We start from the raw sequence: 139,110 nt of genomic DNA on the forward strand, positions 1-139,110 counted from the left end.
GGCAAAGAGTCATGGACGAAGCAAGTCTTGGAGAACAGGAAATCTTCGTCTGTGCCCATTACTGCTCGCCATGCTCCACGCTGGCACCGACAAAGGTCAACTCTTGTTGACTTCGCCCTTGACCGAATCCAATAATGGACGTCGGGCGCTTGACAGCCAAAGGGAGACACTGTCTCTATCATGCTTTGGGACAAAAATAATCTATTAGAAGAAGCTTTTACCAGGAAAAGTTGGATCATTCTTTTGTTTAGAACAGAACCGAGATCCTTCACAATAAATCATCCTAAAAAACCCATTACAAATCCTCATAAATTCTAAAGCAGGTAATGAACCTCATCTACTTCATAAAAGGAAGCACGCCATTGGGTTGCAGTGAAGTAAATTAGTCCTTTCGCATGTTCTCGGAGGAACACGGGGCAAGATAAAAAGATCATATTGCTGGTGTGTTTTCCGATGCTTGAGAACATATTAATGCTGCCAAGAAAAGAAACAGAGATTACATCTTTTCTCTGGAAAATGGGTGATCAGATCGTCCATCACATGCAGTATCATCTATCAGCAGTTTGAGACTCTGCAAGATGCAGAAATAGTTTTTGGTTCTTCTCTGTGAAGCTCTTGGAACACAGATGCTTGCAATTTTTGTCTTGTTTTCTTGCTTTCTTTTTCATTGGTCGCACGTTTCTCGTCCGCAACCACATCGTCTCGCCACCCTGCAATTGATCGACCAACATGCGCCTTAATTCGCGCCGCTCGCCGCCCACACGGATTAAATTCTGTCGCAGAGCCGACCGAGTGCAGCGTTCCCTGATCAGGCGTCACCCAATGCAGCCTCCCTTCTTGCAGTCATGTTGAAGGAACACCGGAAGCAAGCAAGCAAGGATATCGGGAGATGGATGGTGGACGCAACACGAATCCACGCACGTTCACATCAATTTGGTTTCCGTCTCTTCGCCCAACTACTTTCTCTCTCTCTCTCTCTCTCTATTTTTGTTCTCTTTACTTCTCTTGTCTTCTTCTTTTTCTGGCTTTGACTAGAGTAGGCCAAGGAGATGGGGACCCGCTGTACTCTGCACTCTGCGGCCACCTCTCCCTCTGTCCTCTCTTCTTTAGTCTTTGACTGGAGCAGAGACGAGCAGAAATGGATCGAACACGCGGCAATTTTTATTAGCGTCATAATTTTCTCGCTTATCAGAGAGGGAAGAACGAGTTAAAAAATCCGATTTTGGGATGTATTTTACATAAAAGACCGGATTTTGAGGCTTTGATTCACATGGGGGTCGCGGAGCAGGTGGCATTCCCACCGCTAACCACGACGTCTTGGATTTGATTGTTCATTTCGATTGCTTCCTTCTCTAGTTTTTGGCCTCCCTGCAGTCATTAATGGTGGATTGGGGGGTTACAGTTGTTTCCGGTGCTTTGATGGCCGTTTTTGGTTCTCTGTGAGGGAACTATAGCTGTTCAATGCTTGAGAACTTTTGAGGCAAAAATGCCTACTCAGATTTGGGGAGGAAAACGTTCTTTTCTCTGCTGGTCTCCTTATCTTGCTTTACAGTACTTCATTTCTACTCCTTTGTTTGCTGCTACAGTTATCGGTTTATTCCCCTCCCCTTCTCTTTCCTCTAAGAATCCTGTTGTCTCTTCATTTCCAATCTCCGTCTCCAATCTCTCTCTTTACTGATCATATCAGCAGAAGACCCATTCGATTTTCACCCAAAGAATATATTGTGCATGCCTTCCTCTTCTTGTTGATCCTCCCTGTCTCTGTTCTTGTGGGTCTTGAGATCTTGATTCGCTAAAAGACAAAAACGATCCCTTTCTATAAGCAGCTCCGACGCAAGTTTGGCCAACATCTGCATCCGAGGTGAGATCTTTAATGCCCTGCTCTTATGTTTCTTTAGTTTCATATCTTTATTTAGGGTTTTGTGAAGGGCTTTGGATGTTAGGCATCCGATGAAGATTAAGGAGCTTTACCAAATTGCTCTTTGGAATAATAAAAGTAAAGACTCAACATGTGACGGGGAATTTGTAGGAGAAAAGGGATATGACATTCCAACTGTTGATATATATGTTAGAAATCTAGTGAGAGTGGTAGATATGGCCGTGATATATTTCTCTAATGATAATTTAGGAGAATGTCTCACAGGGATAGCTTATGGGTGGTAACAAAGGCCTTAAACATGGAGTGCTGTTTGACATGAATTGGAAAATAGTATATTAACTTTGGGAATTAAAGATGAAGAATCAACTTTAGGCTCGCTGTAGTAATATAAATTTCCATTGAGGCATTGCACTTTGAACTCATCTTTATAAATGTATTCAAGTAGAAAGCAGCTTGTGCTTTCTGTCGTATGAGATGCTAATATCATTTTCATGCTTAAGTGTAATGTAAGTGTGCAATGTTTACATCTTCATTTTTCTTTTTCAAATAGAGTTTTATTTGTACCCAATTCATGACATTATTTATATGTTAGAAAATAAATTTTTCGCCAATCAGAAAAAGAAAATGATACTCTGGAAACTGTATGGCTTGAATCGGTGGCATTTAGTAACCCAATGAAATTTGAGTTATTCTTCCCAAAATATTTTTATGATAGGTGTACTTGTGATTTCACTAGTGTAATACAAAAGATACATCAAATTTATTTGCACATGGAACTTATTCGTATAAATGTATGCCTTTACTCTGTCATGGACATGTATATTGTTTTTATCATTGCAGCGTGAAGTTTGCCAGGTTTGTTCTTCTGAAGTTTGATGTCACGATACATGCTGTTCTAACATGACATCAGAAAATATGAACTTGGAAGGGCAAGAACTGCTAAGAGATAAATGTGCTGTAACTTCTTGTTTGGTAAATAGTGCAGAAGTTGGAGAAGACAACCACACTAATGTTAATTTTTTGGAAGTTAAACTGGATTTGAAGGAGCTTATTAGCAAGATTCCTTTCGTTTGGGATATCAAACACCTAAAGCTTAGTAGAAGATGCAGACAGATCCAAAGAACATATCCATGCAGCAATCAGATCAACTTTCATGATTATATCATGGATGGCGATATAAACATCCCTGCTGATATGACTGCTTCTGGTGTAGACTTCAAAAGCTCAAAGCATAGGAAAGCAACTCGAAGCATGGACAATCTGGGCACCTTCTCTGTTGAATATTCACCTGATGAGCAGTCGGAAAATGTAATCATTACTTCTCCAGCTAAATTAATATATGATTCAGTAGAAGGGATCATGAAGAGAATAGGCCTCACGGAAATGCCATTGCCTTTTGATCCACTTAAACAAGATGTTGGTATGAATCATATTAGATTGAGATCGGCCAGCACCAGAGAAATGAAATTCTCGGATTTAGCAAGATCTCCTTGGAATTGTAGATCACTGACAAAATCTCTTAGGAAACATGGATCTGAAGCAAAATTCTCTCAAGAGTCGTTTTGTTCTTGCTCAAGTACAAGGTCAATTTCCTCCTACCAGTCCGCCTCACCTTCAGATGGCTTTGTCACATCTGCTGCACTTCTTCACTGTGTATCGGAGGGCAACGTTCCTTATTTCTTATTTGTCGTGGATGATGATGGATGTGAAGTATACATGGCCAGACCTCAGAAGATCAGAGCCTCTGTTGACAAGCCCCTGGATTATATTTATCAGTTCCATTCATGGAAAGCTAGCAGAAAGAAGTGGAAGAAAATCGTTATTGATGCTTCTTCACATGTTGGAAAGATGAAGGTATCAAGTTCTTTAATTGTGAACTCTAACAGATCTAAATTCATGGAGACTGAGTTTGTTTTATTTGGTGCCAAAGAAGAAGAACGGTCCACTGAGAAGAAAAAGTCATTATCTAATTTCAAGAGGATTAATATGAGATCCAAAAAAGTGGCTAAGATATTTACACCTACCCGTACGTCCAGGCACGATCCTAAACTTAAGGTTGATGAATCAGGTACTCAGTTTGAGGAGCCATGCCATCTTTTTCCTGATGAGCTGCAAATTATTGATGAATCAGATCGTGCAGATCACTTTGCAAATGAGTTCCCACCCAATCGTGAGTTGACTGCAATAGTTGTCAGAGATTATGGATATAATAGCTCAAAAGGAGCAGCTTTTGGCGGTTGGGGCCTCAAGTTCTTGGAGAAAGTTGAAACCGATGATGCTAATTTTTTTCAAGAGTACCCATCATCTTCTTCTGAAAGTTGTGAAAACACATCCAGAAGTGCCACAAAGAAGATTTCCAGGAATGTGACCGTTCTAGTCCCAGCTGGGTTTCATGGTGATCCGATTGCCAGAGGTGGTGGCCCTTCTAGTCTTACTGAGAGATGGAAGTCAAATGGACATTGTGACTGTGGTGGATGGGATGTCGGGTGTGCAATAAAAGTACTAAACAATGACTCTATCTGTTCAAAAGTTTTGCCTGAGGCCGAGTTGGAAGAGGATTGCAAGTCATTTGAACTGTTTATAGAGGTGCGGTATACATTTTAACTCATTAGATTGTTTGGTCTCATTTTGACTACTTTTGTTGTCTCCAGCTTTTGTATTGATTATTTGACCTTGTGTGCTCGCACGGCATTTTTATGAACCTGATGTTGCCTAGCAATTTTAAGTGAAGTTCCATGGTTGAATCTAGTTTTTCATCTTCTTGAGCTTAAACGATGAATCATTGGATATCACATTATTATTTAGATTTATTGTCAATTCTGAAAATTTATTAATTCTTCTTTATCTTCCAGAGATTTCCAAATATGTTAGCATGTGCAGACAAGATCTGTGAATTTATATGGTCAGAAAACTATATCATCTGTCCTATGTGATAGATTGAATCTGTCTTGCCAATTTGTTTTTCTTTTCAATTCCAAGCATCTCTGATTATGTATTTCACACAATTTTCCTGGTCATTCCGTGAGACTTCATGCAGGTAAATTTTGGTACCATAGCGACGATCGTTAAATGGATTGCCATCCACCCTTTTCTTTTTACTCCTGCACTTTTGAATCTCTCCAGTTACGCTGCTGATGATTGCTGAACCAATTGCTAATGAATCATCGATTGCACACAGATCATGATCTGTTTTTGATACCTTATTTTCATTTGTGCTTTTCATTTCTATTCTGTCTTTTCCTTTTACTAGATGAACACAAGCTTGTAATCTATTATGTGCAGTAGTAGTCATACTTCATGTTGCAAAACACAGACCATTCTTTTCTGTCTACTTTGGTTACACGTCTCACCATGAACAATAGCTTGATTACTTCCCAACATAGATTGCATCGGTATGAGTTGACCATTTGGATGTTTCTCATTGCGTGCTTAGTGCCTAATAGATGAAAAAGACACTACATGACTGTTTCTATGTGATTAATGTTCATTGATGTGTAAATTTTCTTGTGTTCATTCTCAGGGTGGAAAACACACACAACCGACTCTCCAAATGTTGACTGTGAGCAAAGACTTGTATATCGTGAACTTCCAGTCAAAGTTATCAGCCCTGCAGTCTTTCTCCATAGGAGTTGCGTTCATCCACTCAGAGACTCTAGAATTGTGTCCAAAGCTGTAACATACACATGTTTTTAATGTGGAACAAATAGAAGAAACTGTTTCTCCAATTTGCAGAAACAGTTTCCTGAAATGATGAACTGACACACAGTAAATAGAAGGAAGATATTGTTTAGTTTGATTGAATCAGAATAGGAAGATTCAACCTCTCTGATGTAAATCCAGTGGGCATATTATACAGTTTTCCCACTCTAGTGATGATCTCAAAACCTGTGACCCAAAGAAACATCATCAAAAGTGGATCCTCATGCTAAGAATCCAAGTCTTTCTCCATTCTTCTTTGCCAAGCGGATCAACGCTCGTCTCTGCTTTCCATCAGCCCCTATTGCCTTGCAGAACTCCGTGATCACCTAACAAGAAGAAGAAGAAGAAAGAAAGGAAAACCGTCTTGATTGAGTTGTTCTGATCCTCTTAGAACAACTTCATTATTAGACTGCATGATACCTGTGAGTGCAGTGCTATGGCCTTCCCTCTGAGCTGATTGAACCGCTTTCTCCCAATAATTCCCTGGAGGAGGAATTATATATAGATATATGTAGATTGATCTTTGAGGAATATCAAATCTTGGAATGCTATAGGGGTTTCATCCTCTTAAAAGTCGTCAGATGATTATAATTATAGATAGTTCTTATTCTCAAAGAGATGAAGACTATATGTTTATAGAGGACTTCAAACCTTAGCCCTAGAGACTGCTTCCTAAGTTATCTCTTTTGCCCTCAACCCTAGTCGACCAACACAGTAAAAAGAGGTATATGATTATGTGTTTGACAATTTATTTGGTTTACATTTTTACGTTGATACTTCTTATGCAACTCAAACTCTTAACTATAATAGAAGAAAAAAGAAAGTCAGTAAATCCATGATGAAAAAACTAAATTATTAGTCTGATGAGCATAAATAATAGATTAAAATTTATGATTAGATATGTAAGTAGTTTAAAATTTGAAGTTCATGTACTAATTAATCACCATGTAAATAGGGGTTAATGTAATGTATTGAAATTATTTTCAAAAAAAAAAAGAGAGAAAGAATGAAATTAGTGTTTAATTTATTTTTGTATGTAACTAAAGGTTTTTTGAGCCATCCAAACCATCAATCCAAATATATAAGTTCAAATAAATAAATAGTATGCCAATCTTTTAATATTCCAGACCAAAATTAAAATACTCCAGGAAGAATATCCACTAAAATTCTTGACTGGGTATGTCCTATTTATTGCCTGTACAGCTCCAAGAATTGCAGCTGCCACCATACAGACTATTCCTAGAAGTTAAGTATCTATTGCCAAGAAAAATTACAACAGCATCACTATTCCTTATAATAAATTAAAAAATATTATTAAAATTATGATTCTAAGTTCCATCATTATTAATTTTTTATTCATCAAATTCAGGTGTCTGTCACTTTACAGGCAAAGGAAGAATTCCTGGAACACTGCAACTTCCTAGAACACTGGTTTTCAGCATGTGCAGCAAATAGGACACTGTCCTATGGAAGAGACTACGAGCATGGGCAAATAATTCCCTTGAAGATTGCCATCATTTCTGGCCCAAATATGAGCTCCCTTCTGCTGCTGCTGCTCCTCTTCCTCTGCCTCCTCCGGGGTGGCAATTCATCGCCGGAGGAAGAGCTGCAGATTCTTTTAGAATTCAAAGCATCTCTGAGTACCACCAAGAATAACACCTTCGAGTCATGGACCTCGGAGGGTCGCTCCACTTGCAGCTTTGCCGGGATCAAGTGCGACTCCACCGGCTCCGTCTCCGAGCTCGACCTCACCGACTCGGGCCTCTCCGGCACGATACCCTTCCGTTCCCTTTGCCGCCTCCCCTCGCTCTCCAGACTCTCCCTCGGCTCCAACCTCCTCTGCGGCTCCATCACTGTCGGCCTCCTCAATTGCACCAGTCTCCGCCATCTCGATCTCGGCTTCAATTATCTCGCCGGAGCCGTCCCCGGCTTGGCGCCTCTGAACGAGCTCCGAGTCCTGAACCTATCCGACAACGCCCTCACCGGCCTCTTCCCGTGGGGCTCGCTGGGTAATCTCACAGATCTGGAGGTGCTAAGCCTCGGAGACAACTTGTTCGATTCCAGTCCCTTCCCTGAGGTGGTGGTGAACTTTGCCAGGCTCACTTGGCTGTTCCTATCGGACTGCAACATCCGCGGCGAGATCCCGTTTTCCATCGGTAACCTGACGCACCTCGTCGACCTTGAACTCGCCGACAACTTCCTCACCGGTGGAATCATTGCGGAGATCGCAAGGCTCCGCAACCTCCGGCAGCTGGAACTCTACAAAAACTCGCTAACCGGAAGCCTTCCGCCGGGGTTCGGAAACCTCTCCAACCTGGCCTACCTCGATGCGTCCATGAATTTGTTGAAAGGGGATCTCTCCGAGCTCCGCAGTCTGAATAACCTCGTCTCCCTCCAACTATTTCTTAATGACTTCTCCGGCGAGGTCCCGCTGGAGTTGGGGAACTTCCGGTACCTAACCACCCTTAGTCTCTACTCAAATAGGCTCACTGGAATGCTTCCGCCGAAGCTCGGGAGCGTGTCGGAGTTCGAGCACATAGACGTGTGGGACAACTTTTTCACCGGCGAGATCCCACCTGATATGTGCCGGAAGGGGAAGATGAGGAAGCTTCTAACGGGAGACAACAAATTCACCGGAAAGATACCAGAGAGCTACGCCAACTGCTCATCGTTGGTCAGGTTGAGGGTGAGAAACAACTCCCTCAACGGCGTGGTTCCTGCCAGGCTCTGGGGCCTGCCCAATCTGGAGATCATAGACCTCGCATTCAACCGATTCGAAGGCCCAGTAAGCGCAGCGATCGGCGAGGCCAAGCCACTGAGATTTCTGTTTCTCAACAACAACTACTTCTCTGGCAAGCTGCCGGACATCACAGGAGCAAGGTGGCTCTACCTACAATACATGGACGTCTCCTACAATCAACTGACAGGAACACTGTCGCCACACCTGGGAGAATCCAGGACGCTCGTTTACTTGCTCATGGCGGGCAACCAGCTCTCCGGACATATTCCCGACTGTTGGCAGCGCATGGAAAACTTGACCTTCTTGGATTTGTCCAGCAATAATCTCACCGGAAGGATTCCGAGCACGATGGGCTCCATGGTTAGTCTTCACACGTTGCACTTGAACAACAACTCTTTCACCGGCCGATTTCCTTTGTCGCTGCGCAAGTGTCAGGGTCTTGTCACGCTTGACATCGGAGAAAACAGGTTCCACGGAGAGGTTCCGCCATGGATAGGAGACAGCTTCCCGGCGCTGAAGATTCTCCGCTTGCGCGCGAATAGGTTCAGCGGCGGCATTCCTCCACAGCTATTTCGCCTTGCGGCGCTTCAGCTCTTGGACCTCGCTGACAACGAGCTCACGGGAAGCATACCACGGAGCGTCGGTAATCTAGCAGCGATGGCCATCAGACGACAACAGCGAGACGATTTGGACAGAAACGCATTTGGTTACTCGGACAGCGTTTCTTTGATGTGGAAGGGGGAAATGTCTTTCTTCAAGCGGACACTTTCACTGGTTCGAGGCATCGATCTCTCGTGCAACTTTCTTTCGCAGGAGATCCCATCGGAGCTGACAAATCTTTCAGGAATGGTCTACCTAAACTTATCCAGGAACGATCTGACAGGATCTATACCAAGTGCGATCGGCAATCTGGACCTGATAGAATCTCTGGACTTGTCAAGGAATCAACTTTCAGGTGCAATCCCCCCAAGCATCGCGTCATTGACATTTCTGGATTCGTTGGACCTATCAAGCAACAACTTGTCGGGGAGAATACCCTCGGGCAATCAACTGCAAACGCTTGACCCCTCAGTTTACGCCGGCAACGACGGGCTCTGTGGACCTACGTTACCCAAGAAGTGTTCGGATCATTGGGAATGGTCGACTGATGTTGAGGAGAACGGCGACGGGAATGAAATCATATGGTTATATCTCGGCACCGGACACGGATTTGTGGTGGGTTTTTGGGGATTCATAGGCCTTTTATCCTTCAAAACATCTTGGAGGCTTGCTTTCTTTCGTTCCATGGATAAGGTGCTGTCGAGATTATCCATAGGGTAGAAGAGGTGAACCTCCACGTCTCAAATATTCTTACCACATACCGAAGCAAGCAGTCACTATGGAAACAAATAGATATACTTACCAAAGAAAGGAAAAGAGAAGAGAAGATGGACACATAAGAACAGAACTCTAGCAAGCATAGAAGATGGATCTGCTTCCACAAAAGGCATCAAGTATGGAATGTGCATAATTCTTCTGACAAAACAAGTTTAAAATGTCAAGAAAGATTCTCTCTTTGATTGGCAGCAACACTTTCAAGTCAAGCAATAATAAAGGTCATCCTCAAGATTTTCCGCTACATCAACTAAATAAATAGTGAGCAAGCATGCAGACTATGTATTCTGTGATCAGAGCCTCCCACAATCTGTCGGTATTGAATACTTCAACTGCAGAAACTATGCAATCTGTGCAGAAGATTTACATAATGGTGCACAAACAAGAATCCAAATACTCATCCTCAGAGTCGCTTGAATCACTGTCAATAATCCAGGAAAAAATTATAAGTATATATACACCAAAGATATGAAAATTAATTCTTACTTTGACAAGCCTTTGGAATTAATTTCCACAACAAGTTGTAAAAGAAGATAACAAAAAACAAATGTCTCTATTGGCATGTAATATCAAAATATTTATAATGATTATTTTATAATCCAAAAGTATCTACTTCAATCCAATTTGTTACACAGCCACATAGACCCTTTACGATACACTTAAAGAGCTACTTTTTTTATTAAACAAAATCCAGTCTCTCTTTAAACACATACTACCCAAATGATTATAATTAATAGCAGTTTATAATCAATCCTAGGCACTTCCACCGCAATTCCTTTAGAGATGTCTACATTCCGAAACCAAAACCTTGTCCTCTAACAGACCGTCGATCACATGTAGCTCGACGCTAATAGGGAACTAGACCAGTTTTCCATCTAAATAAATCTTAGTCATGTAATCCGCTTGGATTTTCATAATCAACCACAACAAATATACTGTTTGCAGCAACAGGGCGTCAGCTACATGGTTACTTTCCAAGTATTCAGCTCTGTTTAGTGTAAACTCTGTTTGAATTTGTAAAAATAATTTCTTGTAACATATACTTGTTCTTAACAGGTTCACTAATGAATAGGCATTCAGGCTACATTTGGAATATGTTTATATTTTTAATATGCATCTTGAGAAAGAAACTTGAATGAATGTACAATTATGGAATGCTTTGAGTGCTTGATAACAAGAGATGAAAATTATATTTTAAATTTACATTGACGTAAGTGTTATTTATTAAAATTGTTTCAAAAGCACGTTGAATATTATATAATGAATTGATCCTTTTAATATTTTTAATATTTATTCAAAGGTAAATATATATTTTTATTTAAATAAATATATATGTGTGTGCGTAATCTTTTAAAAAAGATATATTGCCTAGATATATAATAAATAAAAATATAATCATATAAATAAATAAATAATATTTAGAAATAAATTAAAAATTACCTTATAAAAGACATAAATCATATTAGTTTCTCACTAAATCATATTGGTAATCTAATAATTTTAGATAATATCATAAGATATTTTAAATTTTCTAAAAATTACATTAGCATCCTACAAATGCTAAAACGCTAATGTTAACTTGAGATAGCACCCTTTGAGTATTTGGAATGTAGCATCCAAACCAAATAAAATTTGAAAATAATTTATCAAATATTAATTCACATTTGAAATATGTATTGGGCCCTCAATACACATCTCAAATGTGTTCCCAAATACACCATAAATAATACAGAGTCATCAAGTCCAAGGAAAATACTTATAAAATACTAATCTTGCTCATAGACGCACATATACTATATTTTGGAAAAAAAAAAGTAAAGCAACTGCATAACACAAAGAATTATATACACAATAACCTATGGCACTAAATTATGAAAAAGAAAAGTAAATAAACTGCATAACAAAAAGTTTAGTCACCTGCATAAATCAGTGATATAAAAAAGAGAACAGAAAAGAACAATGATGCCACCAAAAAATTATAAAGATCAGTGCTCCATGTATGAAGTAAACCATAGATGGATAGCATGGCAACAATTTGGTAGATTTCCTCTAACAGAGATGGCTAGTTCATCTATTTCAACCATATAAGAAAAGAAATCAGAAAGAAAGATTAAATAAGCCTTTGAAAAAGTAGGAATGCCTGGTACAGGGAGTTGGGATTGACCTGGGCTGGAATTCCAAAACCTCCACCAGATTGTCACCTTTGCAATCATTCCACTGGACGTTCCTCGCCGAGCCCTTCTTCCTCCTACCGGTCGCCACTCCTCCACTCTCTTCTGCAGGCAAAAGAGATTCCTTCTCGGCTTCTGCCTCTTCCCTCCTGTTAGCACCCTTCACAGATTCCACCACAGCAGAGGGCCTATTCCTATTACAAACTTTACGGATCTTGCCACTCAAACTCATGTCTTTTTCACCGCAGATAAGAAACCGCAAGAAAGGGCACTCGAGAAACGTCTCATAGGAATTTTCGCCCTTCCAGAGACCACAAGAAAACCTAAATCTATCGAACCCAGTCCAACCAAAAGAAATCTTGAAATCTTGCCACTCAAACTCATGTCTTTTTCACCGCAGATAAGAAACCGCAAGAAAGGGCACTCGAGAAACGTCTCATAGGAATTTTCGCCCTTCCAGAGACCACAAGAAAACCTAAATCTATCGAACCCAGTCCAACCAAAAGAAATCTTGAAATCTTTCCCAACCCAAATCGTGACTGCGATCAAAAATGTAACGAGGAAGAAAATCCCGCACCAAAAGCCGAAAATACAGCGCCTTATTTCCGAGCAAAACTCCACAGCGATATCCGAAATTAAGCCGAAAAGCCGATGGAAGTCGAGAGGAACATGCAATAACGGAAAGAAATCACAAGAAATCGTGCGACATAGAAGATGATCTGTTTTCTATCAGGAGAGATGCGAGGGGAATTGGGAGAGGAAGAAGGCGGGCTACGGAAAGCCGCACATCTTTATCGCCAAGAAAACTGAATCTTGGCCACCCTTGGATCTTACCCTTAATTTTATCCCGATTAATTCCCAGTCGGTAGATCCTGTAGGGCCTATGTACGTTACCAATAACTACACCGGTATCTGGAAGGGGTAACGTGTTAACCGATAGAGAAGCGAAAAGGATCGAGGAGAGAGGCCAACTGCCGAACGGCCATAATCTTTGTAGCCATCTGCTAAATAATGGATCGGACGGCCCGAATGAAATTGGGCTTGGCCGACTCCAATTTAACCTGAACTTTCTCTCTCTCTCCGCCACCGACATGCTTCTGCCCAATACTCTCCAGTTTCTGCTGGCGTCGCGTCCATCATCTTCTTCCTCCGCCTCCACCTCTGCATATCTTTGTATCGCCACGGAGGATCTCATTCCTTTTCGTAATGAGCATGAGTTTGTGGGAAGTTGTCGAAACCCCCTATTTCAGGTACGCATGTGTCGTCGCACCGAAGCAGGTTCTTTAAATCGTTTTCCATACTGTTCTCCAATCCCATTTCATGATCTTTTTCGTTATTTAGCTATCTTCTTGATGATGCATTCGATGTATGCATATGCTTTTACTTTCCACCCTGATTAAAAGAAGCTCTTTTTAGTCAAAAGGTGTTCGCTTTTGTAAATTGGGGGACGATTTGCATATGGATTGATATCTCCATCGTTATGTTGATGACGTGTGTGTAAAGAAATCGAGGGGTATTGTAGGCTGAAGCAAGTTTTACAATTGTTGAAACTTCACACCGCGTGGAAACGTTTATTTAGAAATCCATAATTACATAGTCTTTCTTTTTTTTAATTGTGCTTTTCTCAATCATTTACATTTTATTGTAACATAGATCAAATCAACTATTTACAAGGAAAGTAAACAATTCTTGAGTTATTACAGAAATCTTTGAGAAATCTTAAAATCATAAAGATAAACCTTCAATATTTATGAAATATTTCCATTCATCTGATAAAAAATTTTGCATATGTCATGAATACTCATACAACATAGCCCAATATCTACACAACTGTTAAGGGACATCCACGTATAATATATGCAGAAAGATCGAATACAATAATAGATGGAGAGGCTGAGATTTTTAATCCAAATCAACCCATTTAAATACTTTGACTGAATTATTTAACTATCTTTTAACTCGAATCCGATCGGTAAGTTACACTTAATTACCAGTTTCTATAGTCTGGAATTAGTGGAACTGCTCATGATGTTTTCTTTTGTGGCAACCAAAGATAAGAATAGATTATTCTTATTGTGAGAAATGAAGTTAGTCCCTTTAAATTAAAATCAATTTATTTCATCAGAAGGTATACTTATCCCAGGCTTTCTATGATGATGACATGACACTTGCAGGCTATTTTAGCTGCATCTAATTAATTGTCTTTTCTGTAGATTGGCAAGTAACTCTGTTAATGTCAAGCCGCTTGTGATAGATAGTTCCTCTTCGTTTGGTACTCTCTTCTCCTTTCCACCGCCGCCCATTGGCACTTTGGTTTTCCTGATCGTCAACCTTCTTCCCTGCTACTGTCAATGGCATGGCATCATAGTTGGTTGCCGACTATATTTATGTACCATTTCAGGTTCATGCATCCTCAGGTCATTAATTAGCTGAACTTGTAAATAAAATTTAGATATAAATATTTATTCATACATATTATTTTAGATAAAAAATATCTACATTATTTATGGATAAAATATATAATGAGTCCGGTCCATGCATATATCAATTTTTATCCAAAATAATATGCATATTATTTTTAATATAAATTAAAAATGTTGGCTCACAGCGGGTTTGGTTTTTCTTCGACGAATCGGTTCTGCAACGGACCGAACCAGAGACGACCGAACCAACATCAGCCGACAAACCGGGTCGGGTTGCTTTCGGCTTCCTCTTCTTCCCAGTAAAACCCGTAGTCATCTAAGAAACAGCTCTGCCTTTCACTTCCTCCCCATCGATCGTCGATTCGGGTGAAGAGGAGGAACATCGATCGATTCGATGCCCCCAGACCCCTTGATTTGCTCTTGAGGCGTCGATTCGGAGACATGTATGCAAGCTCCAATCACTTCCCCCTCCAATCGTCCTTGTGTTGGGGCAGCTGTTTGCTTGCTGGATTTTGATTTGTGTTTTCTTGGATCTCCAGGAGCCCGGAAGAGATCGGGACGGCGGCGATCAAGCGCGCCATCGTGGCGCTCCGAAAGCGGCATTTGCTCGAGGAAGGCGCCCACGCTCCGGCCATCAACGCCCTCTCCAGACCCCTCGTCGCCCAGGTACGTCGAGACTGCACCATGGAATCGGGGGCAATGGCAACCCTCTATTGATGTAATAGTGGGAGTTCCGGTGCTTGTCGGTTATCCTAGAGCAGGATCGACACCACGGGAGAACGACCATTGTTAGGTTTATGCCTATGAACACGGAGGAACTGGATTATACTCTCTGGAAATAGATTAAATTTACACAACATGCGATTTGATGTCGTCTTCGATGACTGCTGCTGTCTGGAGGCTATATCGGAAATTGATTCTTCCTTAATCCATCTCCCCTGTGCTCTTAATTCAACACCCCTAAAACTTATACTTTTGAAACTTTTTATCCATCCTAATTAACCATAGAGTATGACTTAATTATTCTTGTCGTATTGCTAAATTTTCACTTCATATGTTTGATACATTTTGTCTTAGTCTTTTTATTCAAAACCCAAGTTCCTAAGTTGTTTTGATGGTCAAAGGTCAATGCTAGCTAGACTCTGATTAGTCAAAATCATTATCGTCAACGAAGCACACATACCATAAAATTTTATCTTGAGTATGCTTTGAAATAAAAGCATAGTCATTTAGTTAGACTGTTGTGAAAATCTGGGACTGGCCTTATCTTGTTATTATATCCGAATTAATTGTCATAAAGAATCGCCATTGTGGCCAAGGATCTAAGTCACCAGAGAATGAGCAGTGTCATTGATCCTTGGAATGGTTTGTGTAGTTTGATCTAGATTGACATGGCTCAAGGATCTAAGTCACCAGAGAATGAGACTGTAATTCTTTTACATGCCACTCCAACCACAAGTTATTTCATAAATTACCTCGTAAAGTTACAATCTTGCATGAATACCTTTGAAACTACATAGAAACCATTCTGAATAAAGTTTATATAAACCTATCCAAATTTTCAACCATCATGTGCAAGCATGAAAAAATTAGGCTTATATGACAGCTATAACATTTGCATTTAGCCAGACATGCCCGCTAGGCGACACCAGGAATTGTAGAGCCCTAAAAAGGATGAGTCGGCTTAATAAGGATTTAATTTTTATTTTTTGTAGCATATATAAGGATCATGTCATACTGGTTTGCCACTAAACTGTGTCCAATCCTTAATTAGTGTCTGTGCTATTGGAGGTGTGACGGGGTCTTCTATGTTTCGGATTATGACAAGATGGTGGTGAATTTCAACTGAGTTTCAGATGAAAATTTTTTCATTGGTTGTATCCTCATATTGGATTTTCTTCTATCATATCAAGATACAATTGAGTTCTCATCTCTCCAAAAGAAATTGTGGGAGGTTAAGGCAAATTTGTCCATCTCTTATATGTCTTTGGTATGATGGTTTTAATAAAAAAGATAGCAGTGACAGTTGGGTGGAACAGGGTGAGATTTGCCATTTACAAATTCTCCCCAACTTTTAATTTAATCCTCTTTCTCATCCCTGCACCGAATTCTGACAATGTAGGAATTGTCTTTCCCACCCTTGCTCTGTTGGTAAAACTTCCTTCGCTTGGATCAGGCTTTTTATGTCTGACATACTTAGGATCCTCAGTACTCGAACCGAATAACTAAGCTGAAGGCCAGATACTTCAAAAATAATAGAAGTTAGAGAATTAACTCCAGGGAATTATAAAATCATGAAATTGGGAATTTGGTGACAATGAGGGAGAGGAGAGAGACAAAGGGAGGAGAAATGAAGAGAGTGAAAGGATGCAGAAAGGTGATGGATGGCTAGTAGGATGTTAATGTTATAATTTGGGGTAAAATGGACATATATGTGCATAATACATTATGCATACAAAAGGCCAACCGACATTTAGAATAAACTCAGACTTAACCAATAGTCATTATAACACATGTATTTCACCCATAACAGACATTATTGATTTGCTTTTAGACACATTCTATTCTTAATGAAGTCATATCTAATGGATTGAATTCAAATTCAAATTCTGGTTGTTGTTATGTTAGACTAAAGTGGTCATTCGGTGATGAATGACTGAAAATAACATAAATCATCTTCACTCAGGTCATTAATGTATATAAATTTATGTGTGTATATATATGGTCTGTTGTGTTACAAAGCATTGAAATCTAGCAGGGCTTGGAGTGGAAGGAAAAAGCTGAAAACCTTGAGCTGGAACTGCAACAATGTTACAAAGCTCACACACGGTTATCTGAACAGCTTGTGGTAGAAATTGCAGAATGCAGAGAATCAAAAGCCCTTGTTCAAGAGAAAGAAGAATCAATTAATAATTTGCAAAATGACATCTCACTAGCAAGGTTGCCTTTATACAACCAGTATTACACATGTTTAACTAAGTGCTATTTGTATGAGTATGGTCATATTAATTTCATAAAAACAAATGTTTCAGGGAAGAAAACCTACAAATTAAGCAGGACCTAGATGAAAAGACAAAAGCTTTGGATTTGTTAATGAGTGAAAACCAGTCACTCAAAGCACAACTTGAGGAGATTAGATTGAAACTGAAAAAAACAGAGACTGAGAACAAGGATTTAATTGATCGTTGGATGCTTGAGAAGATGAATTCTGCAGAAAAGCTAAATGAGGTACTTTCAATTCTTATAATAGTGATTTCTAGCTTTATGGTGACTCTTTTTCCTTCTAATTTATCAATGAATTATGAAATGTTTCCATATGGTTGTCTACTTCATATCGATAGGATTTTTCTTTTTACAAATGTGCCTCAAAAAATTGTATAATTGAATTTATACCAATATGAAGTATAATATCTTGGTCTGTGTTCATCTAAGGATTTAAATACTTGTTGGAGCTGTATGTACAGCGATAAATTTTTTGGTCCAATTAAATGCTGATATCGAAAGTCATAGCTCATATAGTACAAAACTGTCATGTTGAAATTTTAAGGGCTAATTAGGCCCATGCAAGGACTGTGTTAGGCTGAATGAGAGGCCCAAACAATGCCCCAAGAAGTCTCACTATCGTGGCACAATCTTTGAGACTGTGTCAGGCGGTGGTACCGCTAGTCTGGGCGGTTGTACCACCCCTGGCAGGGTACCAAGCGGTGGTATCGCCAGTCTGGGCGATGGTACCACCCAGCACTGCCCCCTATGCGGTGGTACCGCCCAGGGCAGTGTTAGTGTCAGACTAACGCTGGGCGGCGGCGGTGGTACCGCCCATGCCTGGGAAACCCGGGATGAGATGTTTTTAGGCTCCAAGTTTGAATCGACTTGAAGCCTATAAATACCCCTCGTATCCCTGGTTAAAGGACACAAGCATAGAGAATACAAAAGTGAGAAAACGCTACGGCAATCTCTTTATAAATTCCCTCCATTTTAAGTTTAGAATTATGTAAAAGAGGAGTGTGAGTGCTTGTAAGGGTTATCTCCTAAACCTGTGAAAAGGAGAAGAGGGGTGTAAAAGATGATTGGCCTTCGCCTATTGAAGGAAGACCTATAGTGGACACCGGTGACCTCATCGGAGGAGGAAGGTGAAAGTGGATGTAGGTCACGTTGACCGAACCACTCTAAAAATATGATTTGCATTTTACCTTAAGCAATTTATCCTTACTGCAAACCTCTTTAACAGCTTACTGCCTTGTACGCTTTCGGGCTATCATTACGAAACTGGTTTTATCGAAACTAAACATTTTTGAAGAAACTGGTTTGTACTTTTTCTACCAACCTAAAGCAGCAAGATATCCATTTGCTTATCATTTTTGAAGAAAATTCATGTCCTAGATAAAATATAAAGGTTGGTAAAGAAAAATTAGCTCTACTGATATTGATTCATATGTCCCTAATTCAGTCTAATAATTAAACTTTATTGCTTCAACATATCATAATTAAGTGACAAAGTACATTTTTATTTTTATTTCTTTGGAAAAAGATAATAGTATAACTATCAAGACTACAAAGAAACCTAGTCAAATCCATTAGGTTGTAAGACATTTTCACTAATATTCCAACAATAATAATGAGACCCTAAAACTTCAATATCAAATCGATATTAGATAACATTTGTCATGAGATAATTAACATATTTTATATTATGATTTATGTTCTAATTCCATTAAGATTAAATCTCCCCATCTACATTCCTTGTGTTAACAAACATATAAAGAGAAAATTAAGGTTAATTACTTTTAATTGTAATTAATATTAGTAGTTTGAGCTATATATATATATATTAAAAGTAGTCTTAATGTTTTTATTATTATAATAAATTGAATTACTGAGATTAAGTACAAATATTTGTATAAGTAAAACTGAGTCATTTCGCCTTTAATAAATCAACCATATATAATTCAGTGATACATTCGGATTTTGTGATTCCCGTCCTTTATGAATTTGGGACCCATTAGTAACTCAACCATCTAACGGGTCGAGTTCTAAGGATCCGTAAGCGGGTAAATAATTAGGCCATTTAGCGGATTGAGGATTCCGATCCATATAATCGGGTCGGATTTGTGTCATGGAAACGGGTTATTAGGCCTAATAAACCCTTTATAACAATAGCCATTATTTTTCCCTTCTTACCGTCGACGGCCCGTCCGCTTTCTTCTCTCGCTCGCCCTTCTGCAGCCCTAGAATCGCCACCTGCGCCACCACCGAAATCCCATCTATCTGATCCTTCCGCCACCGTTCTTTCCTCCGATCTCGATCCCTTTGCGTGTCGCGAAGGGGAGGTTCCATGAACTGCGAAACCTGCCAACTCAAGGAACTGGTGAGACCCTATTTTCCGAAATCCTTTTGGCCCTTGTTCGTTTCATTCCTAACCTCATCCTCGAGTAGCTTCGAGTAGGTTCGCATATACCGATCCTCGTTTCTTGCCTCTTCTTCGTGTAATTTCAGGCGTGCTTAGTAGCTATCGCTTTAATTTCTTGTTGACTATTCTTCGATCATTAATACCAGGTGGTGGTGCCGACAGAGATACAAGATGTGCTGCGTTGTAAGTTCAATTATTGCTTATGTTAAACAGTGGAATTGGCATGACTATGATTAGGATGTGTAGCATTTGTCTTTTACGATTGTTAGTCTTGTACAATCAGCTGATTACCATGTAGTGGCTTTCTCACCGTAGCTATTTTTTTGCTGATGCATCGTAGATGCCCCTGTATGTAGATGTCAGGCATGTGATAGCCGTGTGTCATGCTGCACAACACATGCTACAAATGCCAACAACTTATGCAATGCTGACTTATAGTTCATGTGCGCACCTCGATACGAATGATAAGTTGGTCTGACTTTGCCAGATTCCTAGTTTCGTGAGAGAAAAAGGGTAAAATGTAAATTGTTATAGCTTCGGAAGGTCTAGCACTTGCATATACATGCAATTAAAGGAAAATTCGGTGTCATTTCAATGATTTAGGTAAGAATTCATTTGTATTTGAGAATATCAAAGTTACTTTCTAGATTTCTTGGGAAACTAAAGATTTTAAAGTGAGCGAAAAAACAATGCAATGGTAAAAAAATGGTTAATTGCAAAGATATGAAAGTGCTCGACCCTTACGCTATATGAAAATTTACTTTTTTTATCCACGAGATTTTCAATTTGACATGGTCACACCAATTTATCATTCATATAGAAGTTTATGTGGCGCCATGTCATAAATATACAATTTAGTTTTCCGATTTTGCAAGGAAAATATAAGGCTAAATTCTTCAGTCCATGGTTTCGCTGTTTTCAAGCTCACTTTTCCAAAATTAACACAACTTTAGATTTTCCTGCACTCTAAATATAAAAAAAAAGGAAAATTGTAAACATACTATTTTTTGTTTATTTATTTATACTTGAAGCATTTCATCATGGAATAAACTTTCTACAAATTTTCTTTGAATCAAAGTGGCGTAAACTATTTTTAATCTCTAGTTTTGCTTATGCCTTCTTTATCATGTATATTTTTTTCTGAACTTCTGAAACAAATGCTGGAACTGCTTTAGCATTCCAGACCATGTGGTTATAGTGCGTATACTGCCTGTGACCTTTGATCTTCAGCAGTTGTCTTTATCTGTTGCTGATTTTTGGACACCTCTGCATATATTTATCAGTTCCTTTTTTGCAGGCATATTGCATACAATTATCTTCCATAGAGCATTAGGACTTGTTCGGCCCAAGGATGTTGAGTGTGGACACTTCGAGCTCACCTATGTAAGTTGTTTGCCTTATAACAGAAGCTACTTAAGCTGTTGAGTTGTAACCATATCTGGCATATGTTGTTGCATACAGTGTCCCATTTGGATTTATTTCTTTATGTTTGCTTTCTTTCAATTTTTGTTGTGTATGGTGTCATAATGTGGCATCATCATTGGACACCCTTTCTTAACTAGGTAGCATATATCCAATTATCCATAGTTTATCAGTCCAAGTTGTCATGACCTTCTCTTTATGCACATGACCGGATTCTGTAGCTAACAGTCAATCCACAAGTTTTGGCATGCATTATTATCGACTTGACAACCAAGAAAATTGGGCATGCCTTGGTGCTGTTTGGTGTGTTGCTTCTTTATAAAGTGTGCTGTTAGTTTATGGTTTGCGTTTGACCTGTAAAAGACTGCCAGTCTGTTGCTTAATTGTGATTTGCATTGCTTTTGTCTCCGTTGAAGTTCTTTGTTTTGCGTTTATGTTTCTGTTATAGCCATCTTATCCTGAAGCTTTCTTGCAGGTTCGTTGTGGAGATCATGAGATTGAATAGAAGATAGATGAAAAGATTGACCAGTTCATTGGTTGGGTAGAGAAACATCCAAACAGAAAATGCCAGGTTTATGCTTTTATATTATCAGATACCTATCAGTACTTACGGTTCACAGATGATGCTAGGACTTTATTTTCATTTTTTTTAGGCTGATACGTTCATGAAATTTTTGCTGGTGCAGGTATGCTTATCTTTTTACGAGGTCAAAAACAAGCATGCAACATGGTTTGGGAACAAAATTGAGCGCCTTTATTGGGAGCAGTGGTATATCAATTTACATGTGTTAAACCCTAAATCTCATGGTAAATCTCATTATACCAAAGCACCCGTAAGCACTGGAGGTAGTAAGGCTCTTTCTCTGAATTTGCCAATTTTATCATTATTTTATTATTTGATAATCTAACCTTCTATATATCTTATGATCTTAGAAAATGCATCTGAAGAGAGCAGTTCGAGACATGCTGCCTTAGAGTCATCATTATGTGAAGTCTTGTTTCAAATTATAAGATTTGCTGATGAGAAAAAAGACCACATTCCAACTGTACAAAACTCTGAGATTATATCATTTCCATTTGGGATCTCAACTCCAAGGTTGCTTTGTCCGGACACCATTCTCTATGTCCTAGTAGCCACAATGCTTGATTTAGTGCATTAAGTGAATTAGATTCTACACAACTCGATCTCCAGGTAACACCTTTTCTCGACATGTTCGACAGTTCATCAGACTCCTCTTTTGGTTGGCATGCTGATGTGCTTAAGAGGATGCTGCAGACTGGACATCCTTCCATGCTCAGTTGACTTTAAAATTATGCAGGCGTAAGTTGCATACAGTCATCCTTTCATTTCTAAAAATGTTTATTCATGCTACAGAAACCATTGCTGCTTAAAATGTCATGGTAAATTAATATCAACTACTTCTCTGAACCAGGTTTATACTCGGTGGTGAATGAAGCTGAAGAGAAGGGGCATTTTGTCCATTGATCTTGTACATAACCCTTGGACAGGCCTATTAAATCCTCATCATTTGTTGCAGTTTCCTGAACTACATCTAAGGCATCATGGCAGACTACAATTGCCCCTGCACTTCAGTGTGAGTATCAATGCCAACTTATAATGTGGCTAACAAGTTATATCATGATATGCACTACATACTTTTGCTCAAATGTTCATTCGTCTGTCTCGGTTGCTCGCCGTGTTTCATATTGCTCTTTAACTTGTTTCATCTGCAAGTTTAAGTATGACTTTTCGTGCACCAAATAGGGTTCTTTAACTGGCCATGTTATGTGCTTCTATTCTCTCGCTGAACTTGCATCAGGTCTGCAACCTGTAATTTTCATATTCTACAATTGAGTATTGGCTAGTGATCAACACTCCTGCAGTGGTAGATGACAGTAATCTACAATAAACATAGCTCATTCTTGGCCTGTACGAATTTGAATATTTTATTGGATCTAGTAAAAATCATCTCATTGGAGATATATACAAGATAGCTGTTGCTGTTCACTTGGTTGGGCAGCTAAAGGCATCCTAGGTGAATCCCTTGGGTCCCTCCGCCATGTGGGATCTGCTGCACTATCTGAGCACACATAAAACTAATGTATGTTACTTTAAAATGTACTATTTATCCCTATTGAAGTGAAACAAAAGAGAGTGAGTAATTTGTCACTTAGATGTATCCATATGTAACGAATGAAAACATTTGTTCTAATGTCCATCGGATGAATCTTCTTCTAGTTTAGTGATTGCATTAGAATGTTTTGCATTACCCAAAACTTGGTCACGGGTACTGCCAATACTTTCTGGTTCGATCAGTGCAATCCTTTCTCTTGCATCTTCATCATCAAAGTAGGGAAAAGAATACCCAAGATGCCATTGAATGACATGACTGGATTCAGTTCCCCATTCATGCTAAATGGGATATGACTCTCTGGAGTTCAACTTGTCTCCCATCAAAGATAGAATCTTCTTCTCTTTGCTCTATCTTTCTCCCCAGTATCCCTGTCAAGCTTGACCAGTCCCAGAATAGAGAAGGCCAAACACAAACACAGAGAACATATCCCTCCTTCCCTGCCATGACCTCCAGTACGTGTTCCCTTCACCGCAAGCCACACGGATCAACTGTGAGCAATATGCCTGAGCTATAGCATCTACACCTCTTGTAACATGAACTATTTCTTCAACAATTTTCCTGTCTCAAATGTCATTCCAGAAAGGGTAGAACTTGCAATGGTCCACCATCATGGGGTGCAAACTAGTCAGCAGAGGTGGTATTTAACATGTGCCCTAAAATGGAAGCCATCACCTCCCAGCTCACTCCTTGTTTGTGAAGATAAGATCAGAACATATTCTGCAGGCAGGATGGGGCCGAGAACACAAGCATTTAGCTTGAACAGTGTGCCAGCTCTGATACAAGAGTTGGAGATATCAGGTTGTCCACTTCCAACCCATTTCCTGGGCCTGGATACCCTACACGGTTGTGATAGATAAATAGTCATGTATAGCACAAATCGTATGAACGGCGACGGGGAAGAAATCATATGGTTATATCTCGGCACCGGACACGGATTTGTGGTGGGTTTTTGGGGATTCATAGGCCTTTTATCCTTCAAAACATCTTGGAGGCTTGCTTTCTTTCGTTCCATGGATAAGGTGCTGTCGAGATTATCCATAGGGTAGAAGAGGTGAACCTCCACGTCTCAAATGTTCTTACCACATACTGAAGCAAGCAGTCACTATGGAAACAAATCGATATACTTACCAAAGAAAGGAAAAGAGAAGAGAAGATGGACACATAATAACAGAAAGATTCTCTCTTTGATTGGCAGCAACACTTTCAAGTATGGAATGTGCATAATTCTTCTGACAAAACAAGTTTAAAATGTCAAGAAAGATTCTCTCTTTGATTGGCAGCAACACTTTCAAGTCGAGCAATAATAAAGGTCATCCTCAAGATTTTCCACTACATCAACTAAATAAATAGTGAGCAAGCATGCAGACTATGTATTCTGTGATCAGAGCCTCCCACAATCTGTTGGTATTGAATACTTCTACTGCAGAAACGATGTAATCTGTGCAGAAGATTTACATAATGGTGCACAAACAAGAATCCAAATACTCATCCTCAGAGTCGCTTGAATCACTGTAAATAATCCAGGAAAAAATTATAAGTATATATATACCAAAGATATGAAAATTAATTCTTACTTTGACAAGCCTTTGAAATTAATTTCCACAACAAGTCGTAAAAGAAGATAACAAAAAACAAATGTCTCTATTGGAATGTAATATCAAAATATTTAGAACGATTATTTTATAATCCAAAAGTATCTACTTCAATCCGATTTGTTACACAGCCACATAGACCCTTTACGATACACTTAAAGAGCTACTTTTTTTCTTAAACAAGATCCAGTCTCTCTTTAAACACATACTACCCATATGATTATAATTAATAGCAGTTTATAATCAATCCTAGGCACTTCCACCGCAATTCCTTTATAGATGTCTACTTTCCAAAACCAAAACCGTGTCCTCTAACAGACCGTCGATCACATGTAGCTCTACGCTAAAAGGGAACTAAACCAGTTTTCCATCTAAATAAATCTTAGTCATGTAATCCGCTTGGATTTTCATAATCAACCACAACAAAGATACTGTTAGCAGCGATAGGGCATCAGCTACATGGTTACTTTCCAAGTATTCAGCTCTGTTTAGCGTAAACTCTGTTTGAATTTGTTAACATAATTTCTTGTAACATATACTTGTTCTTAACAGGTTAACTAATGAAGAGACATTCAGGCTACATTTGGAATATGTTTATATTTTTAATATGCATCTTCATAAAGAAACTTGAATGAATGTGCAATTATGGAATGCTTTGAGTGCTTGATAACTAACAATAGATGAAAATTATATTTTAAATTTACATTGACGTAAGTGTTATTTATTAAAATTATGTTTCAAAAGCATGTTGAATATTATATAATAAATTGATCCATTTAATATTCTTTAATATTTATTCAAAAGTAAATATATATATTTTTATTTAAATAAACATATATATGTGTGAGTAATCTTTTAAAAAATATATATTGCCTAGATATATAACAAATAAAAATATAATCATATAAATAAACAAATAATATTTAGAAATAAATTAAAAATTACCTTATAAAAGACATAAATCATATTAGTTTCTCACTAAATCATATTGGTAATGTTATAATTTTAGATAATATCATAAGATATTTTAAAATATTAAAAAAATACATTAGCATCCTACAAATGCTAAAATGTTAATGTTAACTTGAGATAGCACCCTTTGAGTATTTGTAATGTAGCATCCAAACCAAATAAAATTTGAAAATAATTTATCAAATATTAATTCACATTTGAAATATGTATTGGACCCTCAATACACATCTCAAATGTGTTCCCAAATACACCATAAATAATACAGTCATCAAGTCCAAGGAAAATACTTATAAAATACTAATCTCGCTCATAGAAGCACATATACTAAATTTTGGCCAAAAAAAAAAAGTAAAGCAACTGCATAACACAAAGATTTATATACACAATAACCTATGACACTAAATTATGAAAAAGAAAAGTAAATCAACTGCATAACAAAAAGATTAGTCACCTGCATAAATCAGTGATATAAAAAAGAGAACAGAAGAACAATGATGCCACCAAACAATTATAAAGATCAGTGCTCCATGTATGAAGTAAACCATAGATGGCTAGCATGGCAACAATTTGGTAGATTTCCTCTAACAGAGATGGCTAGTTCATCTATTTCAACCATATAAGAAAAGAAATCAGAAAGAAAGATTAAATAAGCCTTTGAAAAAGTAGGAATGCCTGGTACAGGGATTTGGGATTGACCTGGGCTGGAATTCCAAAACCTCCACCAGATTGTCGCCTTTGCAATCATTCCACTGGACGTTCCTCGCCGAGCCCTTCTTCCTCCTACCGGTCGCCACTCCTCCACTCTCTTCTGCAGGCAAAAGAGATTCCTTCTCGGCTTCTGCCTCTTCCCTCCTGTTAGCACCCTTCACAGATTCCACCACAGCAGAGGGCCTATTCCTATTGCAAACTTTACGGATCTTGCCACTCAAACTCATGTCTTTTTCACCGCAGATAAGAAACCGCAAGAAAGGGCACTCGAGAAACGTCTCATAGGAATTTTCGCCCTTCCAGAGACCACAAGAAAACCTAAATCTATCGAACCCAGTCCAACCAAAAGAAATCTTGAAATCTTGCCACTCAAACTCATGTCTTTTTCACCGCAGATAAGAAACCGCAAGAAAGGGCACTCGAGAAACGTCTCATAGGAATTTTCGCCCTTCCAGAGACCACAAGAAAACCTAAATCTATCGAACCCAGTCCAACCAAAAGAAATCTTGAAATCTTTCCCAACCCAAATTGTGACTGCGATCAAAGATGTAACCAGGAAGAAAATCCCGCACCAAAAGCCGAAAATACAGCGCCTTATTTCCGAGCAAAACTCCACAGCGATATCCAAAATTAAGCCGAAAAGCCGATGGTAGTCGAGAGGAACATGCAATAACGGAAAGAAATCACAAGAAATCGTGCGACATAGAAGATGATCTGTTTTCTATGAGGAGAGATGCGAGGGGAATTGAGAGAGGAAGAAGGCGGGCTACGGAAAGCCGCACGTCTTTATCGCCAAGAAAACAGAATCTTGGCCACCCCTGGATCTTACCCTTAATTTTATCCCGATTAATTCCCAGTCGGTAGATCCTGTAGGGCCGATGTATGTTACCAACAACTACACCGGTATCTGAAGGGGTAACGTGTTAACGGATAGAGAAGCGAAAAGGATCGAGGAGAGAGGCCAACTGCCGAACGGCCATAATCTTTGTGCCCATCTGCTAAATAATGGATCGGACGGCCCGAATCAAATTGGGCTTGGCCGACTCCAATTTAACCTGATCTTTCTCTCTCTCTCTCCGCCACCGACATGCTTCCGCCCAATACTCTCCGGTTTCTGCTGGCGTCGCGTCCATCATCTTCTTCCTCCGCCTCCACCTCTGCATATCTTTGTATCGCCACGGAGGATCTCATTCCTTTTCGTAATGAGCATGAGTTTGTGGGAAGTTGTCGAAACCCCCCATTTCAGGTACGCATGTGTCGTCGCACCGAAGCAGGTTCTTTAAATCGTTTTCCATACTGTTCTCCAATCCCATTTCATGATCTTTTTCGTTATTTAGCTATCTTCTTGATGATGCATTCGATGTATGCATATGCTTTTCATTTCCACCCTGTGATTAAAAGGAGCTCTTTTTAGTCAAAAGGTGTTCGCTTTTGTAAATTGGGGGACGATTTGCATATGGATTGATATCTCCATCGTGTTATGTTGATGGCGTGTGTGTAAAGAAATCGAGGGGTATTGTAGGCTGAAACAAGTTTTCCAATTGTTGAAACTTCATACCGCGTGGAAACGTTTATTTAGAAATCCATAATTACATAGTCTTTCTTTTTTTTTAATTGTGCTTTTCTCAATCATTTACATTTTATTGTAACATAGATCAAATCAACTATTTACAAGGAAAGTAAACAATTCTTGAGATATTACAGAAATCTTTGAGAAATCTTAAAATCATAAAGATAAACCTTCAATATTTATGAAATATTTCCATTCATCTGATAAAAAAATTTGCATATGTCATGAATACTCATATTACATAGCCTAATATCTACACAACTGTTAAGGGACATCCACGTATAATATATGCAGAAAGATCGAATACTTGATGGTGCACTTTTCCAATAATAGATGGAGAGGCTGAGGCTCCACATACAACATATAAGAGTGGTATCCCTCATCTGTCAATACATGATCTCTTATATTCTCCCAATAGCATATAAACAAAACTCATATCTTCCTCTCAACAGAGTGTTTGTTATCCCTCATCCGCCAATACATGTTCCTTGTAACAACAAATGGAGTAGATGGAGGAACTATGAAGTCGTCATATCTGACAGTCCAGTAATCACCCTACAAGTACTGGTTTGCTTGCCCTTTATAGAAAAACAATGTCCTCATCTGTATCATTGTATTATCACATTCATTCATTTGTAGTTTCATTCATCTATACACACATTCTAAGAGACGTTTAAATATATATTGAAAGTGTCAACACAGACCATACTTGGTATATGGCATGATAGATCCAGTCCAGTGGAATTTCTGTACTATGATGGGTTGGTAGCCCCTTTGTCGAGGATGCATAAAATGTCCAATTTCGATCACTCACCACAGCCACATGTACTTCATACATATAGTAAAATTCATGTCAAACATACACATCATAATATCAACATCGATTTCATTTAATGGTTAAAGTTAATGATTGATTAATCTTAAAATTCATAAAACAACATCATATAGAATCTCTTAAAATTCACTAGACCAAGAGATAAAGGGGTAACTAGCCCGCTAGTCCTGAGATTGGCCTAAACTCAAGCTGAACTGGCTTGGACTCAAGTTGACCTGGCTTGATACAACTAGAATGTATCTAGAATCACATAAAATCAACTTGAAGTGCTCTAGTTTCGAGTTAAGCTGACCTCAAATCAAGCTGAACAAGCCTGAATCAACTCGAGCCCATCTGGAATCATCCAAAACTGACCTGTATCAGATTTAAATCAGCTTAAATCACATTGAATCTACTGAACCAACTTAAATTGGCCTGGTTTGGGTTCAGCCTTATCGAGCGTCAAGCCACTCCAGGCTATTCAAGTCACTCGAGGCCATTGGACCATGTTGGGCCATTGATGTCACGACCCAAGTCTGATGAGCCAACTGGCCAATAACTCCATTTTGGTCCTTCAACCACGGACCAAAATGCTTAAGCGAGAGTTAACGTAGTACACTCATCAGGCCCATATAAGCCAATCATACACATTGCCCACTTCCGATATGGGACTAATGAGATGTTACAATTGAGCCACACCGACTTGTTGTCAAAGTCATGTCGGACCTGACCTAAGTCAGATCTAGTCTACCTCAATCAAGGGATCCAACCTATGTCAAATTTGGTCCAAGCCAATCTAGAGCTTGCCTTGGATCCAACTGACTGGTTTGGGTCCAAAACCAACCTTGAACCGAATCCAACAATCATCCTAAATATTTTTTTTTTGTCAAAAAATATAATTTATTACAGAAAGATATGAATATCAGTTAATATGGTTTGAAGACAAAAATCTTTAAATATGATATTTACTAACTTTTGTGTCATCATACAAAATTTCAAAAATCTTTCATTAAGATTAACAATGTAATCTAATACAATACAAGAAGATATGAATATTGTTAATATGGTTTTAAAACATTAACATCACAAGATATGGTTTATTAATTTTTATATCATGATACAAAATTTTACATCAATTAAATTAACATTAACAATTCTATATTGAAAATATAAAATTAATGAATATTAAAATTTTATGGAATATTAATCAACTAAAACATCAATCAAGTATTTCAAAACTTAAAAACTAAAAGAAAAATGTGGAGGACTTGCTTCTTCTGATAATGACTTCCACCTTCTCCTGCTTCATAATTCTCCCCTGCAGTCAGTCCCAAACTAAAGACGAAAAGGGAGGGTGAGATGAGGGAGAATGCTAAATAGTATGAGAAGATCTATTTCATATTAGTTTTAATTTTAAATATAGATTGAACAAATTTATTTGTATTAGAACTACGAAACAAAAAATGATTGATGGAATGACTTCCATATCAAGGTATAAATCCAAATAAGAAGTAAATAATAATTTGTGAGGTGTGTGTCAAATATAGTTTTTCGAGTTAGTGACAGAAAAACAAAAGGGTATTACAACAATGATATAATACCATTTGGATTTCATTATATGCATTGCACTTCCAACAAGATTTGTTTCTTTCTCGTTGGCATCCCAAGGACTTCGAGTCTAATGGCAGTTGATATAGTGCTTAATACAACGAGGAAAAACTAGAAGCTGATCTAAGGATCATTGCCAACCCTCACTGCACTTGGCTGAACCATCTGCAAATAGTTACGCCATCCACATTTCTTGGACCAAATAATGAGACTGGATCTTCAAGGATAGATTAGAACCATCATTGACACAATACTAACAATGACAGTGGAGCATGTGCCACTTTTCTGAAAGCTTTATTTTGACCGTTAGACAGTTCAAAATAGTTAGAAGTCTACTAAATTTTATAATCTATGATTACCTGTAAAAAATCTTCCATATCATACTCATTCTGTTTGTCAAGAACAATTCCTCACTGCAAGGAATAGTATCTTTAAGATATTGGAGATTGTACAACAGAAAAGAATAATGGTAGACAAGATCTTTAAGACACTGATTGTAAGTGAACTTCAGATTGAGACTGAACGGTCTCTATTGTTTCCAGTGATCCAGATAGGGTTCAGCTGAAGCTCAAAATGTATTGGTTCATAAAGGGTATCACCTTGAGGCTAACATCATGAGAGAGCAGTGTTCACAGCAATGGGCTCATTCATATTAGCCTCTGAAAGTAGATTATGCATGCTGGTCTGCATAAAATTAATCAGCCTTTACAGGCCATAGCTTTTTTGTTTTACCTGTAATCTGTCATTCTGTCTTATCCTTGTCATAGTGTGTTTGGAGAAGCATTTTGGGCTCCATAATTATATACTGATACCTCACGAGCAATCATAGCATACAAGGGCCACACAATCAAAGTTACAGCCCCACTCCAGTAAGCAGAAAATATTGGCTGTTCATAAGTGCTGTTTGAGAGTTTGACCATTTCTAAAGCATGGAACTATATTTTTTTTCTTCAACACAATTTATGCCAGCATATACCTGAATGCTGACATGAATCCTTTGTTTTCAAGATGAGATGCGTCAAAAGCCATTCCTTTTGCTCCTCCTACCCAAGGAAATCAAAGAATTGAACTCCAAGCATATTTTTTCATGCTTAAAAATTAAAATGTAAAATTTCACTTGTTGATGGAGATCTGCCAGGGACTTACACAACTTAATTTGTTATACTGGTTTATTTGGGAAGCTGATGATGCTTAATCTAATTTTCTGTACTTCCTCAACAAAGGGATCTTTTGAACTCTAAGCCATTGCCGTCGAAACCGATGTAGTAGCCACTTTATTCTGATCCGATAGTGGAATTTCTTGATTTTGTTAGTTATGATTGTATACCTCTTTTTGAACATCTTTGATCTTGAGAAATTCATCAATTTCTTAACATTTTTGTGACCACCTGCATTGATGCACATAAGCAACGTTAAGAATGAGCTAAAAGGAATAACTATGATTACTTGGTCTTGTTTCATATGACTAGCAGAGAATTAACTTATGCTATTGTTGCCAATAACCAGTGGTGGTCTTCCATGTGTAGCGTAATACATGTTCTGCAAGAAGGTTTGTTGTAATAGTAATTATCTACACTAGATCCATTATCTCAAATAATGCATATGTGTTGTAGAATGTGCATAAAAATGTAGTCCCTAATCTTATATCAAACTAGCTAGCTGATAATTGTGTACTAGTCCACATTATATAAGATTCTTTGATGAACCAAATTACTGACTTTAAAAAATCATAAATGGAAGTATCCAAGTTTATGATTACCGATTTGATGTTTTTTGACATCTTCATCTCCTCTGATTCTTGCACTTCTTATTACCTGCAATTAGTAAGTATACAATTTAGCGTTGCACTGTCAGTAACTAGCCACTGCAAGTACTGGACGTGAGTTTCTGCATCTTGTAGGTTATTAGATGGTCATATTTATAAAATATTGAAATGTAGCATGAACCTAACACAAATATTCATGATAAGTGATCCTAACATGAATACTCATACTGCTAGTCATCAAATTTTTTACTGCATGACATACAACTTAAAACATTTAGTTTTTTTCCTAGTAGATGTTGTAGAGCATAGGATCAGGGGATATTATTCGACTAACATTCAGTAATTTTGGATGCCAATTACCATCAAGATGGATCAGTCCCAAGTAGTGCTCACCCAGGATCTGAACTCAATCAAAGTGATGGTCAGGGTATTGAATATATACCACATCATTGAATAACTATCACAAATTTAGAAGTTTGTTCAAATCAAAGTTATTTTATGCCATTTAAATTTAAATTTTTTAGCTAATTTGGTGGGTTTTTTTTTTTAATGAATGGGAGGAAATGGTGATCAAATGTGGGAAAATATTGCAAAAATCAACGATATGAACACAAATGGGCATGAATAGTAGTCTAGTAAGGATATGACAATAAACACATGAACTATCAAGTTACTTCTTGCTAATAGTATTTCTTTCTTTAAGAAGTGTTTTCATGATAGCAGGATATCAACCTCAGTTAAGCTTTCCTGACGCTGCCTCATCTTTCTTTGGATAAAGCCTCTGGTGCACTGCTGAAATGTTGTATCAGATTCTTGATCTAGGATCTGCCAATGGAACTAGATTTTCTTGCAATCACTCACCTTTACATGATACTTTACATAGGAAACGAAAGTCAGTAAATTCCAGACAGTATTGTCTGCCTTTGTACCTCTGATGTGTTGTGAGAAAATTTCTGCAAAATCCCCAGATAGACAATGTGTTATACCAACAGGTTATTAAACATTAAGTCTCATAAAAAAAACCATGGTTGTTTCTTCAAGCAACAAATACTTATATAACTTGTTATTACTGAATTCCCCTGATGGTACGTGAACATATAATGTTTAGCATACTGTAACTAGAACAGAATGCTGCAGATTTGGAAACCCTTGTCCGCCAGATGCAAGTATCATTCATCAGCATGAGTTACACCATTTTTCTTACAGAAGGGCAGAAATGAACAAAAACGCTTTATACCTAGAGATACAAATCCTCCATTTGTTGTCAGATATTGGAATGGCTCTCCTCTCAACTCCAGAGGAGGGATTGGTGACCAGGTGCAACGTGGTGCTTTGTAGTGTGCTTCTAAATTGCTAACATCTACTAGTTCCTGCAATCCAGTTCCTCTACTTTCAGAATGACAAACATAGGTAAAGATAGGTTGTTGTCGGCATCATCTTGCTATGTCAGCAGCCTACCTGAAAGAATGATGTTGCCAGAATTACATCCGTATCATCTTTGAAGCGCATGGGATATATCACGGTTGTCTTCTCCAGCTGCATTATAAAGATGATGTTTTCGTTGTGACAACAGAGTGGCCTCGTGAAAAACACAGAAAATGGAAGCCAAAGAAATTGTTAACGGAAATTTTGTATGCGAAATGGTCATTCACTGAGTGGTTTCTCATTTTCTGAATCATGACATTGATCTATTGATACCTTTTCAATTGGCATGCTTAAGTTTATGTGTTACTGTGTAAAAAGTCGAATCGTCTTGAAGTTTACGGAAATTTCATGCAAACATGGTAATGTTCTTGAAGTACCATTTTGATGACAAAGAAGGGCTCTTTCAGCTGATGGACAATCTTGATTGGGTTGCACATGCCATTGCCCATGTACCTGGGTTCAAGGTTCCACAACATATCCTTCATTTGTGAACTCAGTATGACTGCGTGTAATGAGGAGATCTCGCTGATAGCCTTCATCCGATCTTCTGAAATAGTCTGGATGTCAGTTTCTATCGGGATGTCAGAATTTGTATATTAAGAAAAGCTTTGAAAGGTGAAGCAGATTGTTTCATCTACATTGATCTAAATCCTCACTGTCAAGGATAGGACCGAGCATTAAGAATTCTCCAGCTGCTGTTGTTTTGTGTTTATTGTTTATACAGAGGACAGGAGAATTCCATACCTTTTCTCTGTGGAAGTGCCGCAAAGTCGATTCTGAGAGTAAGCATATAACCTTGCTTCGAAGGTTCCACTACTTCTGCAGAATCAAGATATACCCTTTTGACATCTAGTAGGGCACAGTCAGGTAGACAATCTGAAGAGAACTCTGGAGAAAGTGGTGGCATCCATGTGGACAAGTTAACAATTTGTGGACTTGATGCCGATGCCTAGTCACAGCTATTGACAGTGTCAAAACCAGGATAAAAGAACGGCGTATGCTTACTATGCTAAGGCTACAAGAATCAGAATTCCATTGCAGTGTTTGATGTTGTGTGGGATCAAGAAAACATGATCCCGCAAACCAATTATATGCAGAGTGGCAAAAGCACCTGGATATTGTATCGAACTGAGCCATATTCATATAGGTTATGATCGAAGTCTGTTAAGCTTTCACCACTAGCAAGAAAGAAGATAAAAGAGGATGTAAGTGACCAAAGCAGTTCGAAGCTGAACATGCATGTTTACTCGATTAGAGTCTGCTTGAATGAAGAGAAGCTCCATGAAGGTGGGACTAGGTTTCAGAAAAGCCATACCTCTGCAACTTGTTCAGGATTTCCACCAGTGCAGGTGACACCCTGTTGAAGAATGCCATATCTGTGGGTTGAAAGTCATGAAGAGAGTATATGATGGTATATATGTGGATGAATGGTCCTTGTTGCTTTGCATGCAAGCCTTAATTTCAAGAACAAGCTGATGAAAAGGCAGGTGAGAGCAACTCCTTTCCAATGATGTGTTGTCTCTTTGAAGCAAACGAATTCTCATGCTAACAACCATTTATTGCCTTGATTACAGAGCACTCTACAATGATATGCTCCATCTACTAGTTTTTGGTACTGGGAAAAACGACCCTTCAACTACGAAATCAGGTGGTGTGACTGCTGATAGACTTCGATTTATGTTGCAGATGTGGAGATTTGGTCAACAAGATTCTTAGGTCCACCCAACTCAACTTCATTAGAAGACAGAGAGGGCAAGTTGAAGCTTAAAGCTCAAGTTATCGTCTGCTGTGGTTGCTGCAATAATGGTGGGACCGAATCGAATGCTCATTGTTGAGCTCATCATGTAAAATTATGAGAAGAGCAGGGTTTTCTCTTTCTTATGCTTATTTTTTCTTTCTTATGCTAACCTCAAATATCTCTGGAAAGAGAGTAGAGTCGTGACAGAGAAGCTGGCGGCTACCTGTAGATTTCAAGAGAAGCCTCGAGCAACATGCTTACTCGAGTCCCTTAGATCGAATCAAATGCACAGGTCCTCCTCTATTTGTTCCGTCACAAGTTTGTCTATTCGAAAACTTGTTCTTTTCATCTACATAAGAACCTTTCAGCTTTAATGTAGTCAAAGAATTATCCTACTGTAAGCCTTGTATGTTCTCTCTCTCTCTCTCTCTCTCAGAATATTCATTGTAAATTTAGAATCTATTACTGGCTCCAACTTGTCGTCTCTGGATCATATACACAACCCTCCAGCTTCGTAAATCACAACTAGAGACAACTTTTCCAATGATGACATGCATCATCAAATGACGTTGCTGGTAAACGAGTGTTTGTTTGCCATCGAAGGTTATATATTTCTCAAGACTACCAACTGCAGCTCATGTAATGTCTGCTAAAACATAGATTCTTACCAGTCGGTCGCCGCCATGATGTGTTTCGATTGCACTCAGAAGCCCATCGAACAATAAAAAGGAAAGATGATCTCCGCAGCAGATGGATGCAATACCTGTAAATTTCACTTGAAACCAACTAAATCCAAAACCCTGAACTCAACGAGGCATCAAGTCCCGGTGCCCAAACCATTAGCATCCATCACAAAGCCCTTGTGCACTACTAGAACAATCCGAATCCGATGCAGCCATGCTGAACTCCATACTAGAACAATCTGAATCCGATCAGCTACTGAAGCCACAACGATGAGTGACACACCCCCCCTCCCAACCTACAATCCCTGGATCGGTCTGGTCAACAGTTACAATAAGCTTCAACTTCTTTTTCGGACCTCTGGATTTTTACAACATGAAAGAATGTGTCGGCAGAAACCGTCGGCGTTGCACCCCCCCCCACCAGACGCTGAAAATTCTGGGCAGAGATCACCGGAGGAGCAAAAGAAGCAGCTGCGTCCGCATGATCTTCTCCTCTCTAGCGGTCGAGTTCGACCCATTCGTAGCGGCCCGGGAGTGGGAGGTCATTCACGGGATCAAAGTTGTACCTGGAAACAAGGCGTAGCCAGCATGGTAAGAAACAGGTACGAGATATGCTCCCGAGTTTTGGGACTATCGTCTGCGACAGACATGCTCATGGAACTCATTAGCACATTCTTTTCCTAATTGAAAACCAAAGCATAGATGTTTTACTAAGCCAACAAAAGAAAAGCACTCCAAGAATCGTGTACTTTTCTATGAACGCTTGCTGCTGGAGTTTCTCTAGCCCCACAAAAAACTCTTCCATTTCGTGACCGGTAGGGATGTTCTGAAGCACCAGATTCTGCATTCTCTGGTTACCAACAATTGAGTTGCTAGATCTTGTCGTAGAACCTGGAGTTGCCATTGTTTCCGAGTCCCATGTCAAACTGCAAGGTGTTGTCTCCCTGATATGGCAGCAACCGACTGATAGCATTAGAACCATAGCATTCATTCTCAAGGAACTAAATATTAATTTTATTTAAAGATCTAAGTGCCAAGATACTTGAGAATGAATGAACAGGAAAAGCATTAACAAAAAGAGTCCTAACTTCAATATACTTGTGTCATGGCCAAAAGCCCCACAAATCAGGACCAATCTTTCAAAACATAAGCATGCACCAGAGGACACACTTTCTACTCCCAAGAACAACACAAATTGAACAATGTCTTCCTGCATCCATCCAGCCACAAGGCAGGAAAGGTAGCAAAAGAACCACAGTGGCCTTCCAAGTCATACACAGGTCAGATCATAAGATAAATGTGCAAAATCTACAGGGATTCTAGAGATTCCACATGAACCCACATAAAAATATAGGCCCAGCATATACTGGCCAGCCCCCTGACATATGATACAGTCAAGTGTTCAGGACACCTATGTTTGACAGGAAGACACATGTCCCTTAATATTCAAGTTTACTTCCACGCATGCCTGGAGGGGCCATTTACTGACAAACCACTTCAAAACAAAAGCAGCAACTTGCAACACAGGCAAGTAATTTAAGATGCTGACCTGATCGCAAGATTGTCATCCTCTAGGATCAATTTTGTCAAGTGATCTGAAGGCAACCTCAGCATTAATTGAGATATCTCAACCATCACCTTTACTTTTTCTCACGAAATTGTTCTCCACTTTCTTTTACCATCAACAACCACAGAATCAGCAGGGATCAAATCAACTTTAATACCAACACTAATCCTCTCTCTCTCTCTCTCTCTCTCTCTCTCTCTCTCTCTCAACTCAAAAAGGAAACAAAGGAAAAAAAAAAAAGCATGGTATGCTACTTTGTAATTCACAACTCAGTATAACCATTTAAAAACATAAATGTCCAACAGGTCCCATCATACTTCAGACACTAAATATATATTTTTTTTGGGTGGAAAAAACAGCACCCAAGATTTTGGATAGCTTGTGGGGAGACATGATAAATAGTGTATTGGGCCAGGGTAGGTGAATGCTCAGGAACTGTTGGTACTTAGCAGCCTAAAACACCTTATAAGTACCAAGGAAGCAAAAACGACATTATGAAGGCCATGATTTCAGGCTATGTCATATATGGATATCCTCTATCAGTCATATATTGTCATCGAGGAGATATAACATTACTAAATGCTTAAAGAGGAGTAAGAAATTGACTGAAAAGAAGATAAATGATGGCTAGTCTTGCAGTTCATATCTCAGAAACGAACCATAAAAATCAAATTACAAGTTCACTAGGAGAAGCAGAAGCAAGTAAAATCAAGAAATCCGGTAGAATTAGATACTCTCATGACAAGAAAATTTCAGGACTATCTTCTGCTGATGAGACTAAAAATCTATTAAGAAAAAACCTATAAAATTGCAAAGACAAAGACATGGAAACCAAGTAAATACGTTTCCAAAGTTTCAATTGAGCTTAAAATATGTGGGAGACTCTGAAGTAATAATGGTCTATAAAACTTTAAGAAAATACTCTCTAAAGCTTAAATTAATATGAAATAAAAATTTGGAGGTAGCACCCACTGAGAAAGAAGAACAAAAGCAAAGAATGATACAGTTTTATGTTGCAAACCTGAAGACACAAGAAACTACACAAGGCACTCGAAAATTACGGTTCATGTTAACCTGTGTTTCGGCAAAAAGACTCTCTTTTCGTCGGTGCTAAAAGAGAAAAGCCCGATCTTTCAAGAAAAAAGAACACAAAGAAGGACGTTCTTGAGGAGAAGAAAAGAAACGACTTTGGCAAAGAACTGAAAACAGCTGTTTCATCATCTCCAAGTCATCGAGATTCAACAAGAAGCACAGTTTGGGGTAAAGATTCCAGCAAGAACCCACCTTTCTCTCGATTCGGCCTCGAGAACGTTCTCACAGAGCGACACCTCCCCGCCCTTCTCATAACACCTCCTCGTCCCCGAATTCGACGTCGGAGAACGGCTCACCTTCTGGGAGCTAAGCCTAGGGTTACGGCTGGAATCGGGGGTATCCTTGGGTGGGGCCTTCGTCTTGGATGCCGGAGCCGGCGGCAGAGGCTTCTCGAGGCGGCGGCTGCGGAGCTCGAGGTAGGCGAGGGAGGAGTCCTGCCCGGCTGCGAGGGCCCGGGCGCGGGTGCGGACGCCGAGCGAGGGCTGGTGGGCGGCGACCTCCATGACCGCCACCTCGCCGGAGAGTTTGGCTTTCCTCATATATTTCCCCATCATATCCTCCTCCTTTACTCTATATCCCCTCACTCCACAAAAGAGAGAGAGAAAGAGAGGGAAGGAATGGAAGCGGGAGAAAGAAAATGAAATGGAAGGTTTGGGCAAGGTATAGCAGCGGTGGGAGAAAGGGAGTGAGAAGGAAGAGGAAAGCTCGGTGTTTGGTTGTATATAGAAACGATGGGAGTGGTCTCTGCGTGTATTTTTGGTGAAATCATGACGGAGAAATGGCCTAATTTATTGGGTTGCTTTTTTTTTTTTTTTTTGATACTGTGTAATTGTAGAGAGTATTTTAATCTGATAGGGTAATTTATTTAGAATAATTAAAAATTATCACATAGAGCTTTTTCTGTAAATTTCATATTTACTTACTTATTCTAATCATTTTTTTTCTTTTTCAAAATTCTCTAAAATAATTATAACTTAATTCGATTTCAAAATTTTTGATAGCATTCATATTCAAATATAAATATTTGGATTCATATTTAAATCCACTAAAATAATATAATATAACAAAAAGAATATATACATATTTATCTATTCATAAAAAAAGATAAATCAGCAAATATAGTACTAATTATAAAATTAATCACTGAAGTCGAATTAGAATTTGTTAATTTGAGGTAAATTCGAATGCATGATTGATATTTTACTTTGATCATCTTCTCCATCGTTCAAAGGAAGAGCTTTGCATATTGATGTGGCGCCAACTCGACTGCACAGAGAGCCCAAAAAAGAAATTATTTTATTGTGCAAAAGACCTGAAAACAATTCCCGATTCCAGTCAAAGAAGCGTTGACTTTTTTATTTCGAATTCAGAAAATTATGGAGAGTCCAATGTGACGAAGTCAGTAGAAAAGATAAATAATATTTGTATTCACAAGTAAATATGCGTAGGTTTAGATAGAAGATAAACCGAGTGGAAATTGTATAAAATTATATGAGTATCAGTTTTAATTATATTATTTTTAAATAAATTTGAGTATGATAATTCATAAAATTAGTACTAAATTAGTCTTGTCGTTGTTGAAGTTGTCATTAGTACTAAATTAGTACTAAATGATTCAGAAAAGCTTCATTTCTTTTGACTTCCGTATGGTTCAAAATTCAAATATTATACACTATAAAAGAAAAAAATATATTTTATCGTTCTCTTTTTGAATAAATCGAATTCAAAAAGTAAGTTTCAATGGCTTCATTCTTTTTTTATTAATTTTATAAGTTAAACAAATTAATTATAAATTAGCTTTTATAATTAACTATCTTTAGCATTGAGATTCTTATATTTTTAAATGTTACGTTGAGATCTCTGTACTTATGAAAGTGAAATAATTCACTTCGTTCTTCTAATAAAATTTATTTTTAATCTTATAAAATTATCTTTTTAATCCTTATATAGAAACCTTAATGTTTTACTTTTATAAATATAAAAATTAATATACTAAAGATAATTAATTATATGAGATAATATATTATTAGTCTCAATTAAAATGAAAAACTCAGACTTAATGAATATGATCTTTCTCTTACTCACTGCCACCAATAGAATTTAAACTCAAAATAGAAATCTTGATTCTCTATGGATCAAACACAAGCTTCTTTGCTTCATCAAACAAAGGAAACAGAGGAACTATCCTAAAATTTATTCTGCCAACAAAGAACATGGCTCCAAGATATCGAAAGAGATTATCTAAAACAAAATCTTAATAGATAGAAGAGAATAATTTTTTTATTGTGTAAGCAGCACATCCCTCCTTTTATTATAAGAAATGATCCATAGCCATTTGGAAATCAAACGACAATAATGTATTGTAACTTTGATTAAGATTAAACAAAAAAATGAATTAAAGTAAAAGTCACAATGATAACACCGCAGATAAACAAATAAGGAAAAAAAAAATAAATTTAATATAAATTTTGAGATTTCTTTCTTTGAAATAAATAAACAAATCAACCAGTTTAATTCATAAAGATGGTGACTTCATGAGATTAAATTATATTTTCGTCATTTAATTTTACACCAATAGATAAATAAATGAGCCAAATAAGAGCTATATATATGTATATATATAAAGCGGGATGCTTCCCGCCAAATCCGGAAGGCGCGTCTTCGGAGCTTCCCGCCAAAAAAAAAAAAGATTCCCTCGCCGAGACGACCCACGTGGCAAAACCTCGCCCGACAAACCCGCCCGCAATTGGAGTCGTCCCCACGCGTGACGACGGAATCCGCCCACTCGGTGACTGTTCGCCTTCGACGGGAAGTGGGATTAGCAACGACTCGCGGCACGAAACCCCTTCGCGGAACCTCCTCCAAAATTCCATTTCCTCGGCCGCTGCGCCACCGTCCGTACCGCGCTTCCGGCGCCACTCCCCCTCGCCGAGGATTTCCCAACAGATCGGCGGTCTTACATACGTATGCCTCTGGAATCTCTCTTCGTATCGCGTCCTGCACGATTTTATGCACTTGTTTCTCGCTGGCAAAATCGTCGTATCACCGCCCTACATTGACATCTAAATTGTCCTCACTCCCCCTACTTATATCATGTCGTCTGTGTCAGTGAGTGGTCATTACAGTCTTCTTCCGCTTCAGAGTTATTTTTCTTATTTGTTTCTTGACCAAAGTCGTCGCTCTAAATATAGTCAAAAGGTTTCATGATTGATAGAGGCCATGGTAACTGAAGAAATCTCGATTTGCGTTACGAGGTGTTCTTGAAAAGTTACCATGTATGTTTCTTTTGTTCTTTACATTTTCTTGGCCAGTCAATGAAGATATCTAACATAAATCTGTCACCTACAATCTTAACTCATAGATCTTTGGGCATCGACGCCGAGAAAGCCAAAAAGGTTTCCTTCACTTTCGGACGAGCTGCTCAAGTCAAAAGGCATGATATATGAGAATCCAAATCTTACAGCATCCCTTGGCATTAGGGTTCTCTCTGGAGGAAAAAGAAGACTTTCTTTAGCTCCACACGTTGTCCCTTCTATTCATGCTTCACTTCTGACAAAAAATATGCTGGCCAGCCCTACTTGTGATCATTGCAGCATAGCTTCATGTGAACATTGAGATCTAAGGCATCCATCATTAGGAAAGCTCTGCGAAAAAGCACTCCTTTTTCTGCAGTGCATGCAAGCTCATCTTTTCCTTCCCACCATTGCTACGGACAAGAATTTTGCAGGAAGGAATCGTCTTTATCCAGTCGAGAGAAGGACATCATTGGATTAAGATCGAGCCTCCCTTTACTTGATGTGGCCACTGTGACCTTTGGTTCTCAAGTTTTGCTCTCTCTGTTTCGAATCGATGGTCTCATGCATTCGGTACGAGACTGCCATTATTTCAACCAAAAGCATTAGGGTTTGGGTTCCCATGCCAACTCTCTTTTCCTTTATATCCAATCCGATGCGGTACCTGCAGATCTTCTTCCCCAGATTCAAACGTTTCATCACTTCATGCAAGCATTCGCTGAACTGTTTACCTGCCAACTGTTTCTCCAGCTATCACAAATTCCATGTCCAACAAAGGAATCTCCAAGAGAACACCGTCCAAAGGTCATCATCATCTGAGGGGTTAGCAATCTGGTCCCTGAGACGAACAACGGTTCACGCGAGCTGTGCTGTGGGAGACATAGAAGACATGTTTGTGTGGGGGTTCTTCGTTAGCATGCATCTTCTGTGTGAGAGCAAAAGCGTAGCCCACTGTTTACGGGTTATGCTGATTCCCACCATCATCTTCTAAGAGAGAAAGGCAGTGATTTTGATGGTTCGATGCCATGTTCGTCGAACAGCTTTGGATCTGCATGCATGGAAAGAATCTTTCATGGAACTCAAATCTAGAAGGACGTCCCAAAACCAACTCTCTTCTTTCGGACAATAATACACACACACGCATACATGTGCATATATATCCACATTCATCAATGTGCTCTTAAGTTTATCCATATGTTTCTTCACCTAAAGAATCACTTGGACAAATACTTGATCAACCATCTTCGATCTTAAGAACTCTTCATTCTAAACGCTTACTAACAATGAAGATGGAACCCTGGATCAGAAGGAAACATCTTCTTTTAGAAGGACTACCATGCTGAAACACGTTATAAGAAATAGAAATCGACCTGAGTCCTGTGTACGATACAGGATTTAGTAAGGGGTGGTGAGAAAAGATTAATGTCATCGATCCCAAATAAGCAGTTTCTTTTTGCATGAGAATCCTTTTCTGATTTGGTTTTTGGGGTGAAGTTTCCCATTGAATTCAATTCCACGAAACTACTTTTATGGGTTTCACTTTAAATTTTCATGTTTTATATTATCCTAAATTTGTTATATTTGTTTTCTTTGATAATTTTTCTGATTCATTTTTTATATACAATGTGTTGTCTTAAAACTTCTTCGTATTGTTAATTGAATATATGATGTTAGAAATGCTACAACTTTTGGCTTCTCATTTTAAATTAATTAAATAGATATATGCATTATATTTAATTTTTGTGTAGAAAAACCTTTTCGTGCTAAATTTCTTGCCAACAATTGTGAAGCGATCTATTAAAATAATTTGCTCTGATCTGCTTTTACTTGTTTTTATCAAATGCATAATCTTTGATATTGAAATTGAAGGTATCGAATGAAAGAAAGAAAACTTTATTGTTCTCTGAAATGAATATAGCGACTAATAAGATATTTTTTTCCCTCACCTTAGCTTAATGAAACTTTTCATTAGATTTAGTAAAAAATTAATATATCATTAATCGTACTTTTCACCTATCGCATCCGTCTCCTTTGAAATGCGTGCAACCATTCGATGGACGGTCCCTGTTTATCCGGTCCATTCGTGTCTCAAGTTCGTGGGCTTACCGACCCAGTCAACGGCCCTTTACTCGGAAGCTTTTCCCGGTGCCACCAATCACTGGCTGCCACGTTACCCACAGCAAGTCCTCAACGCACACTGTTCTTGCAAGCGAGTCAAGTACTTCAATCCTGACTGTTGGTCCTTTTCGTTTTGCTTAGGTGTCAATCATCTAAACGTCTTGTCTGACTCGAGAGGACTTGGCCTTCATCCTCGTTCCTCGTTCTCTCGGTCTCCTTCCTCGCAGGTAATCTTTTAGTCTCTCTGCTGTCCGCATGCTAAAGAACTTACTCGGCAGCTTTCCAGAGGCTTGGGAGAGGCTACAGAAGCTGTATGGTAAGCTTCTTACTCTGGCATTCATCTGATGAATCGTGTTTGTGATTGAAGTAATGGAGCAGTTGTCTGGTTTGGTTGTAGCGATCAGCTTTGAACTTATTATTCTGACACTCCATGTTGCCATCTGACACTTAATTCACTGCTTAGAACTCATAGCCGTAGTGTTTGGCAGCCCTTTCTGATTGTCTTGATGAATTCATCCGTGCTATATGCATAGTTGATCTCCTTTTTGATCTTTGATTGTCTTGTGAAGGCTTCATGGTCTTACACAGATAATTCAATGGATCTTGCAACCTCGACTATGGGTTAGGATGATCACAACCTTATTAACATTGTTCAAATTACTCTCTATGATCACAAGGTTTGATGTCGCTCATTGTGCAGGAAGCTATAGATGTGCAAAAAGCTTCGATGTGGTTCCGAACCTAAGATGCTTCCCTGCATAAAGATTCTTGATGCGGTCTCTCCCATGCTCAAATTTGGATTCTCGAATAGAATCTGTGAGATAGAAAGACACTATATTCCACCTCGATAACCATATCCGCCTTTACCTTTTATAAAAGGTCATTCCTTAACCGCTTGCGCTGCGGTCAAGCAAATATTCGTCGTATTCGCCTTTACCTTTTATAACTGATCTTTCCTTGATCGCTTGCGGTGCGGTCAAAGAAATATTATTGGACTGTCCATGGTTGGCTTTTGTGGTTTTACGATGATGTGTCGAACTGGAAAGGAAGACCAATATTCCCCGTCTCACTCTCTAATGCACTCATGTGTTGATATGCGGTTCCCATGCTTCACTTCACTCCTGAAGCTTCGTGATGGTGGAAATGTAGCTCCACCTGCGGTGAAACCTGCTACAGAAAGGACCTCTGGTGATAGATCGCTTCGGTGAACCTCACAGCAAAGTGCATGCAGGTAGAGATCCGCTATCTTGGCAACCAGGACGACACGCGCATGCAAGCAAGGCTGCAGCCATGGCGACAAGAAGAGTGTTGAAGGCAGACGTGAACTGCTTTACACATTTAGCTACGATGCATGTCGACATTTTACCATGAGATTTCTTTAACTCCCAATATTTACTAACAGCCTTGATGCTGTTCTCTCTTTTCTTGATGATCGTAGCTAGAGACTCTGATGCCTTGTCTTGGATTACCGCTTAGAGACATTGATTCCAGAAACTCGTGCTGTTCGAAACTGATCATTCAATGTATGGAGAGCTCGTATACGTTTAACATGTTATGCTTGAACGCACACCTCCCTTCTGAATCATGAGAACGGAGTACACAACTGCTCTGAACGAAAATACACACTATTCATGAGAACACTGCACAGCACAACTCGTACATCTTCCATTCTAATGTCACGTCTCTGCAAGAGCTATACAAAAAGAGAGAAAATTTTCCCTAAAAAGACACAAAGTTCTCTCCCGAGCTATATTTAATTAGTTTCACATGCTACTTAATGTCAGAATAAGAGCATCCAGCATCTTCTAAGGCAATCAAATGGAAACAAAATGCCTACTCGACGTCTGTAAGTTCTGATAATGTAACCTATAAACAGCCAGGAAATTAAGGGGGACTTCTAGAGATCTAACTAGCGAAACTACATAGTGCATAACAGCTCAAGAGCCAAAAACATGTTCACTTGAAAGAGGGAAAACAAGTCCAATTTATCGACACAATAGCTGATATATGAGAAAGTCTAACAAAGTCTCACTTCTTTTCTTAGCTGATATATCAATATAATCCCTGCGAGAAAATATAAACATGCACCCGAAAATTCTCATAGAATTGTTCTTATCATACTCATAAAAGCTTGAGAGCAAACACGAGCCGCATGCACGAAAGCAAACGCACAGCAACATATGGTTCATTGTCTTAAGCACGGATGCTACTACCGAAGTAGGAGCAGAAGCACGAAGAGAATAACATTTCGATCCTCGTAAAAAGCACGCCATTTAAAATAAGCAACAGCAGAGGAGAGAGAGGGTTAGAAAGAAAAACCAGTCCTTGCATTTAAACGGGAAATGCAGCAGCATTCAGCTACGTCCAAAGCTGTTACAAGAAAGCAGAGATTAAAGAAACATAACAAATGGCGATAAAGATGATACGAAAGCTTCGACAAGTTTTTTCTCGTAAGTCACTCATCGTTGGTGTCACCCACCAGCTCGCGCCACTGCAGCGAAACGAGATGTAGTAGTAGCAGTGCATGGGTTTCATCGAACCTTCGATCGATGATCTCCACGTGTCCTCCCGTCATCGCCGCGACACTGCTGCCGTCGTCACATCTGGAGCCACCGAGCCAGTTGAGTGGGGTTGACCACGCCTGGTATATGGGCCCCGCCCCGCATCAGCAAATACGAGACCTCTGCGTAGGTCCCCGCCGGCTCAGCCGAGCCTGGCTCAAGAGGCCTTTTCCCCGGGTCGGCCCGGCCCGGTCCCAACTTCTTCCCTAAGAGGGTTCCCTTGGTGAGGAACTCGTGCGCCAAGTAGCCGGCCAGGAGCAGGTTGCCCTCCTTAGCCGTCGGCGAGCGTGCCGAGGCCGGTTCCTTAGCCGGCTCGGCCTTGCTCGCGTGATGGGCACGGGGTAGGTCGGGCGGGCTTTCCCGGTCCTTCCGCTTCCTTGACGCGCCAAGTGTCTCCGCGAGACGGGCGTGGCTCGACATCGAAACCCCTCCGATTCTCGCCACGTCAGCACACCGAAAGAGGAGATGCAACCCCCCAAGTGGCGTTATAAATCAGAGAGAGAGAGAGAGAGAGAAAAAGATTGGACGGAATAAAAAAAAGGACCACAGTTTCAATTAAATTGACCCGACGAGGAAGAGGAGCGACACGGCAAAGGTCACGGAACGTGAAAGAAATTGGAAACGAATAAAGGAGAAGGAGAACGGAGAAGATGACCGGACTCCGTCTAATCTCGCCGTTATAACGGCGATCGCCGCCGAGTAACGGAGAGAAAGAGGAGCGATTTGAACAGCAACGAGAAACGCAAAGGGGAGGAGAGTCGGGGATTTTTAGGGGAGGAGCGGCTCGCAAGCGGAGCCATCTTATATAGGAGAGTTCATCCCGCATATGCCCCGAACCTGGACGCAAACTACCAAATTGCCAGACGGTACCCTTGAAATGACCGATGTGCCACCTCTTCATCATATTAATTATTTTCCCCTCTATCCCACTACGATCGGATCATCGACTGTTTGACCCACCGATAAGTTTAGCGTTTACTTGCCACGGTGGAGGCCCCCTGCCCCGCTGTATTGTGTTGAACAGGTGCCAGATGAGGATATTCCGAAATGTAAGGGGCGGCTTAGCGCCTCAAAATAATTCAACTGACCACGACAAAGACGTGTTATCGACTCAGATCCGTTTCCGACCCCACCCGGTATCCAATAAAACATTTATACTCTCATTCATATATTGTTTATTACATATGTAATAGTTATTTATAATTGCCGGAGATCTTTTGTTGGAATAGAAGATGCAAGGACGAGGCACTGCCTGTCCTGATCCCGTCTCTAATCTCCGTATAATCCGACCCGATTCGAATCGCGTCAAGCAGGTTATCGGAACCATCAATACTTGCCTTTTGTATACATATACCAAGACGGATGGATGAATCGATTTCCGGGGCAAAAGAGTCATTCTAAATGGAAGGAGGGTTTGTACGTGTGGTGCCGGACAGAGGGGGGATCTTGGAGGCCTGATGCGGGTGCAACGTACCGCTATTGTTATCCGCCGCGAGATCGACGCCCGATATTTTCCCACGTGGCGGACAAGGACCACGATTCAAGGGGCACGATTGCCGATGCGGGGATAGTACACTGTTCAAGCTGGTACATGATTAGCATCGGCGCGACGCCCCCACACTTGGACGGAATTGACGGAAGTGCCATCAGGGCAGTTAGACCGGCGTCGTACCGATCAATAATTCATTAACTAGATACTTTCTCCTACCGATTTTTCGACTTACCCACCCAGTCACCATCGTCGTCACTGGACTCGACGGCCGCCCCACACGCCGGCTGGCCCCCAGAGGTCAAGTAAGTCGAAGGGTGAATTCTGCGAGATGTACGGAAAGCGTGGCTCTTGATAGTAAATCCCAAGCGGGTGCGAGCGTCCATCAAGGTTGTCGAGGACCCCACCAGATGCTCTGTTCGATCTACCCGTTAACAAGTGGAGGATTAGATTTGACCGTTAAGTGAATCATACGGTGCCAAAGTCTGCACTAGTCTCTTTCCTATTCGCATGGAGAATTCGACAATCCGATAACCCGTTAATGGATGACTAAGCTGTCATGATTTGTGGTGATGGTTGATGTGATGAAACCCACAGCAGATCGAGAGTGAATTAGATCCGTTCAAAATGAGAGGATATCTTAGGTGAACCCCTCAGATAAATGGGTTCGGGTCGGGCCGAAACGAACACTTTAACGGAGCCCCAACCGGTCCAAGCTGCTGCGAGCGAATGTCGACTCGAAACGTCACATCGACCAAACCATTCGGTCAGGTCAAAGATATCAGGATCAAATTTAGGTCTATATATATATATATATATATATATAGACAATACGAGTCATATCGATCTAATTTGAAATTTAATCTGTCAACTGAAGACGACTCGACCCAATTCAACTGCTAGTACTATGCTTAGGTGGCTTAGACGCATGGGATGGAGAGTCGTACGCAAATGCCAATTTCGCAGTGGCTCAAAATTCGAGCGGGGAGAATTGAAAGCAGAAACCCTCAATTTCCCGCCAAGGTATCCCAAATTCCCACCATTACAAGCAGGCAGAGATCACGAGGGAAGAAGAAGAAGAAGAAGAAGAAAGGGCAACAAAAATGAAACCGAGACCGTCGGGAGTGAGGGAATTCGGCCAGACCTCTCTTCCACCATCTTTCTTCTCCAAATCTAGGTGCTGTTCTTTTCCCTTCTCAGATCTCTCCTATTTTGATTGTTTCTTCGCTGTGGTGTTCCTCTCTGATCTGGAAGATTTCTTGTGATTTGTCCCCTGCAAACGCACTTTTCCAGAGTTCCTGACGAGCATCATCCGAAAAGGTCATCCAACAAGCAGCCGGTGCCACTTTCCGAGTTCTTGAATCGAAAGCTCATCAAAACCACTGACAGATCAGTTAAGGTGTCTCATCTTCGTTACAACATATGATATTTACATGCTATTCGCATGATCGAAGAGCAGCTGTTTGAAATATTCTTCTGCTGGCAGGTGAAGCAAACCTCTTTTTCATCGATTGGTTCTGCTACCAAGGATTCATCAAGTAAAAACGATGAAGCGAGCGGTAGATTCATTCTCCATGATGTGATTTTCCGGCAGTTTATGGTCTCAGCCAAAGGAAAAGAACAATCGGGAATCACCGGAGGAGGCGAAAGTGGGGGACCTCAACTACAATCATATACCGGGGGAGGCGACAATTCAAGGAAAAGAAAGAATCCCTTTGATTCTTCAGGTTCGTAAGAATGAAACATCCATCAGCTCTCTCCAATCATATATATACCTCAAACCTTTCTTGATCCAATGAGAGATTTTTCTTGATGGCGCGTGACTTATATGATCTTTATCAATGCTTGCTAGGAAAATGTAGGCTATGCTCCGCTGTTAGCATGCAAATTTCTCTCTTACTAAGTAGACTACACTAGAATAACAAAAATCAAAGCCCTTTGTCTCAATTTAGTTGCACATCCATGCTCAAAATTCAATCAGTCAAGGTGTGTAAAAGTTACCTTCAGTTGATCTTACTCTGAAGGGTGGCAGCCCGCCAAAGTATTATGGCAAGATTAAAGATTGTTTCTTTGATTCGAACCATGATCACTCATGTCATAAACGTTATTTACAGTTGATGTTACTCTCTGCATTAAATTGTTCTTATTCGGTGCCCTAAGAGTATTTTTGCTCTTTTTTTGTCTCACTCTTCATTAGAAAACTGGCTTTAGGATCTTATATTGAGCAGCTAATTCACCTTTCACTTTGTATGGTAAACAAGAAAAAGAATTGTGCTCAAGCAATCGAGGGTCTGAATGGAGTCCATGTGAAATTGTTTGATGAGCATAGCATAGCACAGAGGATTGCAGAATTTATCACCAGCATCTATCATCATTTTGATCTTCTAGTGTCACAATAGACATGAGTTGCTCCAGTCATCGTGCCATCTTCAAGATGGTAACCATTCCACTCGTTGATAATGATAATCTGCTCTACACCATGTTGTGGTTCGTTTTGGCGTGGCTTTTCCTTACAATTGTTCATTGATTCAGAATCTGTTCTGTAAAGCTGCATCGGTAACATATATTAGCTTTCCAGGTGATGGTGAGAGGGTGACAGCTCGAAAATCTATGATTGTTCTTGGTGATGATCCAAAGCCCTGGCGAAGTAGAAGAGGGAAGACAACAGTGGAAACCACAGATAAGCCCTTCTACGATCACTGTAAGCCGTCTTAGTTTTGCTTTGCTCAAATCCTTCGCCTTGAAATCGTTCCACAATATGCTTCCGTCATAAAACTTTGAACATAAAAGCTTTGGTATGTTTCAGATGCAAATGGAAGTGGGCAGTGGGATTGCAGCAAGGAAGGAGTGGACAGTGAAGAAGTTGGCTGCAATGATTTCTGGGAAGGAATGGGTTCCACCACGTTGGGAGGTTTGGAATGGCACTGACTCAACTCTAATCTTCATATAGAGACGCTATTACGCGACGCTGGATATGATATCTGTTCGCTTCAGCTCATCTACACCACCTATGCCTTGACGACATTGATCGAGTGTAGCCGCTACTTTATTCGAAAGTGTATCTTTCACAGCATCAACAAACCAGCAGTTGCCCTGTGCTATTTGCATGTTTTCACATAGAGCCAGCCAGTAAGAGCACGAATCTATTATCTCGATACTTGTTGCCCAGGCTTGTTGGATTTGTTGTGGTTAAACCTGATTAACCATGTGTTCATTATCGACATTGTATAGCCTGATGTTACATGGGTACCTGCAGCTTGCTGCACCCACGTGATGCGTAGATGGAACCATGGCCCTTTTGACCGGTGGACATGGGGATGGAGCACCTTAGCGTAAAGCAATATATTTGTGCTCCATGCCCATGATGTGTTATGGTTATCCACAGAAATCTCTCGCAACCCTCAAGGATCATTAAAGAAAGAGCAACCACGGCAATAAAGAATAGACAGTGTCACGTGTGGCACTGTAATTAGTCGGCATCGTGGTCTATATAGAGAGATCTCGAAGACCTCTGTTTTTTGTGTGAATTAGTGTTGAAGAGAGAAAAAGGAAAGAGTAGCGCCGCAATGGATCGCTCCACTCTCGCCTTTGTTCTCCTCGCCGCCGCCATCTGCGTCCCCGCCAGCTGCCTCACCTCCGCCACCAGCTCCCCTGCCGAGTTCGTGCGCGATTCCTGCAGGGGCACGCGGTACCCCGCCCTGTGCGAGCAGAGCCTGGTGGCCTACGCGCCGGCTGTCCACCGGAGCAAGCGGGAGCTGGCCCGAGCCGCCCTGGCCGTCAGCGCCGACCGGGCCCGGTCCGCCTCCGCCTTCGTGAGCCGGATGTCTTCCGGGGGCCAGAAGAAGGTCCGGTCCCGGGAGGCCGGCGCGGTGCGGGACTGCATCGAGACTATGCACGACAGCGTCGACCAGCTCCGGCAGTCAGTGGAGGAGATGGGCCGGATGGGGCGGGCGCGTAGCCCTCGGTTCGCTTGGCACCTCAGCAACGTCCAGACCTGGGTCAGCGCTGCGCTCACAGACGAGACGACCTGCCTCGACGGCATCTCCCAGTACGCCGGCCCCGCCGTGCGGGCGGCCATCAGGAAGAAGGTGGTCGAGGTGGCTCGGGTCACCAGCAACGCCCTGGCTCTCGTGAATCAACTCGGCCCCAGGAACTGAAGCGGGGTTCGTCTTCTGGTTCGAGGTCCTCCGTCGTCGTCGCCCTTACGTTTTGAACTGTGTTGTGCTGTCCATGGACTCTTATGAATGGATGTCTCTTTTAAGTACGTATACGAGGAGAAGAGTGTAATGTAAATTAAGCTGTCAAGCGTTCTATGGATGTATAATGCCAGTCGAAGTTTTGATGTGAATGCTGTGAGCAAACATAGCTACTGCTCTGTTCATCAACGTCCAATTCATATGCTCTTCTTCTCCAAATGAACTGTTCCTCCGACCAAAACAGGAACGAAAGATTAATCTCAAGCCGGACGTCATACCCGACCTAAAAGAAGACGAACCTGCAAAGCAAAGGTTATGGAGTTGGACCAAATTACATCATGATAAAGGACGGCAGTTCGTCAACTTTCTTTGACTACACTTCACGTCTCTGATCTCTTCACGGGCTGATGGCTTCAGTTAGGCGTCCACACTGCACAAAGTCTCGTGATGGGTGAGGGATCCACTAGCAGACAGAGACACCGGATATTACGCCACTGGTTGCGATGTTTAAGACTCGCACACGCAAATCAAGGCAAATTACCTTATCATTCCAAGCTCGTCATTTCCCACCACCACCTCACTGGCAATTTTTCCCCACTGCATGACCGAGCTCCGTCACCGTTCCCAGTTGCGGTCCTGGAAAGTGTGAAGTCACGTACTATCTTCATGTGCTGATATAAAGAAAGAGCTATGATGGCTGTGTTGCGGTTGGGTCGATTCATTTAAGTCGTTTCCACTCCGATCGATGATAAATTAGGAGAGATGAAGAGAGAGAGTGTATGTGTGTGAATGGCAATGGGATGTCTTTGGAGTGCGGGAGGAAGAGATGGGTCACAGAGACAGCTGCACGTGGACGTGCAGCAGCAGCAGCAGCAAAAAGGCCGTGCTGGAGTAAGCTTTAGCAGGCGAAATTACCTTTCCCTTTTTACCTTTGATGTCTCTAAGTTTGCAACTTCAAGAAAAACATGAGATACCATTTAAGGAACCGATCGATACAATAATGTCTTTAGAGACAATCCAAACGACTTAACTCCTCCTTTTGATTTATCAAATATTAATGTTTATTAATCAATGTGATTTTAATCATGAATCATTTGAATATTTATTATTTATTTTATATTTAAAATAATTATATTTTTAAAAACGTAACAGATAAGTCTATCCCATCAAATCTAAATTAATATTTTTACGTGACATACTAACTCATAATAAATTATTAATATAATAATATATTTAATTTAATTTTTTTAAAAAAATTATTTTAGCCCTTGTGGTTTTGGTCATAGACCACTTAAACCTTTATAATTTTATTTATATATAAAATAATTTTTATATTTTAAAAAATATAATATATAAGTACTTCCTAATAAATTTGAGTTAATAGATGTTATAATTACGTGACTTGTCGACTCATAATAAATCATTAATATGATGACATATGTAATTTAAATTTAAAAATATCTATTTTGTCAAGGAAGAGAAAGTAATGAACGATGACGGATAGATAAAGATAGGAGAGATGGACCATCATGTCCTAGGCGTGACGGATGGGGGCGCAAAAGATGACAAAGTGGGAGGTGGTGGGATGAAGATGCCCATGAAGAGGAAGAGTGATCAAGAGACTATTACATGTCTAACGTCGGACTACTCAATGCACATCTACCTAAGATAGAACCGGAAGCTCCTAAGCTCATCATTAACAAAGAAGAAGCTGCGTGTATACGATGCCCTGATAGACAACAACGGCTTGGTATTATTGTTGTTGGTCACTTCCACGATGATGCTTTATCCCGCTATTGATGGTAGTATTAATTTTTAAAATTTAAATTATATATATTATTATATTGATAGTTTATTGTGAGTTATACTCTAAAGTCTATTAACTCAAACTTGATAAGAGGGGCTTATATGTTATATTTTTAAAAATATAAATGTTATTTTAAATACGAACAAAACCATAAGAGTTCAAGTGGTCCATGAGTAAAATCACATTAGCTAAAATAGATCTTCTTTTTAAACTTAAATTATACATGTTATTATATTAATAATTTATTATAAGTTAACATGTCACGTAAGTAGACTCTAACGTCTATTACCTTAGACTTAACGATAGGGGCCTTATATGCTACGTTTTAAAAAATATAATAATTATTTTAAATATGAGTAAATTATAATGACTTAAATAATATATAACCGAAACTACATGACTAAAATAGATATTAATCGAATATTAAACTATAAGAAGAATATCTACCAAATACCATTTTATATTTTAGCTGTTTCGTTAATAAATGTCATTACACAAAATACATTCCCCAGTAACATTTACAAGCTCGTAACCGTCGAGAAAATATAATAATAATAATAATAATATTTTTCTAAAAAAATGTCCCCCATCTTAGAGATAGACTCTCTATATAATGGTGCAAAGTTTCTCTAAAAAAAATTGAATGTTTGGGTACTTACTATCACTGTACAATATTGTAAATCATACATATATATATGTAGTAATTTGCTATCTTGTGCGTTGATGATAAGTACCCAAACGTTGAGATTTCTATATCTACAGTTGAGACTTTCCATGTTGATTATATGGAGGGTCTTATCTCCAAGATTGATGAGGACCTTTTCCAGAATAAATATATGTTTGTTTTTTCATAGGAACAGAGCATTTCTTCTCCCTTGCAAAGAGATCATATCAAGAGCTGTGATTTTTTTTTTCTTTTATTACACAAGTTATATTTTGGAGTATTCATCAAGAAGAGCTCGAGTCAAATCAGGTCTTCATCTCAAGTAAGCGTTGTGCCTGTGGGATCAAATCAATGTATCATCTCAAGTGTTGTACTTACCTGAGTTTTGTATTTAAAATGTTAGAACAATAAAAATAAAAAATCTTGCTTATTTCCCTAAAGATTGAAACTTGGGCTGTTTCTGTCTGCATGTCTTTTGTCTTTTGAAACTTGACGACCATACAAGACATCTTCACGTGGCAGAGATCTTCACTTGTATCTATGAATCTAAGCTTTTGCTTCTGTTGAAGTTGCACTAAAATCCAAATCCATAGCGTTATTCTTTTGCATTCAGTTCTTTATTTTACGCTGTTATAAGCTGTAATAAGGAAAAACTTTAATGTCTTAATATAAATAAAAAATCAGATTTCATATATTTTTTATGTTTTAATCAATAAGATACTTCACTACACTGTTAAGGACTAAAAAACTAGACTTTAAACTAACTAGAGAGATGAGAAGATCGCTAGAAGATCTTATCATTACATAGGCTTACATAAATTAGGATAATTAGGAGAGTTCCTTTCATTAATATTATCTCCCAAGATTTTACTTATAATCAATAAGATATTATGGATGTCGTGGATCACTACACTAGGAATCTGGACAGTGAAAAGATATATAATTATCTTCTCTTTTTTTTTTATAGGATCATCATTGTCATCGTCATAGATGAAGTAAAGATTACTAAGAAAAATGACCCTATTCAATGAACCCCATTTTTGCATCATACTTTTGCTGCAACATTGCTATCTTCAGTTAAATCTAAGGGATTTCTCACTGTAAAGAAACTAAGCAGAATGAGCTGGTAGAACATTCACTTTAATGATGACTCTGAGGGCTTTTTGTGCTGTTTGATGATGAGAAAGATGGAAGTGGGCAAGCGGCGATCCTCTTAATTACCTCCCAAAGTAGAGGACCACAGTATCACGTCGCTTAAACAGATGAGGGCAGGATTGCAGTCATCATTAGGCACACACAGAAGAGATGCAGTGGGTGAGCAGAAAGTCCCATCCTCTGTTTCTCTGCTTCGATCGATTCGAGTGGACATGAGATGCTGCTCACAGAAATATGGTTTCGACAAGCCTTTTGTTCGAATCATCATGGCATAACAGCTGAAAGCAGCGAAGGTCTATTCATTAAACCTGAAGCTGGTGCATGATGGCTGAGCTGCTGTCTGTCTCGATCTCACCTTAAAGCTCTCTGCTGCTAATCCGACAGGATAACAAGTGAGCTCTGAGATGTGATGAACTCATTACAGGTGGGGATGATTCATCTCTTTTCTCTGCACACTTGAGGTACAGTGAAATCTCTGTTTGAAGCGAATGAGTGGTCGACTGCATCCTCTTCCTTGCAAAGGGATTCTCACGGGTGAGGCTAAGAGGATAAACAGTGATTAGGTCCCTTTGATTAGGTTATCATGGATCAAAAGAACTTGGTTTCCATATTTTAGTACTCAACATAACTAAAGATTGAGCAATATTTCATCCAAAATCTCCGCATACATCAACCAAAGCAACAATGATCAATTTGGGTCATGTGAACATCAATCCAAAATAGATCGGAGAAATATTTTACCTATACCATAGAATATTTTTTTCTAATTAAATCTATTATAAAACTCATTATACTATAGTAATTATTGTTTATTTAAAATTCTTATTTTTTGTTCGAGGACTAATCAAAATATCAAACGGACCATCTCAAAAATTCATCCGATCTCGATCTTACGCAGGTCGATCATCGAGTCAGTACTTAGCTACTTTTGTTTTTACGAAAGCACTTTTTTTTTTTTTTGTGTATGTGAGCTCGAACAAAATTAAGTTGATCCATTATATTTTTTAAATTATTTTTAAATCATTTTAACATTAGAAGGACATATGAGTTCTCGATTTTCACTCTAGAATTATTCTTTTACCCTTAGAATTATTTTTTTTGGGCTCCTCTCGGAAGAGTGAAATCTTTGGTGGGCTGATACATAAGAAAAGTAGACGCAAGAGAGAACAGATTTGGGTTGGATGCCATAGTCGGAATGTTTAGTGGCATCGAATGCCAAGTGTTCACGCGCGGCCTCCAATAATAAGTGCATCGCGTTCCTCCTCTTCTTCCTATAAAATGCCGCTCTGCAACCCCCGGCTCGATCCACCCAAACCCGAAAGAAGTCGCCATGGGAAGCTTCAAGAACGCCGCCATTGCCTTTCTCGCCCCTCTCCCTTCCGTCCTCTTCTACCTCTCCTTCCTCCACCACTACCGCCACCGCTCCTCTCCCTCCCCTCCCCCTTCCGACCACCTCTGGGGCTGGTGCTTCCGCCACCCTCTCCTCCTCGCCAATGTCCTCTTTTTCGCCAACGTCGACGCCCTCTTCTGGCTTATCGGCCTCCTCCTCTCCAACCACTGGGTTACGTTCTTCACAATCGCCGTGTTCTTCGGAGGATTCCTCGCTGTTGCGGCTGCTAATGTTTCTTTGTTTGGGCTTGCAGTTGATTGATCTGTATTGGACGGTGATCCCGGTGATGCTGGTCCACTACTTCGCTAGCCACCCGCTGGCGAAAGCGGACGCTGCTAGGTCGGCGGTGGTGACCGTGTTGACTTGGGTGTGGAGCGCGAGGCTCACCCACAACTATTTCAGGAGGGAGCGGTGGCAGTGGGGGGCGAGAGAGGATTGGCGGTTCAACGAGATGAGGAAGGAGTACGGCAGACCCTGGTGGTGGATATCCTTCTTTGCTGTCTACCTCTCCCAGCAGGTGAGTCAGAAAGCCCGTTATTCCGTTTTTCTCTGTATCCTCTCAACCTGTTTGAGGAAATGCCAATGTGAATCTGTCTAATATAATTTGCTTGAACAATCACTTCTTGAAATGGTTTGATTTGAACGCAAACCACTTATTTAACTCTTTATCTTGCAAGATAATTTCACAAGTGCTCTCGCATGAGTGTTTAGCTTTTGGTGATGAAACCTTCAGTTATACTTGTTAAACAGTATATTGCAAAATGCAATCACAAAATCATCTAGAGGTTTTAGCTATCCTAGAATTTACTTGAAATGTCCATTAGAGACTGACACTAATCTCCTTCCCTGTTAGCTATACATATATATATATATATATATATGTATATATATATGTATATATATGTATATATATGTATATGTGTATGTATGTGTATGTGTATGTATATATATATGTATGTATATATATATATGTATGTATATGTATGTATATGCATATATATGTGTGTATACATATATATACATATGTATATGTATACATATGTGTACGTATATATATATGTATATATGTATTTTGATAATGAAAGCATCCTTTAGTATATTATAACTTTACTAATGGTTAGCACCAAAATAGCTAACATATCTGTGAAAAAAATAAGTTAATTGGAGAAACTACATTAACTCCAGTTTTCTTATAATAATTTTAGCTTTGGGTATATCTTGAGATCATGTCCATATTTTTTACATCATCTATTGAGTCAATTCATGATCTTCTAATGTTTCTAAATTAGCAAAGTAGTAGAGATCTAAACAATGAGGACCAATTGAACTTGGTTCCTCATTTATTGTGAAGTTTCTTTTATGCTAAATATCACATCAAACACTTAAATCCTTCTCTATCAGATGTGATGCAGGTCCTAACAAGCTCTTTATTCACAGGTCTTTTTGATTGGCATATGCCTGCCAATGTATGCTATTCACTCGAGCGATAAACCATGGAATATCTGGGACTCTCTCGCTACAGTTGCATGCTTGAGTGGAATAGTCATTGCATACTTTGCAGATACACAACTCTATGAATTTGTGAGCAAAAATGAAACTTTAAGTAAACATGGTGCACCCTCAGTGCCAAATCTTGACACCGGGATCTGGCGCTACTCGCGCCACCCAAACTACTTTGGGGAACAGCTCTGGTGGTGGTCCTTGTTTGTGTATGCTTGGAATGTTGGACAAGGTTGGATGTTCATTGGCCCACTGGTGAATAGCTTGTGCTTGGCATATGTTACAGTGCTGGTAGAACAGCGGATGCTAAAGAAAGATCATCGGGCTGAGGCCTACAGGGAGTACCAGAGGAGAACATCCGTCTGGATTCCTTGGTTCAAGAGAACAAGTGGAGTTCCGAAGGCAAAGAGTAGCTGATATTTAATCTGCAGAGACTTGTTGATGCTATCATTCCTCGAGTCTTTGCCATTCTGGATATGAGTGTTTTCCTTTGTATCTTTTTCATTTGAATCCTGTTTCTCAAGAAATGTATGCCATAATCCTGTTTCTCAAGAAATGTATGCCATAATCCTGTTTCTCAATAGACTAGTTGTAGGTTTTCTTTTCATTCAAATAAGTTTGTTGTGGAAACAACTCTTTTACATGTTTATTCAGTATCTTTAAAATGTAAAAACAATTGTGTGCTCATATGTACAAGTTTTCCGAGGCCTGTTTGAAGTTCTAATTTTTTAGAGATTTTTCAGTGTTGCTTAAATTAAAGTTGAATGTTCCGTATGTATTGGTTCCTCTCCTTTGTTTGTCTCGTATCTTTTACATACTCAGCAGATGAATTTCTAATGTAACCAAGTTTGGTAGTTAGATGAATATCTAATGTAACCTAGAGCTGATTGCAAGTTTGGTAATTACTTGGGATATCCTATGAACTTGGTATTGAACCCATGATCCAATTCTTTAGATCAAAATGCATGAACTATTATCTTGAAGTTAATTCATTCTACATGTGTTTAAAGTTAGATTAGTGTAACATAGTGTTAGAGAAACTCTCATAATTATTTATTCTAGATCATTTATTCTTATTTATAAATAAATAAGATCTCATATGGATTAAAAATATAATATGTGGAGATGTAGATACGTGATATTATTAAGAGATTATAAATTTTTTTTATCTTCCCTTATTTCTGATCCATCGATCATAGTAATCATATGAAAGATATGAAGAGATGAGAAGACAAGTCTAGTTCTTATTATAGATCGACATTACTGTGGTTTTCGGATGTGCCCTTATAGATTAGATAAAAGTTTTTTTGAATGACATCGAAAGATACATATCATAAAATTGATCTATTGTTATTTGATTTCAATTATAGTATTAAAGTTTTTTCACGTAACAGTAACATATTATGATTTTTTATGCTCATAATTAGTATCATAGTCGAGTTTTTTAAAATCAAATATCTTAGATTTGTTGGTTTTTTATTTACAATACTTAAATGATCAATGTATATTATGGATCTACTTTTCTATTTAGTCCGTTATGTTATTTGTTTGCGGGAGATGCGAGATTCTTACATTAGATCAATAGACTACCATCGATAATTTGTTGTTGATGATAGTATTATTGAGGGCTATGATCTTCAACGATCGCCAGCCCTACGACGGTTATACTGGCTACACAATGCTGCTGCATATGATGATTATAGTAGCACCGCTACTTATGACAATTGCATAGCACTGTTGCTGATGGTAGTTGTAGCAACGCTATTGCGATGACATCTATTAGCTACGGACGATGTCACTAGATGCCAAAGCCCAACGATTGTGTTAATTCGTGTATGTGCATAGTGGCATAGTATCGCACAGCCGACAATCGCGCATCGCAGTGGCCAAGCAACCAACAATCACGCACTGCGTTGATTGTGGCACAATAAAGGAATTATGGTTTTGATTTTCAAAATTATAGTTTTACCCTTATAAATCTTATTAATTCTAGTTTACATCCTTTTAATAGTTCTATTATTCAAAAACTTTATAATTCAACTTATATCCTATTAAAATTATAGTTTTACCCCTAAAAAATTAAGAATTTTTTATTTATGTCCTTCATTATAAAATTGACTAATATGATTTATTTTTAACTAAATATTTTAATTGGATAAGATCATAATTATATTTTTTTTGCTTGATTGGATTTAGTTTCGGTCAATCAAAGTTTTGATCGAATATAGGAAAAATCAAATTATTGATCAATTTTTCTTTTTGACATATTTAATTGAGCTAATGTTTAGCCTTAACCAATTAAATAAGGTTAACTAGTCTAATTTAGATTTTTATGTGGAATAAAAAAATACATTATGGTATTCTTTTATAGTTTTCTAATATATTTTTGCATATGATAATTAAACTCCAATTATTAACTCTAATATATTTTTGAATAATTATTATTCACATGTATATTCTTAAAGATTGTAAAGTTATATTTATTTTTATATAAAGGCGTGATTTATATTTTATCATGATTATAATTATCACATAAGTTTTCATTTATGTAGATTAATGTTCAATAATTATCATAGTTATTTTATTATTATTATTAAATTATTTTTATTATAAATTATATTAAAAGATATTTAGTAAATATTATTTTAACTTATAGCCATAATTTTTATCTGATTGGTAGTTACCTAGGATGATAGCCTTATCGGATATAAATAATAATAAATATTTTCTCATATATAGACATTGGTATTTTATATTACTGTATTAGTCTTATAATTGCCAAAGTGGCCTAGACCAATAATTTATAAAATTATATTAAAAAATTATCCCTAGATAATATTAAGAAAATAATATTCATAATAGTATATATAATTTAGATATTTAGATAATCTCAAAGGAGAATCTTCTTTGAATAATAATATAATTAGGTAGGATGATATTATTTTGGATATTCAAAGATATTAATACTATTCCATAAGGATGATATGATAATTTTAAATGAACATTAGATATATTAATATTTTACTTAAAGGTAAAATATTGATGATATTAATAGTTCATCATATTTTGAAAACTCAAAGTATTAATTTTATTATATATTTTATAGTGGTTCTTCCTTCCATACGCATGCTTCTAGTGTCCCAATTTTCTCTAGTTCAAATTATTTAAAATAGTTAGAATACGTGTAATTCATAATATATGCTATGGAACAAATTAATGAAATGAATGCTTGGGAAATATCTAATCGACTATGCTTAATGTTTATAAGAATGATAATTATAAATAATATAAAGATACTATTATCGACTATAAATAATGCATTGAAATATTTAAGGGTTGTTGATAAATTATTAACTAGAATATTAATGAATGAACTGACTCCAACTTAGTATGATACACTCAAGAGATTCAAAATCACATCTTCAATATGATTGATAATGCTATAAAACTTAAAGCATTATGCATAAATATGGATGAATATTTCCTCATGTAATTTATTCTTAATTATCTTCCTCCTTAGTTTGACTCATTCAAAATTTCCTATAATACAAATATGAATAAGTGAGACTTGAATAAGTTGATTAGTATATGTTTAGGAAAAATTAAAATTAACATAGGAAAGATTTCATAATATTTTGACTAGTACTCAAAAAGCTAGTAACAAGAAAAGAAGGTTGAAGCATTATCTATTAAAAAAATTTGCTGGGTCGAGAGATGCTAAGCAGACTAATGAAAAGAATATTATTATAGTAAAATAATTCTTTTGTGGTAAGAGAGGACATATGAAAAGGGACTACTTTAAACACAAGACCTGATTTAAAGAGATAGATAAAAATGTGCAAAGATTTTAAACTCGACTTTTGTATGTTTAAAATCAAATATTATAGAAGTTCCTTCTAATACTTAGTGTATTGATTTTGGTATTTCAACTCATATTACCAATAATGTATAGAGATTTCTTTCAACCCAAAAACTAAAAAAATATAAACGATTCGTCATTATAGGAAATCATCTCAAAGCAAAAGTGATATTAATGAGGACTTCTTGCCTATGCCTAGAGATGAGTCATATGATGGATCTTACTGACATATGTTATGCTCCTACTATTTCTAGAAATTTAGTTTCTCTATCTAGAATTAATTAGTTAAGTTATTTTACTTTTGATAATGGTAAACTCGGTATATTTTATGACTCAATAAAAATTAATTTTAGAATTTTATGTGATAGTTTATATAGAATTAATTTTAATCTTGAGTTTACAAAGACATTAATAACCTGTAATCAAATGTTAGGTTAAAACGTAGTTTCAATAATAAAAGATTTTTTATATTATGGCATAAATATTTGGAGCGTATCTAAAAATAAAAAATTAAAATATTAATGAAGGATAATATTTTAGAAGATTTAGACTTTACTGTTTTGATGTTTGAATATATTGCATTAAGGAAAAGTAGACTAAGCATGTTAAAAAAAATCACAACCACTTTATATTCTTTATTTTAGTAAAAAAAGATATTTCATCACATTTATATATAACCTATTCAGATATAATTATATGTATCTAATACATGAAAATTCTCAAGCTGTTAACACTCTTGAAATATACATAAGTGAGGTCAAGAGATAATTAGATAAAAAAATTAAAATTATCTGATCTGATAAGGGTGAAAAATTTTATAGCAGATATAATGAATCAAGTCAAAATAGTAATCTTTTTGTTAAATTTATATAAAAACATGATATTTGTGCTTAGTATGTCTTACTAGGTATGCCATAATAAAATAATATTTTTGAAAGGTAAAATCATACTCTTATGGACATAATTAAGATGAGCTATTCCTTTATACTTGAGTCAATGTGAGGCGAAGCTCTTAGGGCAACTATATGTATCTTAAATAGGATTTCTAGTAAATCGGTTCTATTTACTCAATTTGAGTTATGGATTGTTAGAAAACCTAGTTTGAGACATCTACATAATTTAGAGTGTCCTATAGAGATAAGAGTCTTTAATTCACATAAAAAGAAATTAGATCCAAGAACTTTCTAAATTTTTTATTGATTATTTAGAAAAATTCAAGAGGTATAGATTTTATTAGCCTAATCATAGTACGAGGATACTAGAATTTAGTAATATAATATTTATAAAAAAATATGAAATCATTAAGAGTAAAAAATCTTGAATGATTAATTTTGATATCAAGAAGATATATATGTTAATTCTCTTTTATCATCTCCAGTTTGACATATTATTATTTCTTAAAACACTGAGATAATTAATGAGGGTGAACAAGAAAATAATAGTGATGTCATCAATAATAATCTTGTTGAACAGCCATAATCAATAATTTTAATGATTATGTAGTATATCTATAAAAATAAATTATGACACAAGGATAAAAATAAATCCCTTATCATTTTCATAAGTCATAAAAAATAATAATTTAGAAAAGTGATATGATGTGATGAAAGAAGAGTTAAAATTAATCGACCAAAATGATGTCTAGAAAACAATGAATTATGAAATAACTATAAAAAGATTAGTTGCAAATAGGTAAGTTAAAATGTAACTTAACGGGTAATATCGAATGATATAAAGTCAAATTTATGGTTAAAGATTTTTCTCAAAAAGAAGGCATTGATTAGAATGAGACTTTTCTTTAACTTTTAAAAAGGGCTTGTTGAGGATCATTATAATATTAATAGTTTATTATAATCTTATGTTATATTAGATGGATATATAAATAATATTTTTGAATGAGGATGTAGATAAGAAAATCTATACATAATAACCTGAAAGATTTATAGAAAAGAGAAAGAAAAATTAAGCTTGCAAAATTAGAAAATCTATTCATAGCCTTAGATAAGATTCTAGATAATGGTATATAAAGTTTCATGATATTATTACTTCTTTCGAATTTTAAAAAAATATTATTGATCAATGTATATATCTAAAGATTAATAGGAGTAAGTTTATTGTATTAGTTATATATGTGAATGATATTTTATTTACTAGTAGTGATCTTAATTTATTGTACGAAACCAAGATATTGATGGGGATATAAATAGGAATAACCTTTTGTATATGAACAAATACTAGAAGACCAAAATACGCAGCGGAATAAAATGGAAACACAATCAAACAGAACACCAAGATATACGTGGAAAACCCCTTCAATGTGAAGGGTAAAAACCACGGGGCAAACTAGAGATAATCCACTGTGAGAATAATGAATGTACAAATCTCAATCTCTTGCCCAAAACCCTAGCAACAACCACAAGAGAATAACTAGGATACAAGGATCACGTCACTACCCACAATATCTAAAACCTCCCCAAGTAATCACAGCAAGAGTCTACTGTAGATTTGATCTAACCTAAGATGAGAACACTGCTAGATGATTGTGAACAGTCTCTCTGCGTTGTCCTTGTCTTCTTCCCTTTCTTTCTCTTCATTTTCTGCCTTGTTCTCCTTTTTTCTTTGGAATCTCGTGGCTACAAAGATCTGCCTCGTTGCTGCCTTTTTATGGCTTTAATCTGTCTCTAAAACGCAGCCACCACACCCCCCTAATCTTAATTAGGGTTAGGTTAAGAGGGGGTGTGGGCTGTGGGCTGATAAAGCCCACATGGGCTGAATATGGGCCATCAGCCCAACAGATATTTCTTACAAAGAATTTTAATACGAATGAAGCAACCTATATTATTGGTATCAAGAAATTCAAGATAAATCTCAAGGATTGTTAGTGTTGGAAAACTTGGGAAATCATCATATGTATATCAAATCACGTGTGATAATTAAAAGCGAAAAACTAATCAAATAAAAAACTATGTAAAACGTGAGATGACCTAAGGGAACTCGTATATTCTTGATATGCAAATCTCAATCCATGAAGGAAGGAGATCTTACATTCTTCCCTCTCACACCAGAGGGGAGTTAGTTGGCCAAGGAAGAAGCAGGGGGATAAGTCAAGGAAGTGGCGGCTAGGGGGCAAATCTTATAATCTTTTTAGTCCCACATCCCTTTTTAGAGAGCTTTTGCTGCTAACCTTAATAAATCATATTCTATTATATATTAAATCTGTATCAAATTATCTTAGTATATTGGATACTTGATTCTCATCCAATTATTCTTGGCTTTATAAAAATTTAATCTTTATCCAATTATCTACTCTAAGCTCTTATTAGGTGTTTTTATTGGATCTCACCCAATGGATCTAATAAAATATGGGCTTATTGGATATCATAATATATCAATCAAGCAATATAAAGTGCAAAAATACCATAATAATAATAACAAAAAAAGATCATGCAGTCACGAAAAATTACATACTCATATACAAGAGATTAGATAACCTTGAAGTGACAAGATATTTAGATCTTCAATTTATTGTAGAGGCTACAAATCAAGCTTTATGACTATGAAATTTTATCTTAGGAATTAATATGGTCAACTTAATTGTCAAATCGCTAAAGATATTTTATAATAACACCACAGTAGTTTTTTTTTTTAAGAATGACAATTATTTTAGTGGTTCCAAACATATAAGATATAGTGTTTGATGATTAGAAAAAAGTTCAAAAATAATAAGTGTCAATTGAGATCTGGGGCACTACTTTGATAATTGTTGATCAATTTACTAAAGTTTTACGGTCTAAAATATTTAAAAAGCATATTTTTAGAATGAGACTTCTTTAAGTGGATGTTATTATTAAAAAAAAATTATTTAATTAAATTTATTTATTTCTACTATCATATTTTGAATACCTTTCTTATGATTTGTAAACGTATTATCACACAATTGGAATGAAATAACAATATCAATAAGAACTAGATTAAGAATTAAATTCGCCTTTTTTTTATCCTTTATAGAGAATCTATAAGTGATAAGAGAAATTTAGAATAGATCTACAATTTTATTAAAATTATCCCTTACAAAATCTTATCATAAACATAATTTTAATCATAATTATAATTAAAAATTGAAAAGATAGGAAATATAGTCTAAGAAGATGGTGGGTTGTCTTTATTCCCGACTCCTAATCTTACGGTTGGAGTTAAGTACAGCTGGAGAAAATAGCGAGACTCTTTTTTTTCCTTTTTTGTATGGTAATTTTCTTTATTAGTGTTAAGGTTCTCACATGTTGGCTCAGATTAAAGTCGGATCCATCAGAATCCCTATCTAAACCCGATAAATTTATATAAATATCCAGAAAGAGGATCCATGCCTAATATTTCGAAGCGTATCTATGTATGCCAGGACGCATTTACGATCCGATAATGCTCATGGATCCGAAGGATCCGTATCCGAAACGTTACGGTTCGGATTTGAATTATCGGATCGGTAGGGCGCTTTCTGTGGGCGTGACGTCATCGATGCGGTAATGTTACGAAATCCGCGATCTGTTCAAGTGAAGCGGGAATAGATCCAACGGATGTCATACTTCGTCGTAGAAATCCAACGGTTGGTGTCGGATCAAATGGAACAAACAATATCTCGTACTAATGATTTAGATGATGCTTTGAAGCCTCCACTTAACGTACCAGAGAGCAGTGAATCGGATAGGGTTCCTCAAGAACATCAGCGAATCCCCCGAAGCCAGGTGATCGCATTCATCGCCCTCACTTTTACTCTTGATTTTTCCTCGTATTCCTTCAGAAGCTATTCATCTGGTTCTTGTTTGCGTCCGATCTGCTGCGCAAGAAAGCATGTTGCTCCCTCCTCCTCGTCCTCCTCTTCTTCCCTTTGTGCTTCTTTGATCAGCTAAGTGATCGACAACATGGATTCTATATGGAGTAATTGAGGCAGAGAAACTTTAATCTCCATTAATTACGGTCGTGTAAGGAAGAACACAGCATAATCATGTTACAAGATACATCCTGGCTATTTTTTGAAGGGAAAATGGGGGCATCCCGGAGTTGATATTGAATCTGATAAGAAATCAGATCGATAATGTCACTGAAAGTAAAACTGTGTTTGATTTTTTTTTTTTGTTTCAAGCCAGCTTCTTGTTGTTGTATGCAGAGACATCGTACTGCATTTTCCTCTTTATGATTTCCACGTCAGTAAGTCTCTTGTTTGTCAAGATTGCAGTCTGATTCTGTGTTTTCCGAGAGTATTGAATTGCTAAACAAGTTAAAGAATTGACCTTTCGCTGTCAGTTGGCTTTTCTTTTCCATAATTTTGTGTTCTTATAGTACATTTAAATGGCTATAAAAGCTAATCGTAGCAGATTGCATCATTGCTTATGCAAAATCATGCAGCTATACTGGGCGTTTTAAAAATTTTCTTATATTTATTTATATTATGATTTCTAGCAACACTAATTTTATGAGAAAAACCGTACTATGCGACTGTATGTGGTAGTTTCTTCTGAAGATAGGCTGTTGATTATTTACAAGCTTAAGGGGCTTGTTCATGCGCACTTATGTTGTTCACATAACAGTGAATGACAATATACATAGGTCTGCCAAAGGCACAAGTTCTTCCAGTGTTCATAAATTCTACTCAGTGGATTTCCTATGCCCGACAACCCTCAAAGGAACAAAAGAAAAAAGGGGATTGCAAAGAGTATCTATGGAGTAACCTCTCTTATATGGCTCTCGGATGCAAAAATCTTCAAATTTTGTCTACATTCTTGCCATCTGTCCAACATGCTTCTAACAACTAGTGTCATAGATCTAATTGCTCTTTGTCTTGTTTTATTAATCATGTATATGAGTGCATCATTTAACAGTCTGATTTTTTGGAATGTGAGCAGCTAATTCAACAATGGCAGCCGAACTTGGTCATGGGAATTGTCTTTCGTGGGCAGCAAGAAATGTGACTGGAACCCTTTCACCCTATAGATTTGACCGCAGGTCTGTTACATGTTGAAGATTGAAAAAAAGTTAATCTTTTTCTCAGTGATACTGTCCTCTTTGAACTTGCAAGCACAAAAGATATTGTTAAGTTCAGATGAACATTTGGCACAGGGAACATGAGAACTGAGATCAACACATTACTGAATTCATGTTGTCAATGAAAATATTGCAAATCTTGTAACTAGCAAGGACATGCAGACACTGAAGTTATACAAGGACTTACCTCACATCAAGTTTACTTTTGTGGTTATGTCTAATGCATTCATTATATTGTGCAATATTTTCTAAGTTTCATTGAACAACAATTTCCAATGAATCACAATTATTTTTTTAAAAAAACTTTTGCAGATCTGTTGGAGCAGATGACATTTCTTTGAAGATAAAATATTGTGGAGTTTGTTTTGCTGATGTTGTTTGGACAAGAAATAAACATGGTGATTCGATGTACCCATTGGTGCCTGGGTATGTTTGTTTTAGTTCATTATGATGTTGCTCGTTTATAGTCTAATTGTGAAAATGTGTTGTATAAATCACATACTCAAGTGCTAAGAAAACCAATATATGCTTGCGTAGAGGTAAAATTTTTTTAATATACGTTAACAGATCACTATAAAAAATTCTTAGTATCTTTTATTGTTCTATTATTAGTACTTTTGACATTTTGTAAGTTAAAGCTAATCACAAGCATCAGCTGATCTAAATGAGCTGAAATTTTTAGACAAATGGAATCTACAAGAAAGTTTTGATTTAAAGGCTATATGCATATATTTATTCTGTTCTGTCAGCATTGGCAGACCAGTAAAGTTGTTTCTATTTAAAAGACTACCATCTACTTAAGTAAATCTGTAAGTGGAAACATGTTTCTTATGAGAATAGGATTAAAATTTCAAATATGAAGAAACAATGGACCATAGATAATTCAAGAATTACTAACTGTAATGAGTTGCACCACATAGCAATACATGCTACTTGTTCATTTCTACGAGAAAAAAATCAACTATATATTTTTATGCTAAAGTTTGGCATCAACATTTAAATGTTACAGGCATGAGATTGTTGGAGTTGTCACAGCAACTGGTTCCAATGTTAAAGGCTTCAAGGTTGGTGACCATATTGGGGTGGGGACGTATGTAAATTCATGCAGAAACTGCGAGTATTGTGATGATTTTCTAGAGGTCTTTTGTTCCAAGGGACCAACCCTTACTTTCAATGGACTTGATTCAGATGGAACAGTCACAAAGGGGGGATATTCCAGCTTCATTGTTGTTCATGAAAGGCAAGTGTTCCGTGAGCTCAGTATCTCCATTATTATGTATCAGATTTTAGACATTCAGTTAAGCTGCACCAAATTCCTAAGTCAAACCTTACATTTTTCTTTTAATGATAGACTGATTGTTATTCCCGGCCAGATTGAATTGGCATATGAGGGTAATTTAGTAATTAAGCATTTATATATCAGATTTGATCAATGAGATTGGTAGGTGTTGTTTGGAGAGTTACGGTAGATTGGATGTTATCTTTTTTCGACCAAACATTACGTCGTTTCCTTCTGCCTTACCCTTTCTTGTGAGAGTTTGTTTTGGATAGAAGATTGAGGCTTCCTTGTCGGTGATCAAAGAGAAGGATGAGGATATGTTTAGTTGAAATCCTTTCTAATAATTTCCTTCTATCTTGTTCATTAGGTTTTTGTTGTCTTTTCCAAACCATGTAGGGATCTTTTTTATTTTGCTGTTTGTCATTGTACCTCCTGTCGATGTCGTGCTAATCTTTACCATATTAGATCCTTTATCTGGATGGGCTTTACCCATTACTTTTTTATTATTTAATCTGGTTGGTGGTGTCCTGCATTGTAACTTGATGAGTGAGAAAGGATTTGGTTGGGAAAATTGATTAGAGAGATTTTTTTGTCTCTCCTTGTTGCTTTGCCCATCCACAGAAGCCCAGCTATTATTAGTCATGGATTTGTGTGGCTAACAGACATTCGCAAGGAAGGGAAAGGTAGAAGGAAACAACATAATGTTTGGTTGGAAAAATATAACATCCAATCTACCGTAACTGCCCAAACAAAACCTGGCAATCTCATCAATCAAATCTGTGGTCTAAATGCTTAATTATCAAATTACCCTCATATCCCGATTCAATCTGTTTGGGTATAACACTGATGGGGGTGAGACTGGGAATAATGTCCATGATCTTGTACAGAATTTGCAATTTGTGTGCCTATTGTTACAGATGATATTAGTCTCTTCACCTTGTTATTAAGCTTGTCTCTGTGAAGACAAGCTCATGGACCTGTGCAGTGCAAAATGAGACTTATTATGCTGTTTTCTTCTTTTATCTGGTTTCTAAATGATGTTGGAGTTTGAGAGCAATTCCTGTTATTTAGACTGACTGATGCAACTAATTTGAAATTCTTCTAATAATTATCCATGCTATTTTGGTAGCGAAAAGAATATAAGCAATGCCGGAAATTTCATGTAATTTAGTCAGCATTCGTTTGATCTTGCTATTAAACCAAAATGCTTATGTACTTCTTTGCGACAAGAACAGTTACACTGTGGATGATATAAATCCGTTTGTTGTCCTTCAACAGGTACTGCTATAAGATACCTGATGGCTATCCTTTGGATAAGGCTGCACCTTTGCTATGTGCAGGTATCACAGTATACAGTCCCATGATGCATCATAAGATGAACCAGCCTGGTAAATCACTCGGCGTGATAGGGCTCGGTGGCCTCGGACATATGGCTGTAAAGTTTGGCAAAGCTTTTGGTTTGAAAGTTACTGTTTTCAGTACTAGTGAATCCAAGAAAGAGGAAGCCCTGAATATCCTCAGAGCCGACAACTTTGTGATCTCATCAGACAAGCAGCAGATGATGGTACGGTCTATATCGATTTTATCAGACGTCTGCTTTGTCATATACTTGAATTTTGTCCCTTGTATCAGAAATCTAGAGCACACTTTTCCTATTCTTTGTACGAATTATGGATGTAGCATTACAAACATGAAACTGGTTTTTCTACTGTTCTCTGATATATTTCTCTTTTTCTTTCTTTTTGCCAGTCTTTGACGAAGTCATTGGATTACATCATCGACACTGCTTCCGGAGATCACCCTTTTGATCCATACATGTCTCTCTTGAAAGTTGGTGGGGTTCTGGTCCTGGTAGGCTTCCCAAGTGAAGTCCGACTACTTCCTATAAGCCTCAACATGGGTATGATTCTTGTTCTTGCCTATTACCAAGTTCAATCATGTTGTTTGAATCTCTATATTGCTACAGGTAGTTATCACCGTGTTAATTCACATGTCTCACCAGCTCAGCAACATGTTCAATCCTTTCAGGTGCAAAAAGCATATCCGGGAGCATGACAGGCGGCACCAAAGAGACACAGGAGATGTTGAACTTTTGTGCAACAAATCAAATATACCCTGAGGTCGAAGTTATTAATATTCAGTACATAAATGAGGCTCTCGAGAGGCTCATTAAAAGGGATGTGAAGTATCGCTTCGTGATCGATATCGCAAACTCTCTCGATTAGATGTAGAATTAACTATTGTGTTGGGATGAGAGGGATTATTTAAGTGATTGCAAATGTCAAAAAGAATTTTTTCAAAAGTAAAAAATATTTATATCTTGTGTTCCTTATCTTACTTAAGTTTGAGGGAAACGATGATCTGATCGTATCCCGCTTTTTGCAAAAGATCACATTCATCTTATTGATATTTCGAATATTATTGGGTCCAACAGGGAGGAGTTAAGTTTTTTGCTTGCAGGAAAAACTTTTTTTTAAGTGAACTTTTTTGTGAAAAATATTTGTATCTTACTTTCTGTAAAAGATTAGGTCAAAATTTGTCTAGCAAAACGTATACATGAGCATCTAAAGTTCATTTAGTATGTTTCGACTAATCATATATTTAATAAGACCAATTTATATAGCATCATTTTTGTAACAATTGATTTAATAATAAAATATTCATTTTAGATGTTTTGTTGATATGGGATGCTCAATAAGCTCTCGTAATCTTTGATAGCTAGCTAACATTGCAAGTGCAATATGTACTTATTAGATTCCACATATCAAGTCCCAATTAGTTGAAAATAATGATCATATTATTTGCCCAATTGTGCTCATGTATGGAGGGTTTATCTATCTCAAAGTGTAATATCTATTTCGGATCGACGATTATTATCGCCTGTGCTAAAAAGTGACTATGTTGTGTTTTAAGTGGATGTGTAATGCACGAAGAGAAAGCCATAGGTACATAAAATGCTTTAGAGATTTTTCGTCTAAGGCAGATGCATCATATGCAAATCAAATGCTTTGGGTATTTTTCAATCATATCATGTACAATTAATGCTTTTCAATCCTGGGTGAGTGAGTGCATCTCGTATAAATTAGATGATGCTTTGGGGGTGCATCATATGCTTCAAATATTTTTCTATCCTAAATTGAATACTTTGAAGTGTATATGATGAATATTGCGCATCATATGCTTCAAATGTTTTTCTATCCTAAATTGAATGAAGCAAGGTCCGTCATACCGTACCGTATCGAAGTTTCGACCCGGGCTCGAGACGGTACTGGTGTACTGGGCGGTACACCAGGGCGTACCGGACGGTACACCCTGGTGTACCGATACTGTAGCAGTGCTACGGTGTAGTACTGTACTGTAGCACTGTAGCGGTACAGTACGGTCCGCGTACCGAGTACCTGACGGACCGGTACGTACCGCCCGGTACGACTGGTACGCTTCGATACGACAGACACTGCTTTGAAGTGTATCTGATGAATATTATCAAATGACATGCTTAGGTAGAAGCCCAAGCAACCCCGCCCCCAATGATGAATATTATCAAATGACATTCTTAGGAGCAGAGGAGCTAAGAAGTGCTAAAGTCACTAACGAACTAACTTTGGACAGTAAAATCAAATGATAACTTATCATTATTATATTATTAATTGAATGTAATTTATTATTTTATCACATAGATTAATGAAAAAGTATATATTTAAACATATGATTATTTAGTTACTATGTTACTACAAATTTAAAAATATTTTTTTTATTTTTATTTTTTGTACAGGTGAATCAAACTAGTATTCAGTTTTTTGTTTCTTTGCTTCATCAATCTGTATAGTGAGAAATCAATTAATGTTGCATGGGTTAAAAGAATAAATTTACTAGTGCTTGAAAATAAATGATGAATGAGAACACTATGGATCATGATTTTATATTATTACTAAAAAATATTATATTTTTTTAAACAAAATTTGCAACCAGTGCTTATATATGTATGTGTGTGTGTGTGTGTATATATATATATATATATATATATATATATATATTGCAATTAGTGCTTATTAGCATTGACAGAAACCTTTAAAAACCTATACCTGTTTCTGCACCAAAGAGTTAAAGAACATTGATTAAGGAGGAACCAGGAAGCTAATTGCTAAGAAAGAAGCCAAAATCAAGGTAACCATTCCATCTAAAAAAATCAAAGCTAGTAGTACAATTACATACAACAAGAGCAGAGTGTAAGCATAAATAGCACATAAATCTCAAGAAACTTCAAATGACAAGTAAACACTATGCAGCATATTTAAGAAGCAGATAATTGACACTGACCCAATCACCTGTGAAGTCAGCAGTTTATATGACACCAGAAAAATATAAAAGGCAAAAGCTCTACTCTGTGTGTTATTCATGACAAGAGCTATATCGCAGGATGATACCCAAGATTAAAAGTCACTTGTGCCTGAGTATTTCTTGTTTGACCCAACTCTCGACAGCATTCCAGCGAAAGCCGCAGAGCAGCAGCCATTCCCAGCAGGATGAGAACACCTATAGCATTGTACCGGTTAAACCATAATTTAGCTGGATATATGTGCATATTTACTAGCAAGGGACAATAATTTTGCTCTGGAGGAAAATGTATTTGCTTGCATAAGCGTACAAAACTTTCTTCCATCGCCCTCCTTTTCTTTTATTAGAAGTCCTGAAGATTAAGTCCAACTTCTCCAAACCTTACTGAAGAACAAGAGAAAAAAAGATCCCGATACAGAAGGATTCAAATGATGTGTAGTTCTATAGACACTAGATAGAGGACATTTTGGATGCGAACTCCTCTTCAAAAGGAAACCCATCTCAATTTGGAAGCTTCTCAAAACAATCCCCATGTCATGGATAATATGGTGTGAATCATGCTACGAAGTTTATGTTCTCTCAAATGCTATATGAAACCAAGCAGGTACTTTTATGATGATTAATGACATTAGATAAATATTGTTCTGAAAGGATAAAGAGTATACCAGTTATGATGTTCACCGGACGTGAAGAAATTCCAAGAGAAACTGATATTAGTACATCCAACATAAGTCCTCCAATTATAATGGCAAATGCAACCCAAAGTGGGTTCAACCATCCCTGTTGACAAAAAAAAGAAAATAAACATATGTCCAAGCAATAGAATGACATAGGCAGAAACTACCAGAATGATACCTATAGGCATGGTGGTGGTGAATAAAATGAAAACAACGGTTCATGCAATTAGCATTCTGGATCGTAGCGGGATGGTACAGTTGCAAAATTAAGAACATGCAGTTCAACTTGAAATATAATGTCATACATACTCTTTCATTTTCTTGTTGCCCCCTGTTGTCACCTGAATTTACCCTCCAAATCCAGTAACTTGTCTGCTCCATGAAAAGCAAGCAGTGAATCTTAATTGCTACAACAAATCAGGTATATATTATATTGAGACATGCCAAACAACACTAACCGGTCCATCAGATGCTAAAATTTATATAAGGTGCACTTACACTTGACTGGGGCTCTGGAAATGGCACATTTGCAGCCACCTGCCTGCAGAAAAAGGTTTTAATTTGAGATACTAATCCTACCAAGAATTAAAAGACAAGGATGCATTTGTATGTGGATGACATACTGGCATATCTCGCATTGATTTGAACCTTTAGTACGGAACCAAATTTGTATGCAAGAGCTGTGTGCTTTTGCAAGCTCACCTCGACATCTGCACCCAAGATCAATCAGTGGTTCTTCTGTTTGCTGTTGACAAACTCTGTTCAAGTAAAGAACATCATAAATCCTGCATCATCATTATAATGGCACTATGGAGAAACTGAAGCATCCAAATAAGCAGCATGAGCAGAAAAGCAAACCATACTGACACGAGGAACTGGTCAGTCATCAGAAACATATAAGGTAACCTGAACATTTTCGAGTAAATCTGGTGCATTAAGTTAAGCTAGACTTTGAAAATACAAAGTAATTAAGGGCTTTGAATGACAATCCGAAATATCAGCAATATAGTTCATACTTAATATTAGATGTGTTTGCACTAAGGTCATACAAGCATCAGCATGCACATAAATAAATTATAATTTGTCAGTCAAATTAGATATTTCTGTTGCTTAAAAGATGATATTCTAAAACAGCAAATCACTGTTTCATTTATACTATAAGATCTGCTGATTGTTGGTGTTATAATCATTCCTGTTTCAACGTACAGCCAGCGATCAAAATTTTCTAAATTTGTCTAACACACCTGAAAAAGCAAAAAAAAAAAACTCTCAAAAGATTGAATGCATATACGATTTGGACAAGAGGGGAAAAAAAAAAAAGCTTACTGACGCTAGAGCATTAAATGCGAGGTATTATGCATTATTAAGTCGTTCTTTTTCTCCTCCAGATGGACATATCTTCACCTTGTGATGTGCAAATATAAAAATGTGCCAAGGATTCCTTATTTAAGAAAATATTTTGTTTATGGTATAATGTTTATTTACATTCAGTGACCTTCTAACAACAGAAGAATTCATGAGTATGAAGAGAAAAGAATAAAGGCATAAGTTGCTTATTATACTGAAATTTGTATAAAAATAATAATAAACTGCATTCATCAGCCTAATTCGAAACAAGACATACAATGTGATCCGATAAAACATAGTTAGATAGTAAAGTTGCATGATACCTGCACTGATCCTTGTAACTCTCACTCCTCGGCAAGAACACCTTCAGAGAAGTAACCGCAGATGTAGCAGCCATCATACCGGTTTTCTCGTCGTCTTCTGAAGCTTTACTCTGGGAGATGCTCATGCCGGGGAGTGGAACCTCCTCTGGCTGAGTGATCACAACGATAAGATCAGGAGAATCCACTACCCCACCCATGTGAATTGCCTGTGAAGTCTGACCTGGCCCTCCTCCCTTTTCCTCACCACTTTGAGTGGAAGAATCACACTGTGAACTATGATTAGGGCACAGATTTGAACAGGGTTGAGAACAATCTTCGTGCCGATTCTGCCCCATTCCACCACCTTCAACATTCAGCATTGATTCTTAGCGACACAATCACTCCTTGATGCCTCAAATCCACCTTTTAGAGCTTTCCTTTAATCTCCTTCCTCCACCAAATCCAAGAATTCAAAAATCTAGGATAAAGAGAATGAAATACCTTTAAATTCTTTCCTCACTCGAAATCCAAAAAAAAAAAAACAACCGAGGGAAAGGAAATAAGGCTCTTACCAACGGGACAAGAAACTAACAAAAAAGGACTTAAGTGCATGAACATCAACCGAGTGCGCTGTGTTGGTTCATTGCACCTGAGACGCAAAAGCAGCATAGCCTGGATTCCGGATGCTCCACCAAATCACAAACCAGATCATCAGGAAGAAAATTTCGACTTCGCAAGCCAGCTGTGAAATATCTGCTGGATTAGGTAAGGTAGGAAGAAAACAAATTTCAAAAATGGAAAGGAAGTTTCAAGACATCAAACATTACAGCCATGAGCAACAACACTGCTCATGGTTGTTCAAATATCGAACTAGAAATCTTATATCTAGATTCTTGTCCTTGCTCCTAAACACCCGAATAAAGCAACGCGTCGCGAAAACTGGTGCCAAAAACCAAACTTTTAAAAGGGGGAACTGTCAATATCAAATAAAGGTACAAGATTTGGTTTATTGCTTTCCCGAATCAATACCAGAAATGACGAAGACAGCTCGCGCGACTGCTTTAGAACTACAAAACAGAATCTTTAAGAGGAGTTCACAGAGCAGACAAATCAGGGGAACAAGAGATTCTACTCTACCTGAATCACGAATCACGGATCGCACAATGAAAGCAAACCGAAGGTCAAAAAGAAAACACGAGATTTGAGCTAAGGAGGCCGACCATTCCGCTTCGATCCACGCCGAAACGACGGAGGCGTTGAGAGAGTGAGAGCGAGATAAGAATACACTTGGATCTCGACAAAATGGGCGATAGACTACGGTTAAACTTGGAAGGAGTTGGAGAACACGTCCCCACATTTCTCCCACGAACCTTACCTTCCCTTCTGTGGGACCCACGAGGAGTTTGTTACTGAGGGCACAAAATCTTGGGCTGGGAAGCGTTCGGAACACCGAACATTCCTCGTCCCTATCGCTCCACGTTGGCTCATACCGGGTCGGATTTTTGTACCTATCGAACCCGATTAGGTCCCGTTAATCGGGTTGAGAAATGGATAAGATTAGGAGAATAACTATCCAGATTCACTCACACACATGTTACTTGGTCTCGAATCCAAGAAGAGTTCTCTCTCTCTCTCTCTCTCTCTCTCTCTCTCTATCTCTATATATATATATATATATAGGGTCAAATCGGATTATGGTATCCATCAATCGAATATGGGGATATTAAATGGACTTTAGATGCAAAGGGATATGCCAAGAAGCAAAAGAAGCGTGCATATTTTTGCATCACCTTACGTTGTTGCTCTGCAAAGATAAAAACTTGGTCTCTATCAGTCATACAACAATCGAATAAACTCTGTATGGTCTTCAGTCATTGAACTGATTTGCCTGGTAATAATATACATGATTCAATCCTTTATTTAACATATGGGAAGAATCAAATAGAACAATTAATCAAACAAGTGAACGCTTAAAGCCAGCAAGGGAAAGAAACCAGCATCTCAATGCCACAAAATGCCTCAGGATAGGTGCAGGAAATCTCTCACAAGGATGTCTTGAAGAGACACCACAGCCATAGTTCAACATGAAAAATGCTCCAAGTAACAAGTTCTACCACAGAATCATTATTGAAAACAGTCAGAAAAGAAAAAACAGGGTAAAAGAAGCTGCAAGTTCAACATGTGAAACCATACCACATATGCAAGCTGAACACAAGTCAATTTTAAGTTCAGCTAATCGAATTCCCTGTGCATTTAATGAATTAGATAGAAGGATTTGAGCATGCATACCCTGGACCAAGAAAACCACTGACCACCATTATAGAGGTGCAAACATGTATCAATGCAAGTCAATTTAATCGATAAGAGAGAAGGATTTGAGCATTCACACCCTGGACCAGTAAATCCACAACTCAGGGGAGCAAACAAAACATTATAGAGGTGCAAACGTATATCAGTGCAAGAAACTACAGTAGCAAGACTAAGTTAAACCATTAGGTCAATAATTTTTTGTTAGTGATTTACCCCTCGTATAAGGGCATTAAAACTTGAATGAATCAAAACAATCAATGATAAAAAAGACACTTTACAAACTGAAACCAGTGAGACAGTGTAAACCAGGCAATCAAAGACGTGTTTAATAAGAGCGGAGATGCACTAGCTCTCATAGTCCTTGTCCCTTGTTTCGTCTTACCGTCGACACTGAATCAACTAGCAGCAATCTACAACCTGCAATCAGCAACATTAAGGGGTATTCTCTCTCCCATCAGCTAGATCTCTGCCCACCCCCTCCATCTTACCATTCCATTTCTCAATTGCTTGTCCAGTTAACAATGTGCAAAGGAGTCTCATTAGCAAAAACAAATCAGCTAACTATTATCTAGAAGAAATTAGAAATTCCAAAATATGAATGTATTAGATCACACTCATTCTGGATTTTTGGTGAATAACTATTGGCTTGATTAAAAATTTTGTATATCAAACATACCTGAGAGTGAAATTTACATTTATTATTTGAATTGATTACTTAGCTACTATTATTAACCATTTAAAAATCCACAGAAAGCTAAGAAGTGCCAAACAGAAAACAAAATTTTTGATAGATACAAAGTTAGAACATGGTCTTGTGCCTCAATAGTAATCAGCAAACTAATAGATTCATAGATCCTGCTGCAAATCATCACTACTTTAAAGAAAAGAACTTGTTTATCCCAAATGCACAATGAAAAAAGAAGAATCTAAAGCACATGAGAAAACCAAGCATAAAAGGTTAGAACTCAAGCACAATGCAAGATAAGCTACTTGATTGTAGACAAACCATTTTAAGCAATCAAATACAGATATCAAAAGAGGATGTCCGCATGGCTATAGTAACCACAATCCACACAAAAATCTAAACTTTAAGCGATATAATCCTTAAAAGGGAACTTGTTTTCGGAAAAGATCGAGCCCGCTGTGCCAAGATCCCGTCTCAGTTCCTGCGGCCAGCGCCATAACCGCCGCCGGGGCGCGACTGGTACGGGTAAGTAGGGGCGGCGGGCGCATCGGCTTGCTGCTCGACGCCGGGGATATCGGTCATACCAAGGGACGCGAGCATGTCGACCGTATCCTTGTCGACCTCGATGTGGTCGACCTTGATGGCGGACTCGTCGGGGACGAAGTCCATGCGGCGCTCGCGCTCCTCCTCCTGGAGCTTAAGGGAGATGCCGCGGACAGGGCCGCGCTGGATGCGGCGCATGAGGTGGGTAGAGAATCCGGCGATCTTATTGCGGAGGCGCTTCGAGGGGATGATGGCCACCTCCTCCAGCATCTTCTTGTTGGTGTGGAAATCCAGGGTCATCCGCGAGTAGTACCGCTCGATGACCTGGCGCGACGACTTCTTCACCGTCTTCGTCCGGACGCGGCCCATGTCGGCGGCGTTGGCTGTGGCGCTCTTGGTGGAGGGACGGCTGCTTCGCTTAGGTTTAGCCGCTCCTCTCGCTGCGGACTAGGGTTTCGGGTAGGGTAGATATTTATATATAGGTCGCGCGCACTGAAGGATTTCCTGCTGGGCATAAGACAGCAAACTCTAGAATCATAGCATCCGTGGACGTATTTTTACGTGGGCCAAACCTTGCTTAGCCCAACAGGAAACCGTAATTGATTCCGGTCCAAACCGATTCGGTGTAGCTGCGGCCTGATTGAACTCGAGTCAGATACAAGCTCAATACATGTCATTTGTGACCATGGAGCAATTTTGACACGCTGTTATAGAGAGCAAGAACAAAGGAGAAGGTAGTATTCTTGGACAGCATAGGGAGAAGAACGTCTCTCTCGCATTACTTTCGATTGTTTGGGGTTCAACGTCGAGTCCAATCAACATCTATTGCATATAATGACAATAAAAACATATACTAATCAGAATGACATCTAAGAAAACATACACTTATTGACTACGTGATTATAAGGCCAATCTTTTCTTTATCGATTTTTTATGCCTAAAGTAAACGAATACATATTAGTGTTGTTGAAAAAACCATCATGGTATAATTTTTACAAAAAAAAAGAATAATATGAGACATAATTTTTACAAAAAAAAATTTCTTCCTTCTACAAGCCCTAAATCCTCAATGATCATTCATTTTTTAAACATGAAAGTAGGTCGGGTCAAATCAATTTTATCATATCAAATTGATGATCAAATTTGATTATATATATAATTATTTGTGGCAAAAAATACATGATACAAATGACCTTATTTGGGAGAAAAAATAATAAATTATACAGCAATAATGTACTCATATATTGTATTATATGAAACAATATCCTCTTCTAAACATCAGCTGATGAAAACTTTCCTCCAGGCTAGCAAAAAAAAAAAAAATCCAAAATTTAAATTGTCTATAACTCACTAAATCCTTTAAAAACATGTATAAATTTGAGAGAGCTCTGAATAATGAGTTACTTCGTAAACCAGAATATCATTTACAGCAAAGATATATATAGAGAAAGAAAACATATTCGCCGCCATATCGGCTTTAGGAGTCAGAAACCATTTATTCATATACCTTTCCACATTACTAATGTGGATAAGAGAAGGAAGACTAGGAAAACTCTTAGTAAAGAAAGAGTCTCAGAATTTCTTCAAAAGAAAAACTAGGAATTCTAATTCATTACTTTGAAACTAACTTCACTCGCCAGAATTCCCGGTTAAACCAGTAGTCCTCACTGCCTCTGCAACAGGTAGTGCTTCTAAAAGCATATCATGTTTCCTCTTATTCTTGTGCAGTTTGTTCACCCTCCATAGAGTCAGAAGATGCTACTCCTGCGATTCGGACAAGCCATGAACAAATTATAAATATGCAGTATGGCATGGGCTAACTAAAATTTAAGTTTGCTGAAAATTATTTATTCATATGTAAGCAATCAAATGGGACACCATAATTACAAATGGCAATGCTCAAAACCTGAACACCCATATTCAGTATTGTTAGATTCACGTAGGTACTGTAGAGCCAATTACAGAACCGAGAACCCCACAAACATTAGCTAAAAAGCCTAGCAACGATAAATCATAATCTTGCAACTGAAAGTGTAAGCAGTGAAAAAGCAACACGGTTATGAAAACCATAATTCTAGTATAGTTATTTCCATTGAACTAAAATTAATGATACTCAATAAGGTTCTATTATAGAGAGCTTTCCACATAATTCTGGTCAGCAACATCAGACCACATGAAAGCTTTTCAGAGATTGCTCCATGATTGTGGTTTGATGGTGCCAGATGTAAAACATTAAACGGCACATCGCCTTTATCAGGGAAATGAAACAAAATTTCAGCTCCGCAGTCATTGCACAAATGAAAGTCTCAAAGCTATATGTGGAATCATGTAACATATGCTTCAGCTCATAACAAGGGAATAAAGAAAACAAACTAGGATATAAATTACATGTCTGGTTCAGTTGTTAATTTTAGCACCTCTGTTTACTTGTTTGAGCAATATAACCATGTATGGTGTACTTTCATATACAGAATATAAAACAAAAGAAAAATTTACCTGAAAGGGTTCGACAAAGAACTTCCCTATACAGAATTAAAAAAAAAAAAGGATACCTGAAAGTGTTCGACAAAGTGAAAACATCAACATGAGATGTCCGAAATTCAGTAGTATCTAGTTATTTCAATGTACTCCATAGCCATGAAGCAAAAGTGTTTGAGCTATTGAATCTCTAGCTTCATTGCAGAGTTTGTCTGCATCTTTTCCATCTAAAGGCTTGTGTATTACAACTTTCACTGAACCTGAGTTTATCATACACTCCTCTCCTGCAGGCATAACCTTTCCAGTTCCCATAAGGGTTATGGGCACAACAGGCACACCGGTCTTTGAAGCAACGCTAAATGCCCCTTTCTACAAGGTCAATAATTAAGCCAACTCATTTCAGAAACTCCACTGACATAATCACATTTAATGACTTTAAATGGAGCCTACAAATTTCACCTTGAAAGCACCTAACTTTCCATCCTTGCTCCTAGTTCCTTCTGGAAAGAAAAAAACAGATGCTCCCTTCTTCACCAATTCCATGCAACGCTTGAGACAATCCTGCAAACAATGACAAGATTAAATAAAATACATGTAATAAAATAATGCAACATAAGAGAATCAGCAAAATGGAAGTCTGCGTACAAAATACCCTTCTACTGATTCTCATAAAATTTCCAGTTTAAATAGGAACCAGGACATCTGTAATTCCCTTTGTGCAAGGAAAAAAAAATAACAAGGGTATCATGAAGGTGAAAAGATATCTTGGATTTAGATCCATCTAGAAAGAATGAGGGCAAACTATTATTGATTATATCATTAAACCTTAAATTCAAAGTGACCGATTAAAATTTTCATGGCAAATACTTAAATAGTTTACATATTGGAAAACACTAATTTGATGTATCTAACAGAAACTGAGATATCTCGAGAACAATGACCCCAGAAAAATTGAAACATTAGTAAAACAATTACCAACTGGCTCCTGCTATCCATTCTGCGAAGAGGTATTACACCCATGAGGAACATTGCCCATCCGATGATCGGGAACAGAAATATGCTTCTCTTGCTTATAAACTTGAAGCTCCTTCCAAGTGTCAGAAGAGTGTATATGTCCAGGAAGCTCTGGTGGTTAGAGACATACACAGCTGGGGTGTCCTGAGGAGGCAAATTGTCCATCCCCTCAAACTCAAATTTATAGAACGGAACAATAGTCATTGTTGCCCAAATCTTTGCAATCAAGTGATGAGCCCTGCGCCGATGCCTATCAAAAAGGACCACACATGGGTGCACCACCACCATTACGGCAAACAGAAAGATCGCAGACACAGCCGTGACAAAGTAAAAGCAAATCCCTCTGATTCTTGAAACCAATTGAAATTCTGATCAACAGCAAACCCCATCCAAATGTGAGAAATTAAATTTAGCAATTACAATGAAATTTCTCATATAATATATAATCAAGATGATTAAATCCATTTGGCCCAGTCTTCATTCTAAAATTCTTATTTTTCCTCCTTTCAGAGATCAAGAAATGGGTTTTTAATTGTTTCTTCTAAATATCTTCATGTGTATCATGTCATCTAGAATGGAGAGGACATGGTGTCACTTACATAATTGATTCTTCCAAAGTTCAAGAAATGAGTTTCCTGTTTCTTTAGGGCATTTTCTCAAACCACTTGTAATCAATATGATTCACGAAAGCCAAATGACAAAAAAATCAACAACTTGTCAGCATGCTTGGTAACATAATCATACTCGATTCGCTGCGATTAAGATTCTAAAATAAAATATCAACGTTCCTAGAAAAAAGAAAATAAATTTCCAAAAAAACCCAAAAACACATTTTTCTCTCAGCAAACCTGAAAGGGAGCTTGCCGCGTCATCAGGGAACCCGGCAGCAGCTATCTCCGATCTAACGACGGTGTCTCTTCGCACCGTGGTCTGCTTCCTGATCGGAATCGCAGGCTTGGGGCAGTGAAACCTTAGGTTCCAATTGAACTGGTTGTTCCGACAACCCGAGACCGCCGTAACTGAAAAATCAGAGCAACGAGAAGAGAAAGAAAGCTAAATTATCCACCAAACACCAACACCGGTAAAAGATCAAAGAATCGATTTCATACCAGGAGAAGAAAGGGCGTTTCTCGGAGCGGGCGGACGATTTAGGGGAGTAATTGAGGGCAGCGATGTGCAGGGTTTGAGCCCCAGGAGCGATCCCGTCACCATTCTCTCTCTCTCTCTCTCTTGGTACCGCCTGGGCCTCCGTGGCTGATGGGCTGAAGTGGTCATTGACTTTAAGAGGAAGATGTTGGATTGGAGTGAACTCATTGTAGGGTTAAGCATAATCTCATATTTATTATTAGTGTTAATGAAAAAGACAAATTTACATTCATATATCCCTCTTGAGTTTTAATTTTCATACTCATTCTCTAAATTTGAGTCAAACATATGTATAGAATCAAAATGTATAATCCATTTTAGATAGTGAATACGTTATGATAACCCTAACTAAATTAAATTACTGATGATAAAAGTAGTCATATCAAAATTTGCATTATTTCCAAACATCAAAAGGATAGATATGTATATATCCATTAAAGAATATACAACCATTATAAATAGATAGGTCTGATCAAACCGTCCGATACGATGTGAAAAGTGCGATACATACCGGTCGATCCAACGATCATAATCGAATCGATCTGTTTCAAGTGATATGTATCAAACAAGGTATATCATTTAGTATGCCTCAAAACTCGACTAATTCTATTAAAGAATATAAAATTATATAAATAGAATTAATACTTATCATATTAATAAAATGACTGATCGATACTAATCTACCCAAAGACATAAGGGTGAAACATCTGGTATGCTTGTCTATCAAATAATATGATCAAAATTCAATCATTATCATAATCACTCGTATCACTAAAATTCGATCATTATCAATCTATATTTATTAATAATAATCGAGTTTCGATCGTATTGATTCAACCACTCGGATCATTGGTGTCCATGGTCAAATCGTTTATATATATATATATATATATATATATATAATGTCATCGGTTAAGAAAAGCATTCGAATATTATAATGTAAATAAATTGGAAATCCATATTACACACCCCTTGCATGCTTGCCACACATCTTTTTCCACGTGAACTGCCACGTCCCCAGAAAGCCATACACACATCACTCCATTATTCCACATGCACCGGTATGCATGATCACGGCCGGTGCAGTCGCCATCATTTCTCGTGGTCCTCGATGCTGATGCATCCATCCCTCCTCACATGACGCTGCACGCGTTGACGTCGTCGTCGTTGAACATGTTGCTGACGCGGTCCTCCCCCCGGTGCGGCGCCGGGACGTGGCCGTGCTTGTCGCCGTTGTAGCCGTGGCGCCAGTAGTTGTAGCTGCTGCGGAAGGAGTCTTCGTCGTGGAAGTAGTTCTTGGCGGTGGTGAAGTAGAGCGGGAGGCCGGGGTTGGGCCAGAACTCCGCCTTCTTCCCGCTCCGCCGCGCCTCCTTGAGCACCTTGTTCCGGTCGACGTATCCCGTCACCGTCACCTTCTCCAGCTCCAGCTCCACCTCCACCGAGTCGACGCCTGATCAAACAGCACTTACGTGTTCTCCCATTAGCTATCTCGTGAATTAGTTGATCGGAATGTGCATGAAGAACAAAGTGCTGTGAGGCTTATAGATCATTGTTTGATTGTGATTAAGTTGGTAAAAAAGAGATCGACTACCATCAGACATCAGTCACCTCTAAGCTTTTGGAGAGCATGCTTGACCACCCTCTCGCAACCTGTGCAGCACATCCTCACTTTAAGCTCCACGGTCTGCGCACAAGGAAGGGTTGATGATCAACAGAAAGCTCGTCTTGCCCCCTTGGAAGCACGAATCGGATAAAGTACATATCGAGATCTAAGGTGGAAGACACGATTCATCTACTTATCATGGTTATTATCCAAAGGGAAGAAGGAGGGCAAAGCGGACGCAGAACAAACAACACAAATGAACATTGTGGGAAGGAAACATTAACAGATCAGTGAAAAGATTCATGCTTCAGAACAAGTAGGTTTTGCAGCATCCTTCTGATCTTCCCTTTTTCTCTGTTCTTAGGTTGTGTTCATGAAATAAGAGATGAAACAATACAGTAGGCAAGGGACGAAAGCTAACCTGCAAGGAAAGAGGTCTTCCCTTGGCCATCTTCCTGCGGATCATATTGCTGTCTTCGATGTAGTAGTAGGAGTCGTTGCTGCTGCTGCTATTGCTGGGGTTGTCGTAGTAGATGCTCGGATTACGACTCTTGCGGTGATCGCCTCGATATCCGAAAGACAAGTTGGAGAGCCAAGAGCTCAAGTCTCTTCCCATGGCTCAGAGGGTTGCGGATTTAAAACAGGGAAGGAGGATGGGAACAGAGTTACTGGAAGGCAGGCAGCACAAGATATTCCAGGAATCACTTTTCCTTCGTCATGTTATTATATTCCTTCCCAAGTATTCCATGTTTCCCCTACACCCTTCTTTTCATCGTAGTTTTCTTGTGCCCCAAGTGCTTGTTCTCCTTGAAATAGTTTATCCTCAAGGCAGGGAATTCTACATTGGTATCTGTCCTTTCCCTTATCGATGCTTGAAATGTGGGTCAAGACTCAAGAAGACATGGCAGACACAAGGCAAAGAAAAACATATATAATGTCTTTGAAGAGATCAAAGAATGTGGGTTAGGTGAAATTAAGAGCTGCAAGATGCAAAGAGGGAGAAACCTCTCTGGAGTCTACTGTTCTATTTCCATCTTGTTCAAAGTTGTGCCCTTCCGCCTGCTACCAAACTCATTAGTAGGTCCAGGATTTTGGGCACTTCACTGGCATTTTCCCTGCCTTGTTGCCTTGGTAGTGATGCAGTGCAGTGATCAAGGAATTAGCTCCACTTCATGTTATTGTAATCATAAGAACCACATGCCATACCTATGAAGACATCAATAGCTTCACTGGCAAACTAGATTCTATGCAAACCTACTTTAGAAGATGATGTTTCATATAATCTTAAGCAGAGACAAAGTTAGAATTCACACAGTAACACTAGGGAGAATAAATAATCTGGTGACTGGGTTTTATGATCTGACCATCGAGCTCACAGAGATTAGTTCTTTAACTAGAAATATCAGCTTTAGCTGTAGCAGTTAAAACTTTTTTCCTGTGTATAACTATGATCACTAGTCATGATCATCATTTTGGTCCTGGGGAGAGACAATCTACTTTTTTTTTAAAGAACAGTGGCAGGAGTGTCATCTATCTGTTTATCACTGAATGTTGCAAGGCCCTGTGGGGTGGAATGAAGAAGAGTGAGCTCCTTCTTTCAATCGAAATCCACAAACCTGGAATGCACCATTCAAAACTGAGCTAAATGTTATGGCCCTTGCTGGCTTCAGCATTTACATGCTAGCTTCCATCAGAGACCTAAATCATATAAAATGCAGCTCCAGTTGTTCAGCAAAATATTGTAAGAAACAGATTCCAACATCTTCCACTTGAATCCAGGATGTTTCCCCCTTAAACAATCCTGATCAGTACAACACTTTCCTGCTGGAAAGTAAGAACAGGAACATGACATTTGACTCCATCTCAAACACTGCTGAAACAAATGATGCATATCATTACTTCCCTCTCAGTGCAAATCTCTCAATGCATAACATTACACACCAAATGCGCAAAAAAGAGGGTCAAGCCCGTGCTTTTTCAGAACCTCCTTTGATTACCAGAGAAGTGTGGGCATGAATCATTGTGAATCTCTCAGGAAACTCTTAATTATTACAGGCCAACTGCAATGATGATCGAGTATGCAACTGGAACGTAGGCAAGCTTATAAACAGAAATGGTGTATGCTTATAACAGGTCTTCTACCACAAGGGTTGAACAGAAATAAAGCACTAATAAGATATTTGTTGAAATGAACAATAAATTTGATTTGATACTGCCATTTTGGAAGAGTTCCCATTAAGGGATCACAGCTGGTAGAACAAGAATCAAAGATAAGAGATACTGATGTTTGATAAGAACATTCAGATGCCCTCACCAACAAGTGGAAACTCAGCTCATTTTTTTTAATTAGTTCTGATTTCTCACTCTTATATCGAAAGTTCAAAAGGTTCAACTGTACATATAATGTGATAACGGGAAGAAATGATTAATCTGAATTTTATTGATAGTGGATATACACACAAAAAAATATATATTATAAAATATGATAATGATATAATTTTTAATCAATAATAAATATAAAATATTCATCTAAATCATTTTCATATTGAAATTGTGATATTCATTATTTGATAGAATAATGATAATATGTTATCAAAATTTTTATAATTTAGAATCATGATAATATATTACCAAAATATTAGGATGATCATGATAATCTTATCATGATTTATTTTTTTCAATAATATCCTTCCTAATATACCTGCTTCAAGATGGTGCTCTCATCGGAGACATCAATCTTAGACCGAAGTAAAAATAATTACTATCGAAACAAAGATTTGATAAGAGCATCTACAAGCTAATAAAAAGATGAGACATAAGAGATACATAGTTCAACATTTCAAATTTTGTCATAAACAAAGTGAAAATCGATAGCTATGTGCTTCATTGAGAATAAAATACAAGATTAACAAATAGATATGTTGCACTTGGTATTATCACATTATATAAATAGAGGATTAGAAAATATGACAAATAATTCAATAGTTATTTCTTATAATAGAAGATCATATAATATATTATTATTTCTTGAAACCCCAAGAGTTTGGATCATGATAAAAAAATATGATATAAGCACAAGTAAATATCCTGTCATCCTTATTACCTGCCCAACATCCAAAAATGCATAAGACAATAAATGAGAGTTTTTTTTTTGAGAAGTAAGCAATGATCAATAATAATTTAATGATTGTCCAATGGTTGAAAGTAGGCTTGTGCATCAATTGAAATAATCTAATTACTACATATACATTCGTAATGTTTGGACAAGTGAATGTAGATCGTCAACAACTTGGCAATACTTAATGACATCAATAAAATTAGTACTATCAGATAAGGAAAGAAGAATACTTGTAGAGATTAGTGTAGCAACAACATTAGCTTCAAGTATATATGTGCGATTAAGAAGGTCATAAATATACTTTTGTTGATAAAGAAAATAAATCATTACTGTATGGTTGACTTAAACACCAATAAAATAACCGAGGGACCTAAGATCTTTAATAGAAAATTTATTTTTAAGTCGTTGAATGAATTATTATTGGTTTATTACCAATAATAATTAAGTCATCCACATAAACTAGTAAAACTATGATTATACTCTTATAATAATAAATGAATAATGAATTATCAAATTGAGAATTATGAAATTTAATTAAAACTAGATGTGCTCGAAGTTCATGATACAAAGCATGAGAGGCTTGCTTGAGACCATAAAGAGTAGCTTATAGACATGTTGAGAAATACTATAATTAATAAAGCTTGAAAGTTGCCTAAAAGTACATCATCACCATAAAAAAAAAACATATTATTCACGTCCAATCGTCAAATTCCCTAAATATTAGACAAGGTAAGAGAAAATAATACAAATTATTGTTGGCTTCATAATTAGGCTAAAAGTGTCACGATAGTCAAGGCCTAAATATTGATGAAATTTTTTTCCAATAAATCTTAAGTTTTACTTATTAAAGAGCTATTACGATTTTGTTTGATATGAAAACTCATTTGTGCCCTACAATGTTTTGACTTAGATATAATAAGACAAAGTCTTATATACCATTATCTAATAAAGCATTATATTCTTCAGATATTGTTGTTTACTATTTAAGATTTTTTAAGACTTGGTCGAGAGCAAAAAGCTTAGAAATAAAATTTTAGGATTGTTTTAAAAATAAAAAATATATTTATTTGATTTAAAGACTTTTTTTTTAGATTTAGTAAACATCGGATGAATTGTTGGCACCATGCACGAAGGACTTAATAGGTTCTGAGTAGATAAAGTGTTTGAATTGATGGATGGGATTAATGTTTCAACTTGAATGAGAATATTAATATAAGGTTGCTTATAAATTTGGGGGACCTAATCAATAAAGTTATTCAAAGCCGATCTAGGTAAAAGAGAGTTAAGTGATTTATAAGAAAAAATCAAATTTCACAAAATCAATAAAATAAGAAATACAAATTATTTAGTTGATGGATCAAAACATTTAAATATATTTTGATTAGTATAATATAAAAAAATCACATGATTTTGATCATTCGAGTTTATTATGCGTGTAAGGTTTTAACAATAGATAACATAGACATATAAAAACATAACTTATTACGATACGAGTAGATCAAAATAGTTATTCAAATTATGAAATCATGTTAAGATTTAAAGTAAGCATATGATTAATAAGATAAATTGATATGATAAATATATAAAACCAAAATTAAAAAGATAAAAAAGCTTAAGTAAAGAGTATGAGACCGGTTTAAATAATTTGCTGATGATGATATTTCACGATCTTATGTTTAGAAGCATGTGGACGGATAAGAAAATAAGAGATTCTATTGATTTCAAAAAGTTATGAAACTTTTAAAATTCCATATATGTGGTGAGAAAATCATAGTAAAATAAAATAATGAATTGTTAAAAAAAAATTTAATAATAAGTTTAAACTTAGGAAAAATAATCAATACTTCATATTTTTATTTTAATGGGAAATAATCACATATATGAAATGATCAATAAAAATAACATAGTAGTTAAATCCATTATGAGATTATATTGGTGAAGAACCTCAAACATTAGTATATGTTTTATAAGAGAGGATTTAGAAAATAGAAGTTTGTACATTTTATTACATTTGCATGAATTACATGAAAAGGGATGACAAGATGATGATGATAAAGGTAGATTGCAAGAACAAACAATATAATTTAAAATATTAAAAGAAGAATATTATAAAATGGTTATATCATTCTTTAAATGAAGTCTTGACGGTGGCCAAAGAACATAAGTAACATTAGAAAGTAAAAAATAATTTTGAGAAAGAGAGAAGGTCTATAAAACCAATATGAGTTATTTTAAGACCTTTATCATTATATATCATAATATAATATCATTTGAACCATTATAATATAAATAAAAAGATAAATTACTCAAGTCAAACATAATATGATGAGAAATCATAGAGCCAACAAGCTAGTTTGATTAATGTTGAAAGGATTGAGCAACAAAATGAGGCATACAGTGGTGTTAACAAAAACCAAATAGGTGATCTAGTAGAATATGTAGAATATGGTGGGTATAAAGGTTGAAATATTCATGGAATAAAATAGTATCTTATAAGCAATGATATTTCTTAGCAATATAGCATTGCATATCATATATTTGATATGTGACTTTGTTGTTGAATTGTTGCCTAGATTGATTGATGCTTTTGTAATAGCATTGTTGCATGTTGTCTCCAGAATAATTATTTAAACGATTATCTTACTAGTTATAGATCTTGTATTTATTGTTAGAATTAATTTTGTTAGCAAAATTTATGATGATAAAAATAACATGAAAATGTGGTGAATCTTGCTTAAGATAAGCTTCACATTAAATAAGCTTATCATGAAGTTCTTAAAAGATATAAAACTATCACAAGCATAAATTACAGTCGAGATCTCATTATAATCTGAACCAAGACCATTTAATACATGAAAAATGATCTCATCATCATCCAGCGGTGCATCAATCATAACAAGTGTGTTTACTTAAGTTTTGACAGCCTATATATAGTGACCTTAAAAAACTTAAGTAGAGTTTCTTGAAGTTGCATAAGGTGACCTAAAATTGGTTGACATACATTGTTGGAAGCTTGAACCACAATTCATAAGAGAAATTTGTAGAGGCTAAGTAGAGAATAATTTGAGGAGAAAGAGAGAGATAATGATAGCACTTCTTAAAAGATAATTTTAACGAATGTATATATTAAAAAAAATATTTATGATCCACAACTGTAAGATTTTTTTTTAATTATTAATGAAAGAAAGTGTTGGTATCATCTACTTAACCTTTCGTAACTAATTAAAAGAGAATAAAATTGAGTCTATCAAAATGTATAATTTATGGGCATGAGTTTAAGGAGCTTGAACAGTAACGTTAAATGAAAACAAAAGTATTTTCATGCTGATAAAGTGGAATGAAGTAGTTTACAAGAAAGTGAAGCTTCTTAAAGTATAAAGCTCAATAGGAATTACAATATTACGTTCAACCAAGAGGAAACACAAAGCAACAATAGTAAACCAGAGGATCAAAGAAAGAAAAACTCGTTGAAACAACTATTGATCTAATACTACGATAAAAATGATTAGCTTGCATTCTATTGATTGTGGGTATAAATTTGTATACACAAGGAGAGATTACAAAATACGATAATTATATATATATATATATATAATTAATTAATAATATATATAATATTTATTTAAATCATTTCATAACGTAAGAGATAGATTATTGATATATTTATGATAATATATTATCATAATTTTTACAATCTAAAATCATAATAATATATTATCAAAATATTAAGATATCATAATTTATTTTTTAAATAATATCTTTCCTAATACTAACCACTTTAGTAAAAATAATTAAGCTTAAACATAGATCCCAACAGGAAAAGTTGTTAGACTTTACAAGGATCTTTGTTATGCCCGAAATAAATATTATGACATTATAGCATCATTTTAAGTTAATATTATTTTTAAATAAATAACAATAAATACATGCCTTCTTCCGTCCCAAATTAATTTTTATTTTAATTGTATTTTTGACTTTACAAGAGTTGATACAAGACTTGAGAGAAATAGTCTCAAGTAAATTTCTTTTTCTTATAGCTTTGTATGGGTCAATGTAGGCAGCAGCATATAAGTGAGATTAATTAGTTGGGCTGTGGATTTGTATTATCGAACTGTCTTCATTCGAAGAGTTGTCTTATTAAAAGAAATAATTCCCTACCTCTATGCCATCTTATTAAAAGAAAAAATCCCTACTTATTTTATTATCAATTTATTATCAAGTGCAATATTTTTTATTTTATTTATTTTTTCTAAAAAAATAGTATATATATTATCTTAAATCTTCAAATTTTAAATAAAATATTAGTAAAAGACGAAGTCTTTCTAAAGAAAAGAGAAACTATTTATGACCTTTTAGGATGATACCTTTTCAAACATCTTAAAATAGAATACGTTCCATATATATATATATATATCATTTTAAATATTTAGAGAGATATAATATCAAGATTTTAGAGGAATAGCAATGTTATTTCGGAACTTTCAAAGGATAGAGATGTAAAATCAGTTATATAGTTTCAATCCCAAAACTAGGGTTTTTAGTCAAGTCTCTTCTCTGTTTCCGTTCCCTCTCGCGCTCTCCCTCGCTCGCTCACTCGCGAAACCAAGAAAGGGGGAAGAAGATTGCGGCAGAATCCAGCGCCACGTCTCGTTGGTTCTCCGCTGCCGATGGATCCCTTCTCGTCTCCTTCGCCGTTGGGCTCCTCGTCGGAGCAGGCAGCGCCGTCGGCCGAGGCCCTCATGGACCAGCTCAAGAACCAGCTCGCCCAGGCCTACGCCGAAGAGTTCTTCGAGGTACGCCGTCAGTTATGGAGTCCTTGATTCCAAGTTGGATTTCGTTGGTTTTGATGCTTGTAACCCTGTTTCTTCTTGAATCTGCTTCTCGATTTGATGCTAAGTTTGTTCCTGCGATTTGCTTCTCTGAAACACGGTTGCCTAATGTTATCTCTAGCTATACCATTCGATCTTGATCAAGTCACCGGGAAGTCGGTCTCTTCGGGACAAAAACCGGCAGTAGAACACTTCCATCTTGTTTGCGTTGATGTCAGACGAGTTTCTTTCTTCTTTCTTTTCTATTACGATCTAGGGTCTCTCTTCAATATAGTAGATTGCCACTATTTAGGTTTTCTAGGTAATTTTATTCGTGTGCCACACATTAAGATTTTTGGCCATTCTTTTGCTGATGATTATTGGGAAGAGACAGGTTATTGGTGCATTCATTGTCAAGGACACTTAATTTGTCGATGATTTGAACGTAAGGACTTTTTTGTTCATTGGGAAGAGACAGGTTACTTAAGGAATGGTTGTACTCTTTGTTCATTCATGATTTCAGTTTTTAAAAGGCTTATGTTCGAAAGCTTCATCTTCAAACTGGGTAATACTGAAGTCACATGTATATGGCGCACTTAAGGAAGCTAAAAAATCACCTTTTTTATGTTTTAGATGAAGATATACTATTAAAATTTCCATTACCATCGATTTGTTTGTCCTAGTTGTTTTACTGTTGGATTATATCTCTAGAAATGCTGTGTAAGTTTGAATGCTTGACCTCTTTCATTCAGCTTTTCCTTGCTGGATCATGCAAATTCTTCTTTTTTTAAGTTTCTGTTGGTGTAGGGGCTGATCCATAGCAATTTCTTGAGCCTGTTAAAAAAGTCAAGAGCAAAAAGAACTGATGAAAACAAAATAAAAAGTAAGATGGCTTTTCCAATTGGACTGTCCAGGATGGGTGTACACAATTCGCAACTTAAACCATGAAAGGGTCAAATGCACGTCCACGCCCTATCTTCAGTGGCCTACCTAAACTTTTAACATCTAATCCAGGAAACTATGAAATCGTAGACTTTGAATACAATTAAACTGAGAATATATAAGTGGTAAGATATTTTTTTTTTAAAGTGTGTTTATTTTTTGTGAAGCATGAGGTTTTAGATTAGCTATGATTCACTGTTATGTGGCTATTCTGTGAAATAGCAGTTTAAAAATTAGATATTTCTCTGAGGTTTTCATTGAATAATGTGTGCTATAAATTATTGCACTAGAAACAAGTGATATGGTTTTATAGTAATGGTTTCAGCTATTAAAATTTGTCTAGGCACTATTATGCACTTAAAATTTGCCTTTTACTAGTGCTAAGTTGGTACTGCTACACTAATTTGTGCAAAATCATATTAGATGTATAAAATAAAGATTATTCTTAGGTGAAATGGTCAGTGCACTAGATTTTCATATAGCCCTTTTGCCCTTAAAATTCCTTGTGGATCTGTTGCTACTTGGAAGATAAACTGGAAGAAGAGTTGTAGTTAACTTGTGCCTTTTTATATATTCAATACTTCATACATGTAATTTTGCATGAGATCTTGTTTCCGAGTAAAAAAAAGTAAAAACAGCAAATAACCTTCTGAACCATTGGTGAAGCATATCATCCGCATGCAGATCCTTAGTTACTCGGAAACCATTGGTTTCCTCGGAAAAGACCTGCCTATATTTCCTAGCAGAATTTGCAAAAAAATATGCTGGTCGCTTTGAATTTCTGTAGATATGCACAAAATCTATATCTCAAAACGATTTAAACAGTTTGAGACCATTAGTGATAGCGTTCTTAATTTTCCATCTTTTCTGTAGTGTGCCTTATGGCAGCCTCCTGCACACCCAGGACAACTGCAGCCTCAGAATTAACTGCAGAGAGTTTTGTGATATTGTAGCCAGTTATGCCGACTCCGAATGAGATTGAACAGGGACAGTTTGTTCATTTGTGGCAAATCTACATTCAAACTTGTTGCCTTGATAATCAGTTTGCACCGTCAGAAAAGAAAGAAAACTATACACTTTTCCTGCTTTACAGAGAGGGATTTTAGATTGATGGGTACTGATTTTCACAATGTTACTGTTCTTATGCACATATCACCTAAACTTGTTAAAAGTTCTGTACAATGGGTTGATCTTGTACATCTTTACCGGTTGTCATTTTGAGGCCCACTTTCGCTATAATTTTATTCGACAAGTTATTGCTTGTTCGTGTTACTAAGTCTATGTGCTGAATTTACGCTACAGACTATAAGGAGCAAGTGCTTTGCCAAGTGCATCACAAAGCCTGGAACAAGCTTGAGTGGAAGTGAGAGCAGTTGCATCTCGCGTTGTGTGGATCGCTACATCGAGGCAACTGGTATCATCAGTCGAGCTCTTTTCAGTTCACCTCGTTAGTTCCAAGCATAGCTTAATTTGGTCAGTGAGCTTGGTGATCATGAGCCACCCCTACAAGGCTATGCATCCATTACTTGTTTTGCAACTTGACTTTACCTTCCATCCTATATCTCATTTCTTGTTGCTAATCCCAGAGGTAAATTGTGAGCATTGTTGATTGGCTGAAAGTTTATATCTTGTCACGAAGTCGGAGACAATTTTAAAGACATTATTCCAACAATTTATCATGATGTCATGTTTTCTTATATTCTTGGATTCTTTTTCCAGTCCATGCAGTTCACTGCCTGATGTGCCATCTTAAGATCTTTCTAGTTAAAACTTCTATCATTCAACTATGTCTCTCACACTCGCATCTCAAATGGAATGTTTAACTCATATGGCTTTTATTGTGGTGTGGATGGCCACCAAAGCCAACATTCTCGTGGGAGAACAAAAAATCGAATTTAAATATAGGTTGAACTCTGCCACAAGGGAACCATCCTTACGTAGCTTTACTTTTGATGTGACCCAATTTAATTTATAGGCCGTTCATCGAGAGCCCAATCACTTCATCCTTTGCCAAATAGACGAGCTTTATTCAACTTGGACCGACATCCAAGTTTGACCTCATCATCTGTCTGTCTTTATTATCCTTGTTAGGATAAGAGTTGTTCTTTGTAAGGAAGGTTTCATCCTTGATATCAATTCGACTACGTTCTAGAATGATGCAGATCGGTGTGTTACGCAACTATTATCATGCTGTAGAAATGTTTCGAGAGTCCCTTTTTAGTACGTATATATAATGTTCTTTTATTACAACGATGGGGAATGTCGTAACGCTCCTTATTGTAGATGATGCAATCTCACTTGGTCTCCTCGATGCCTGTTCGATTCCCCTCAGCGTTTGAAGAAGTCCAAGCAATGCTCGTCCAGGGCTCTGCTCCAGAACTTGTCGTAGTACTGTTCGTAAGTGTAGCTCCTGTACATGGCCCGACACCCGTCGCCGCCCACGAGCTTCTCCGGGGGGCTGATCACCACGCTGTTGCCGGGGCAAAGGAATGACGCCACCGATATCCTCTCCTTGTCGGAGTTGACCACCGCTCGATGCCGCACGCTCCTATACCTTCCATTGCTCAATGCCTGCATTCACGTATGCACAGCTTTTACCTTGTCTAATTCCTAACCTTTTTTACACAGAGAAGAAGGAAAGGGAAGGGGTGAGCTGATGGAAGTCAAATTCTCGGACCGTAACATATTCAAAGATGATCACGCAGTCAGAGAAGAGAAAGAGGAGCACAAAGACTCGATATCTCTCGGGGTGTTCCAGTCCGGATAAGAACAAGATACTCAGTCTGATAATGGAACAGTGGGGACCGATAACGTGGCATCGTTGACATCTTCTGCTACGTCCAAATGAAGAAGACGTTTAAGAAGAAAATTAAGTTCAATCCCTGGAAAATCTCAAGGAGAATTAAGTGATAGTGGGAAGAAAAAGAACAATTTGCTTTTACTTTTCTTTCCCAGGTGCGCAGAAGGATCGAATGATCATTAATTAGGTGGAGACACGGAAGAACACTACGGCTATGTCTCTCTGTCTTCTGATCATATATGACATTTTATGTGATGAGGGATACCTGCAGTTGGTCAGCGACGTTGACGACCAAGGCGTTGGGTAGGGGACGAACGGCCATCCATCTGCCGTCCTTGAGGACCTGCAACCCCGCCACATTTGGATCCTGGAGAAGAATGGTTAGGACGTTGGGGTCGGTGTGAGCCGGCAAGCCATACGTGAGCTCGGGATCGGGGCACTTCGGGTAGTAGTTCACTGCCATATGTTGTTCCTGCTCGCCGAGCATCTTTTCCAGGTAGTCCTCTTCCAGTTCCAAGCTCAGAGAGATTGCTCCCAGCAGCCGAAACCCTAGTCGACGGACTTCCCTGCAGTAAGCGCTCACCACTTCCCTGACACACGTACAAAGCAGGAGAGATTGTTTTCTTCCCCTCAAAAGATGGTACTGCATGCAGAGTGCGTAAATAAAATGGTGCATATGACACACGTTGCCTTTCTCTACTCACAAGTAGCAATCATATATATATGTAGAATGAAAGGTTTAGTAGACAGTACGTAGATGAGCATATCCAAAGGGCTCAGACATACCATGTGAAGTCACAAGAAGACAGCAGTTGGCCATCCATTGCCTATGGGATACATGCATATGGCATTACATGAAGAAAAAAGGGATGGGGAAATCTTACTTGAACGAAGTGGGGTTTGAAGGCCAATCGGGCACGAGCTCCTCAAGCGGATAGCAGTGGAGGCGGAGATAGTCCCTCCAGTTGCGGACCGACTCCTTCCTGATGTTGAAGCTCGTCGACAGCCTCATCTTCTTCGTGGTGTCGTCGGAGTAGTACTTCTCCTTCTCTTCCGGTGGGAGGTGAAAGAATTCCGAAGCCACTCCCATCATCTTCTGCATCGAATCCACCGTCACTCCGTGGTTCACTACCTGCACACAGACATACATATATATATGTATAGAGAGAGAGAGCAGTGAACACTTTGTTAAAGTAGCAGGGAAGAACGAGGCTGCAGACGGCAGGAACGCACCTGGAAGAAGCCGAAAGACCTGCAGGCGACGGCGACTTGCGCGACGATCTGCTGCTTATCGGGTGAGCCGAGATCGATGATGGGGATGTTGGTGTCGTTGATCACGTCGTGGAGACGAGGCCTTTGTGACTCTGGCCGGACGTAGCTCTCGGGGAGGGCGATGTGGTTGCCGGCCGCCGAGAGCAGTTGGCTTGCCATGGGAGAGAGAGAGAGAGAGAGAGAGTGGAGACTCAACACAAATGTTATGGGGTAGTTCCTGAATTGAGGTCCCTTAAAAACCGTCGTACTTTGATCAATCCATTATTCGTATATAATTTAGATCAGAAAATGCGACAGAATTTTTGGCACGATAAAAACCATCGTAGATGATGACGTCAGCAGTATGACTGCAGACAACACTCCAAACCTATGGGAGGAGTTGAGGCCATACTTGCAATTTAGAGAACGATAAATGTTGCTATGATTTGAGGGGTGGCGGGGAAGACCGAGTACCGAGAATCCAACAATGAACCGAATCAATCGACAGGCGAAATCAAATGCTTGCAAAGGTCAAACCCTTGTCTCATTCGATCATAATACTTATTTTATGCATCAGAGTACGACTATTACGCAATTGCGAATGAAACACTTGCCAGAAGCAAAATGACTCTCACGCAATTGAGAGTCCTTTCACTATTTTTGACTTGATACCATATTATATATATATATCATGAAGAATTGCATTGCAAGTCAAAGTCTATCTAATAAAGATTTTGATTTAGTCCACCATTAGGTTTGGAAATGTATATTGCTTGTCAACGAAAAGGAAATTTCATTTATTCGATTGAAAAATTATTGACATAAAAAAAGGTAATTGGTCAAGCAGATTCACGAATCCGGGTTGTGGCAATCGGATCCTGTCGACCCGACCGGGTTGACCAACTTTCCGGGTCGGATGGATTTCGGATGACCCGAGTACGAGATAAGAAGGAAGTGTGCGATTCGGATCCACACCCGACAACCCGACAACCCGACCTCTAGGGCTTTCAGAAGGCGACGAAGGAAGGGACGATCGGTCGGGTGGGGCAGCTGATGGAGAGGCTTGACGGCGGTGCAGTGGGGCCTGGTGGTGGTGTATGTCCACCCTTCCATCGCCAACAAGGTCCGCCGCGCCCTTCCCAGCTACTCCTTTAGAAAGCTTTACGCTCAATCTCTTTCTTTATCTGTGTTCTTCATATTTCCATTTTTTCCGTTTCTTGATAGTTTAATCTCTTTGGAAGAAATGTGTATTTTGTTCCTTTTTTCTATTTTATTTATTTCGTCGTATTAATTTCATTTAAATTGTAGCAAGAATAACATGTATGTAGTTTGGTTGTATTAGGATCATAATCATACAAGTTAAGAGTTTTGAGAAATGTCCATAATCTCACAGCCATCTTGCAAATTCATAAGTGCGTGCCCTAGAAGTTTCCTTGTCAAAATTGTTCGTCAATCACTTGAAACAACAAGACCCATGTTTTGTTTTATCGCAACCAATTTATTGACCATCATGAGGGACCAATCCAAATAAAGTATTGAAAGTATTGGTATAAGAAAAATTTCCTAGACAACACCATGATTATTTCATATTTGAATAATGGAAAGTGCAGGCAGCTATTACGGACTCCTGTCTGTCTTGAAGCAACTGGGATATCTGTTCTTTCTGGTTGCCTTTTTATCTAAAAGGGAGTATAACAACCTTCTTAGAGTTTCTATGCTATAAACGTAAAAAAATACAGGTCTTGAGTCTCACAACTTTGACGTAACCATTAATTTTTGTTTTAACGCATCGATTAACTTCAAATGAGAGTTTAAAATGGACATTTTATATTTTGCGTATTTGTATTTTGTTTGATGCACTTGAAATGATATTTAGACAAAGTCATTAGTTGTTCTTTATGATTGATGACTTTTTGATCGGAGCTAAACATTTGATTTTCCTATAGCGGTGGAAGGAAGCATAATGAGCAACTTTGATTATTTAAATATGATGAAGATGATTAGATGGGATAACAATGAAGATACTAGGTCATTGTATATATGTGTATATTTCATGCAATTATATCTCTACTTATAAACTTTGGAGCTGAATTGAACTTTATGGTTTGCTATCCTAGATTTATTATTATCTTAAGAAAAAATATTTTGACTTCTTGTACACAGTAATTTCTTGCTCTTCATTTGGTTGTACAATTTCTTCTTGAATTTCCTTCTGTTTTCCTTATAAACCAACTAAAAAAGTTTAGGAATGAAACCCCAAAAGAAGCTTTAGCATATGTGAATATCTGTGGATCTATGATCCCTCCCATGCACGACACGCAAACACGCCTAAGCAAAAACAGGAAGAAACTATAACTAACTATCAAAATCCTGCTTTCATGTGCCTTTCAAGTGTTTATTTCTTACTGTTCTATGAAAATATTACTCTAACTGTGCAGCTATCATCCTGGATATGCACAATTCTGATGTGTGGAACTAGATTTTGGATATTTTAGGTTACTTATTGTGAATACTATATTTAATCATGACATATTACCTCTTGATCTTTTCATAATCCTTTTGGATATCCTGCTGTGATCACAAATATTGGTATATCCTTTATTCAAACCTGTTGCAAGTACTTCAATACACATGAGAGGGAAGGATGAGTTCCAAAAATGTTTCAACAGCATACTATTCTTATTCTTTTTCTTTGACAGATGATGATGAAATATTTGATGGCGTGATATTGGCTTATGAAACTGATATTCCTAGAAAACGTGCAAAGATCCTTTCGGGTCTAAGACTATACTTTGGAGTTAAGTGAAAGCAAATTTACTGCTTTTTCCTCCTCGGCCAAACATGTTATTAGGTAAAGTACATCATCATGCTATGGATCATGCTACTTTTATGCCCATACTTATTTTGTGTCCAAGCATGTTGCTTTATGCTGAGTCTCTCTTGTAATCAGTTTGTATGGCAGCCTGAGCCATTCTTGCAAGAAAAGGGAAGTAAGTTGATATATGTTTATGCCTGATTCCTGAAGAAGCTGTTGAGACAAGGGGGAGCAGATCAAGTAAATGTAATCTGTAGAAGAAAAATTCTTAAAAGAGCTTTTAATATCATGAGGACCATTTTGAGCTTGTACCAAACTGCATTATTTGGTCGGTTTACATCATGATACAGCCACCCCTTATGCACAAGGCTAGCACCATCATTCTAAAGAATTTTCATGTAAGTATTCTGATATTATGAGGGTGTATTGTGTCAGTTAGGAGATGATAAGTTCGTCATGTTATGAAATACTCATTTACCCTGTTATTGTGTTTTGCAAAGTGCTTTAGACATTTAGGGCATATTTGGGCACACATTTGTATTTTTTTAATGTGCATTTGGAGAAACAGGTTTATGTGAATATGTAATTGTGGAATGCATTGTCTGATAAAAAATAGATGAAAACTGAATCTTAAATGTGTATTGATGTAAGTGTATTTCAAAAGTCCATTGAATATTATGTGACAAATTTATCCATCTGACATTTTTAATATTTATTCAAAAGTGAATACATATTTTTGTATTAAAATTAATAAGTAAATAAATAAACGATGTATGTAATCTTAGAAAAAATTTCATATGGCCTAGATACATAATAAATAAAAAATATAATCATATAAATGAATGTAAAATAACATTTGCAAATAAATAAATAAGATTTCACCTTATAAAAGAAATAAATCATGTTGGTTTCTTGTAAGAGGAGTCGATGGACTTGTGAGAGCCTAAGAGGAGAGTCGGCGATGGCAAAAATCAAGAGAAGGGGAGAGGAAATAAGAATTAGGGATTCTATTATATAGTGATAATCTTGTAATTTGAGAGAATGTCATAGGATACTTTGGGAAATCTAAAAAAAATCATTAGTATCCCACAAATGCTGAAATACTAATGCTATCTTGAGGTAATATCAGTATTTGAGTATTTGCAATGCAGCATCTAGGCCAAATGCCATTTGAAAAAGTTTACCAAGCATCAATTCACATTTGAAATGTGCATTGGGCCCTCAATGCACATTTTGAATGTGTTCCCAAGTACACCCTTAGACTCTCTCCTAATCTTACTAGTGCAGTAATGCTATGGCCTGTATGTTGCACATGCAATTGGAATGTGAACATTTTTAACTTATTGATCATACGAGGAATCAAAACTTTGAAACTAAGTTATGTTGCTTAAAGAACAAAATGACATGATACTTTATTCCACCTTGGAAAATTTCTGATGTCACACTTCTCTCCAAAATCCTTCTCTTTAGTGCTTGGGAACATTGCTGAGTGGCAACTAACATTGGAACAAACTAAAATGAACATGGTTTCCTCAGCATGAGTGTTCATAGTTTTTATTGTGTCCTCTTTGGCATATGTCAGTCCATATCAACTCTTCAAGTCATGGTAGCAAAATTAACGCATTGATATATGCACTTGAAGGTTGTGGGACAATATGTCGACATCAGTAAATGTAGAAGAATTCTAATTTGTAGTTGCACCTGATAATGGGACACCATAATTATAATTTAGATGTAGCTCCAATTTATGGCTGGTTAAATGGTGAGATTTATTTGTGATATGACTTTCATGCTTCCTAGTCATATGGATAGGAATTGTTGCTACCTCTCTAGGTCTGTGCTTATTTTTGCTGTGCATATCAAACCAGCATAAAGTGTTAATGGACTTCCTTTTCCGACACTTCAGCGTGGTAGATAGGTATATGCTTCTATACAGAGCTCATTTTTCACCATGCCTTCATTAAAGAAGATGGCTTTAGTTTTGATATTATATGACAACAATTGTCTCTGTCATCTTTTGCTACTGGTTGCTTAATCTATTCTGATGTTTGTTGACTTTGTTTTCTTTTTATCAAGAAAATTTAGTAATATAAGATTAATATCTGATTACACAGAACTAGGCAGTTCTTCTATTGTAATAAACAATATGGTAATACGATGGATCATAGACCCACAGAAACTGTAGTAATATGACAAAGAAGAACTGATTGCTCTCTTGCAACTCATGACATGTTTATTAGCGCTAGGCTCAAGTCTTTCTTCTTTATTTTCACTCCTATTCTGTCATAACACTTTTTCTAGATTTTCGTATGAAAGAAGTTGCAGAAGTATCCGAAAAATAAAAGTAACAAAACTTTGCCTGGAGTTGGTAGAACTTGAAACTTCGCCTTTAGTAAAATTTACTTCTCTGGAGATGCCTTAACATCACGGTATGTCATTTATTTTTCTCATGCCTCATGTTTCACTCGTCCACTTTGTATCAGCCGAAGAAGGTATCCTTTTATATTCAGCCAATATGTTTTTCCATTTTCTGTAGCATCTATGCTAGTCAAAATTAATAGGAAGAGCATAAAGATTATTCAGTGGAATAAAAGTGTCAAACATGATTAAGGCTGGGTAATTATAGGTATTTACTCACGTTTTTCTTTGATTCCTCTGGGAGCATGTGACTTTGTGAATAAGTAGGGTGTATCTGACATGCTAACACTGTACCGATGTTGGAGATGCTGAAAGTGTTCACATACCACGACAAATGAGTATTTCCATGCTTCAATGTTTATTAAGAAAAGGCTCAATACTAACATATGGGACAGTTGACTATAACGATATTGAGCCATGCAGTTTGGACTGACTATACTGTAATGGTATTGTGTGATATAGTTTGGATGAAGAAATACTTAACAGATCTGGATCGTTGGTTCCGCCTGACACTGGATGCATCCGAGGGTTCTCTTAACATGGTGTAGAAGATGGACCACATATGGGCAGGTGTGATTGTGTTCATCTAACAATGGTTCCATTTGTTTACCTGCAATGATTGAATCCTCATTGCCATATAACCAATCTTTGTAGTTTGTAACACCTTGGCCACGCTGAAACCTCATGATTGCATCACTTCATTATTATATTGCTAATATAAACATGAGATGTTGATAATAGAGGAAAATCAGCTTTATTTTTTTATCAAACAATTCAAAACCATCGTTTATTAAGTTATTTGACAGAATTTTGTTTCTCAGTTGCCATCTTATTACTAATTCTATGTGAAGTTACACTCTAGAATATATGAAGAAGTTTGAAGAGGCTAAAGGATGTTGGGAGGGAGCTGCAGGTAGAAGCTACCATCCAGTCGGTTGAAGACAAGCTACTGAATTCGCCGCACCCACACAAGTCTAGAAAATAGACTCGTGAAAGATCAGAATTCTTCAGAGGGGCCTCTTTCTGGTGCAGTATCGATCGTGCAAGATGAAATACATTTGACAAAGTCTCATGTATTTTGTGAAATGCTGGCTGGCTGCCTGGGCAAGAGCACACAGTGGTGGCACAGTTTTGAGTTAACTTTTTTCCGAGGGGTAGATTGGTTTGAGGCTTTTGGTTTTCCGGTATATGGTGCACATCATCAGTCTTCTTGTTTTCACAAGAAAGCCCGGTAAATCGCTGGGGAAAATGTGTTTTAAAGTTTCTTCACCAAACTCTCGAACAAATTATAGTTTCTGGTTATTGTACTATACGAATGTTGCTCCCCTCCCTGTGGTGCTTAAACCTCATTATACTGGCAATTGTTGGGCATGTGAATCATCTTGAAATGGCAAAAATGATGCATTTATCATCTTTGATCCCTCCCCACCAGCAATAATCACTTCCCATATTGTTGTGTTACTGCTTGCAGATGGGTAGATTAGTGCTGCACATTTGAATTCTTTAGTCACCCAACTTTACTGGGTATTACTCGTGAAACGTTTGCTTTAAGTCACAGATGCAACATTACTTTGTCGATGGAAATGGCAACGACAGGAACAAGTTCTAAGGTCTTGTGAAAGAAATAGTTCAGGGATCCTTGAGACTCTGTAGAACCGATGCATGGCTGTGAAGTTCCTATTGCCATCGGGACGACTCTGATAACTCTCGCGGTATCAATGCTGGAAACTGAAAACCTTCAAGCAGAAGAAGGCGATGGATGGCACAACTTTAGCATAGCAGCACAGGATGTTTGTTCTACACCAAGTAGGGCAGTTTCTCGAGACGTCCGTCGACAAGTACTACAAAGTGCACAACAATAGCACTACAAAGGGCAGTTTCTTCTTCTTCTTCTTCTTCTTCCGGTTCATCGGTCATGGCACCCAACCCAGCATGAAATTGTTCTCTCCTGCTGAGTTCCTGGGCATCGCCACGACTTCGGGAGGAACAAACTGGTGATACCTGTTGAGGAATCACGTCGTGCGCGATCATACAAGCGAAGCTAAAGACCATGTTCTCCGGATCTGCATGCCAACATAGAGTGGGGAGAAGGAAGGAAGAACTCATACCCGATCTGCAGCGTGGGTTCACGATCCATCCCGCTGGATTGCAGCGGCTGCACGGGGAACGCGTTGCCGCCTGCGGTTGCGTCAGAGCACCATGGCCCTTGAAGAGCTCTGAAGGTGGCACCTTCTGCCTCGATCTGGCAACACACAAAAAAAGGGATTTCTGCAGTCGTTGAAGGTTTCATTGTTGGTGTAAGAAGGAACGTACCTGCTCTTTCAGCTGCTTGTTTATTTCTCCAAGATGACGCTCCTTCCATCACAAAAACAACAATATGGATTACTGCCAATCGACGGAGATATAAGAGCATTCGAAAGAAAAATGAGGCATCATTCATCCACCACATTCGCTTGCTATTCATGACGAAAATGCCAGAAGATTTCGGGTCGAGGAAATTGATCCAGCTGAAAGCTAAATTAGAAAATAAGCCGAATGCATAGTGTTTTCATGCACGCATTTCAAGAAGTACAAAAAAAAAGGATAGTTCACTAAATAATCTTCAGTTAAAGAAATAGCAATGTCGATTGTGTTTTCATCTATGCGTTTCAACAAGAAAAAAGGAAGAGTTTACTTCATCTTCAGTCAAATAACAATGCGATGCAAGATTAAAGAAAGGATCGAGTGTTGCTTACTTTCTTCCGAAGTTCTTCCATCTGGTCCAGCATCAACTGAGTCTGCACTTGAGAATTCTTGATTATTAAGCATGTATTCGACAATTTAAGAGCATAAACAAGATATCACACCTTCTCTCTCTCTCTCTCTCTCTCTCTCTCTCTGAGTGAGTGTGTGTGTTTTAGTAGAGTTACTTGTGGCTTCTTCTAATTCTTGCCATAGAGCTTAAACAGTTTTCTTTTCTTTTTCTATGTTAGGCCTTTGAAATATGATGAAACCATAAGCTAGTTTCAAGTTCCTGATGTGTTATTGCCATGATAGTCATCAACCGCTTGGCAGAAAAGGCCTCCTGCATCCTCATCACTTCATTAGATGTCTCAAGGATGAGATTTTGAGTTGTGCTGTAAGACAATCTTCTCAAGTTCTTTTGACTGACTTCTTGACTGTTTACAAAGTGTCCTAATCATTGGGATGTCTCCCCGGAGGCAGAAAATTGATCATTTGTGTTATGCAATGCAAATCCACATTAAAGATCGACAAATAAAACCATAAACTGTCCATATTGAAGCAAATAAAATCTCAGAGGCTTGAAAAGTGCACATAAACCAAGCACAACAGCAACTTTCAGTCTTTTAGTGAAGGTTGTTCATGTCATTGAAGCCAAGTTAAAGGATAAGGGAGGGACTGTTTGGTTTGCTGCATTTCAAACCTAATACTTTCTTTTTCCTGGGAACTGTTAGACCGAAAAATGGGTTTCAGGAAACATGAGTGGCATCAAAATAGAACTTAGAAAAGAAGTCAGGATGCAAATGATTTCACCACATGCTTGATAGAATATTAGAAGGCATCTTTAATTCAGTAACAAGATGATGTCCAAGAGTGTAGCTTTACTATTGCGTGTAGATGCATACAAGTCAATCAGATTCCATGACAATTATGAATTTGATTCAGAAAGGAGAAAAATGACATGGAGGGTATCTTGATATGGGCTGGTTCATTGCAAGCTTCATGAACCGAAAAGAGGCAAGCTTTGGTTCCAATGTTATCGCGAAGAAGAAAGTGATCGATAAGTATCATGGTTATGAATTAATCACTATATTCTTAGTAAAAGAAAAAAATTCAGTATCTTCGAATCTAGCTGTCTTGAACAAATTCTAGAGTATCAAAAATTAATCACTCAATTTCGATGTGTACCATTCGGTATGGGCAGTACGTACCGATCCGAGAGGATATCGGTGTATGGACCATCTTCTATCGGGCAGTACTAGTGTTTTAATTGATATCAAGGCGTATCGACTGGTACTGAGGTGTACCGATCGGTACCGCCCGGATTTTGATCGGTATCGAGGTATACTGATCGATACGCCTTGACATGATAGATGAAGGTATTTTTAAGGTTTTATAGTATATCATCGACACGTCCTAGCATAATGACGATATGTACTATACTAAGCTCTGCTCGGTACGTCGATACATATCAATATTCAAAACCATGTTACCCATCCCAAAAGGTGTCTTTGAGAGTCGAGGGTGATGCTGGTGCTTATAAGCCCAAAAGGATTGTTCTCTTAGCAAGAATATATAATTCTTTCAATTCCACCCTTCTGCTACCTTGAGAAAAAGAAAAGCCCCTCATTTTATGGAAAAAAGTCTGTCATTGAGCAGCCGTTCAAATAGTGCATTTTGAAACCCTAAACCATCCTCAGTTACTATTGCTTAGTTCTGATGTCTATGAACATTTTCATACAAATCTTATTTTTATCGTTTAGAGGAATGTGTTTCTGAAGGATACATTTAGTCATGCCAAAGCTAGATCGAAACATGTAGGAGGTATCATTGTTCACTTGTCTTTGAGGAGATCAAAAGAAACTAAGGTTTGCAGCTGGAAATACCAAATGACAATCCAAGTAATCAAACTAGGAAACTGCCACAATTATATTTGATGCTTCTCTATTTGCATAAATGAGTGTCTTATGTGATCGAAACTCTTGAGTAATTCAAACTCAAAAAGAAAGAAACCCTATGGAACATTTAGGATCTGTACATCACCTTTCTTTGCCGGGCCTGTGAGAGTGCAGATTCAAGCTGTCTTTCCAGTTGTTGCAGTTCCTTCACACTCAGTGGACCGAGGTCTTCCCCAAGCAAATGCCTTCACATAATAATATGCAGCTTCTATGTTAATCGGTGTAACTAAATAGCACTTTACGTTGATCATAATTTATAGATGATCGAATCGGAAGTTTGATTTGGCAAAAAGGAAATCAAGCAAAAATGTGTTGCTGCTGGATAGAAGGAGAACCTCTGGGAGCGTTGCAGGGACTCGAACCTTGTCTTCAACTTGGCCATTTCTTGGTACCAATTCTACAATGTGGTGCAAATGACTAAGCATCATGTCTTCTTCTAATAGGCAAATAAAGGAACTCTAATTGCTTGATTATATTGCAACACAAGGAGAGCAGCAAGTGTGAAAGTAGATTACATATTTACATTCATATATATGAGACTAGGGTTCTCTAAAATCATATCTCATGACAACCTTCCTCTCAAAGCAATTAGAATAGCATATATGTACAAGAAATCTGGCAACAGCTTTATTATGAAAGTAGATGAAGATAAAAGGAGTGCTAAGATCAAAGAAAGAACATGGTTCCCACTATACTCAGAAATAAGCTGTGACATAAAATCCACATGTACTTTACGACTATAGAAACATAAAGAACTAATGCGAAAATTATTAATACAGAAATTATATACCTCCTTTCATTATTATCGAGAATTTTGACAATAGTTTTTCTCAGTATTTTATCATTTTTTGGCTCACGACTCTCACTTTAGATGGTAAAAAAATTCTTAAAACAGAGATAAAGCCTAAGAATAAAAAACTCATTTATATACAGACATTCTACTATCAAAAACGTTTTTCTCTATTACCACTAGCCTCCATAACGTTCAAGGATTAATTCAAGTTCGAATCCTTAATTTATACCACTCTTTATGTGTTGGAATCCGATCGTCTAGTTTCGAGGGACATGCAAATTCACAGTTCTATTCAACTTTAGGGCACGAAATGATTAGCGTTGGTAGCATAATTCTTTCACATTGTCAAAATAGTTCTTGATGCAAAATATCATCAAAATAATATAAGAGAATGAAAATGGTCACAAAATATTTGACATGATGGAAACCCGAAATGCCAAAGAACACAAACCTGTGCTTCACGATTAGCAACGTTAGAATCCTGGGATGTGTAACAGCAACGTTGATATCGCTCTAATGTTTTGCTTGTTCTACAATGTAATCAATTCAACAGGACATTATCAATGATAAGTGTGATGATAAGGCCATAAATGAAAACAAAGTTCAGTAAATTAAATGGCGAGGAAACACAGATCATATGGTAGCTTCAAAGACTCCATGCAAATCCAATGTGCATAGTTGCATGAAATAAAATGTATAACATGGTCTTCTCTTTACCTCCTGCCACAAGTAAAATTGTCATATACCATAAATACTATAACATGGACAATGATAAGTTGCATTAATTGTCATATGTATAACTCAAAAGGGTTCTACAAAGGAATGACAAGAAATAAACTAAAAATTAGGATTATGTTTTTTGTAAAGAAAATCACAAGATTTTTCTTTCTAAGTAAAAAAAAAAATAAAGATTTCGTTGTGTTAATATATGACAATAAATTGGGTTTATTCAATATTAATGATGGCCATCAATCATGAGAATGAAATACAACCTTGACATTTCAATTTTTTTTTTGGAGAATAATCTTCCAAATTTATGATCCCATTGAGGTTTGGAGAAACAAAATATGCCATCTTTTTAACACACATATATTCACATTATAGATGAACACATTATGAATGCCTAGAAAGTATGCCCACTTCTCAAATGAGAGGGATTATAATGGCAATATCTTCCACATGTATAATCAGAAATAAAGTATTAGCTGAAAAACTCAATTGGAAATATTGACAAACATTTTCCAAAACTCAAATGTATGATTTGAGCGCTGACTGTCCATTTAGAGAACACCTCTCATCCCTACTCAAATGTATGATTTGACACCATAAGGTCAAAGTTTACTTTTTGCTAAAACTTTCTTTTTTGTATTTTTTACTGTTAAATTGCTAGATTTGGAATTATCAACTCTTTGCTCACTTATTCCTATGTTTAGATGGTAGCATCCTTGGCTGTTCTTTTTGTTTCATACATCATTAAAATTTGACATGCTAAAATTTAGAACCCATTAAGAAAATTAGTAGCTTCATATAGCAATGGTGCACATAACAACCTTAAGGACTGATGAACAAACTTACCCTCATTAAAATCATGAAACCAATTGAAAGTTGAGATTAAGTGTCTCAATGACATATGTGAGAAATCATATGTGACCTAGGCTTGAGCATGATTAAGCAAATCAAAAACTCGACGAACTTACCGGTTCAATCACAAAGCAACAAGTAGAAGGACAACTAGGAAGATGAGGTGAAACTAAAAGAAGAATGAATGTTAAACACTATCTATAAGGATCATGCTTTTGCATAATTAAAATTAATTTATCATAAAACAAGATATCATTACAATGTGTACATTGTATTGTAGCCTTTGTTCATAGGAAGATGTAAAAGTTAAATTCTCTCCATGTTTTTGTACAATAATTTTAATGTTATCCTAATTTCTTTATATCTTTTTGAATCTCAACACTACAGCTATTGGGATACTTAGATATTTGACTTGAATAAAATCCTACTTACCATATGACAAAAAATTAAAGATCTATGTACTTGTGAACAAAAATGATATTTGGTTGCCTTGTAGATGAGAAGTTTGTTTACTTCAAGAAACTTTTAAGCTCAAGAGTTATGTTTGATCAACAGATGAAGATGAGATAATCATGATTCCATCCCAAGTATTCTTCATGGACAATAACCTAGTTGTAGTGATTGACTAAATTAACTGTGTCATTCAACTGTTTGATTAACATCTGACTGGTCTTGTATTTCTGAATTTAAAATTGTAATACTTTATGTGCCTGAATTTGAGTTTATTTTGGACTAATTAACAAAGAAATAAAATGTACAAGGCGAAGTAAACTTAAATACCATCATCAGATTTCCCATGCATTCACTTTACATCTTTTTTCATTCCTTTCCTATCATTTCTATCTTCTTCTTCTTCTTCTTCCTACCAAATTACTCTATTTATGCCTTCTCACAACTGATATAAACACAGTAATACTAAGAACTGATTCTTTAGCTTATAGATCTGTCCTTGTGAATGTTCATCTCAAAGCTTTTCACTTAGGGGTAGCTCCTTGTGCACACAACACAGTGCTTGTTTGACTCATTGTGTACACAAAGCTTGGGAGATAGTCTAATGTTTGTTCACTCTTTCATCTTCACAATAAAAAAATAGAGAGCCAAGTGCAACAACTACATGTTTATTTTACTTGAAAGGACTCCTCTAATGTTCTTAAGTGAAAGGCGATGTTTTCTCAAAACATGCTTCCTTGCCTACTTGCTAATGGTTGAATTGCAATCAGTTCTTAGACCCAAGGAAAAGCAAGTAGGATATATGTACCTTACATGACAATCATATGTAGATGAGTATGCTGACACTTTAACATCTGAAGATCTGCATAAATATGTCATCATTATCTACGATCTAAAAATCCGAGACTCGAAAAGATAAACTCAACAAAGAAAATAAGAACCAAGAAATCCCAAGAAAAGAAGGGTTGAGATCCTTAAGGATTCGAAGCAGGCACGTGTGTGGATCGAGTTGACAAATCCATGGAGAGAAAGCACAAACTGGCCTAAATGGATGGTAGAAAGAGAGAGAGAGAGAGAGCTGTTCCTCGTTTCTTTTCCTCGGGGAACTCATCCTTCCAGTGATCCAAGGGCTGCGTTTAGGGTTTTTAGAGATTTGAGATCTGGGTGACCAGAGCTAACACAAGAAGGGTAAAAGGAAAGGCGAGAAAAGCCGGGGATCCAAAAGGTAATGGCAGATGATGCCATAAATAAGAGAAACGAAGGGTTAAAGAAAGATCGACGATTTCTTACGTCCAGACCTGCTTAGTCTCTTCCAACAAAGACATGAAGCAGAAAATAGGATCCACTAACTTTTCGTCAATCCTCCTCCTCCTTAGCATAGAAATGGCAAGGATCAATCCTCAGATGAGTATCCATGCCAACACTAGAATCAACCTGCATCAGTACTATGAACACGCCACAGAACCAGCTGAAAAGGTTAAAGCCATCGCAGATCCAGCGTAGATCTATGGGTTAAGGACCGAAAGTGAAGGCGATCAGCGAGAGAGAGCGTGTGTTGGTGGTGTACCCAACGCTGCCGAACTCGTAGACCTTGCCGCGGCTGGAGAAGATGATGAGCGCGACCTCGGCGTCGCAGAGGACGGAGAGCTCGTACGCCTTCTTCAGCAACCCGTTCCTCCGCTTGGAGAAGGTGACCTGCCGGTTGATCTTGTTCTCGATCCTCTTCAGCTCCACTCGTCCCCTCCCCATGTCGTCCTTCCCCTCCCACACTTCCTCTCCTCTTGCTTTGCGTTGATGCTGTGTTGGAGAAGAAGAGAATATAATTATGGTTGGGGGATGAGAGAATATTACAGGTGACAGTGATAGGGCACGACAACTGTTGCCTATCCCTTTCCACAGTGTTTCTTATCCCATCATCGTCGTCGAGCCAATTGCTTCTCATCTTAACCCACAAAATGTAGCACACCGTCTGCTCCTTAAACGCTCGTCTTCCACAAACAAGCTCACTTAACCTTCCTTAAGATCCGAAGGTATTAGAGCGAGAAGGAGACAGAAGTGCAGGTATGACGCTTCTGAGATTACTAGGTTGAGGTGATCATGTCCTACGGAAGACGAGGGGCCGCGCTACGTGTCGCGCGCTACACGCATCCTATCATGTCAGCGTGAAGCATCGGGCCGTCGGTTGGTCAGCTTTTACGTACCCGAACGATATTTATAGGATTACGTGCTGCAATGGCCATCTCAAATAATACGACGGCCTATCACGTAAGAATGAATCCTGGGACGAATATACTGCTCCTCGGCTTAAATGACGCCATTGAAGTAGTAGGAGAAGTAATGTTGGGTTCTCGGTTTGTGCTCGCGATATCCATCACTAGATGTGCAGCGAGAAATAATGTGAGAGAGAGAGAGAGAGAGAGAGAGAGAGAGAGAGAGAGCAGATGGTTGCTGGTGGCAAGTCTTTCCTATGGCTTGCTTTCTCTTTTGGCAAGTCTTGCTCGCCAACCTGACTCCACCATGGAATTTCCCATATCCGAGAAAGAAAGAACAGAACGGGGAAGGTCTGAGTGCATGGGCCATTAATTCCCCAACTAACCGCTAGCTGCATTGTGATGGAGACGAGATGAGATCTCGAAAGGTAAAAGTGTGGGTTGCTACAAGAAGCAAGCGGAGATATATTTGTGGTGAGGAGGGAGGTCTCGGAAAAGCCCACTGCATCCCATCGATCAAAATGGTGATGGTGGTGGTGGTGGTGGTGGTGGTGGCTAACTGGGCGTGAGAGCGACCGCTTCTCTCTCTTTCCCCATGGAAGATGTTTCCTCACGTTGCGTCATTGTCGACCTTTTTTCTCTCTCTCCCACTTCCGTCGTCTTCTTTGAGCTGGACCACTGGATGGGAGCTCCCACCACCTACATGTCTGCGCATCCAAGCAAGCTCGAGCTCGGGCTCTGCAGTACGAGGATTCCGTTCTGCACTCACTGTGTGATCAAGCAATTGTTTTTATGTTCAAGGAACAAGAGGGCCTCACACTGATCCGATCAGGATTGTGTGCTGCAGTATACCCATTGTGGCCGCTCTGTATAATAGGTAGCTACGCTGCTGCATGCTGCTACGATCCTCCTCGCACGCGCGAACCGCGAAAGCAATTCATCAAAAGCCATGGTGTTCACAGGTGGATACTGAACTGTGCTGGGAAGGTATCTCTATCCCCCGTTCCCTGGATGTTGATCTCTCATCAGCCTCTTCACACTGATCGATCGCTACAAATCCGTAGCCCCGTACTTGGCTCAGCCATAGCCCTGTCACTGTTGACCCTCCCTATCTCTCTCTCTCTCTCTCTCTCTCTCTCTCGCGTCCTGGACGAACTTTTTGGCTGGATGTGGATTGCATGCAAGTCTCGAAAACCTGGAGCTGCGTCAGCTACATGGCTCCTTTTTCGTTGAAGACCGACACTTCCTGCAACCATTAAAACTTGAGATGAAGATCTTGGACTCATTCCTCCAACGAGGATGCTTTATTTTTCGAAGCTTTTTGAAGCCATTAATGTGTCTGTGGAGGCCTTTGGAGATCAGCTTTATGCACTCAGCTGATGCCATGGTCGAGGAGCGATGAGATTGGGGGCGGCAAGCGCCGGTCGCTTTAAAGCTCTCGAATAGAGACGTCTCCATAGGCTTAGAACTATTCTAGTCTCTCTTAAACACAAAATCCTTCCTGTTTAGGCCATAAAATGAGAGTTATCGTTTTGGGAAGGATATATATATATATATATATATATATATATATATATATATATATATATATATATATATATATATATATATATATATATATATATATATATATATATATATAGGATATCATCCTACAAAATACTCATATTTTGGTATTTTAAATCGATATTTCTCTTTTCTTTAAATAATATTCTTATTTTTAAACATATTTAAATTATTCTTAAAAAAATTCACTTATTATAATATTTTGACTTATTATAGTGTTTTTGGCCCTTTACAGTGTTTTGACCATCATAATAAAAATATTATAGAACCTACTTGAAAATAATTATAAATTAGCCAAATGAAATCAAAATACACTAGGATATATTTGATACATCATCCTATGATTCAAATATGTATTTATAATAATTTAGGAACAACACCCAAATAGAAATGAAAAATTGACTTGTCATAGTATTTTGACGAACACTATAAGCCTACTTGAAAACATCGTAAATGATCTAGATGAATTTTTAACCTTAACCAAACTAACTATATAAGTGGTATCATAGTAGTTTACGAGGAATAACAATTAGAGAGGTAAAATATTATGTGACTTATTGTCATACCCTCGAGATAACGTTATAGAGGCATGAATCGATCTTAAAAATATATATAATTTTTCAACTGTCCATAGTCTAAGCCTAGGATTTATAACATAAAATTTGAGGTCATTGGATGCATTCAATTCTCATTCACAACACGCTATAAAATATGTATGGTTTATAATTAATCAACATATCACTTAATAACTTTATAAGACCTAAATCCAAATAAAAAATCTTTAACAATCACTTATAAACTCATAAGATCAATAAAATAATATAATCATAAGATCAACCATTTATCATAAGTTCACATGAACATAAAACTTTCATATTTAACTATCTAAACTTCCAAACATGAAGTATCTTTTAACTTTTGCAACAACGCATCAACTCATAATTTTAGACAACATTACAAGTAAAATGTTCTTTATAAGAACATCTTGTTAAACCACCAAAAAAATACCACAAACTTCTAACATTCTATTGCCTAGCCCAAGACTAACATGAGTGCGAGTGACAATCTAATCTGAAAATTTTATATAGCAACAATACGAGCTACAAAGCTCAATAAATGACTATTATATCTATGATATAGAGATGACAAATCATGTAGCATAAGCATCAAGGTGCAAAGCATATATTCAGTAGTCACTAATATCATTTCAATATATTGATGCTTAACAAGGGAGCAAAGAGCAACATACGAGTATATCAAGAACAATTGCAAGAAACGAGCTCAAATGTAGAGTCATATTTAACATTTCATTCGACTTGATATCATAGGAGCATATAACAATATATAAGTAAATCAAGTTCATAATATAAGGTATGACTTAAGAGCCATGTTTGGAAGTTTATTTGATTCATCGATAACAAGAGAGTAAAGAGTAACTTATAAGCAAGTCAAGGTTTAAAGGCATGTGCTCGAGTATCATATTGATCGGTTCATTTGTCATTGATATCGACATAGCACATAACAGTATATTATAACATCATACTCCTAGTTCTACCCATAGCATGACTAAAGTAAGATATCACATTTCAATTTTTTCTTACTACTATCAATAAGAGTGCAATAGAAGTAGGCAATTTTAAAATTAAAATATACTAACTTACTAAACAAAATGGTAGAGTTTCCTTCTACATAGTGTTTTTGACACTTATACATGATTATAGTCTCTAACAAAATAAAAATACAAACATTACTTGACCAAAATTTATACACACAAAATACTCATAGGTCATCGCCATATCTACACTAGCATAGGCTTACACGTGCTTACTTCTCTAACCAATTACTTGGGTGGGGTACTAATATCCTTATATAGAAAACAAGGTCTATAGTGAGTAATCACTCAGTAAGTATAAGCCTTTAGAGCTTTGTTTAAGTAAACATGCATCATGTCATATATATCATATTTTAAAATCATCATCATAAGATAATTAATAATAAACATCTTATCCCATAACCTCTTTAGCAAGCATAACCCTACAACAAAACACATGCAAATAAAGAAGTAAAATTCTACATCGAAATAATTCAGAATGCTTACATACATATATAGTAAACATAATAAATTTATGAACTTCTACGAGTGAATGATCCTCTATCGACACTCAATAGCACTCGTAAGGTTAGCTACTACTTTCGATGATCGACTGTGTTATATCTAAAACTTCCAAACCTATAAGTCTAGTATCCTAGAGTGGAGTATTCATATAGAACATCCTTGGCGTCTCAAGTCTAAGGACCAGGTACACCATTGGGACAACAAAATCGTTGTCTAACAATGAGGCATCATCAACCATCCAATATTCTATGAGCAGATCAATCAGTGAACTCATTCTCCAATAAGCACCTGCACTATATCCCTAGTGTCCCCACACGAGCAGCTATGAGACCAGTCACCTCCATCATATGTACGGGTATATAATACACTAGTTTGTCCGGTTATCTCGATATCCCTCTCGAGCAACCTATGATTGAGATTATTTAGGGTCTATGTTTAAAGGTAAATAAGTCTCATTAGCGTAGTCTCATCACGATCTGATTCTCATTGCACAGATCCATGGACATCACAATATATATGCATACATGCAACAAGCAATATAAAGGGATAAAATGTCAAAATATAATAAACAAAAAGAATGTGTATCATGTCACACATGTCATCACTCACGTAATTGGCATGCAAGCACCTATGACTAGCAATAGTTTCTATGATCACTATCTTGTAGCGAATTAAAATTATACTTACTTGATTGAACTAAAAAATGATGATGCCAATGAAAGATCACATTCCCTAATAATCGAGTATGCTAGAGAGTGATACACTTATCAAATTAAGAGTACAGAGTTAAGATACATTAACTAAGAACTTTATCTCTTGAATTATCGATTTATAACAATTCATTACAATAATCCATATAATAAGTTTAATAAAATCTCTTATAAAACAAACTATACTTAAGTTAAAAATTTATCTAGATTCCACTATTAAATTTTCTAACAATTCACTCTATAATCAAATTAACTAGCTAACCAAACAAACTTGAATTATTATAAAATTTTATAGAAAACTAGAAGACATATAAAATTAAATATACATCAAATTTTAGTTTTAAACTGAATTATTTAGAGGCTAAATTACCCTCCTAATTCAACTACTAACACTTATTCTGTTATGTTGAAATTGGGTTAGGATTATAACTTATAAATCTCATAACTTAGTGCACAGAAGTGGTATTTACTTGATTTTAAATCTCATGAAACCCTAAGAGAATATTTTAAAACATATCAAAAGGATGGAACCTAATCACATCCTTAAATGGGTTAATTCTAACTCGAATAAAATCTCTTCTTAGAAAATAAAAGAATTGAGTATATTAAATTGAAATAGTAATAACTCTATACATTAATCTTATATTAAAGTTATACTAGAGGTTTTAGAACCATAAGAGAATCATTCAAAATATATCTAAAAATCAAAGATAAATTCAAAATCTAAGTGACTCAAAAGCAACAGAAAAAAACTATATATAATTTGTAAAATTAGAATTTAGGTATAGCAAGGGAAGAATTAGTTTTTTCTTATCTCAATCTTCCGTAGAGTTGGGTTTTCTGACTTGTATGGATTATCAGGTTCGTAAAGAGAAAGAGATCAAAATTAAATTAGAGGTGGTTAAGAGGTTATTTTAAGGTGAATGGTTTAATCTCATTAGGCCTCATTTGAATTTTTTATTTATATAATTTTAATTGAGCTTAATTTAGTTCAGACAAAGATAATATTTTTGATATAAACTCATCTTTTAATCTCATTTATATATCTTAATATTTCGTATGTACTTTTCTCTGATTTGCATCTTCATTTAATTTTTTATTACTCCATCCATGTATCTTATAATCTTCCGCATACATAATATTTAAAGCTCAAACTTTCTTACGTTAATTATGATCAAACTCATTCAAATTCGCTAAAGGTCGATAAAATTCAATCATCATTTTTAATCATGTATGCTTATTACTATAACCTAACTTCATATTTAAGTCCACTAGTTGGCCTTTTGCGTTATATTTAATGTAAACACTAATGCTTATGCATGCTCAACCAATATTTTATAGAATACTAAGAATAATATTTTTGGAAAGTATGTACTTCATTCTTAAAAATCAAAGATATGAGTATGTCATTTATCATATTTATGAAGCAAACACATCATAAATAATATCATGAATTAAAAGTAGCATATACATATTATTTGTGCCTCTATTAGCATGCTAGTTATAATTTGAGTCTCGAACACTATACATATGATCATATCAAACTTAAAATATAAAACATAATCTTAAGTATCATGTTTGATATTTCGTTTGATTCATTAATGACAAAGGAGAAAATGTAATATATGAGCATATCGAAGTCAAAATGCAGACATAATCTCAAGAGCAAAGTCATATTTGATATTTCAGTCAATCCATTGATATCCAAGAAGCATATAACAATATATAAGCAAATCATGATCATAATGTAAGGTATATTGATATCAAAAAAATATATAGCAACATATGAGCAAATCAATATCATATATAAAGCATGAGTTCAAGAGGCATATATAATATTTCATTCAATTCATTTTTCACTTATATCAACATATAAGCATATCAGCATATCAAAGAAACATCAAATATAAAATGAGAACATAACATAGTAAAATATCATCCATTTCTGAGTGTCCACTATAGGAAAGCTCATCATGTCTCCACAATATAATATAATCTTTTTTTTATTTTTGATAAAAGATCCATAATACTCTACAAACACGGAAGTATAAAAAGGAAGTTCTGATGAAGAAAATAAAAATATACTGAAAACACATGTGAAATGAAAAAGTTATATATATGGACATACGAAATAATATTAAAGGTAACTTGAACATATACATAGTTTAGTTAATTATAGTTAAGATCAATGGCTGTTAAAAGTTTAATTAGCAACATAAGTCTCATTTAAAGATGAATCTTAGCTGAAATTAAGTTCCAAAAGGTAAAAGCAAGAATTGGTAAATTGAAGTACAATCTGTTTTGGCAAAAATTATAAGGTAAGATGCACAAGATGTTCGGAGAAGCAATTATACTCCAATTTTTTTAAACAAGACATTGACATAAAGATATAAGAGTCTAGTTTTCAACATAAAAAAGTTTACTCAATTTTAAACTTTATACTGAACATTATAGTTGAAACAATACAGCTAGGTCAAAATTCTTAAAATTTTAACATTGTAATTTGAGTGAGGTTGATGCTATTGGAAAGAGGTAAAGTTTTACAAATTATTGATAGACAACAAGGAATCAAAGATAAAAAAAATACTATAGAATGAGAAAAACACTTGTCTTAATAAAAAATAATTTCTAAAGATGTTGAACTAGTCCAAAATCCTCAAGCAAGAAGACCTTACTTATTCTCCTCCTTTTAATTATTCCCTTCACTTCTCTTTTCTTTTCATATTTTTCTCCTCCACTAACTTATCATAAGAACTTTCACAAATCATATCCAATTAGGTCCCTAACATTAATCCTCTAATATAAAATTACTTAATATAAGAAATTATTAAATAAATTATCATATTAAATTAATAAAAAAATCATACACTAAATAATTCAAAATTGAAGGATATTACAATTATAATATTTTCAATAGCATTTACAATGTTTTTAGTACCTCAACAAAAATACTATAACCACTATTGGAAAAACACTATAAATGAGCCAAATAAAAATACAATGATAGTTTAAAATAAAAATGCCCCTCAACCACTCTTAACACATATTATACTTTTTAAAATTCTTCAATTTTTAAAAGATATTGCAAATAATTTACAAAGACTTAAATGACCATTGTTTCTATTTTATTTATTTTATCCTTTAAAAGCTTGAAATTAAGTTCTTTTTAAAATTTGCCCCATCTATGATGAATTTACAAACATTTTGTGCCAAAAGATACTTGAATATTATTAGAGTATGTTTTGTGACATTTTTAGAAAAGAAAAGTTTGGAGATCTAAGTCATACTATTTTTGAAAATGATCTTTAAAAACAGTGTAACTCACCTCTCCTGTTTTTTGAAAATTCCTAAATTTTCAAGAAATCTTAGATTTGATTTACAAAGGTCTAAATGATTATTTTTATATTTTAAATCTTTAACAAATATTTTTTTTTATTTACTTTAATCCTTTAAAACTCGAAATCATGTCATTATTTTGTGTTAATCTTATTGTGTTATAATATTTATACTTATGATTTTAATATTAATTTTTGTTTTTATTTTTATAAATATAAATATAAATAATAGTATTTTTTGTTTATTAGTCATTATTGATTTGGGACATTTTGGGTAGGTTAAACCGATTCAATTGAATAAGTTGGTTCGATTGAATGAATTGGTTTTTAAATAAAGCATATATTGGTCCCATATGAGTTTGAAAAAGGATAAAATAAATAAATAAATAAAACTAGGATTTTTTAAAGAAACTTATCTATTTTTTTACCTATCAAAATTAATTAAAAATATTTCTAAATAATAACCTAACTGAGATATATGTGAGCCAATAATTCTGTAGTAGCAAAATGAATATATATATATATATATATATATATATATATATATATATATATATATATGATCGTCGTGACATTATCATTATTGATATTATTGATAACGATCACGATGATGATTGATGGTGATTGACGAGTACGTAAGGTTTGTCTATTTATTATTATTTATCGATTCATTTAAAAATAAAATTCTTTTTTTATTTATTTAAATGGCTTATTATCAGCACTGTAGGCAAATTATAAGTCAATCAACACAAAACGATTCTTTTCTTCCCAACTTCGACCAAGTCCAATAATATTAAGATAAGAGTTCGATTGGCAAAGACTCTGCTAACTTAATACTCTATATTTATGCGATTTCAATTACAAACAATCATCGAATTATCTTGATGGGAATCCAATGGGCTTTGCTCTTCGTTCTAAAGGCCCAATAGTTCAGTAATATTTGGGGATAACGAGGGCGTGTGTGGTAAATAGCAGTAATTATCATAATATCTATCAACATCCAATTATACCGCCACAACCTCCTTCCTTTGTGTCGAGGGTCTTCCTGTGCCCCTCTCCCCCAACTCTTACCACCTCAAACCCTAATTCTCGATCCTTTCTATTTCGCCTTCCTCCTTCTCCGCCCCCTTAATTTCTGAAACCGTATTCCCATAGTTGCAGCGCAAGGTTTCTTCGACATGGCGTCGGACCCGAACCTGGGGTTCCTGACGAAGCGGGACACGGAGGTGAAGCTCCCGCGGCCGACCCGCGTGAAGAACAAGACCCCGGCGACCATCCAGATCACCGCCGAGCAGATCCTGCGGGAGGCCCGGGAGCGGCAGGAGCCCGAGATCCGCCCTCCCAAGCAGAAGATCACCGACGTCCACGAGCTCGCCGACTACCGCCTCCGCAAGCGCAAGGAGTTCGAGGACCTTATCCGCCGCGCCCGCTGGAACACTGGCGCTTGGGTCAAGTACGCCGCCTGGGAGGAGTCCCAGGGCGACTTCGCCCGCGCCCGCTCCGTCTGGGAGCGCGTCCTTGAGGTCGACTACCGCAATCCCACCCTGTGGCTCAAGTATGCGGAGCTCGAGATGCGCCACCGCTTCGTCAACCATGCTCGCAACGTCTGGGACCGCGCCGTTGCGCTCCTACCCCGCGTCGATCAGCTATGGTACAAGTACATCCACATGGAAGAGATGCTCGGCGACGTCGCCGGCGCCCGCCAGATATTCGAGCGCTGGATGGACTGGCACCCCGACACCCAAGGCTGGCTCTCCTACATCAAGTTCGAGCTGCGGTACAATGAGGTCGACCGGGCACGTGCCATCTACGAACGATTTGTCGCCGACCACCCCCGCCCCTCCTCTTTCATCAAGTATGCCAAGTTCGAGGCCAAGCGCGGTGAGATCTCCCGTGCCCGTGCCATTTATGAGCGTGCTGTCGACCTCCTCTCCGATGATGAGGAGGCTGAGCAGCTCTTCGTTGCCTTTGCCGAGTTTGAGGAGTGGTGCAAGGAGACTGAGCGAGCCCGATGCATCTACCGCTTTTCCCTTGACCACGTGCCCAAGGGGAGGGCGGAGGAGCTCTACAGGAAGTATGTCGCATTTGAGAAGCAGTACGGTGACCGGAAGGGGATTGAGGATGCCATTGTCAGCAAGAGGAGGTTCCAGTATGAGGAGGAGGTGAGAAAGAACCCTTTGAATTATGACTGCTGGTTCGATTATATAAGGCTGGAGGAGAGTGTTGGGAACAAGGATATGGTGAGGGAGGTGTATGAGAGAGCAATCGCCAATGTGCCTCCAGCAGAGGAGAAGCGGTACTGGCAAAGATACATCTACTTGTGGTATGCCTTCTTATCCAATTGATGGTTGTATTATGGGCCCTTATTTACTAAGAGTTTCCCAAAATTTTGGCTTTTCTTGTCCCTTTTTGTTTTGGTAGTTTTCCTTATCAATTTCCTCTTTGATCTATTGTTTTTTTTTGTATCATAGGATAAACTATGCATTGTATGAAGAACTTGATGCCCAAGACATGGATAGAACAAGAGAGGTTTACAGGTAATCATCAACATCTTCAAGAAAGTTGTTTTTTTTCTTTAAATATGAAAAGAATAATGAATCAGATGTAGTTGCCAAAGTGTATGTGGGCCTAAACGAGGCAATGGTTATTGCAATTCAGCTCAAGGACAGTGTTGTAAAGATATATAGTTCTGATCTATGTGAGTTATGTATCTATTTTTCTGACTTATCCACGAGAAAAAGATTCTTATATCATATAGAAGGACACGATGTTGCATCACTGTTATGTTTATTATGAGGCTTAGGAGCTTCACAGCTAATTAATAATACACATCATCTGCTTTAGTTTTGTCATTAATATTCTCTCTTTTTTGTTTGTGTTGTGGCTCCATTTCTTTTTCTTGTTCGATACACACACTCGTATGAATCTCATAAATGGAAGCTTGTTAAGCTTAAACATGGTCTCGAGATTATTCCCTCAGATTTTCTCTTTACAATCAATTTCCTAAGGAAGTTATCAGGCAGTTCTTGATTACAACTCTATTGTTGCTTTTGCCCTTTTACCCATTTTTGGACTTGCATGAGATATTTTTATTTTATTTTTTTGAACTTGTTAATTTAGTTGATAGTTAACTCATTGTGTTTTCTTCCAGCCACTAAGTTCATTATGTGTACAAAACAAAAACACATGATACTCTGTCAATATTTCATGCTATACATTGAAATTATTTTAATGTATCTTTGCAATTGGTCCAGGGAATGCCTTAAATTGATACCTCACAAGAAGTTTTCATTTGCCAAAATATGGCTCATGGCAGCCCAATTTGAGATAAGGCAAATGAATCTAAAGGGTGCACGGAAAATCTTGGGCAATGCTATTGGAATGGCTCCAAAGGATAAGGTATGTCATACCTGCTAACCCTCGGTATGATATTATCTGTAGAAATGAAGATGCTTCAGAAGTTTTCTTTTTGTAATCAAGTGGAACTTTGTCTAATGTTCTTTTGTATTACAACAGATATTTAAGAAGTATATTGAGATTGAACTGCAACTAGGAAACATAACTCGTTGCAGAACTTTGTATCAAAAGTATCTCGAGTGGGCTCCTGCAAACTGCTATGCTTGGTGTAAATATGCTGAGTTGGAAAGGTCATTGAGTGAAACAGAGCGAGCTCGATCGTTATTTGAGCTTGCAATTGCTCAACCTGCACTGGACATGCCAGAGCTGCTCTGGAAGGTATGTAATCTAAACTGTTTCTTTTCATTTATATGATTTCTTTAAATACACCAAGTATAGTTTTATTGCAAAGCACATGGAAAGTGCTTAAAACTAAAGGATCTCGTGACATAAGATCGGAAACAAAGTTTCATGTACTTGGTGATTTTAATAGCAGGATGGCATAATTAAAAAAAAAAAATCTAAAGATAATGAAATGAACCCTAGGCAAAGAAAGATAGGTGACTTTTATCTTGCTCATATGCAGGATTCTATTTGTTTGTCTTGTCTTAAAGAAGTAAAATCTCGTGACTAATAAAAGGTGCATCTGGTCAACTACTGCAAAAACCCTCGTTTCAAGCTTTGTGTAGTTTTAGTTTGATATAGACATTTCCACCCTCATTGACTTCTCTGCTGCCAAATTGCTCTTTGTTTGCTGTTTTAAGTTGTGAGCATTTCCATCTTATCATTGTGTTTTTTGTTAATACCAAGATGCCTTACATGAACTTGGTGATTTTATGGATACCCTTATATACATAATGCTGCTTTCTAATTTTGTTGCCTGGTAGTGGTGTGTTGGTAAGCAGCATGGCATGATTTTCTTTGAAGGACTCTGTTTCCGTGCAAGAAAGAGACTTGTGGAGAAACATAGATTAAAATTTATGTTGTTCGCTTATATGATAACCGATAATATTACTTTATCTTGTCTGAAAGTAGATTTTATCACATGGATGCTTGTGATTACAAATGGGGCATCTGGTCTTAGGCAATGCAACTCTCTTTCCATCTTGACCCATACCCCACTAGTGCATAGATTTCCTACCAGTTTCACTGATCAGCTTTTTTTCAAATAACCTGTAATTTATTGGATAACACTTGTGGATCACCTTATCAACCAATCCAGAATACCCATGTCTTTCTTATATTTGTGCATCAATAGTTATTTATTCTGCTCCACAGATATCTATAAATGCAGGGATACAAATTTGATCGGCAATCATGGTACATTTTGTCCACATCGTAATCTTAGACAAGGTAGTCTTATCCAAATAGTACAGACCTTTTTATCCCCTGTTTTCACATAACTTCACCATGTGTCCATGGTTTTTAAAACTTATGGCCTTCTAAGAACCAAAATCCCATTTTTGTTTAGTTTGTTTTGCATCCTCCTCTATAATTAGAGATGAAAATTTTTTAATCAAGCATTACATTATCACTGCACCATAAAAATTTCATCTTGCACAGGCATGCCTTTGCATAGGTTGAAAAGGAATCATCTCCATTTTATAGCTATAGAACATGTTATCCATTGTTTTCTTATTAACTTATTCATTATCCAGTCTACCTGCGTCCTCATAATTCAGACTTCGGAACAAATATAAAGAAAGCCTGTAGTTAAGGAGGTTTTCTCCCTAAGCTTTTATAATTGCATTATTTCTTTTCTTTAGCAGCTATGGGTAATGGATTATGAATCCTTTGGTCATTTATCCCAAATTCGTCTTTTCATGCATCAGTACTTTGTATCTTTTTTTTTTTCAAGTATTTTGTATCTTTCATTTTGCCAGATATTAGAGAATCTTGCAATCCAGAATCCCTAACTAAAGAAGGGAAGTCATGAATTACCTTTGTACATGAACCCATTAGAACTAAAGATGGTCTCTAGGCAATTATGCCAGTTTTGCAATTTGGGACTACGACTACAAGTAATTCTCAAATTAGGACTAATATCAGCATGACAGTTTCTCCAAGTATTACAGAACTAAACATTTGTTGTTACACCTGTATGACCAAGCAACTCCAACTTATTCTAAACCTACTCGAATTGATCAGATCATACATACATCATAATGACAAAGCCAGAGTATGCTTGCTCTTTATGGATCTCTGTTCAGTTGTTATAATTCATAGATACTTTTTAACAATCTAAACATTAGAAGTTCTTGGGTTCTTGCAACCAAATGTTGGTTTTTTTGGTATTCATATAACTTGCATATAACTTTAGATTATTAATTGGTAAAATAAGTAATGTGCATTACTCCTTATATTCAGTTCCTTTTTTGGTTATATATTAAAAAAGATAGCATTTGGTAGTCAATTATTATCTTGTTCACTTGTGCTCTGAAATGTGTAACTGATTCAGCAAAATCAACCACTGTAAGACCACTCTACCCAAACTCAAAAGATTTTGTCAACAAATGATCTCTCACATGTATTTGGTTTTATAATAATCTTTTTCTTCAGACTGACATATGATTTATTCTTGTACTTGAGATAAGATTGCTTGTCTCTTTTTATGCTGCAAGTGTGCACATAGTTGAAAGAACTTTTTTACATGAGATAGATGTTTTTCCCTAAAATAAGGTGCAGTTGTTGATAAGCTTTAGTAATGGCTATTTGTTATATAGGGAAGTTCAATTCCCTTTCTGTTGTATATGGATATTTTGGCTTTTCCGTGATATGTAGTTTAGCATCATTATCATTTTCCTGGCATCACAGGCATATATCGACTTTGAGATATCAGAGGGAGAATATGAGCGAACAAGGCAGCTCTATGAGAGGCTACTTGATCGAACAAAGCACTTGAAAGTGTGGATTAGTTATGCCAAGTTTGAGGCTTCAGCTGGTGGGGACGATGAGGAGACAGATGATGAAGTTTTGGAGAAGAATGATATAAACAATGAAGAGCGACAAAGGAAGCGGATCGAAAGATCCCGAGGTAATTTGTAATTCAATTTTGCTTTGCTTGTAGTCAGATGTGGATGACTAAAGTTTTTAACTGGATATGTTCAACATCTTGTGGAATGGAGGTAGCTTAATTTTTCATGATTATTCCAACAGGTGTTTTTGAAAGGGCATTTGATTACTTCAGAACAAGTGCCCCTGAATTGAAGGAGGAAAGGGCAATGCTTTTGGAAGATTGGTTGAATACGGAAAGTAGTTTTGGAAGTCTTGGAGATGTTAGTTTAGTGCAAAAGAAATTGCCTAGGAAGGTAAAGAAGAGAAGACCTATATCATCTGAAGATGGAACTCCTGCTGGGTATGCTTATCCCACCATCTTTACTACATTGAAGATCTATTGGTTTCTTCTACTTGTGATGTTTGAATTTGAGCTGACAGAAAGGTGATTCTGGTGCAGGTTTGAGGAGTACATTGATTACATTTTCGCTGATGAAGTAGCTATGGCACCTAATCTGAAGATAATGGAAGCAGCATACAAATGGAAAAGACAGAAACTTGGGGCAGATGATGATTGAGAAGTCAAATGCGATGTGCTTCGTGGCTTTGTACCATTCCTCTTTCAAGGAGCCTATCATGTGGATGCATATGCTCGAGTTTTCACTCAGATGACTAAATTCTATTGGAAAGTAAGTCCTGTCATTTGCAATATCCCTTTATCCCATGTAACTGTAACAAAATACACTTCCTGATGATCAAACTGCAAGTGCGGCCATCCCTTATAAACTTCTCTCGAAGCTGCAAAAGTTTGAAACTTCCCTGTGGATCGAGTTTTTGCCAAAATTTGTTAGGTTAGTTTGGTTTATATTACCCTACCAATATGTAAAGAATGTGCTTATATTAAACCGGGGATTTTCAGGGCTGTGTAATCTTACTTTGTTTTCCTTTGACATTGATGGAGACTTGAATCCATCTCGGGGAAAGCTGATGCTGGATTTGTGATCAGGGATGAACATTAATTGTATTCTTCGAGCTGGGTTAGTGTGTTTTTCTGCTGGCTGCCTCTTATCAGTATGGAAAGATTTGGAGACTGCTGCTTGTGATCTGAGGGTGCAGTATGTTATTGCTGTCTCACTCTCTCTAACTTACCTAGGATGCGAGGATATCATTGCTGCTTAACAGGTTTGAGATTTATGATGAAGGCAGTGGTACTATATCTGCGGATTGATTGTCCGACGAAGGGGCCCTTTGCCTATTCCTATAATGTTCCCTTTCGATGTAATTTTCTTTCCTTTTGATTTGTGTGAGTTTAATTTGTACCTTTCGAGATTTGCTGGCTAATGAATGCATTCGCTGAGTTACTCCTCTCGAAGCATGGGTCTTTTGATTGAGTGCTGGTCAATGGGATTGATGCGATGACCATATTCTTGTTCTGGGATAGGTTTCTATGAGACACGCCTTAAATTCATAAATAATGGGTCCGTCATTAATGCTCCACACCGTGTTTCTTATGACTCAAAGAAACTAATGGGCTGTGCCCTCAATGCCTGGGGTAGAAAGTTCCAATAACTTAATTGCATGTGTCGTAGGATGCAGGTTTACAGGGAAAATATCCTCTTTTACGTGGGCCTTTTATCACGAAAGCACTTCAACTTTTGTTAGTATCTTGAAGAATTTATTTTACTGTTATGCCAACGCTGATCCTATGCACAGTTCTCGACCTATCATTGGAGCCCCAATAATGTCATGATTGGACCCACATTGGCTGTTTCCTACGGTCGGCAAGTAAGCGAGTCGGAGATTAGGAGACAAGAAGACTTCAAAAGAAGTTTCCTAGTTTGAACCGCGGTTCGTTATCCCCTTTCGTGCCCTTGTCGTAAGGCGGTCTTCGGAGGAGACGCGGAGGTCTTTGCTCTTCTTTCCCCATTCTTGATCACCGTCTTCCTCCTCCTCCTCCTATCTCGTCTTGGATCTGTCGGCCGGCCATGGCGTCGCAGGAGTACCTCTACAAGATGCTGCTCCGGCAGACCTACCGGAACCTTTGGCTCACCGATCTCATGAGCACCATCCAGGCCGACTTCTCCCGTATGATTCCTTCTGTTTTTCCTCGTCCCTCTATAGTACCTCCTTCTTTTCGACATAACTGATGGATACGTTCCGATCCTCTCTGCAGCATGCTTTCTTTCTGGCGCTTTGGTGGTAAATCCTCGGCTTTTATGTTGCGGATAGGTCCAGTGTCGGTGCCTTTTTTGGTTTCACCCATAGTTGCTTTCGCCTGTTGTTATCTGGAACATTGACGTTTCCCCAAATTGCTGGATGGTAGACGATCGTGATTTTTTTTTTCTCCTTTTGATGAATCTGCTCATGGATTGTGAAGATCAAATGAACATAGCAGTTGTTATTGGTGTTCATCTTTTAAATAGTCGGGTAGGGTAAATAAACTCTGAGAATATGTGAGGATTGTTTTGCTGGTTTTTGGTGGTTCTTTTACTGTGAAACTGATGATGCTCTGTTCTCAATCTGTTAGCTACAAGGAATAGATTCTTGTCCTTGTCTTCTTATGAATAGATTCCTGTCCTACAAGAAATAGGATTTAGGGAACCAGACATGAAAAAGAAAAAGGCACTGAAAAATACTTCTATCCCAAATGACACTAAACATTAACTTCAGCTGACTCAATCTGGGGCCTTCAATTAATGATGTTCTTGGTTTTTTCTTTTTTGTAGCAATGCTTTCTCCATTAGCTCTTTCTCTACTAGGTTTCATTTATTGGGATCTTTACTAGTGTTTTTGTCTACGAGATTTCCATCTTGAGTTTAGTCACTGTTAAACACCATTTCTAAGCTGACCTTGTTCACGAGATATCATGGACTCTTATCTGTACTATCTATGCCATTATGTGTCTGGTCGTGTGCTGATGTGTGTCCTGAAAGAAAGCGTAAATTGCTGTTGGGTATTTGTTTGTATTTTGCCTAGTGAAAGGACATGTACTATAAATGGTTGCATGTCTCTATTCACTGTTTTTCCCCCTTTAGGAGCTTGATGATTTCACTAATGCCTGTATCCATGGCTTTACAAAAGAATTTACAATGATAAAAACTGATAAGGTTTGGGCAATTTAGAGAATCCAATTGGAGGCATCTGATTTTAGGAGAGATGCTTCTGATAAAAAGAGTTGTTCTTTCGAAACTCTATAGCATGCATTTCTGAATTAGTTGCACTTATAACTGGGCTTGCTCTTGTAAATAGTGGTCATGTTTCATACTAAAATTACTGCTAAATTATTCTTAGATCTTGTTTTCAGATGCATCATTTGTTATTATTGGATTTTATGTTATCATGTCTAGATGAGTGAAAATTTTCAAACGTTTAAAAGATGAGGTGAATTGTATAGATAAAAGAGATGGGTTCCTGTATTTGGCTTTGCCATTGCAGTTTTTATGACATATTTGCTTGTTGTCTCATCTATTAACACCATGGTGCAGCAAGATGGTGAAGTTTAGACAAAATCGAGATTCTTTTGATGTGACCTTGGAAACTCATTTATGATACAGGTGCATGTGTTAGATGGCCATATCTGAATAAGGAACATGTTCCTCCATTGTTGCTTTTGAAATAGTTGATATCCTTGTCATTTTGAAATATTTTCTTTAGATTTTATTATTTTGCCATATGAAACTATCTTCTAGAGATAGGATATAATGAAATGTGTATTTTTCATGTTATCAGTGGGCCATGCGTTTCCTACATGCTCTGCAGAAGGGCTCTTTACAATGACATGTCAAGGTAATTTCAGTGGGCCATCTGTTGCGCGGGTTATCTACCATGCAGAGGGAAATGTGAAGAAAGTCGATGCCCAGAGTTCTACTTTTGCGCTGAGGTATTGAAGTTTGAATTACTTATATTGGAGTATTTTGTTTTCAGAAGCAAATTACACCTGGCCCTGTGTATTCATCAGTTATTTAATGGATTGACATCTCGCTCATAATACGATTGTCATAATTGGTTGGTGCTTGTTTCCTTTGCTAAATCTAATTTGTAGATATCTTGGTTGAGTTATTTGCCTCATCTTCCAAAGTAAATCATCTAATTAATAAGTAGGTAATCACTTTTTTTTTACATGTTTTGCCTCTTCGTAATATGTCGAACAAATTTCTGATAATTTGTGCCGTAGCTAATCTTTGAAAGTTTATGATACCCTATATAGTTGCCTGTACAACTTTGTCCTGTCATTTAATCTACTGCTACTGCTGTATGGCTGACAGGCAATTACTAGTGATTCCAGCTTCATGCAGACGGGTTGCAACTTGCAATCTGAACACAAGTTTAATTAGTTTGATTAAAATTGGTAGTAAACATTTACTTTTATCCAGCAGCAGCAATTACTTAGCCTATGAAACAATGGCAAGCTATAGAGATGACTCCATTTAACGTTCTTATGTGATGGTCATGTACTGCTTTCAATTAGGAATATCGTAGCCACACATTCTATTTATGTTAATCTTGGTATTGTTTGATTTAGTGGATATATCATTTTACTATGGCAGACAGACCATCAGGAGGATCATGCTTGGAAGACTGTGTGCCATATGGTACATGAAAAGATGATTTAGTGGATATATAATTTTACCATGGCAGACAGACCATCCATAGGATCATGCTTGGAAGACTGTGCCATATAGTATATGAAAAAGAGGTGGACACATCATGTCTGAGTCCACTCTCAGTTGCCAAGTAATGGATGTAAAACTACACAACTGACCTGTCCTTACATCATTGATATACATCAGATGATAGACTAATTATATAAGATGATGAGGATTAGAGGTACCTTGAGAAAAGTCATTATAATACAATGAAGATTCGATTCAAGTTCACCCTGATTAGGTCAGCCATCAGTGTCATGTGTTGTTTAAATCAAGCTGTTGTGATAGTGACCTGAAATTTTGGGTTAACTTGATAGTCGGCCCATTAAGGTGACACCACTAGGATTCTGGCTAATTGTTGAGACCTAGCTTGAACCAAGAATATATTCCTGCCTATATTAGAATATAGGCATATTTATCACCCTTGTGTTACAATTTTGGTGCATATCTTTACATTTAATTTACAAGAAATCCTTCCATTTTCTCGACTAATATATTTAAACCAGTTTCTTATTCTCTAGCCTTGCATCATAAAACTTAATACCCTGTTTTATATCATTGTACATAATTGATGATTGTCTTTGGCAGAATATATATGACAACTATGGGCTTAAATTCTGTGAGATCTGATAAGATCCATTGGTTTTAGTTTCATTTGCATTTTAGGTTAGTTCAGTTGTCTTTGTGAAGTTATTGCATGTAGCTATCCTGTATGTTGTTTGCGTAGTAAACATTTTGGCTAATAATCATATTTGAAACAACTATATCTCGACTAGCATGATTGGTACTTGAACAAAAACGTGTTTTATTTTCTTTCCAGGTTTTCTTGTGCTTTGGTAATTCTGTTGCCTCGAATCGCTTCTTGCTCCAAGATGAGTTGCGACAGTCAATTCAAACTTGAGTAGACGGACCCAGCTCATGGGTTGCGACAGTCCAAGTATGGGCCTGTTTCAGGCCCATTAACAGCTGAAAAGAAAAAGTTGATTTTCTATGTGAAATCAGCAGTTACCTCTTAAAATCTGTCTTTATGAATTTAATGCTGGGATTTATGGTTTGTCTGCAACAAGTTGCTTGGGTCTTTTCCATTGTTGCAATGATCATCGGAAGTCAGGAGATCCAAAGAAGCTTCCCAGATATTATCCTCTATGTCTGACTTTGTATACTGGACGTAAGACCCATGTTCTTTTGTTCTCACGCCTTTTGTTCATGTTAAGTGATATTAAAGACCTCATGCATTTACTTGTAATTTCTTTGCAGAGTCTGTGCACGCATGCATGCAGGTCGGAGTACTTAAAGATACACGTTTAAATTCCATGGTTGCAGACACAGCATAAGATTGAGATGGATAAGAGAGACGGCGAGTTTGGGGCACCACCAGTGATGGCTGTGCCTCCAGTCCACCAGATGTCTCGCTTCGATCAGCCTATTCCATGGCATGCTGGATATGCCTCTCATCATCTCAGCCAGCTTACGGGCAACCATATGGCTATTCTCCGGCTGCACACCCTCCACCTGGTTACCCGCATGCCTTACCCATATGGTTCTTACCCTGCACCTGGTCCTCCTCCTGCTGGACATCCCAAATAAAATGCATCGATCGAAAGCCCACTCGTTCAAGTGTAGGTTTTGTCATTGTTGTTCTGGTTCTTTTCATTGGTTGCCTTAAATCTTTATTATCATGGATTACTAGGTATCATGTTTAATCCAAATGGTTAGCATTTGTGACATTCTCAGTCTGGTCATGCCGATGCACAATATTGTTGGTCGGAAAGTGTCGGGTGCTGCTGCGGCTGCGAATGGTTCTAGCTCTCTACCTCTTCATCCTGCGAGGTCATGCCCAAGCACCCTTTTCTATTTTCTCTTCTCTTCCTATGAAATCTAAATATTAAATATGATCAGTATGTTTTCGGCTCTGATTGTAGGGACGCAACTTGGCTTGTCAAGAAACTGATGAAGTATAATTACCTTCATGCAGTCCCAGGTACGTTCTACAGCCTTTACCATTGTCTTCTCTCAAGAGTTCAATGCATGGTAGGAATCTGAGGCTACTGATTCAGCACGGCCGAACCTTTAATAATCCCAACAAGCCGAGAACATGAAAGTGCGACAATGACGTCCCAACGCACAATGGTGTCGGTGGTGGGCCTCCTCCTAGGCCTTATTCTGACAAGCAATCCACAAAACGACCGACCTGGCCCATTTAAACTTGTCCCAGGACGGTGTCCTCCGCATCTCTGCCGTTGCCACGTCCACGCTAACCCGCGGTCGCTCCACCACCATGCACTTCCGGATTCAGTGCACGGGCTTGGCCACGTCCGCTGATCCGATGCAATGCACGGGCGCGGCTGCGTCTGCGTCTGCGTCTGCGGATTCAGTGCACTTCCCGACTCCATTATGCGTCCGATGACGCTACGTGGTCGCCGTCACCGGGCCCGGCCATGGATGATTGAATCCCTCTCATCTCCAATGCTTTTTATGTGCATATCTCGTGATCCTCGTGCTGAAGAATCCTGCCGCTGAAAACAATCTTGGGATCTATCGGTACCAAAACGTCAAATCATGACCTCAACGTATCCGTGGTAGGCTTCTTCAGCAATAAATGATCATCACATCTTTCTTTGGATCGATTCCTCCGTCTTCAATCATGCCTTAATTCTTTCTTTCCCTTGATTCATTTAATAAATAAGAAAATAGTGTTCGATCAAGTTGCGTACCATAAATATCTAACCACACTGGTCCGTTGTTATGGTAACGTGGTCTAGAGTCACATGGGATCATTGGAAAAGTCTAAATGATCTGCAGCCGAGCAACACATCCTCTTCGCATTGTCGGAGTCATATCGTTGGTATTTATGACATGAACCATGATAAACATATGGGAAGAATTCGAGCAATTATTATATGTGGCATGGATGTGTTAGTGATTGAATGGACACTGTTTTGCGCACGTTGGGACATCATCGGGTTGCATATAAGGACAAAATGCGAGAAGTTTATGGATCCAAAGCGAGGGGGGGGTTAGCACAGGCTATTTCACATAGATTCAGATCCACAATAATGTTGAGTCTAAAGCGATCGATCGAATTAGGGTTGGGTCGGATCATTTGTTTCCTCCGATTAGATGACAGGTAGGGGCATTATATGGAGAGAATCATCCCAGAAAAGAAGAAGAAGACTATGATTGGGGCGGCTACGGGGGTAAGATTGAGAAACCGGGAGGACAAACCCCCCGTGAGACGAGACGTGTGTGAGTCGGGTGGGGGTCTTGGGGGCGGACTTTTTTGACGGGCGGCATGACGGTCTGATGACCGAGAGAAAGGGACACGGTGAGAGGAAGTTCACGTGAGGAGATGGTCCACACCACATCGCTGCCCCCCCACGTCCTTTGCATGGAATGGTGCCCACTGAAATGGCACCCCACGAACCATGGGAATATATGTGCGACTGTGTGTGTGGTTGCCAAACCCCCCATCTTTTCCCTTGGATTCCTCACCTGTCTCCCTTGGATGGGTGGAGGGAGAGAGAGAGAGAGAGAGGTTGTCCGAGGCGGCTGATGAGAAGCATATAAATCTGAGGTCAGGATGGGCGAGCAGGAGCAGAACGGACAAGATTAGATTAGGCATATTTTAGTACTAAACTTGGGGGTTTTCTTAGAATTTTGCAATGGTGGCATAGATTCTTGAAAAAGAAAACAAAAAAAAAGTCTTCACTTTAAGGAATAGTATTTTACCATTGGTTATCCTAAAGAACCGTTACCTGTTGTTTTCAGCAGCATAGGATGCAGACTCGGACATCCCACCAAACGTTTTGATCGCGCCTACTTTTCTAAGTTGGGATTAGTGATCGAGTAGGATGAATAAGAATAAATATATATAAATCTATCATTTTCATGCTAGTTTAGTGGATCAATCTGTGAGACAATGAAAGAGAGAGAGAGAATATAAAGTTGAAGAGAAGAAAAGAGGGAAAGAAAAGGCTTCTCCACAATGATACAATCCGAAATCATTCAAAAGCTAATCCTACTACTACTACTACTACTTTTTTGCATATTCCCTTCATGCTTGACATCCTACACACTCGGTCACGGTGGGACGCTTCTTCTCCTCGTGCCTTGTGTGAATCCAATCAACATATCTGCGTACAGACATCTTCTGTATTTTACTCCAAAAGACCTCCGGCTTTTACCGACATTATATTTCAACTCCACATCTTAAGACACCCATACGGTAGAATAAATTTCCAGGTCTAATGGTTGAAAATTTTGATGTGTTTGTGAACAGAATGGGATCGATCGATATCTTCTTTTCTAAAGAAAAAGGACGCGGAGACTCTGAAAAGAAGCAAGCCACAAAAAAAAAAAAAGGAGAGGCATGCTGTGTCTGTAGTTCGCCTACAGCTAAATCTCTCTTGGTGTTTAATTTCTCGGCCATCAATTGCCTGCCTTCACGAAGAAGAAAGAAGAAAAGTCCAAAGCGTCGTCTCCAACTCCCACTTTGTTGTGGAGTCTCCACTCACTCCAAAAAGGACGGGGGACCAGTTCGCAGACATGGGCACTGTTAATGGAGAGACGTCCGGGGGGCGACAAGGACCCCTAGCTCTTCCCCCCCTCTCTCCGGTCCGGATCGAAATGCCAGACTCCTCTCCCTGGAACCGCTAGCGAACGAAAGAAAAGAAGGCACCACCGGTATGCAAACCGAGTAGATTCCTTTGCTTTGATGCTGAAGCATCAAAAAAATCTCTCCCGTACTCGATAGGATGGAGGAGGAGGCCACAGCGTGGTGTCGTTTTCCGGACTTGCAACCTGCACAAACATGTCTGACACAGCAGAGCAGCTACCACGACAAAAGATCATCATCATTAGACATCTGTCTGTTGATCCGGTTTGAGGTGTGCGTGCAGGGAAGATCTCTCCTGGTTCCAGGAAGAGATAAGACGGCCATGTGAACTCCAGCAAGCAGGTCAGGGCTAATGAATCCAGCGGCGAAGTGGTCCTCACATTCTGCCTCAGAAGATGAAGAACCCAATTTGATCGTTCATGTGGTTCTCTCTCTCTCTCGAGAGAGAGAGAACCATAGTACATGGATACAGCTTGCCATGGTCACATGGCAAGTGGCCCGTGCTTTCGGTTGCTATGACACGAAAGAACAACTCGATGAGAAGAGTTTATGACCCGCTCAACAGCAAGGAGAGAACAAAAAGGCAATGGCCGGCAAGTCAACTCTACCCTACCAACTTCCCACACAAACGTATCTGCACCGAATAAAGGAGAGATAATAATGCTGTCAGACACCGACCTTCTTTCCTATGTGAGTTCTTTTTATCTCTACTATCACACTACGCTTTGTGTACGGAATAGTTGGAGATAATGATCTTCCTATTCCTTGAAGCACGAATTATTTCCCCCACTGTTTACTTTCCCAACACGGTTCAACCCAACAGTGGCAGAGGGGTGCTGAACCCCCACGGCACGCCTCTATTTGCTTGCAAGTATGGAAAACCAAGTAGACGACGATGAAGATGGAAGAACAGAGCGGGGTGGTTTGGCTTTTACCGCATCAAAGACTCCTACTGTACGGGATGTGGTAAAACCTCAGCATCAGGATCAGGATCAGGATCAGGATCAGGATCGTGGGCGTGGCAAAGTAAAAAAAAAAAGAATTGGAGCAGCCTCAGCCTCCCTGAACCTACATACAACAAGACAAAAGCTGATACCGTCAATGGTCATAGAGAGCGGAGGAGGAGGAGATGCAAGACACCGAAGTGGGTGGCCCAGAAGCCAGCTTCAGGGCGGCTCGCACCTTCCTCAAACCATCCTTTTCTGCCATTTAAAACAGGGGAGGGAGGAGCAGTGTCATACCATCTGATCTCTGATTCCACAGCAATATCTCATTTGTTAATGACCTCTCCAACCA

General features: G+C 37.6%; 19 protein-coding genes, 4 long non-coding RNA genes and 1 other non-coding gene across 34 annotated transcripts in view; 12 read left to right on the forward strand and 12 right to left on the reverse strand.

Moving 5' to 3' along the window:
- The first annotated feature begins 1,046 nt into the window (after positions 1-1,046).
- Positions 1,047-5,760, forward strand: LOC103988366 (uncharacterized). The gene is made up of 3 exons (XM_018824451.2): positions 1,047-1,861; positions 2,720-4,465; positions 5,400-5,760. The coding sequence occupies exons 2-3, from the start codon at positions 2,780-2,782 to the stop codon at positions 5,553-5,555; spliced, it is 1,842 nt and encodes a 613-aa protein (XP_018679996.2). The 5' UTR covers positions 1,047-1,861; positions 2,720-2,779; the 3' UTR covers positions 5,556-5,760.
- Positions 5,761-6,900: 1,140 nt separating this feature from the next.
- On the forward strand, positions 6,901-10,111 carry LOC135652808 (receptor-like protein kinase 7). The gene has a single exon (XM_065174055.1). It carries the CDS (start codon positions 7,110-7,112, stop codon positions 9,636-9,638), a length of 2,529 nt encoding a protein of 842 aa, XP_065030127.1. The 5' UTR covers positions 6,901-7,109; the 3' UTR covers positions 9,639-10,111.
- Positions 10,112-12,968: 2,857 nt separating this feature from the next.
- LOC135652828 (autophagy-related protein 16-like) lies at positions 12,969-22,877 on the forward strand. 3 transcript variants are annotated; one of them, XM_065174113.1, is made up of 10 exons: positions 12,974-13,113; positions 14,472-14,729; positions 14,826-14,952; positions 17,045-17,226; positions 17,319-17,514; positions 20,991-21,076; positions 21,591-21,686; positions 21,802-21,961; positions 22,049-22,436; positions 22,549-22,877. In XM_065174113.1, coding segments are annotated over exons 2-6 (543 nt in total). In that variant the 5' UTR covers positions 12,974-13,113; positions 14,472-14,727; the 3' UTR covers positions 21,027-21,076; positions 21,591-21,686; positions 21,802-21,961; positions 22,049-22,436; positions 22,549-22,877. The 3 variants fall into 3 exon arrangements, with proteins under 3 accessions (XP_065030172.1, XP_065030178.1, XP_065030185.1); XM_065174100.1 differs by lacking the exon at positions 14,472-14,729 and having other exon boundaries at positions 12,969-13,113; XM_065174106.1 differs by lacking the exons at positions 14,472-14,729; positions 20,991-21,076 and having other exon boundaries at positions 12,969-13,113.
- Positions 22,878-24,412: 1,535 nt separating this feature from the next.
- On the reverse strand, positions 24,413-26,784 carry LOC103979843 (uncharacterized). The gene is made up of 2 exons (XR_010502215.1): positions 26,511-26,784; positions 24,413-24,759 (listed from the first exon to the last, which is right to left on the reverse strand). It is a non-coding gene; the product is annotated as an uncharacterized LOC103979843 (transcript).
- Positions 26,785-27,576: 792 nt separating this feature from the next.
- Positions 27,577-35,924, forward strand: LOC135652837 (uncharacterized). The gene is made up of 3 exons (XR_010502214.1): positions 27,577-27,768; positions 33,003-35,191; positions 35,279-35,924. It is a non-coding gene; the product is annotated as an uncharacterized LOC135652837 (long non-coding RNA).
- On the reverse strand, positions 27,755-35,087 carry LOC135586553 (actin-related protein 2/3 complex subunit 2B-like). Of its 2 annotated transcripts, none has more exons than XM_065174073.1 (10): positions 35,020-35,087; positions 34,816-34,882; positions 34,449-34,653; positions 34,082-34,251; positions 33,738-33,815; positions 33,517-33,649; positions 33,141-33,232; positions 33,012-33,068; positions 32,274-32,328; positions 27,755-31,902 (listed from the first exon to the last, which is right to left on the reverse strand). In XM_065174073.1, the coding sequence occupies exons 1-10, from the start codon at positions 35,076-35,078 to the stop codon at positions 31,706-31,708; spliced, it is 1,113 nt and encodes a 370-aa protein (XP_065030145.1). In that variant the 5' UTR covers positions 35,079-35,087; the 3' UTR covers positions 27,755-31,705. The 2 variants fall into 2 exon arrangements, with proteins under 2 accessions (XP_065030145.1, XP_065030150.1); XM_065174078.1 differs by lacking the exon at positions 35,020-35,087 and having other exon boundaries at positions 27,755-31,557; positions 31,661-31,902; positions 34,816-34,941.
- Positions 35,925-36,193: 269 nt separating the features above from the next.
- Positions 36,194-39,796, reverse strand: LOC103979749 (cyclin-dependent kinase inhibitor 4-like). Of its 2 annotated transcripts, XM_009395983.3 has the most exons (3): positions 38,977-39,793; positions 36,875-37,069; positions 36,194-36,691 (listed from the first exon to the last, which is right to left on the reverse strand). In XM_009395983.3, the coding sequence occupies exons 1-3, from the start codon at positions 39,336-39,338 to the stop codon at positions 36,622-36,624; spliced, it is 627 nt and encodes a 208-aa protein (XP_009394258.3). In that variant the 5' UTR covers positions 39,339-39,793; the 3' UTR covers positions 36,194-36,621. The 2 variants fall into 2 exon arrangements, with proteins under 2 accessions (XP_009394258.3, XP_065030160.1); XM_065174088.1 differs by lacking the exon at positions 36,194-36,691 and having other exon boundaries at positions 36,698-37,069; positions 38,977-39,796.
- Positions 39,797-46,500: 6,704 nt separating this feature from the next.
- Positions 46,501-46,793, reverse strand: LOC135672513 (uncharacterized). Its single transcript, XR_010513000.1, has 2 exons — positions 46,675-46,793; positions 46,501-46,565 (listed from the first exon to the last, which is right to left on the reverse strand). It is a non-coding gene; the product is annotated as an uncharacterized LOC135672513 (long non-coding RNA).
- On the reverse strand, positions 46,793-47,176 carry LOC135672150 (uncharacterized). Its single transcript, XM_065180604.1, has one exon. The coding sequence runs from the start codon at positions 47,174-47,176 to the stop codon at positions 46,793-46,795; it is 384 nt and encodes a 127-aa protein (XP_065036676.1).
- A 2,126-nt stretch (positions 47,177-49,302) lies between these two features.
- On the forward strand, positions 49,303-51,737 carry LOC135652839 (uncharacterized). The gene is made up of 5 exons (XM_065174131.1): positions 49,303-49,422; positions 49,539-49,644; positions 49,732-49,972; positions 50,824-50,946; positions 51,052-51,737. The coding sequence occupies exons 1-5, from the start codon at positions 49,349-49,351 to the stop codon at positions 51,171-51,173; spliced, it is 666 nt and encodes a 221-aa protein (XP_065030203.1). The 5' UTR covers positions 49,303-49,348; the 3' UTR covers positions 51,174-51,737.
- Positions 51,738-51,746: 9 nt separating this feature from the next.
- On the forward strand, positions 51,747-52,593 carry LOC135652844 (pectinesterase inhibitor 9-like). Its single transcript, XM_065174144.1, has one exon. The coding sequence runs from the start codon at positions 51,812-51,814 to the stop codon at positions 52,400-52,402; it is 591 nt and encodes a 196-aa protein (XP_065030216.1). The 5' UTR covers positions 51,747-51,811; the 3' UTR covers positions 52,403-52,593.
- Positions 52,594-57,270: 4,677 nt separating this feature from the next.
- Positions 57,271-59,653, forward strand: LOC135672514 (uncharacterized protein C594.04c-like). Its single transcript, XM_065180997.1, has 3 exons — positions 57,271-57,628; positions 57,711-57,974; positions 58,895-59,653. The coding sequence occupies exons 1-3, from the start codon at positions 57,398-57,400 to the stop codon at positions 59,372-59,374; spliced, it is 975 nt and encodes a 324-aa protein (XP_065037069.1). The 5' UTR covers positions 57,271-57,397; the 3' UTR covers positions 59,375-59,653.
- Positions 59,654-67,472: 7,819 nt separating this feature from the next.
- Positions 67,473-72,459, forward strand: LOC135652851 (probable cinnamyl alcohol dehydrogenase 1). Its single transcript, XM_065174154.1, has 7 exons — positions 67,473-67,555; positions 68,714-68,813; positions 69,165-69,278; positions 69,862-70,092; positions 71,410-71,695; positions 71,881-72,031; positions 72,160-72,459. Exons 2-7 carry the CDS (start codon positions 68,725-68,727, stop codon positions 72,354-72,356), a joined length of 1,068 nt encoding a protein of 355 aa, XP_065030226.1. The 5' UTR covers positions 67,473-67,555; positions 68,714-68,724; the 3' UTR covers positions 72,357-72,459.
- A 1,823-nt stretch (positions 72,460-74,282) lies between these two features.
- Positions 74,283-78,200, reverse strand: LOC103979154 (uncharacterized). 2 transcript variants are annotated; one of them, XM_009395319.3, is made up of 8 exons: positions 77,930-78,200; positions 77,365-77,534; positions 76,814-77,270; positions 75,767-75,901; positions 75,642-75,684; positions 75,453-75,515; positions 75,132-75,246; positions 74,283-74,664 (listed from the first exon to the last, which is right to left on the reverse strand). In XM_009395319.3, exons 3-8 carry the CDS (start codon positions 77,170-77,172, stop codon positions 74,537-74,539), a joined length of 843 nt encoding a protein of 280 aa, XP_009393594.2. In that variant the 5' UTR covers positions 77,173-77,270; positions 77,365-77,534; positions 77,930-78,200; the 3' UTR covers positions 74,283-74,536. The 2 variants fall into 2 exon arrangements, with proteins under 2 accessions (XP_009393594.2, XP_018679935.2); XM_018824390.2 differs by having other exon boundaries at positions 78,013-78,092.
- Positions 78,201-80,067: 1,867 nt separating this feature from the next.
- On the reverse strand, positions 80,068-80,787 carry LOC103979070 (small ribosomal subunit protein eS17). Its single transcript, XM_009395129.3, has one exon. The coding sequence runs from the start codon at positions 80,697-80,699 to the stop codon at positions 80,262-80,264; it is 438 nt and encodes a 145-aa protein (XP_009393404.1). The 5' UTR covers positions 80,700-80,787; the 3' UTR covers positions 80,068-80,261.
- Positions 80,788-81,719: 932 nt separating this feature from the next.
- Positions 81,720-85,096, reverse strand: LOC135652868 (1-acyl-sn-glycerol-3-phosphate acyltransferase LPAT1, chloroplastic-like). The gene is made up of 6 exons (XM_065174174.1): positions 84,932-85,096; positions 84,671-84,841; positions 83,784-84,190; positions 83,268-83,369; positions 82,883-83,177; positions 81,720-82,094 (listed from the first exon to the last, which is right to left on the reverse strand). Exons 1-5 carry the CDS (start codon positions 85,032-85,034, stop codon positions 82,950-82,952), a joined length of 1,011 nt encoding a protein of 336 aa, XP_065030246.1. The 5' UTR covers positions 85,035-85,096; the 3' UTR covers positions 81,720-82,094; positions 82,883-82,949.
- Positions 85,097-85,886: 790 nt separating this feature from the next.
- LOC135652875 (heavy metal-associated isoprenylated plant protein 44-like) lies at positions 85,887-87,250 on the reverse strand. Its single transcript, XM_065174183.1, has 3 exons — positions 86,993-87,250; positions 86,577-86,652; positions 85,887-86,418 (listed from the first exon to the last, which is right to left on the reverse strand). The coding sequence occupies exons 1-3, from the start codon at positions 87,185-87,187 to the stop codon at positions 86,102-86,104; spliced, it is 588 nt and encodes a 195-aa protein (XP_065030255.1). The 5' UTR covers positions 87,188-87,250; the 3' UTR covers positions 85,887-86,101.
- Positions 87,251-94,237: 6,987 nt separating this feature from the next.
- Positions 94,238-97,136, forward strand: LOC135652880 (mitochondrial import inner membrane translocase subunit Tim13-like). Its single transcript, XM_065174195.1, has 2 exons — positions 94,238-94,482; positions 96,742-97,136. The coding sequence occupies exons 1-2, from the start codon at positions 94,357-94,359 to the stop codon at positions 96,889-96,891; spliced, it is 276 nt and encodes a 91-aa protein (XP_065030267.1). The 5' UTR covers positions 94,238-94,356; the 3' UTR covers positions 96,892-97,136.
- A 631-nt stretch (positions 97,137-97,767) lies between these two features.
- LOC135672151 (flavanone 3-dioxygenase 2-like) lies at positions 97,768-99,747 on the reverse strand. Its single transcript, XM_065180605.1, has 4 exons — positions 99,473-99,747; positions 99,124-99,371; positions 98,505-98,829; positions 97,768-98,010 (listed from the first exon to the last, which is right to left on the reverse strand). The coding sequence occupies exons 1-4, from the start codon at positions 99,668-99,670 to the stop codon at positions 97,768-97,770; spliced, it is 1,014 nt and encodes a 337-aa protein (XP_065036677.1). The 5' UTR covers positions 99,671-99,747.
- A 741-nt stretch (positions 99,748-100,488) lies between these two features.
- LOC108952501 (uncharacterized) lies at positions 100,489-106,134 on the forward strand. Of its 5 annotated transcripts, none has more exons than XR_010502247.1 (5): positions 100,489-100,613; positions 102,190-102,341; positions 102,441-104,931; positions 105,186-105,293; positions 105,586-106,134. It is a non-coding gene; the product is annotated as an uncharacterized LOC108952501 (long non-coding RNA). The 5 variants fall into 5 exon arrangements; XR_010502244.1 differs by having other exon boundaries at positions 102,441-104,734; positions 104,842-105,293; XR_001977476.2 differs by having other exon boundaries at positions 102,441-102,703; positions 104,607-105,293.
- Positions 106,135-106,445: 311 nt separating this feature from the next.
- Positions 106,446-114,112, reverse strand: LOC103978647 (agamous-like MADS-box protein MADS3). The gene is made up of 8 exons (XM_009394544.3): positions 113,794-114,112; positions 110,647-110,725; positions 109,738-109,799; positions 109,488-109,587; positions 107,459-107,500; positions 107,037-107,078; positions 106,832-106,965; positions 106,446-106,724 (listed from the first exon to the last, which is right to left on the reverse strand). The coding sequence occupies exons 1-8, from the start codon at positions 113,973-113,975 to the stop codon at positions 106,637-106,639; spliced, it is 729 nt and encodes a 242-aa protein (XP_009392819.2). The 5' UTR covers positions 113,976-114,112; the 3' UTR covers positions 106,446-106,636.
- A 9,065-nt stretch (positions 114,113-123,177) lies between these two features.
- Positions 123,178-129,601, forward strand: LOC135652900 (uncharacterized). The gene is made up of 7 exons (XM_065174222.1): positions 123,178-124,486; positions 124,635-124,700; positions 125,418-125,562; positions 125,680-125,898; positions 128,374-128,593; positions 128,716-128,914; positions 129,014-129,601. The coding sequence occupies exons 1-7, from the start codon at positions 123,342-123,344 to the stop codon at positions 129,129-129,131; spliced, it is 2,112 nt and encodes a 703-aa protein (XP_065030294.1). The 5' UTR covers positions 123,178-123,341; the 3' UTR covers positions 129,132-129,601.
- An 834-nt stretch (positions 129,602-130,435) lies between these two features.
- Positions 130,436-139,110, forward strand: part of LOC135652920 (brassinosteroid-responsive RING protein 1-like) — a 10,086-nt gene continuing 1,411 nt past the window's right edge. The window contains exons 1-7 of the mRNA XM_065174259.1: positions 130,436-130,638; positions 132,283-132,433; positions 134,020-134,367; positions 134,457-134,818; positions 134,934-135,029; positions 135,122-135,180; positions 137,479-139,110. The exon at positions 137,479-139,110 is cut by the window's right edge and continues 1,411 nt beyond it. The gene's annotated coding sequence lies outside the window, so the exon portion shown is untranslated. The remainder of the gene's footprint in view (positions 130,639-132,282; positions 132,434-134,019; positions 134,368-134,456; positions 134,819-134,933; positions 135,030-135,121; positions 135,181-137,478) is intronic.
- Positions 139,067-139,110, reverse strand: part of LOC135652923 (uncharacterized) — an 11,002-nt gene continuing 10,958 nt past the window's right edge. For both annotated transcript variants that reach the window (XR_010502260.1, XR_010502261.1), the window contains exon 4: positions 139,067-139,110. This exon is cut by the window's right edge and continues 2,006 nt beyond it. This is a non-coding gene — a long non-coding RNA (uncharacterized LOC135652923).

The sequence above is a fragment of the Musa acuminata genome, chromosome BXJ1-4, assembly GCF_036884655.1.
Source record: "Musa acuminata AAA Group cultivar baxijiao chromosome BXJ1-4, Cavendish_Baxijiao_AAA, whole genome shotgun sequence".
Classification (NCBI taxonomy): domain Eukaryota; kingdom Viridiplantae; phylum Streptophyta; class Magnoliopsida; order Zingiberales; family Musaceae; genus Musa; species Musa acuminata.

Excerpts from the sequence above, each read along its gene's own strand:
- LOC103988366 (XM_018824451.2), top strand. The coding sequence starts at position 2,780 with ATGACATCAGAAAATATGAACTTGGAAGGGCAAGAACTGCTAAGAGAT. Across the intron at positions 4,466-5,399 it reads CATTTGAACTGTTTATAGAG|GGTGGAAAACACACACAACC; the intron begins GTGCGGTATACA and ends GTTCATTCTCAG.
- LOC135652808 (XM_065174055.1), top strand. The coding sequence starts at position 7,110 with ATGAGCTCCCTTCTGCTGCTGCTGCTCCTCTTCCTCTGCCTCCTCCGG.
- LOC135652828 (XM_065174100.1), top strand. The coding sequence starts at position 13,070 with ATGAGCATGAGTTTGTGGGAAGTTGTCGAAACCCCCTATTTCAG. Across the intron at positions 13,114-14,825 it reads GTCGAAACCCCCTATTTCAG|GAGCCCGGAAGAGATCGGGA; the intron begins GTACGCATGTGT and ends TTGGATCTCCAG. Across the intron at positions 14,953-17,044 it reads CCAGACCCCTCGTCGCCCAG|GGCTTGGAGTGGAAGGAAAA; the intron begins GTACGTCGAGAC and ends GAAATCTAGCAG.
- LOC135586553 (XM_065174073.1), bottom strand. The coding sequence starts at position 35,078 with ATGGCATTCTTCAACAGGGTGTCACCTGCACTGGTGGAAATCCTGAAC. Across the intron at positions 33,816-34,081 it reads CCTTCTTTGTCATCAAAATG|CTGGAGAAGACAACCGTGAT; the intron begins GTACTTCAAGAA and ends TTTATAATGCAG. Across the intron at positions 33,233-33,516 it reads TGGAGGATTTGTATCTCTAG|AAATTTTCTCACAACACATC; the intron begins GTATAAAGCGTT and ends GGGATTTTGCAG.
- LOC103979749 (XM_065174088.1), bottom strand. The coding sequence starts at position 39,338 with ATGATGGGGAAATATATGAGGAAAGCCAAACTCTCCGGCGAGGTGGCG. Across the intron at positions 37,070-38,976 it reads GAGGCCGAATCGAGAGAAAG|GGAGACAACACCTTGCAGTT; the intron begins GTGGGTTCTTGC and ends CTGCCATATCAG.
- LOC135672150 (XM_065180604.1), bottom strand. The coding sequence starts at position 47,176 with ATGTCGAGCCACGCCCGTCTCGCGGAGACACTTGGCGCGTCAAGGAAG.
- LOC135652839 (XM_065174131.1), top strand. The coding sequence starts at position 49,349 with ATGAAACCGAGACCGTCGGGAGTGAGGGAATTCGGCCAGACCTCTCTT. Across the intron at positions 49,645-49,731 it reads CCACTGACAGATCAGTTAAG|GTGAAGCAAACCTCTTTTTC; the intron begins GTGTCTCATCTT and ends TTCTGCTGGCAG. Across the intron at positions 49,973-50,823 it reads GAATCCCTTTGATTCTTCAG|GTGATGGTGAGAGGGTGACA; the intron begins GTTCGTAAGAAT and ends TTAGCTTTCCAG.
- LOC135652844 (XM_065174144.1), top strand. The coding sequence starts at position 51,812 with ATGGATCGCTCCACTCTCGCCTTTGTTCTCCTCGCCGCCGCCATCTGC.
- LOC135672514 (XM_065180997.1), top strand. The coding sequence starts at position 57,398 with ATGGGAAGCTTCAAGAACGCCGCCATTGCCTTTCTCGCCCCTCTCCCT. Across the intron at positions 57,629-57,710 it reads TCCTCCTCTCCAACCACTGG|TTGATTGATCTGTATTGGAC; the intron begins GTTACGTTCTTC and ends TTGGGCTTGCAG. Across the intron at positions 57,975-58,894 it reads CTGTCTACCTCTCCCAGCAG|GTCTTTTTGATTGGCATATG; the intron begins GTGAGTCAGAAA and ends CTTTATTCACAG.
- LOC135652851 (XM_065174154.1), top strand. The coding sequence starts at position 68,725 with ATGGCAGCCGAACTTGGTCATGGGAATTGTCTTTCGTGGGCAGCAAGA. Across the intron at positions 69,279-69,861 it reads ATGTACCCATTGGTGCCTGG|GCATGAGATTGTTGGAGTTG; the intron begins GTATGTTTGTTT and ends TAAATGTTACAG. Across the intron at positions 71,696-71,880 it reads CAGACAAGCAGCAGATGATG|TCTTTGACGAAGTCATTGGA; the intron begins GTACGGTCTATA and ends TCTTTTTGCCAG.
- LOC103979154 (XM_009395319.3), bottom strand. The coding sequence starts at position 77,172 with ATGCTGAATGTTGAAGGTGGTGGAATGGGGCAGAATCGGCACGAAGAT. Across the intron at positions 75,685-75,766 it reads AATCAATGCGAGATATGCCA|GCAGGTGGCTGCAAATGTGC; the intron begins GTATGTCATCCA and ends CTTTTTCTGCAG. Across the intron at positions 74,665-75,131 it reads TCCGGTGAACATCATAACTG|GTGTTCTCATCCTGCTGGGA; the intron begins GTATACTCTTTA and ends ACAATGCTATAG.
- LOC103979070 (XM_009395129.3), bottom strand. The coding sequence starts at position 80,699 with ATGGGCCGCGTCCGGACGAAGACGGTGAAGAAGTCGTCGCGCCAGGTC.
- LOC135652868 (XM_065174174.1), bottom strand. The coding sequence starts at position 85,034 with ATGGTGACGGGATCGCTCCTGGGGCTCAAACCCTGCACATCGCTGCCC. Across the intron at positions 84,842-84,931 it reads AAACGCCCTTTCTTCTCCTG|TTACGGCGGTCTCGGGTTGT; the intron begins GTATGAAATCGA and ends CTGATTTTTCAG. Across the intron at positions 83,370-83,783 it reads TGGATAGCAGGAGCCAGTTG|GATTGTCTCAAGCGTTGCAT; the intron begins GTAATTGTTTTA and ends CATTGTTTGCAG.
- LOC135652875 (XM_065174183.1), bottom strand. The coding sequence starts at position 87,187 with ATGGGAAGAGACTTGAGCTCTTGGCTCTCCAACTTGTCTTTCGGATAT. Across the intron at positions 86,653-86,992 it reads GAAGACCTCTTTCCTTGCAG|ACCGTGGAGCTTAAAGTGAG; the intron begins GTTAGCTTTCGT and ends CCTTGTGCGCAG. Across the intron at positions 86,419-86,576 it reads TGCTCTCCAAAAGCTTAGAG|GCGTCGACTCGGTGGAGGTG; the intron begins GTGACTGATGTC and ends CTGTTTGATCAG.
- LOC135652880 (XM_065174195.1), top strand. The coding sequence starts at position 94,357 with ATGGATCCCTTCTCGTCTCCTTCGCCGTTGGGCTCCTCGTCGGAGCAG. Across the intron at positions 94,483-96,741 it reads ACGCCGAAGAGTTCTTCGAG|ACTATAAGGAGCAAGTGCTT; the intron begins GTACGCCGTCAG and ends TTTACGCTACAG.
- LOC135672151 (XM_065180605.1), bottom strand. The coding sequence starts at position 99,670 with ATGGCAAGCCAACTGCTCTCGGCGGCCGGCAACCACATCGCCCTCCCC. Across the intron at positions 99,372-99,472 it reads GGTCTTTCGGCTTCTTCCAG|GTAGTGAACCACGGAGTGAC; the intron begins GTGCGTTCCTGC and ends GTCTGTGTGCAG. Across the intron at positions 98,830-99,123 it reads TCAAACCCCACTTCGTTCAA|GGAAGTGGTGAGCGCTTACT; the intron begins GTAAGATTTCCC and ends TACGTGTGTCAG.
- LOC103978647 (XM_009394544.3), bottom strand. The coding sequence starts at position 113,975 with ATGGGGAGGGGACGAGTGGAGCTGAAGAGGATCGAGAACAAGATCAAC. Across the intron at positions 110,726-113,793 it reads TACGAGTTCGGCAGCGTTGG|AACAAGCAAAACATTAGAGC; the intron begins GTACACCACCAA and ends ATTACATTGTAG. Across the intron at positions 106,966-107,036 it reads ACAAGCAGCTGAAAGAGCAG|ATCGAGGCAGAAGGTGCCAC; the intron begins GTACGTTCCTTC and ends GTGTGTTGCCAG.
- LOC135652900 (XM_065174222.1), top strand. The coding sequence starts at position 123,342 with ATGGCGTCGGACCCGAACCTGGGGTTCCTGACGAAGCGGGACACGGAG. Across the intron at positions 124,701-125,417 it reads AGAACAAGAGAGGTTTACAG|GGAATGCCTTAAATTGATAC; the intron begins GTAATCATCAAC and ends CAATTGGTCCAG. Across the intron at positions 125,563-125,679 it reads GAATGGCTCCAAAGGATAAG|ATATTTAAGAAGTATATTGA; the intron begins GTATGTCATACC and ends GTATTACAACAG.